The sequence below is a fragment of the Nymphaea colorata genome, chromosome 6 (assembly GCF_008831285.2).
Source record: "Nymphaea colorata isolate Beijing-Zhang1983 chromosome 6, ASM883128v2, whole genome shotgun sequence".
NCBI classification, from domain to species: Eukaryota; Viridiplantae; Streptophyta; class Magnoliopsida; order Nymphaeales; family Nymphaeaceae; genus Nymphaea; species Nymphaea colorata.
In genome coordinates this window covers 7,014,814-7,158,992 of record NC_045143.1, presented here as the reverse complement: position 1 = coordinate 7,158,992, position 144,179 = coordinate 7,014,814, and the positions used below count along the sequence as shown (strand labels likewise).

The 144,179-nt window shown below is 38.7% G+C and overlaps 7 protein-coding genes, 2 long non-coding RNA genes and 1 other non-coding gene across 15 annotated transcripts in view; 8 read left to right on the top strand and 2 right to left on the bottom strand.

Moving 5' to 3' along the window:
• Positions 1-1,968, top strand: part of LOC116255515 (GDSL esterase/lipase At1g71691-like) — a 40,107-nt gene extending 38,139 nt beyond the window's left edge. The window contains exons 1-4 of one of the 2 annotated variants that reach the window (XM_031631365.2): positions 1-303; positions 510-752; positions 959-1,205; positions 1,453-1,968. The exon at positions 1-303 is cut by the window's left edge and continues 111 nt beyond it. In XM_031631365.2, the coding sequence (XP_031487225.1) occupies positions 1-303; positions 510-752; positions 959-1,205; positions 1,453-1,727 (1,068 nt within the window). In that variant the 3' untranslated portion in view covers positions 1,728-1,968. The remainder of the gene's footprint in view (positions 304-509; positions 753-958; positions 1,206-1,452) is intronic. The other variant, XM_050078379.1, reaches the window with a different exon arrangement.
• Positions 1,969-7,619: 5,651 nt separating this feature from the next.
• LOC116255973 (LRR receptor-like serine/threonine-protein kinase IOS1) lies at positions 7,620-13,044 on the top strand. The gene is made up of 13 exons (XM_031632070.1): positions 7,620-7,689; positions 8,035-8,569; positions 9,384-9,841; positions 9,929-10,067; positions 10,150-10,221; positions 10,892-10,972; positions 11,059-11,237; positions 11,347-11,558; positions 11,636-11,710; positions 11,763-11,799; positions 11,909-11,980; positions 12,064-12,253; positions 12,630-13,044. The coding sequence occupies exons 1-13, from the start codon at positions 7,620-7,622 to the stop codon at positions 13,042-13,044; spliced, it is 2,535 nt and encodes an 844-aa protein (XP_031487930.1).
• A 5,492-nt stretch (positions 13,045-18,536) lies between these two features.
• LOC126410119 (uncharacterized) lies at positions 18,537-21,713 on the bottom strand. The gene is made up of 4 exons (XR_007573515.1): positions 21,642-21,713; positions 19,944-20,798; positions 19,222-19,314; positions 18,537-18,776 (listed from the first exon to the last, which is right to left on the bottom strand). It is a non-coding gene; the product is annotated as an uncharacterized LOC126410119 (long non-coding RNA).
• Positions 21,714-24,993: 3,280 nt separating this feature from the next.
• On the top strand, positions 24,994-27,179 carry LOC116255685 (GDSL esterase/lipase At1g29670-like). The gene is made up of 4 exons (XM_031631591.2): positions 24,994-25,405; positions 25,611-25,853; positions 26,046-26,292; positions 26,537-27,179. The coding sequence occupies exons 1-4, from the start codon at positions 25,052-25,054 to the stop codon at positions 26,812-26,814; spliced, it is 1,122 nt and encodes a 373-aa protein (XP_031487451.1). The 5' UTR covers positions 24,994-25,051; the 3' UTR covers positions 26,815-27,179.
• A 1,292-nt stretch (positions 27,180-28,471) lies between these two features.
• LOC116256349 (uncharacterized) lies at positions 28,472-31,275 on the top strand. The gene is made up of 3 exons (XR_004173094.2): positions 28,472-29,827; positions 29,936-30,283; positions 30,645-31,275. It is a non-coding gene; the product is annotated as an uncharacterized LOC116256349 (long non-coding RNA).
• A 4,368-nt stretch (positions 31,276-35,643) lies between these two features.
• LOC116256336 (putative leucine-rich repeat receptor-like protein kinase At2g19210) lies at positions 35,644-111,948 on the top strand. 5 transcript variants are annotated; one of them, XM_050078157.1, is made up of 13 exons: positions 35,644-35,751; positions 36,195-36,729; positions 37,556-38,013; positions 38,093-38,231; positions 38,314-38,385; positions 38,454-38,525; positions 39,050-39,130; positions 39,217-39,401; positions 39,485-39,696; positions 39,774-39,900; positions 40,049-40,117; positions 40,201-40,390; positions 111,365-111,948. In XM_050078157.1, the coding sequence occupies exons 1-13, from the start codon at positions 35,679-35,681 to the stop codon at positions 111,774-111,776; spliced, it is 2,625 nt and encodes an 874-aa protein (XP_049934114.1). In that variant the 5' UTR covers positions 35,644-35,678; the 3' UTR covers positions 111,777-111,948. The 5 variants fall into 5 exon arrangements, 3 of the variants coding, with proteins under 3 accessions (XP_049934114.1, XP_031488540.1, XP_031488539.1); XM_031632680.2 differs by lacking the exon at positions 111,365-111,948 and adding an exon at positions 40,779-41,347 and having other exon boundaries at positions 38,329-38,385; XM_031632679.2 differs by lacking the exon at positions 111,365-111,948 and adding an exon at positions 40,779-41,347.
• Positions 91,800-94,053, top strand: LOC116255971 (GDSL esterase/lipase At1g71691-like). Its single transcript, XM_031632068.2, has 4 exons — positions 91,800-92,371; positions 92,591-92,833; positions 93,026-93,272; positions 93,517-94,053. The coding sequence occupies exons 1-4, from the start codon at positions 91,946-91,948 to the stop codon at positions 93,792-93,794; spliced, it is 1,194 nt and encodes a 397-aa protein (XP_031487928.1). The 5' UTR covers positions 91,800-91,945; the 3' UTR covers positions 93,795-94,053.
• On the bottom strand, positions 104,744-104,831 carry LOC116256942 (small nucleolar RNA R38). The gene has a single exon (XR_004173262.1). It is a non-coding gene; the product is annotated as a small nucleolar RNA R38 (small nucleolar RNA).
• Positions 111,949-115,875: 3,927 nt separating the features above from the next.
• On the top strand, positions 115,876-121,547 carry LOC116256372 (probable LRR receptor-like serine/threonine-protein kinase At1g05700). Its single transcript, XM_031632727.2, has 13 exons — positions 115,876-116,190; positions 116,628-117,162; positions 117,671-118,134; positions 118,241-118,379; positions 118,460-118,531; positions 118,609-118,680; positions 119,171-119,251; positions 119,338-119,519; positions 119,594-119,805; positions 119,882-120,008; positions 120,183-120,251; positions 120,335-120,524; positions 120,917-121,547. The coding sequence occupies exons 1-13, from the start codon at positions 116,115-116,117 to the stop codon at positions 121,326-121,328; spliced, it is 2,631 nt and encodes an 876-aa protein (XP_031488587.1). The 5' UTR covers positions 115,876-116,114; the 3' UTR covers positions 121,329-121,547.
• An 8,771-nt stretch (positions 121,548-130,318) lies between these two features.
• LOC116255969 (LRR receptor-like serine/threonine-protein kinase IOS1) lies at positions 130,319-140,472 on the top strand. The gene is given in 16 exon segments (XM_050078309.1): positions 130,319-130,337; positions 130,384-130,918; positions 131,292-131,755; positions 131,852-131,990; positions 132,225-132,296; positions 132,837-132,902; positions 132,989-133,167; positions 133,252-133,262; positions 133,304-133,423; positions 137,367-137,377; positions 139,071-139,089; positions 139,178-139,204; positions 139,207-139,340; positions 139,491-139,546; positions 139,635-139,824; positions 140,211-140,472. Coding segments are annotated over 16 exon segments (2,304 nt in total).
• The last annotated feature ends 3,707 nt before the right edge of the window (positions 140,473-144,179 follow it).

The following is a 144,179-nucleotide window of genomic DNA, read 5'->3' as shown; positions in this document are numbered from 1 at the left end:
ACTACTGAAAGCAATGTCCAAGCAATGTTCGTATTCGGGGATTCAATCGTTGAAGCTGGGAACAACGTTTTTTTGGATACAGCCGCGAAATGCAACTACTTTCCGTATGGGGTAGATTTCCCATCGGGTGTTACAGGTAGGTGCACCAATGGAAAAACCCCGGCTGACTTACTGGGACTGTTGCTGGGGTTGCCTCATTTACTGCCGGTTTTCTACGACCCTCAAACCAGAGGAAGCTCCATTCTCGCCGGAGTAAACTATGCCTCTGATGGTGCGGGGATCCTTGATTCTACTCGCCAAAGTGTAAGCAGATCAATCTTTGTTTCTAGCAAAAGATGAGTCGCTGCCAACTTACTTTTTTACAAAGAAGTACCATGCTAGCTAATATATTCCTTGAGACGTACAAACAAGATGAGATGCTAGTTAGGAAGAAAAGAACACGTAACTAAGATAATATATCACCATAGTTCAGGTTTCCTACCTTAACAAAATGTGAAAATTCTTTGCAGCAACATGTCATATCTTTGAGCCACCAAATTGCGAACTTTGGGGAAACAACACTACCGGATCTGAAATCTCAATTGAATGGGAGCTTTGCACTCTCTTCCTATCTCTCTCAGAGTATATTCTTTTTCTTCATTGGTGGAGGCGATTACATGGCAAACTGCACCACATCATCAGGCGTGGCTGCAGAGTGTGACTTGCAGAGCCTAACAGAATTGCTCATTCGAAATTACACCAACCTCCTCACGGTACTCTCTCTGTCTCTCCTAAAAGATGCTTGAAGCGGGCTGCTTTAGTTCATGAAGTCCATACCTACTTCATGAGAACACGTATTTGGCACAGTTCCCACCACACACCTTGACCTTAATTAACTGAGAAATTGCTCATTTCTTCGGCCAATATAGTCTCCTTATATCTGTTGTTATCTTACTTTTTCTTCTATTCTATTCTACAGAGAGCATATGACTTTGGGGCACGAAAATTCGTGGTCTTTAATCTCCCGCAGGCTGGTTGTGCTCCTTTTTTTAAGCGTCAGAACAATGGATCATGTGTGGATTTACTAAATGAGGGATCCACTTTGTTCAACAACGCACTCAGGCCCGCTCTAGAAAATCTAAGTGAGGACTTGCCGGGATTTTCTTTTGTCTACATCAACACGTCGGGAATCATCAATGAGATAATCAATGATCCAACTACTTACAGTATGCAATCTTTTGTTCATTTAATATATTCCAGAACACCATATAAATCTAACTTGTTTATGATCAATTTAAATTATGCTGATCCATGCATGTGCATGGACATTAAACAATGCAGTTTAGCACATTATCTGAATATATTTAACTTGGACTTGGACACTACCAAAAGTACGTAAAAATGGTAAATCATGCACTAGAGCTGTTACATATAAACAAGTTTCTAACCAAGAAAATTTTCCTGCTATCTTAGGATTAAAGGTGACCAATGGAAGTTGCTGCTTCGCCGATCCCGATGGAATAAGGCCATTATGTGTTGAAGGAACAGAACCATGCCCAGATAGGAGCATCTATGCCTATTACGATGGGTCTCACCCCACAGAAGAGCTTTACATGCACCTGTCGACAAAAGCGTATTCGTCAGATCTCCAAACTGAAGCCTATCCCTTCAATGTTGAAGTGCTTGCCAACCTTAATATCTCACTGATGCTTATAGGGGCACCATCATTTCATACCCGTGACCATTAAGATCTAGAAACGAAGCCAATTTCAACTAGCACGGGATAGTTGATATCGACGTGATTTACATCTTGTTTGTCGGTTCTTCTCTTCTATCAAACTAACTCATGTGAGTTGGAACGATTTGCGTCTCATTTTTGCGCTTCTTTTCTACCAGTCCCGTTTGCATCAGAATTGTCCTTTTCTTTTGGGATGAATAATGCTGAGGAGGCCCTTGTATTGAAAGAAATATCAGAATGGTCCTTGGATATATTTTGCAGCCACGAGATCATTGAGATCCTTATGGCTAACCTCTATGTAGCGAGTTTACCTAAAAGTGCGTACGTTGCAAAACATCACACAACATTTTTGCATGGTTTGGTGGAGATGTGGTGTTTGCATTTATGGGATAGATAGTGAAGCAACGTGTGAAATATTTTATCACAAATCGTTAAAATTATCTCAGAATCCTTCTAGTATATAAGGAAGAGGCATGAAATTCTACCTTTTTCACTGCTTTCACACGTATTTATATGGTATCAGAACGGGAGGCCTTTGATTGTTAAATCGATGATAAACAATGCATAACCTGCAAAAGAGTGAATAGAGCCAACATGTTCGATAGCTACATGTCTACTAGGACCATAGATCCAGTTCTCCACAAAAGAAAAATACACTTTAGGGCTTTAGGGCTGTTTGGTTTTAAAAATACTGTCTAAGTGTTTCATAAGTGTTTCATGAATCTACTCTAATTTTAAAGTAGATATTCTTGTGGCGAGTTTCTTGAGAAGGAGATTATTACATTCATTTCTAAGAGATCTGGTTCAGCAAAATATCAAGAAAGGAACCATTGAAGTTGAGCTGGAGATGAAGACTTTTACGTTGACTTATTGCTTTATCTCTTAACAAAATTATCTCCTTCCCTTTTAGGCCTTTTCTTTCTCATTGTGGAAAAATATTAAGAATGGGAAGCATCTCACGATATTATATACTTCAATAGTGAGTAAAACACCAGTCTTCTTCGTCGTGAATGTAGGCTTTCATGCCGAACCACATAAAATTGCTTTTCTTCTTGATGATCTTTCTTTTTAGTTATTGTAGTTGTGGAAGAATACCTACCTATGAAGTACACATACTTTTATTCCATTTTATTTGCTTTTCTTGTTACTATAAAGGCACCGTTCTTATAGCATGTTATTCTTATATAAAGCAACCAATACAAGAGAAAATGAAGAAAGAACGTTCAGTTGAAATTATAGTTCAGTTTCCGGCTTTTCTTTTTTACCATATCCACACCTAAAATCCAATTTATTTCATGTTGCTCTTCTATGCATTTGGTTTTAGAGAATTAGATTAGGTTTTTGGATAATTAGATTGCCAAAATCCGGGAGTGCCCCGCCGAGGTAGGACTTCAACCTTTTTTTCTTCTTCCGGCTAGCAGTCACCATGACGCGAAGGAATAGAACCACCAGTCGCCGAGCCGTCTCACTATGCAGGCAGAGCTTCCTCACTTGTGACACAGGTGCTTGCCGAAAAGTGGTTAGGTGCAATGAGGTGCAACATACACAATTAATTCTGATAATGAAATAATGATACCGGGACGTTTCATCAATCCGTGCACATCTTCTGCCACATTTGAGAAACCATAACACCTTTCTCAATGCATTGCGACAAGTAACATCTGAAAATTACTTTTGCCAGAAAAACCGGCGTGGATTCTGGATAGGCTTAATTGCAGTACGAATGGCCGAAATTTTTTTGCACCGCGTTCGGTTGTTAGACACTATTAAATGCAAATAAATGGGTCTACTTCAACATTCTTGACGGTAAACTTTTCATTTCTAATAAGTTTAACTTGGAACCTGTTTTGTGTAATTTATGAAATTTGAACCTCCGTCTAGAAAAAAAACACAAAACAAGGTATTTCAAGTGATATGTACTTGAAAATAAAGAAATACAGAATAACGTTCAAAATAAAAATATCGGATCGTTGTGGCGATCTTTCTTACTCCTTTCCTTTAAAAAAAATAAAAATAAAATATTTTAAAATGCTGAAGTGTTTTCCCATGATTTGAGTGAGTTGATTTTAATTCACTCTGCAGCACTCAGTCAAATGTTTTGACTGTTTGGTAGGAAGGAAGGATGCGCAGCCTGGGGCCACCAACCCTAATTTGCCGACAAACAGTCAATTTGTGTTGGAGCGTGACTTGCCATTCTCGAGCCAATCTCATACATGCAAACAATTACGACCATCGACATGGCGGGTTTCAATATTGAATCAATTCAAACCTAGATAACGCTCCAAACCCAAATTTTGCCAGTTGGCTTGTTGTTGGACAGCGGGCAATCTTTGTATTATGGATCAGTTGATGGGGTTGACTAAATGCCAGATCTCACTAGTGTAAATAGAAAGTTGGATCTACATTACATCTCATCTCACCTGAATCGCTCCTTTTATACTCTTCATGGTTTCAAACTCACGTTCCAACAAGAGGAACATGCCATTGTAACATGCTTGGATGATCCACATCTCTGCATCAAGCATTGATAGACACATTGAACTATTCATGTGGCTGAATTGTCAAATTAAGGCTCAGATATGTTGAATGTATGGGAAATGCATTGATTTTCACATCACGAGTAGCTGTGAGTAGAGGCAAAGCTATAATTTTTTTATGAGGGGGGCCGAATTAAAGTTTCTAAATTTTAACTAACGCCGAAATATCATTTTTCAAATTTTTTTATATAAAACAAGTGAAATTTCTTAAAATTTACATACATTTTTTTTTTGAGGTTAAAACTCATATGTAACTTCTTTCGTTTCTTACGCTCTTCAACATAATTTTCTTCAAATAAATCACAAAACGTGGTTTCCTTCAAAGTTCAAGCGCTAAGTAAGCCCAGAAATGAAACTTTTCATGTTTTCTTTTCTTTTCATTGCTTCAGTGTTTGACATAGTGCAACCTCGTGACAAGGCGACTCACACTCAAGGAATCTGAGGTTAGAATTGACAAAACAGAGCAACAAGAAGAAAAACAATTTTGTGGGACTCTGCTTAGCACTAAGCTGGAAGTGAAGGAAGTTTATGCAGACTGCGGCGACCTCATACACAGGGATGTGAAGACAAGCAATATCCTACTCGAAGTGCTTAAAGATGAATATTTTTTACCACTATTTGAAGTTCCCACCCTGATCATCTTACAATCTATACGGCAAGAAACTAATTGTTTTAGCTTGATGGCATATTGATGTTGTTCTCTCCGCGTTGCTGCCCTAAGAGAGGTAGCTTTCAGATTGTTGATAATGCCACCTTGAGTGGGGAAAGAGCATCATTATTTCATCACTTCCATGACAAAACTTTGAAATTGATGAGCTTTCCTTTAAAAACATTACCTGGCACTTCATCCAAATTTTTCTAAGCAGCAACCGTCATTAAAGGAGGAACATCTTGATCCTATACTTGATGATAACGAAGAGAGAAACATAACCGACTCTGAGGCATCAGCTCTCAACTATCAGAAAATGGGCTTCAGGTTGATGATTGGAAGTAAACGAAGAGCTTCAATTACTTCAATTGGAAGTAAACCACTAAGCATACCTTTCATAGGGAAAAGAAATTAAGAAACTGAATAAACAATTAGAAATTATACTACTTGAGTGTGCTGGAGATCTCTGAACCCATTTATAGAGAGAGAGAAAGAATACTGCTTCTATAACTCTTTTAGTTTTTTACTAGGAAGCAGGAAATTTGACCTTTCTATTGTTGAAAAATAAAAATAATAGATAAAGGTTACATGACCACGGAAGGCCACCATGAGCCTTAGACTCCACAGTTCAAGCTCCTCATATTTATGGGGAACTTTACAACCATTTCTAAGGAATGCTCGTTAAAGGAACGGTCACAATGGACATCTCACACGATGAAAACTTCCATAAAATTTTATAGCTGCCGTACCATTCCTCTGCTTCTCATCTTGATATATGCAGGCCAATATCCTTGATCTTCATTATCAGCTATATTAATGGCTTCATGATTTACTGGGATCATCTTCATATTCAACATGATCACACCATGATCTCTTTTATTCCCCCTCAAACTGGACGGCGACATGTCAAGTCTAAGTTTGCAGTGGAGAATGGAGATCTTGTTTAATTGGATCGAGTCCTTTCTTTGGTGAAGAACACGAAATTATTTGGCTGCCTAGAGCCCTTTATTGAGGATTTTAATAGAGGATTCCGAAAAATTTATGTATTGTAGGACAGAAGTCCAAGAGCACATCTTCAAGAACACATTTTTTTTTTCTTGGCACATCTGCACTAGTCTAAAGAAAAATAAAAATCAGAATAACATTTTTCTCAAGGAGCGTTCTATTATTTCTTATATTCATTCCTTTTGACTAAAGGGTTGGGAGGCCCCAACTGCCAGCGAGTTTCCCTTGCCAGATTTTTTCAAGGAGTGAGGGGTTTTTAAGCACAATTTTCTTGAGAAACAAGTGGGTTATTTCTTAGCAAAATTGTGCTCAATTTCATATCCGGCCATTCCATCAAGATGTGCCCGTTAGTTATAGCCAGGAATTGGGTTTATTTGAAGAACGTACCAAGAGATAACTTGTGATAAGTCATACATGAGATCGATAACTCATTCATTCCAAATTAGATTTTTGGTGGGATTGAATATGCTGTGTTTTTTGGTAGATTCAAGAAATAAATGCTTCTATGCCTATACGCCTATACAAATGGTATGTCCAGTGGATTTTGGGTATAGGGCACTAGTTGAAGAAAATTTGAGGCCCTTCAAATAAATAATGAAACGTTTGAGAGGCATTAAGCAAATGAGGGACACCGATGTACACGTAAGCAAATAGCTGGAAACAACCAATATGTAAATGCAAATAGCTGGAAACAACCAATATGTAAATAAATACAATTTTTGGGACTGGCTAGGCAACTGCAAGCCTACACAAGCCCACATATGTCCCAGACATAATAAACTGACGTGCAATAGTTCCTGTCAGATTCAAACGTCAACTTTGGACAGGTTGTACTTCCTTAGTCTGGACGTGATAATTATGTAATTTTTTTTTCCCTTATTAACATGTAACGTGCGTCCCAACTTAAATTTCTGGCTCCACTTAGTCGAGGAGACTAACTGTGGAGGTTGGAAATCTTCATTAAAGACTGTTCTCTTAACCATCCTGATCTGGATCGTTGTGTTGAAGTGTGTTCCAGATCGAAGCCCTGGATCCAAAAAATTGGATCATATTGGTTATATTAATTGAATGAAAATGGCTCTCGCATAAGATTGCATCATGCAAAATGAACCCCAGAGCGTTTTTTTTTTCCTAACTCGGGAATACCTCACACTAGCTATGGCTGAAAGACTTTGTTGACTGGTAATTATGAATAACCTGCCGTGCTTGAATGACTTCTCTAACTACCATTAAAAAAAAAAAGTCTATATATACCTTTAAATTATGTTAATGTCCGGTCAAATACTATTAACAGCCTTTCAATAATGTAGTGATTTTAGCCTGTAGTGGCATGCCCATGTCAGGAATAAGCCAGATATGGCCGTCACTCCGTGAGTAAATCGGAGTCACCTACAAATATCTAATTGGCAAAACTTGTTCTCAGTTATTTGGAAATTGAAGACTTAGTTTGCAACTTGGTAAACGCTAGCTTGATTATACTGCCTGTCACGTAAACCTAACAGCTTTACGAGCACGTTGACTTGCAATGGGTACATCATTCCACCAGTGTGTGCCTTTGATATATTGGTGTGGGGAGGCGAAGAGACATGTCTAATATCTCATAGCAGCAAGGAGCTAATGTGTCTTTTCTTTTCTTTCCTTCCTTTCCCTTCATTAAAATCCTTTTCATTCCATCCATCCAGTCAAAAGAAGACGACACTCCTGGACCGTGATGGGTACATGGGACTGCTTCTTTCTGCTACTTTGTGCTGCCTTCTATCTTCGAGTAGGAGCACAAGAAGGTAAGCGCACTCTCCGCCCTTAAGAGGAGGTTTTTACTGAACAGGCCCACTACAGAACAGGGTGTTAGGTAACTTAGGTTCTATCGCGTTAGAAAACAAGAAACATATATAAGGTGTTTGATTGCAATGAAAATGTAAACTTTAACTCCTGCATACATTAATTTTCTGCCAATCTCCTCAACCTGGACAACCCCTTATTTCAGCATTGCTTTTAAACCAACAGAAACGGAAGCCCCCAAACAACTCACGGGGCTTCAAGACTTCCAAACGGAGTTTTTTTAAATGAAATTGAGACAAGTACCTCATTATTCTGGTTCAGCAAACTTTCCCGCTTTCATTGTTCAGGTTTCATCAGTCTGGATTGTGGCGCTCCAGATAACGCAAGCTACAAGAGCAATATTGGCCTGTTTTATACCTCCGACAGTTCGTACATTTCCAGTGGAGTTGCCAAGCAAATCTCTTCAGACTATTTGACTAGCAGTATTGCTCAGATCTACCAAACAGTAAGAAGCTTCCCACAATACACAAGGAACTGTTACAGTTTGGGGCCCTTGACTTCAGGCTTAAGATACATAGTTCGAGCTTCCTTCATGTATGGGAACTACGATGGGTTGAGATCGGTTCCGAATTTCGACCTCTACATGGGGCTGGACCTTTGGAACACGATTCAGTTGGATAATGCAACACATGCTTTAAGAACTGAGATCATCAAGATTGCAACCTCAACTTCCCTATCAGTATGTTTGCTGAAGACAGGCAACAGCATGCCGTTTATATCAGGTTTGGAACTTCGGCCATACAATGGCATATACTCACCTGAAAATGGGTCATCACTTGTGACCTTCAAGAGAATCGACTTTGGGTCGACCAAAGAATCAAGGTATGTATTGATCTCGCGATCCACTTTCGCCTTTGTTCAATTTTCTGTAGCCACAAGTTTGGGTCAGTTAACGGAAGGCATTTCCTTCTTTAGGTATTCATTTCTATCTTGTATAGGCAGTTGAGGAAACCACTGCCGGCGTTGTGCTTGTCTTTTCTTAGTGTCACCATTCTTTCTCCTTATTAGAGAATAAAAGAACTGCTTGTATCAACAAATTTAATATACCTTAGTGACCAGATTTAATGTATCGCCCAAAGATATATATATATATATATATATATATATATATATATATATATAATGGTCATGGTGTCACCTAAAGACTACGAAATGGTCATGGTTGATCAATTTAAAATTGTGAAGGTACCAATGAATTTATATATTTAACTTGGAGATGAATGCATCGACCAAAGATTACAAATGGCCAAATGAAAAACCATCGGCGAAAACAGAGGACAAACACTTCAAAAAAGAGAGGGGCTCAGTTCAGTGCACCCAACCCAAAGCTCCCCCTTGTTGCATGCACGCAACTGGATCTCTCCACCAGGAGAAAGGTTCCCATCATAAATAACTTTCTTTATGTCCAACATTATAATAATAGTAATTTACTTGCATCTTCATTCCTTTTTTATGCCCACTCTAATTTACATATCTCCACTTTCCTTTAATTCTTTTTTTTTTTTAATGTCTATTCGCTTTAATACTTGCATTCTTGCCTTTCCTAAGGTGACTCCTCTCTGTTTTTGTTGTGAACAATGCTATAGAATTAATTATCTCTTTCTCTGCTCAAAACAAGAATTCAACTGACACGCAGGTTTCCTGATGATCCGTATGATCGCATATGGACACCAGACAACAATTCATATGGGACTCCGCTTAGCACTGATCTGCCAGTGAAGGAAATTTATACGCCGGCATTTGGATTGCCAACTGCCATTATGCAGACCGCTGTGACCTCATCTGCTCCCATTACAATCAGCTGGAGCACGAAGGCTAGCATTTATGTATTTATGCATTTTGCCGAACTGATTGAGTACAAAGAAAACCAAACAAGAAATCTCACAATTGCCAATAATGGACAAACTTGGGCTGATCCTTTCGTTCCTAGGTATCTCGTTACGAACACCATATTCAGCACTTCACCTGATACACTGGGAGAATATTCATTCTCAATAGGCGTTACACAGACTTCTACTCTTGGTCCAATCATAAACGCAATTGAGATTTACGAAGCCCGTGATGTCACTGGCTCTTCGACCTATCAACAGGATGGTGCGTCTGTGGAAATTATATTCTACAGGATCTTTTCTGGTTTTCGTATATACAGACACGGGTGGTTTTAAAACATTTCTATTGCAGTTGACGCGATCACAAGAGTTAGAGACAACTACGGTCTGAAGAAAAACTGGATCTCCGATCCATGCCTCCCCCAGGGGTACCCTTGGGATGGATTGGACTGCAGCTATGGAAATCCCTCATCACCAAGAATCATTTCCTTGTGCGTGACATCGATTTCTTGCTTCTTATGAACATTAATTTTGTAACTGTCAATTATCGTCATTATTTTGATTACCATGCAGGGATCTCTCGTATAGTGGCTTGAATGGCTCCATAACGAATTACTTTTATCAAATGGCATCAATTGACTCATTGTGAGTATGCTCTTCCTTCAACAAATGACTATGTTAGGCAAAAATTCTTCCTAATTTCACCGTGCAGGAACTTATCAGGAAATAACTTGGAAGGATCAATACCTGATTTCCTTGGAAAAATGACAAGTTTAACAATGTTGTAAGTATGGGTTGTCAATTTTCTCTAACGTCATCAAAAGTAATATTCTAGGAAAATCAAATCCTGGATCAATAATCTTTGCCTCTGGATTGCCTTTTCATTAAAACTTCCAACTTCCTCATTTTGAAACAAAGATTCCATCATGTCTGACTTCCAAGATACAACTTGCTAGATACAGATCTCTGACCAGAACCCTGTACTTCTCATTTCTGGAAGTTATTTCACACTAGAACTTCATGGTCAGGCATGCCAGAGGTCATAAATTTTTCAAGAAACAAGTGTAGGAACAGACTGAAATGGACAATACTAGCAGTTCATCTTTCTTCGGTGGGCATCTATACTCTATTAATGCATCGTGGAAGAAGAATGAAGAGCTACAAAAGTTTATAATCTCTCATTCAAAAGAATAATTCTCATTAGCACATATAAAATTTCCATTTTTTTTTTTTTTTGAATGCATGGAATAGATGCTGATTTCTTCTTTCATGTAATGTGGCTTGATGGAATTGTTACACGAAAATGGGTTTTCAGGGATTTATCGGGTAATCACTTTTCTTGCCCAATTCCAAATACCCTCAAACAGAGGATGGATGATGGATCACTTTCAGTAAGGTCAGACTTAAATTCATGCTCGTAAAAAATGAATAACTACTTAATCGTCGATCCTTTACTTAAAAAGTGAGTTTCTTTGCTCACAGGCTTGACAATAACACCCAACTTTCTTTGGATGGAACCTGCAAGAAGAAACACAATGTTGTTTTGCTCGTGCTCTCCGTCTGTGCTCCTACGATATTCATATTCGTTCTTGGAATCGTTCTAGTTATGATTCTAAGGAGAAAGAAGAATATGAGCCAGAACCAAGGTTCAACCTTGACATGTATGAGTTTCTGACTTCATCTTCGGGGATATATATATATATATATATATATATATATATATATATATATATATATTATATGACTATTAATCATCTTTTCCTATGCCAGATAACGCAAACACGCACACACTATTGGCATTAGAAAGTAGCTGTTTATTCAGCTACAAGGACATAGTGAGGATTACCAATAACTTCGAAAGGAGGATCGGTAGAGGAGGATCTGCGGATGTGTTTTATGGAAAACTAATTGATGGCAGTGAAGTGGCAGTCAAGACATTGACCAGAACAACTGTGCAAAGGAACAAAGAATTTGCAGCAGAGGTTTGCTTCTAGAATTCAAATATTTGATGCAAACAAATTTGGTGGGTGCTCAGCCAACTTTGTTTCAATGCTTGCAGATTAAGTTATTAACAAAAGTTCACCACAAGTACTTGGTCTCTTTCTACGGATTCTGTGAGGAAGGAGAGAATATGGTACTCGTTTATGAATATATGTCTGAAGGAAACTTGTTGGAGCTATTATCAGGTACCATCGTTGGATGATTATCATTTACTCTGTTCAGGTTAGAGCATTTCTTTTTCAATAGCAAGGCAGGTCCCTCGAAGATGTTGCATTAGCAGGAAAAAAGAAAAGAGCTGACTTCTGATCTCGAATACTTGTATTCTTTGCAGCAGAGGATTCCAGGAGCTCAGTGGTGGTTAGCTGGAAACAAAGATTGGAAATTGCTCTAAGCTCTGCCACAGGTTGAACTCAGTTTAAAGCCGTTTCAAATTTCCTTTCATGAGCTTCACAAGTTCCCATATATTAATTGCTATTCGGTACGCAGGGCTGGAATACCTGCATTCAGGATGCCGGCCACCAATCATACACAGGGATGTGAAGACGAGCAACATACTTCTCAATAAAAATTTAGAAGCCAAAATTGCAGACTTTGGACTGTCGAAGATCTGTGCAACAGACGACATTACCCATATGACAACTACAGTCGCTGGAACCGCTGGATATATGGACCCCGAGTATGCGAACATTTTTTTTTTGCACTAGAAAATCTCTTTCTGGTTGCATTCTCTAATCAATAACATAGTTGCATCCGCCACTGGTTATCAACATGGTTGTTTCGACACATTCTGCAACTAATCATGCATGAGTTGTGCATCTGACGGTTCAGAAAAATGAATTACAGATGGTAGAAAATTTGCGGTTATTGGTAGTCGAAAATCGTTGCAGTTGTTGAGCTTATCGTCATGAGAGTTCAATTTATCGCTGTAAATTATGTCAACTGTGCTGCAAAACACGGCAGAAATGGAACTGATCAAATTGGAATCTCTCTCTCTCTCTCTCTCTCTCTCTCTCATGAGGATTCTCATTCATCATCTTCAATTTTGTTTTCAGGTATTACAACACCAACAAACTGACCGAGAAAAGTGATGTATATAGCTTTGGGGTGGTCCTTCTCGAGCTCATCACAGGCCACCGTGCCATATTAACGCTAGAATCAGAGCGAGTCCACATCCTACAATGGGTTACCCCCAAAATTATGAGGGGGGATGTTGCGAGCATTGTTGACCCTAGGCTCCAAGGCAGATACAATGTTAACTCTATGTGGAAAGTTGTAGAGATAGCTCTGTCATGCGACGAAGAGAAAGCAATTAGAAGGCCTACCATGTCTGAAGTTGTGAATGGATTGAAGGCGGCCATCGAGATTGAAGATCAAGGTTCAGTAAGAGAAGGAGTTCCTGGCTCCCTGTCTTTTGAAGGCCATTCTCACTCGGACAATGGTTCATCTATATACCCATCAGCAAGGTAAGGAGAAGGACCTCAAGTTACCACCTTCAGATTCCATAGTTCCGAAGGCATTGTGAGGAGAAGGATCTATATAGGTACTATATGAATGAAAAGGTTCCTGGTTTTATGGTTGTGCTTGCCTTTCGATTGACAAAATGGTATTGGGTAAAGCCCTCCGAGGCCAGTTTCCGTGTTAGGTGGCTATCGTCGTTCTTGTACCATTTCTACTTATTTAGAGAAAATTAAGTAACTCAAAAGAATGATAATGATAATATATTTTTTTAAGAAGCAAAGGATTTTTAGGTATTCCAATTAAAGATTTACATGTCGTTCGTTTAAAATTAAACCTTTTGTGAGTAAAAGCATTACAAGTCCCTGGTTGTGATTTGAGCAACTCAGAAATTGCCGCCGAACATTTGAACTTTAATAAATCACCACCAACTTTTCTCCTCCAAAATGCTCGAGCTCCCTCCAGCCACCGTTGTCCACATAACTTGGGTGAAACTCGTGCTAATGTGATAAGTCGACAAAATTTTAATGAAAGGACGAACGGTGGTCTATTGAAAGTCAAATATTGAGCCCTAATTTGTGAATCGTTCAAACCTTGGATGCGATTTTGTATTTTTTTCGTTTTTGTTATATTTAAGAAATGGATGCTCCTATGAATGGTGTGTATGGTTGGGAAGGTAGAAATTATTTGAAATAGTTGGAGTAATATGTAAATAAATAAATTTTGTGGGACTAATATGGGTAACCGTGTAGGCAAGCGCATATTTGGCATTATGGGTACAAACTTAATAAATTGATGTGCTGGCTATCCGAGCAAATTGCTTGAAGTTTCCTATTCTTTTTCCTTTTAGTTAAACATGAGTGATCTGATAAGATTCAAATGTCAACTTTGGATGGTTACAAGTCCTTAATCTGGATGATGTGTTTCTCCCAAACAATCATATTAACAAAAGAATGAAAGAATCATCAACAAATTAGAAACAAGAAAAAGGAAGAAGATTACAAAAACGGGACACAAAATTGACATGTCCATTACAGAGAGTCAGGAAAACAATCCTATTCTCTACAACTATTCAATCTAAATTGACACCAATGAGCGAAATTGTCCTAAAAATCAGGATTCTTAGGACAAATCTAATATCCGGCCAGTGAGAATACCATCCTAAGTTATAAATCGACGTCAAGGATAGTTTTTGTTGAGGCCTTGGATCTTGGATTCGGCCATGATTGGGGAGATCCACACCAGTGGAATCCAGCATTTCTTCTTCAATGAATTCAGGAAATTGAAAATACCCTAAGTTATAAATTTTTGGATTATGTTAAGATTGTGCACTGGCATTTTTAGGATGTTTTCATTTTGTTTTTCTGTATAATGATCTTAATTGTTCAAAAAATGCCTCGCACCTTTGTTCTTTCTTTGGGAAATTTTGAAAGAAGTGTTGTTGTTTTCTTTAAGTGTTTTTATGGCGATTAGATGGATTTGAAATTTTGAGAACTCTTTGGCAATCAAAATTGCCAACTGCTGCAATTCCTTCTTTGCAAATGGTAGACGACAACTGGGTATACATGTTCACTTGTCACACCATTGGAAGAAATAAATGTTGAGGTGCATATTCTTTTTATATCGAGTTGCATGCAAAATATACAAGTGAGGTGGTTGAGGTATTTTAAAATTTTTGGATAATGCGTATTTTTTAGTCTTGTTTTACTTTTTACACAAATCTCCTTTTTGTCCTCTTCAAAACCTTTCTTCTTCGCTTTATAAAAGGTATTTTGGTTATTACAAATTCATGTGCATGGACGAGGATGTACATGTTACCAGCTTTGTATTATTTTCCATTGTTTTCTTTTCCTTTCTACTAAAGAACTCCCTACGAGTTTTGCCTTGCTCTATTCTTTACAAAATTTTGCTCAGTTACATATGTGGCAATTTCATGAAGACCTCTTGGTCAATTGGAAGCACAAATCGGGTTTCTTCCAAGAACCCATCAAGTGATAATTTGATTTGGAGGTTAAACATTATGTGGTTGGTAACAATCAGACATGACATAAGTCATTCCAAATTAGATTTTTGGTGACATTGAATATGCTGTATTTTTGGTAGATTTAATAAATAAATGCTTGTTTGGCAATGCGCCTACATAAATGGTGCGTCTAGTAGCTTTTGGCCTGCCTCACTAGTTGAAAAAAATTAAGACCTTAAAATAAATAATGAAATGTTTGAGGGGCATTAAAGCAAACGAGGAACACCAATATATAGATGAAGCTAATAGCTGTAAACAACCAATATATAAATAAATAAAATTTGTGGGAATGGTAGGCAACTGCATGCCTACGCAAGCCCACAAGTGGTCCTAGACATAATAAACTGATCTCTCAACCGCCTACCACATTGCCTCCTCCATTTCAAAGGACCACAAACCACTTTCTGGGTGAGCAAGGGGTATTAATCCCACCGCCCAAAAAAGGCCCGAAGGCCCCCCCATTCCCCCTGCCTCCGGGGTTCTGAGCTGCATCGGTGTCAGCGATAGCAACGGTGCACCCTTCAGCTTAGATGTCGCGCCCTACCGCCTTAAGACACATGAACATAACGCCCACGGGAATCGAAGTAGAGACCTGCCTTAGTACAGGCCCCTAGCTCAACCAGCTACGCTATGCCCCTTGAGGCAACAAACCACTTTCACCACTACCGATTCCACTCTAGTTATCCATGAGAGCAAATATATGCCAACTCAAATGGGGAAATGACCAGCTAAGACCCACATACTTACAAGATCCATCTGGACCGCTCACTACCACTGCCTGCAATATCCAGATCTGTTGCATAAATTTTGCAAGTACAAGATTTGTGACAGATGACTGGAGAAGCATAGTTCAAGGCGGTGGGCTGGGACATGCTGCGCAGCTCATACCTCAAAAGGGAGAGTTGTGGCATGTTATGCGGCTTGTCTTGAGTTCCACCCACAAGGGCTACGCTCCTGTACCAGAAAAGGGGTGAGTTTTTACCTGCAAGATCTCACCACCTGTATGCTGATGCAGCTTTAGACTCTACCCTAGGGACAATGGAAAGGAGGGAGGAGAGAAGGGAGAGTTCTCACTAGGGCAGTGGGATAACCCTGCAGCTCACACGAAATGATATGTGACCGAAAATCTTTATAATGGGTTACCAAAAGTCAAGGTACCGAAGCTTCTGGTTCTGCATGGCTCCACCAATTGAAGGCCGCTTATTCCTCTTCTCAACCTCTGCGATGCGACTGATTAATGAGAGGAAATGCAGTAGAAAATGTGTCATGCCCCTAGCTTCTAGATCTTATAAAAAGTTAAAAGTTCGGTTTGAAGGATTCAAATGTTTTGAATGTGTTTTCCATATTATTTGAACTTATAAACCCACTCGATAGAAAAATAATGTTGATACTTTGAGGAAACAATGGAAGCATGCTCATGATTAGTAGAAACATCTTTATTTCATATGGTTCTAATCGAAAATGGGGAAAGAGCTCGCTGTTTGAATTACAGTTTAGTTTCCCCTACTCATTGATCTTTTTTACTATATATATAAGTGCAACTTGAAGTCCTAGTCTGTTTCATGTTGCATTTTAATGACTTGGTTTTAAAATTGTAAAGTTAGATGCTCGACGTCGAGGATAGTTTTTGTGAAGGCCTTGGATCTTGGATTCGGCCATGATTGGGGGGCTCCACACCAGTGGAATCCAGCATTTCTTCTTCAATCAATTCAGGAAATTGAAAATACCCTAAGCCATAAACTTTTAGATTATGTTAAGATTGTGCACTGGCATTTTTAGGATGTTTTTTTTTTTTTCTTATTTCGTTTTTTGTATTATGATCTTATTGTTCAAACCTCGCAGCTTTACTCTTTCTTTGGGCAATTATGAAACAAGTGTTGTTCTTTTCTTTAAATGCTTTTGTGGTGATTAGTTGGATTTTTAAAACTCTCTGGCAATCAAAATTGCTAACTGCTGCAATTCCTTCTTTGCAAATGGTAGAACGACAACTGGGTATAGATGTTCACCCGTCACACCATTGAAACAAATAAATGTTGAGGTGCATATTCTTTTTAAATCAAGCTGCATGCACAATATACAAATACAAGGGAGAGAGTTGGGGTATTTTAAAAATTTTGGATAACGTGTATTTTTTAGACTTTTACTTTTATACAAATCTCCTTTTTGTCCTTTTCAAAACCTTTCTTCTTCGCTTTATAAAGGGTATTTTGGTTATTGCAAATTCACGTGCATGCACAAGGATGTAGATGTAACCAGCTTTGCACTCGTTTCTTTTCCTATCGACTAAAGAACTCCCTACGAGTTTGCCTCGCTATATTCTTTACAAAATTGGTGTTCAATTACATACGTTGCAATTTCATGAAGACCTCTTGGTCAATTGGAAGCAGAAACCGGGTTTCTTGGAGGAACCCATCAAGAGGCAATGTGATTTGGATGTCAGACAATATGTGTAGACTTTTGGTGACATTGAATACGCTGTGTTTTTGGTAGATTTAATACATAAATGCTTGTTTGCCAATACGCCCTGTAGAAATGGTGCGTCCAGTAGCTTTTGGCTTGCCTCAGGAGTTGAAAAAAATTTAGACCTTAAAAGAAATGCTGAAATGTTTGAGGGGCGTTAAAGCAAAGGAGGAACACCAATATATGGATGAAGCAAATAGCTGTAAACAACCAACGTATAAATATAAGTACAATTTGACGGGCCCGATTTCATCTTCCTCCTCCTCCCGTGACCCTGTCCCCCGTCCTCTTCCTCCTCCTCCTCCCCCTCCACCCTCCTCCGCCTCTCTTTCAAACCCAAAACTTTTTCTCAGGTCACTTTTTCCGTCGTCTTCTTCGCCAAGCCAGGGAGGGTTTCAAGCAGCTCCGGCCGAACCAACACCATCCGGTCGCTGTGGGTTTTCTCTCTCTCCAACCGTCTCACTTTCCTTCTCACGAGTCACGGGGCTAGGAAGAGATTTTGAACGCAGAGTGCATAAAAACCTGTTTTGTTTTTCTTTTTGTTTCTTTTTTTCTCATCTTCGTTCGCCCGGATCTCCGATGATCGGTTTCATGTCCAACAGCCATGGCTTCGCCCACAAGAAGGAGAGGGCAGCGGCGCGGAGGAGCCTCGCCGGCGCCATCGACGGCCACGCTTCCGTACGGCGACCACCTCCCCCACCTCTGGTTGAGCCATCACCAACAATGGAGCCAGGAGGCATCGGGCCGGGCCGGGATCGGGCCGGGCCGGGATCGGGCCCGGGTTTTGGGCCCGACGGGCCGACCCGGCCCGGCCCGATGCCCACCCCTGAGAAGTGGGACTCCGGAACTGAATTGTTAACCACTGCTCACTTGAATTAGCAGTACAGGTTAAAAATCTTCATTAAAGATTGTGAAATTTCAGTAGTTTTGTTCGGTTTTTTTGAATAGAAAAGGATGGACATCTTCTCAACTTTAAATTGCATCTTCTGTAATAAGTTCTCAGTTTTTTATATAATTAAAAACTAAAAGTCTCCAGATAGATATCCAGATCTTTCGTTGCACATAGTTTGATCGCACAAGATAATCGAAAAAATCAACGTGACATAGTTTGATCGCACAAGATAATCGAAAAAATCAACGCGTTGAAGCTTGTGGTACTGCTGCACGGGGCTCCACCAATTGAAGGCTCTTTATTCATAATCTCAACCTATGAGATGCGAGGAGAAAATGCACACGCACCGCGTCTCTTGCATGGTCTTACCTGTAAGTTGAAGCACATGAAAATTTAGTCAGGTGAGGTGATACTAATGCACCTCTACACCTTAAATATAAGGAGAAAGAAATAGGTTCGGCTTTTGGTGGGATAATAAAATTAATCCTCCTATTCACCTGAAGATCACTAAAAAACATGTTATGCCATAGCTTTTACATTTTATAAAAAAGTCAAAAATTTAGTTTGAAAGATTCAAACGTTATAGATGGGATTTCCAAAGTAATTATGAATAACCTGTCATATCTGAATGACTTCTCTAACTACCATTAAAAAAAAAAAGGTCTATGCCTTAATTTAAATTATGCAAATGTCTGGTCAGATGCTAGTACCAACCCTTCAATAATGTAGTGATTAGCCTGTGACAAGCCCATGTTGAATAAGCCAACCATGGCCGCCATAAATCACAAGCAGTGAGCGTTTATGACGTATGTACCTGGCACGTTTACTTCAGCATCTGATGCCGGATGAACTCATTCCTTCTTCTACGCGCCTCCGTTACACATCAGAATCGAGTCACCTACTCATACTTAAACAGCAAAACCTGTTCTCAGTTATCTGAAAATTGAAGACTTAATTTGCAACTTGGAAAACGCCAGCTTAATTATATGTGCCTCTGATATATTGGTGTGGGGAGGAGAAGAGACATGTTGAATATCTCATGGTAGGAAGGAGTGACTGTCTTTCCTTTCTTTTCCTTCGTTAAAATCCTTTTCTTTCCATCCATCCATCCAGTCAAAAGGGAGGCCACACTGCTGGACCGCAATGAGTACATGGGACCGCGTCTTTCTGCTACTTTGTGCTTCCTTCTATCTTTGAGTAGGAGGAGCACAAGAAGGTAAGTGCATTCCCCACCCTTAAGAGGAGGTTTTTATAGAGAAGCTGTTGAAAAAACGAATGTGGCCCCTAAATGTAACTTAGATCCAATCTCGAATTTATCTGGAGAAAAAAAACTGGCAGAGTCTCGACGTCCAAAATAATTCTCAATAATAAACTTTACAAAGTATACTTAATAGGAACTTAATAACAACACCAACAAAGTTCACAAAATGAACTTAACCAAGCAACAACGTAAAATATGCACCAACTACACTTCAAACAATGCACTTCTATTGTTTGTCAAAATAAAACATATAAAAGTGAGGTACAAGAACTCACCTCAACAAGCTCACTTAGTGAGCTAACATCAAAGCACCTGATACTCTTGCACTTGAGCACACACTTGAAACTCTCACACACCAACTCACAAAGTAAGCATACAAACTCTAGCTCAAAGGAGACTCAACAAAACTCGCTTCTTACACACTCTTCTTGCACACACCACTCAATATGCCCAACATCCCTATTTATAAAGGAGAAGAAGTCGGTGGTGGATGCTTCCACCGATTTCCACAATTTTTTTCTTTAATCATTACACAAGCACCGACTTAAAAAAGAGAGGCTCAAAGCCTCTTGAGTCTTCTCGACTCATTCAAAAGAGTCGGTGATGACTCTTTACAATCTCCCCCTCATTACTTACTCTTTATTCATGACTTAACATTCTTCAAAACTTGGTGCATGTTTGCACTGGCAGACCTTTGGTAAGTGACTTGATCTTCTGAAGTGATTGGCTGCAACTGAATCTCAACTTTGAATACCTTCTTTTTTATAAAATGATGCTCCACCTCTATATGTTTCGTTCGAGCATGGAAGTCATGATTTTCTGCAAGTCTAATCACACTTTGATTGTCTCACAGAATAATCCATATCTTGTTTAATGTATTTCAGCAGTCGCACCAACCACACACGTTCTTGTGCTACTTGAGATGCTGCTTTATACTCTGCTTCTGTTGTAGATAGTGAAATTCTCGGCTGTTTCTTACTGCTCCATGAAATCGCACCACTTTGCATCGCATTAGTTGGTATATGCTGATCAAGCAAAGAATCTGTACACAAAGCATACATAAAGGAATCCAGACATCTTCCTCTTGTGTGATGTCTGACCCATGGGGATTGGAAACCTCAATTCAAATCCTGGTGATGAACATGAAGATCAATATTCTACTAATTGGAGACCAAAAAATTTGTTGTAATTAATCCTGACATAGACATTGTGTCAGACCGCTAGCATGCTTCTTAGTTCTACATGGATACAAGGCATAATTAGACTTATGTTCTCTTGCAACAATCTTTCCATAGTTTTGCTTCATTTGGGACAAACCCAAAAGCACAAGCTGCCATGCTCTACTAGCCTAAAAGTAGCTTTATTTGTTGAACTGATCAATCCCTCAACCTGGTAAACTCTGGATCTCCTCAAACCATTTTTCTGTATCAGAGTTCTCTTTTGACTAGTGAACGCTCACTACTTCTAAGTGTGTGAACCCTCCATTAATTCTGCCAAGGGAGAGAAAAAGACAAAGAAAGAGAGAGGGTTGTCATGAGGGAAGAAAGAGCGCTGCTTAATGTGGCTGATCTGGGGTGTTTTTCTTTATCTTTCTCCAACTTAAGCAAGGTAAATCGCCTACAAACTCTAGGATGGTTGAGGCTGGTTGACCATAAGGGGCTAGTTTCAAGGAAGCATGATAGCCATGGGCAGTGAGCCAGAACATTGGGGCTAATGGGCACTAATCCAAAAGTTGACCAGCAAGATTTTGTTCAGAAAATGAAAAGAGATCACCATTCCGTTAACTTTGCAAACAACTCATGCATGACATGACACTCTAGTTTTTTGATCATCAAATTTGAGAAAAGAAAAACAACAAACAAGAGATAGAAATAAGACCCATTTTGAAATTAAGAAAGGGGAAAGTTTGGGATCTCAACTTCAAGTCTGGACAAAAAAAAAAATAGAGGAGAATCCGATGGAGAGGATCATACTGCAAGGAAACGAGTGCCGAGCTTCTTCCTCTTCTTGCCTCCTCTGATCCCTTCTTCCTCCGCAGCGACTCCAGCCACGCCCACCTGACACCCCACCGACATATGTTAGAAAAAATAAAAATGCAAAAACAGAGAGAGAGAGAGAGAGAGAGAGAGAGAGAGAGAGGGAGAACTACATGTAGGCAGGAAGCTTGCCTTCTCTGCAGACATCGCCTCGCCAGTAGCCACCTGAAACCTTGAATCGCCAATAGCCTCCTGAAACCTTGAAGGCTGAAGGGGAGCTGCCGGCTGCGAAGTAATGATCTTAGGAGTTCCGGTTGCATTTGGGGGCAACAACTTTCTAAACAAAAAAAGCTTAAAAGGGAAAAGTTAAAGTTTCCCGCCTGCCACAAAGGGTTTGGGAACTGGTTTTTTTTTAATTAAAAAAGGAGTCAGGTAAAAATAGCTACCCATTTCCAAGCTTAGTCAAGCTTTAACACTTCGAGTTTAGTGAACTCAAACTCAACTCGATTATTTGAACTAGTCGACTCATGAACTCGAGCTTCACTCATTCAACAGCTCAAACTTGTTTACGGGCCGAGCTTTAATGAGTCGAGCTCAAGTGGCTCGACTCATTGGCCACCCTTATAGACAGACAACCAATGATCTTCAATAACATATCAAACTACCAAAAAGAAGGAATTTTTTTAAGAAGCAAAGAGCATTGGGCAGGAAGCTTGTTTATCTCTATTTTTTAATTTTTTTAATATGTGCTTGATTTCTTAATATTTTTCAAATTTTACTTTTTATAATCAAAATACATTTCAAATTAGGTGGTGCGCCTGGGCCCATTTCAAATTTGTACGAAAAAATAAATATTTATATTATAAATATGTGTGTGCATCTCAATGAGTCGAGTTTTTTTTTTTTTTTACTGAATTTGACTATAAATTGTTTTATATTTTGAACTTTTATATTTTTATATTTTCTTTTTATGAACAAATATTTATTACTTAATTTTCACAGGGTTGGTTAAGATGCTTTAACTATTAGCTTATCAATTTTCTCAATAAGTTCTTCATGTTCATAATTTATCATGTTTGACTTCTATGTCTTCAAGTTGTTTAAGGATGTATTAAATTAATTTTCATAGATATTTTTTGATAAATTCACTTTTTTAAATACTTGTTGAAAACAACTAGTATATTGAACAACTAGTATATTTGATTTTTATACTTTTTTTCACACTAATTGTGCATATTAAACATTGAATGATTTACTTTTTAATAATAACATATTTTATTTGAGTAAACTATTACTTCATGATGATCTCTTATTAGAAATTATTAAATCAGGTGACCCATATTATTTTTCATTTTAAGAAAAACATTATTTAAGATTTTTTATTTCATTGAGTTAATTGAAATAATTTGTGTTACATTCGTAAAAAGAGTGTTCAATTATATATCACATAATTTATTAGTCTTCTTATCTTTATTGCAATACGTGTCTTTTTACATAAAATTGTATATTTAATCAAATGATATATCAAAAATTTATTAAACCAAACAATTTGTTGTTTTCATATTAGTTAAAAGGTTTTTGTTTTCAAATTTGTAAATTATGTGTTATATATCAAATAACTATGACTTTTGGATAGATTTTATGATTTCACAAAATAATGTACTTGATTAATTAAATAAGTAATTTATAATTTGATAAATAAAACTTTTTTTATGAGTTGAGCCATTTTTTCATATGAAATATATTTATTTGAGATTATGCACAGTGAAGTATATTTTTTGCTATCATTTTTTTTTTAATTTTCATAAGAAACATTGATTAACATATCACATTTGCAAGGTCAAATTGCACAAACATAATAATATTAATTAAAGTACATTGTTTGGTAGTTTTGTTCACAAGTAACTTCTTTAGTCTCTCTCAAATTCTAACTTTATGAGTCAAAAATTTGAAATTGGTTTGCTGCTAGATAACTACAAAAAACATCATAAGCCTTTGCTAGAGTCACTATTAACCATGGCTATGCGATAATTATTGCTAATGCTTTGTTGTAAGGTGTTTTTAAGGCACAAGCAATATTCGACAGCTGTCTCATTTCAATTCCTCAGGGTCTCTCATACATCAATACCAATATTTTTGTTTTGAAACTATCATTTTTTAAATATATAATATAGATATTCTCGGAACTAATTTGACATAATGGCCCATTAAAAAATTTATAGCTCTAAAAGTATCTTTTTCATATTTTTTAAATTGTTCATTTTTTTGAATTTCTTGATTGGAGTTTTCTTTATTATTTTCAAGTAAATAAATAAATTATTTAAGATATCCTATTTAGTTGATGCTAATTTAATGGTTTGCTTGATTACAAAAAAGTGTTTAATTAAATACAATATTAATTAATTAATTATTTTTATATGATATAGTTTTAAACATTTTAAGTTAAATGATGTATATGGTAACTCAAGCTCTCACGGTTCGGATCAGATATTTGACTATAGGATTCGGATATCAACTCTCGTGGTTCGGATTCGGATGTCAAGTTACAATTCCGATTCATATCAACTCATGGTTCGGATTTGGATCTCAAGTTCTAGTTTGGATTCAGATATCTGGTTATAGTTCATATTCAAATATACTTGTTAACAGATTAGATATTTATTTAAAACTGAATCTGAATCCATATCCGATGAGTTGTTATTTTTATCCGATTTTCTTAATCGAATGTCAAATTGCTTATTATATCTGATTTTTTAAAAGTAATTTGGATGCTAAAAAAAATTCAAGAATTCATAAAACAAAAGATGCTAGTGAATAAAGGGCAACGTTCTCATGATTCTTCCTCCTTTCCTATATATATATATATATATATATATATATATATTAAAAATCTTGAACTGTTTTTACCATGATATTGAAGTGTGTGGATATTAATTCACTTTTTTAGTGAGTAGACGTTTTTAGCAAGGTCCTAACCTAGTTACATGCATCAAACCTGATGTATTTTTTTTTGTGCGCCAGTATAAGGTTATTGACTACAGTGCCCCTAGTTCATATTGAAAAGAAAACTTTTTATAAAAAGAATTGAAAATTTAAAAAATTATAAAAAATAGATAAAAGCCATTTTAATAAATTACGAAGATGCCCTTCCCTCCATTATTGCGCGATGTGCCGGGGCATACGGCGCACACGTAACTTCCTCTCAAAAAGGACACACAGCCTGGGGCCAGCAGCCTCAATTTGCAATCAAACAGTCAGTTTGGCGGAAGTGTCACTTGCCAGTCACGAGCTAAGTGAATGTTTGTTGAGAGGAAGGTTTTGTAAACCCTTTAAGAGGGAAAGCTGGTTGCAGAGACAACCCAAGGAACTGCCACCCCCTATTTGCCTTCACCTGCCTTCCAACCAGCATGTTCATTCTCTTCTCGATTTTGCTCATTCTCTCCAGATTCTCCACAGTGACTACTGGAAGCAATGTCAAAGCAATGTTCGTATTCGGGGATTCAATCGTTGATTGTGGAAACAACGACTTTTTGGATACAGACGCCCAATGCAACTACTTTCCGTATGGGGTAGATTTCCCATTGGGTGCTACAGGCAGGTGCACCAATGGAAGAACCTCGGCAGACATACTGGGGCAGTTGTTAGGGCTGCCTCATTTCCTGCCGGCTTTCTACGACCCTCAAACCACAGGAAGCTCCATTCTTGCCGGAGTAAACTATGCCTCAGCTGGTGCGGGCATCCTTGATTCAACTCGCCAAAGTGTAAGCAGATCGATATTTGTTTCTAGCAAATTCTCTTTTCCAAGGAGATGAGTCTTTGCCAACTTAAGCTTTTACAAAGAAGTACCATGCTAACTGATATATTCCTTGACACGTATAATCAAGATGGGATGCTAGTGAGGAAGAAAAGGACATGAAACTAAGATAATATATCTTATCTTTGACAAAAAGTGAAATTTTTTTGCAGCAACATATCATATCTTTGAGCCACCAAATTGCGAACTTTGGGGAAACAACACTACCCGATCTGAAATCTCTATTGAATGGGAGCTTTGCACTCTCTTCCTATCTCTCTCAGAGTATATTCTTCTTCCTGATTGGTGGAGGCGATTACATGGCAAGCTGCACCACATCATCAGGCGTGGCTGTAGAGTGTGAGTTGCAGAGCCTAACAGAATTGCTCATTCGAAATTACACCCACCACCTCATGGTAATGCTACTCTCTCTCAAAAGATGCTTGAAGTGGGCTGCTTTAGTTCATGAAATCCCTAGTTACTTGATGAGAACACGTATTTGGCACAGTTCCCACCACACACACACCTTGACCTTAATTAACTAAGAGATTGCTAATTTCTTTGGCCAATATGATCTCCTTATATTATGATTTTCTCCTATTCTACAGAAAGCATATGACTTTGGGGCACGAAAATTCGTGGTATTTAATCTCCTGCAAACTGGTTGTGATCCTTATTTTAAACAACGCAACAATGGATCATGTGTGGATTTACTAAATGAGGGATCCACTTTGTTCAACAATGCACTCAGGCCCGCTCTAGAAAATCTAAGTGAAGACTTGCCTGGTTTTTCTTTTGTCTACATCAACATGTCGGGAATCATCAATGTGATAATCGATGATCCAACTACCTATGGTATGCAATCATTTGTCCATTTAATATGTTCCAGAACACAATATAAATATAATGTATTTATGATCAATTTAAATTATGTTGTACCATGCATGTGCATGGACATTAAACAATGCAGTCTAGTACATTATGTGAATATATTTAACTTGGACACTACCAAAAGTACGTAAGATGGTAAATCATGCACGATTGCTATTACATATACATAAACAAATCTCTAACCAAGTAAATGTTCCTGTTATCTTAGGATTAAAGGTGACCAATGAAAGTTGCTGCTTCTTTGCCGGGGCCAATGCAACAGGGCCATTATGTGTTGAAGGTGATGGACCATGTCCAGATAGGAGCATCTACTCCAATTACGATGGGTTACACCTCACAGAAAAGCTTTACATGCACTTGTCGACAAAAGCATATTCGTCAGAGCTCCAAACTGAAGCCTATCCCTTCAATGTTGAAGTGCTAGCCAACCTTAATATCTCACTGATGCTTACAGGGCCGCCATCATTTCATACCCGTGACCATTAAGATCTAGAAACGAAGCCAATTTCAACTAGCACGGGAAAAAATTGATATGGACGTGATTTACTTGTTGTTTTTCGGTTCTTCTCTTCTATCAAATTAACTCATGTGGGTTGGAACGATTGGCGTTTCATCTTTTACCCTCCTTTTTCTTTCAGACTTGTTTGTATCAGAATTGCCTTTTTTCTTTCGACGAATAATGCTGAGGACAACCCTTGTATTGAAAGGAAGATCAAAATTGTCCTTGGATATATTTGGCAGCCGGGTGATCATTGAGATCCTCATGGCTGATCTCTATCTGGCGAGTTTAGGTAAAAATGCGTACATTGAAAAACATTACGCAGCATTCTTACATGATTTGATTTGCTGGAGATTCGGTGTTGGCAGTTATGGAATAGATGGTGTGAAATATTTTGTCACAAATCGGAAAAATTATCTCAGAATCCTTGTACTATATAAAGGAAGAAGCATGAAATTCTACCTTTTCACTGCTTTCACACATATTTGTATGGTATCAGAACGAGAGGCCTTTGATGTGGAAATAATTCTGTAAAAATTGTTAAAACGATGATAAACAATGCATAACCTGCAAAAGCCAATATTTTCGACAGCTACACGTCTACAAGGACCAGAGATCCAGTCCACCACAAAAGAAAAATACACTTAGGTTGACTTTAAGAATACCATAGTAGACCTCAAAATTAAAGTGGATCTCTCTTGTCACCATGCCGTCGCACTGTGCAGGCAAAGCTGCCTCACCTGGCAGTGACACAGGTGCCTCTGGAAATGTGGTTAGGTGCAGTGGAGTGCAACATACACGAGACATCTCTGTCCTACTCATACTGGGCCACTGACCCACTCTGTATGTCCTGCACATGGGCCTATAACCAGCCCCACTTTTGGGGCATCAAGTAGCGACATTTGAATTTACTTTTTCTTTTTTTAATTTAATTCCTTTTTCATTTCTTTTGACATTTGGTCAAGCCAATTAATTCTGATAACGAAATGATGATATCGAGACATTTCATAAATCTGTGCACATCTTCCACCGCATTTTTAACATCTGAAACCATAACATAACACCAAAAATGCATTAGATTTTAGAAAGGTGTCGTACTGCGTGCATTCAAGAGGTCCAACACCTTTCTAATGCATTGCGACAAGTAACATCTAAAAATTACTTTTGCCAGAAAAACGGACGTGGATTTTGGATAGGCTTGATTGCAGTAAGAATGGCAGAAACTTTGTTGATTTTAGACGTCATTAAATTGCAAATAAATGGGTCAACTTCACCATTGTTGATGGTAAACTTTGCATTTCTAATAAATTTAACTTGGGACCTGTTTCGTGTAATTTATGACATTCGAACCTCCGTCTAGAAAAAAAAACACAAAAGAATGTATTTCAAGTGGTATATACTTGAAAATAAAGAAATACAAAATAACGTGCGAAATAAAAATATCGCAATCTTTCTTCCTCCTTTCCTTTTTTTATAAAAAAAATTAAGATATTTTAAAATGCAGAAGTGTTTTACCATGATTTGAGTGAGTTGATATTAATTCACTCTACAGCACCCGGTCAAATGTTTCCACTTTTTGGTAGGTAGGAAGGATGCGCAGTCTGGGGCCAACAGCCCTAATTTGCCAGCAAACGGTCAATTTGTGCTGAAGTGTGACTTGCCATTGTCGAGCCAATCTCATACCAAGGTTCAACCTTGAGATGCAGTATGAGTTTATGACTTAATCTTCCGGGATATATATATATATATATATATATATGACTATTAATCATCTTTTCCCATGCCAGATAACTCCAACACACACACACTATTGGCATTAGAAAGTAGCAGTTTATTCACCTATAATGACATAGTGAGGATCACCAATAACTTCGAAAGGAGGATCCGTAGAGGAGGATCTGCAGATGTGTTTTATTGAAAGCTAATTGATGGCAGTGAAGTGGCAGTCAAGACATTGACAGAGCAACTCTGCAAAGGAGCAAAGAATTTGCAGCGGAGGTTTGCTTCTAGAATTCAAATATTTGATGCAAACAAATTTGGTGCGTGCCTAGTCAACTTTGTTTCAATTCTTGTAGATCAAGTTATTAACAAAAGTGTTGGGTCGGGTCCAGCTTCAAGAGAGGACCCGACCCGATCCGACCCGTCACTTAAGTGACAGGCGGAAGAAAAGGGAGCGTACACGATGGTGCCCCCAATCTCTCTCAGGTCTCTCTCGTGTTTTTCTTTTGGGAAAAGAAAAGAGGGTTTCCCTCTTGTGGCTGCACACAGCAAGAAGAGAAGGGGAAGAGGAAGACAGGAAAAAGAAGAAAGAGAAATTGCAGCAAGGTGTGTGGGTTGATGGGCACACCAAGAAGAGAGAGGAAAGACAAAGAAAAAAGAGAAATGGCAGGAAGGTGCATGAGTTGATCGGCACGCCAAGAAGAGAGATGAAAGACAAAGAAGAAAGAGAAAATGAAGCGAGTCTTCATTGGGTGATTTATTTCTTGAATCTTTGGGGCTCTTTCTTTTATTCGTATAAATGAGTTTTATTGTTTTCTTGAGTTTACTGTTTTTCTTGATATTGCTGCTAGTGTATTTGGCTCCCTTTTTTTATATATAAAAAGTCTCTCTTGCCTGTGGTTTTTTACCCTATTATTGAGGGTTTTTCCACGTAAATTGGCCTCTCTTATTTTCTGCATTTTTGAGCATATATCTTGGCGTATATTGCTGCAATATTGGTGTTGGAAACTCGATCTTATGTTCGTAGCCTTGTGATTCTGATTTTTAGCAGTTTTGTGCATGTCCGACTATCATACTAATTGGTTTGACCTGTTTTATTGTTGTTGAAGCATTTTTTTTTTTGGAAAACGACTACGTTCACCACAAGTACTTGGTCTCTTTCTACGGATTCTGTGAGGAATGAGACAATATGGTACTCCTTTATGAATATATGTCTGGAGGAAACTTGATGGAGCTATTACCAGGGACCATTGTTGGATGATTAGCATTTATTCTGTTCAGGTTAGAGCATTTCTTTTTCAATAGCAAGGCAGGTCCCTCGAAGATGTTGCAACAGCAGGAAAAAGAAAACAGCTGACTTCTAATCTAGAATACCTGTATTCTTTTCAGCGAAGGATTCCAGGAGCTCAGTGGTGGTTAGCTGGAAACAAAGATTGGAAATTGCTCTAAGCTCTGCCACAAGTTGAACTCAGTTTCAAGTCGTCCCAAATTTCCTTTCATGAGCATCACATGTTCTCATATATTAATTGCTAAAAGAAACTACGCAGGGCTGAAATACCTGCATTCAGGATGCCGGCCACCAATCATACACAGGGATGTGAAGACGAGCAATATCTTTCTCAATAAAATTTTAGAAGCCAAAATTGTAGATTTTGGACTGTCGAAGATCTGTGCAACAGACGACATTAACCATATGACAACTATAGCCGCTGGAACCGCTGGATATATGGACCCTGAGTATGCGAACTTTCTTTTTTTGCAGAAGAAAATCTCTTTCTGGTTGCATTCTCTAATTAATAACATAGTTGCATCTGGCACTAGTTATCAACGTGGTTGTTTAGAGACATTCTGCAACTAATTATGCATGAGTTGTGCATCCGATGTTTCAGAAAAATGAATTGCACCTTGTATAGAAAATTTGCTGTTATTGGTACTTGAAAATCGTTGCAGTTGTTGAGTTTATCGTCAGGAGAGTTCAATTTATTACTGTAAATTATGCCAATGCGCTGCAAAACACGGTAGAAATGGAACTGATCAAATTGGAATCTCTCTCTTTCTCATGAGGATTCTCATTCATCATCTTCATTTTTCTTTTCAGGTATTACAACACCAACAAACTGACCGAGAAAAGTGATGTATATAGCTTTGAAGTTGTCCTTGAGCTAATCACAGCCCACCGTGCCATATTAACGCTAGAATCACAGTGAGTCCACATCCTACAATGGGTTACCCCCAAAATTATGAGGGCAGATGTTGGGAGCATTGCCGACCATAGGCTCGAAGCGGCGAAGAGAAAGCAATTAGAAGGCCTAGCGTGACTGAAGTTGTGAATGGATTGAATTCTGCCATGGAGATTGAAGATCGAGGTTCAGTAAGAGAAGGAGTTTCTGGCTCCCTGTCTTTTGAAGGCCATTCTCACTCGGACAATGGTTCATCTATATACCCATCAGCAAGGTAAGGAGAAGGTCCTCAAGTTACCACCTTAAGATTCCATAGTACCGAAGGCATTGTGAGGAGAAGAATCTATATAGGCACTATATGATAAGATTCCTGACTTTTATGGTTGTGCTTGCCTTTCAATTGACAAAATGGTATTGGGTAGAGCCCACCGAGGCCAGTTTCCGTGTTAGGTGGCTAGAACATATATGGTTGTTCTTGTACCATTTCTAGTTATTTTAGAGAAAATTAAGTAACTCGAGAGAATGATAATGATAATATATTTTTTTTAAGGAGCAAAGGATTTTTAGGTATGCCAATTAAAGATTTACATGTCATTAGAAATTAAACTTTTGGTGAGTAAAAGCATTACAAGTCTCTGGTTGTGATTAGAGCAACCCAGAAATTGCCACCGAACATTTGAATTTTATTGATTTCATCCGACAATCAAACGGTCCCTTAATAAATCACCACCAACTTTTGTCCTAAATGCTCGAGCTGCCTCCAGCCACCATTGTCCACATAACTTGTGTTAAACTTCGAGCTAATGTAATAAACCGACAAAATTTTACTGAAAGGACGACCGGTGGTCTATGGAAAGTCAAATATTGAGCCCTAATTTGAGAATCGCTCAAGCCTTGGATGAGATTCGGTATTTTTTCATTAAGGAATGAATGCTTCTATGCCTATAGGAATGGTGTGTACGGTGGGGAAGGCAGAAAATTTTGGCCGAGAGGCCCTTATTTGGAAACATCTTTAGACCCTTCAATTGCATAAAGAAACTTTGATGCTAAGCGAATGAATGAGAGATGCTTCTAATATACAAAGAATCCAAATAGTTGGAAGTAATTAGTATGTAAATAAATAAATTTCGTGGAACTAATTTGGATAACTCTCTAACTTAGATCATATGTGGCATAGTGGGTCCCAACGTAATAAATTGATGTGCTGGCTATTCGAGCAAACTGCTTGAAGTTTCCTATTTTTTTTTCTTTTATTTAAACACGAGTCATCTGGTAAGATTCGAATGTCAACCTTGAATGGTTACATTTCCTTAATCTGGATCACGTGTTTCAACCCAGTTTTGACAGTTTTTATTTCTTTGGCTATCTTAATGCCAAAGACGGACATCCTCTATACTTTTGCATGATATTCTATAATAACTTCTCATTTTTTCAAATAACTTCAAACAAAAAAGATTCTGTATAAATATCCAGTTCTTTTCCGATGCAAATCTGCTAGGAGTAGCACCCTCCCAAAAAATCATATTAACAAACGAATGAAAGAATGATAAACAAATTAGAAACAAGAAAAAGGAAGAAGATTACAAAAAAGGGACACAAAGTTGACATCTCCATTACAGAGAGTCAGGAAAACAGTCCCATTCTCTACAAGTATTCAATCTAAATAGACACCAATGAGCAAAATTGTCTTAAAATCAGGATTCTTGGGGACAAATCTAATCTCCGGCCAGTGAGAATCCCATCCTCCAGTTCCCCAAACCTTCCTTTAGACGATCTCTCAACCGCCTACCACATTGCCTCCTCCATTTCGAAGGACCACAAACCACTTTCACCACTACCGAATCTACTATGAATCTGTAAATCTAGTTATCCATGAGAGCACATATATGGCAACTCAATTGGGTATATGACCAGCTAAGACCCACATACTTACAAGATCCATCTGGACCTCTCACTACCATTGCCTGCAATATCGAGATCTTATGTTGCATAAATTTTGTAAGTACAAGATATGTGACACAGTTCAAGCAGGTGGGCTGGGATATGCTATGCGGCTCATACCTCAAACGGAAGAGTTAGGGCATGTTATTTGGCTTGTCTTCAGTTCGACCCACAAGGGATACGCTCCTATACCAAAAAGGGGTGAGTTTTTACGTGCAAGTTGAAGCACGTGAGATACTGATGTAGCTCTAGACCCTACGGACAATGGAAAGAGGAAAGGAGGGAAGAGAGGGCTCTCACTAAGGCAGTAGGATAACCCTACAGCTCACGCATATGTAACCGAAAATATTTATAATGGGTAACCAAAAATCAAGGTACCGAAGCTTCTGTTTCTGCATGGCTCCACTAATTGAAGGCTGGTTATTCCTCATCTCAACCTATGCGATGCGACTGATTAATAAGAGAAAATGCATATGCAGTGTTCCTGCATTTTTTTTCTCTTCCCAATTATTTGAACTTATAAACCCACTCGATAGAAAAATAATGTTGATACTTTGAGGAAGCAATAGAAGCATGCTCATGTTTAGAAGAAACGTCTCTATTTCATATGGTTCTAATCGAAAATGGGGAAAGAGCTCGCTGTTTGAATTATAGTTTAGTTTCCCCTAGTCATTGATCTATTTTACTATATATATCTGCAACTTGAGTCCTAATCTGTTTCATGTTGCATTTCAATGACTTGGTTTTAAAATTGTAAAGTTAGATGCTCGACGTCGAGGATAGTTTTTGTGAAGGCCTTGGATCTTGGATTCGGCCATGATTGGGGAGACCCACACCACTGGAATCCAGCATTCCTTCTTCAGTGAATTCAGGAAATTGAAAATACCCTAAGTTATAAATTTTTAGATCACGTTAAGATTGTGCACTGGCATTTTTAGGATGTTTTCATTTTTTTTTTCATTTTGTTTTTTGTATAATGATCTTAATTGTTCAAGCCTCGTAGCTTTACACTTTCTTTGGGCAACTATGAAACAAGTGTTGTTCTTTTCTTTAAATGCTTTTGTGGTGATTAGTTGGATTTGAAATTTTTAAAACTCTTTGGCAATGAAAATTGCCAACTGCTGCAATTCCTTCTTCGCAAATGGTAGAACGACAACTGGGTATACATGTTCACTTGTCACACCATTGGAAGAAATAACTGTTGAGGTGCATATTCTTTTTAGCAAAGTTGCATGCTAAATATACAAGTGAGGGGGTTGAGGTATTTTAAAAATTTTGGCTTGCCTCACTAGTTGAAAAAATTTTAGGCCTTAAAATAAATAATGAAATGTTTGAGGGGCATTAATGCAAACGAGGAACACCAATATATAGATAAAGCAAATAGCTGTAAGCAACCAATATATAAATAAATACAATTTGTGGGATTGGTAGGCAACTGCATGCCTACGCAAGCCCACAAGTGGTTTTAGACATAATAAACCGATAGTGCTACTTTTCTGTTTTTTTAGTTAAACTTGGATCATCCGGTAAGATGCAAATGTCAACTTCTGTCGATTGTGAAGTCTGTATGGTTAAGGAAAAAATAAAACAACGTATGATCATTATGTAATTTTTTTTTTCATTTTAATATTTATTGTGTTTAAATTTATGGCTCCACTTAAGCGAAGAGATTAATAGTGAAGGTAACTCAAGAATCCTCGCATAGCTGGTTGGGGTGGGAGACGTGAAAATGACATGTTTTTGTTTTGATTTTTGTAGATGCTATTTTCTTGAATAACGAAAGGTAGAAGTGTTCCGACGAGTTGAAGGTAGCCTCTGTCCACCCAAATTTTTACATTTTATAAAAAGTCAAAAATTTAGTTTGAAAGATCCAAACGTCATAGATGGGATTTCCTGCTATTTCCTGATGTCCCCTTGATCTGGATCGTGTGTTGACTTGTGTTTCGGATCAAAGTCCAGTATCCAAACATTGTACCATAAATGCTTGTAGGAACTTGGTTCTCTCACACTCTCTTAACACAGTAAGAGAATCAAATCAAAAGAAGACAGAAAGAAAGAACACACAAAATTTTTACATGGTTTGGAAGCGACGTTCTCGTACATCTAAGGCCACCACGCGAAGCAGTTTCCACTATCACGAAAGAATTACAGAGTACGAACAAAAACAACGCCCTCATAAAGATGAGTTTAGGGCAAAACCCGCAAAGCGAAAAAAAAACATAAATTAGGGTTGTTTTGCTTGCTTTGGTTTCAAGTGTGGAGTCATGCTCCACAACAATGGTTGCCTTGGTTATGGCTCCTTAAGGAGATTAATTGCATCAAAATGTTTCTCGCACAAGACTGCATGCATTATGCAAGTTGAAGCCGGGAACCTTTTTTTTTTGTTTTTCTTTTTTGTTCTCCTCACCAGCTAGGGCTGAGAGACTTCGTTGACAAGTAATTGTGAATAACCTGTCATATCTGAATGACTTCTCTAACTACCATTAAAAAAAAAAGTCTATGCCTTTAAATTATGCAAATGTCTGACCAGATGCTAGTACCAGCCTTTCAATAATGTAGTGATTTAGCCCGTGACAAGCCCATGCTGAAGAAGCCAACCATGGCGGCCATAAATCACAAGCAGTGAGCGTTTATGACGTATGTATCTGGCACGTTTACTTCAGTATCTGATGCTGGATGAACTCATTCCTCCTTCTTCGTGCCTCTGTCACACATCAGAATCGAGTCACCTACTCATATTTAAATAGCAAAACCTGTTCTCAGTTATCTGAAACTTGACTTAGTTTGCAACTTGGAAAACGCTAGCTTAATTATATTGCCTGTCACGCAAATCTGACAGTTAATGACCACGTTGACTTGCTGTGGATACACATTCCACCAGTGTGTGCCTCTGATATATTGGTGTTGGGAGGAGCAGAGACATGTTTAATATCTCATGGTAGAAAGGAGCTAATGTCTTTCCTTTCCATTGCTAAATCCTGTCAAAAGGGAGGCCACACTGCTGGACCGTAATGAGTACATGGGACTGCGTCTATCTGCTACTTTGTGCAACCCTCTATCTTCGAGTAGGAGGAGCACAAGAAGGTAAGCGCACTCCCCACCCTTAACAGAAGGTTTTTATACAGCAGCCCCTTTACAGAACAGGGTGTTAGGTAACTTGGTTTCTATCCCCACGGAGAACAAGAAGCACATATATGGTGCTTGATTTCAATATACATGTAAACTTTACCTTCTGCATGCATTAATTTTTTGCCAATCTCCTCAACCTGGACAATCCCTTATTTCAGTATTGCTTTTAAACCAACAGAAACGGAAGGCCCCAAACAACTTACGGGGCTTCTGAGTTCTGACTCCATGTACAGATTCATTTCCTCTCCCGATGTCAGTAATTTGTAACTCTTATTTTTCCAATACGTAGGAAGCATAATTCCATGAGAATGCAAGAATTCGCAGTGGAGGCTTGAACGAAATTGAAACAAGTACCTCATTATTCCGGTTCACCAAACTTCCTGCTTTCTTCTGTACAGGTTTCATAAGTCTGGACTGTGGCGCCTCAGATGGCACAAGCTACAAAAGCGATATTGGTCTGTCTTACACCTCAGACGATTCATACATTTCCAGTGGAGTTGCCAAGCAGATCTCTTCAGACTACCTGACTAGCAGTATTGCTCAGATCTACCATAGAGTAAGAAGCTTCCCTCAGTACACAAGGAACTGCTACACTTTGGGCCCCTTAACTTTGGGCTGGAGATACATAGTCCGAGCTTCCTTCATGTATGGGAACTACGACGGGTTGAGCTCCGTTCCAAATTTCGACCTCTACATGGGGCTGGATCTCTGGAACATGATTCAGTTGGATAATGCAACCCATGTTTTACGAACTGAGATCATCAAGATTGCAACCTCCACTTCCCTATCAGTATGTTTGCTGAAGACAAACAACAGCATGCCGTCTATATCAGGTTTGGAACTTCGCCCATACAATGGCATATACTCACCTGAAAATGGGTCATCACTTGTGACCTTTAAGAGAATCGACTTTGGATCGACCAAAGAATCAAGGTAAAGTAATGATGTCGCGATCCTCTGTTTCTTTTTGGACTTCATTCAGTTTTCTACAGCCGCACGTTTGGCCGGGGTTCAACTATTGTTGCTTAGACCTTACTTGCCCACAGCGTGCATTATAGCTTATTAAAGCGGGTGAATCTTTCCTTGAGAAGGAACCGGGTTTTATACGGAAACGTACCTAGAGAAATATTGGCGTACATCTGTTTATTTCCCACTTCTTACATTTCAAAACAAGCACTATAGCCTAATTTAAGTATTTTTAAAACTTCATTTAAGAGTCATATGAAAACGAACGAAACTTTGTGTAGGATTCAATCTATGTCCTGCAATTTAAAAGTGTGAAGGTACCAATGAATTTATATATTTAACTTAGAGATGAATGCATCGCCCAAAGATTACAAATGACCTTGTAGAAAACCAGGGGCATAACTGAACAAATGACAGACCCTCCAAAAGCCAATGGCTGATGGACACCAATGTTATATAAATAAGCAAATGGATATAATCTATAGGACACCAATATGTAAATAAGTAGTTTGTACGGGCCGGCCAGGTGCCGGCAGAAAGGTTCTTGTAGAAAAAGAATAATGCACCAACATGATAGAAATAGTAATTTACTTGCATCTTCATTCGGTTTTGATGCTCACTTTTACATATCTCCGCTTTCCTATTCTTTTAATTTTTTTTTTTTTGGGATTTGAGACGTGCATTCTTGCCCTTTTCTAAAAGGTGACTCCTCTCTCTGCGTTTGTTGTCAATAATGCTATAGAATTAATTATCCCTTTCTTTGCTTAAAATAAGAAATCAACTGGCACCACAGGTTTCCTGCTGATCCGTATGATCGCATATGGACGCCAGACTACAATGCATATGGGACTCCGATTAGCACTGATCTGCAAGTGAAGGAAGTTTATGACAAGAGATTTGGATTGCCCACTGCCATCATGCAGACAGCTGTGACCTCTTCTACTCCCATTACAATCAGCTGGACCACAAGTGCTGACATTTATATTTTCATGCATTTTGCGGAACTGATTCAGTACAAAGGAAACCAAACAAGAAATCTCACAATCGCCGAGAATGGACAAAGTTGGACTGATCCTTTCTCTCTTGACTATCTCGTTCCACTCACCGTATACAGCACTTCACCTGATACACTGGGAGACTATTCATTCTCAATAGGTGTTGCAAAGACTTCTACTCTTGGTCCAATCGTAAACGCAATTGAGATCTACGAAGCCCGTGACGTCACTGGCTTTTCGACCAATCAACAGGATGGTGGGTCTGTGGAAATTATATTCTAGAGGATCTTTTCTGGTTTTTGTTGGTGACCACCACTGGTGGTTTTCTATTACAGTTGACGCAATCACGGGAGTTAGAGACAACTACGGACTGAAGAAAAACTGGATCTCCGATCCATGCCTCCCCCAGAGGTACCCTTGGGATGGATTGGACTGCAGCTATGGAAATCCCTCATCACCAAGAATCATTTCCTTGTGCGTGACATCGATTTCTTGCTTCTTATGAACATTAATTTTGTTACTGTCAATTATCGTCATTAGTTTGATTACCATGCAGGGATCTCTCGTACAGTGGCTTGAATGGCTCCATAACGAATTACTTTTATCAATTGGCATCAATTCACTCATTGTGAGTATGCTCTTCCTTCAACAAATGACTCTGTTAAGCAAAAAATTTTACCTAATTTCTCAGTGCAGGAACTTATCAGGAAATAACTTGGAAGGATCAATACCTGATTTCCTTGGAAAAATGACAAGTTTAACAACGCTGTAAGTATGGGTTGTAATTTTCTCTAACGTCATCAAAAGTAATATTCTAGGAAAATCAAATCCTGGATCAAGTCTTGCCTCTGGATTGCCTTATCATTAGAACTTCAACTTCCTCATTTTGAAACAAAGATTCCATCATGTCTGACTTCCAAGATATAACTTGCTAGATGCAGATCTTTGACCATAACTCTGTACTTCTCATTTCTGGTAGTTATTTCACACTAGAACTTCATGGTCAGGCATGCCAGAGGTCATAAAGTTCTCAAGAAACAAGTGTAGGAACAGACTGAAATGGACAAACTAGCAGTTAATCTTTCTTTAGTGGGCTTCTATACTCTATTAATGCATCGTGGAGGAAGAATGAAGAACTACAAAAGTTTATAATCTCCCATTGAAAAGAATAATTCTCCTTAGCACATATAAAATTTCTGAAATTATTTTTTTTGAATGCATGGAATAGATGCTGATTTCTTCTTTAATGTAATTTTGCTTGATGGAATTGTTACACGAAAATGGGGTTTCAGGGATTTATCGGGTAATGACTTTTCTTGCCCAATTCCAAGTACCCTCAGACAGAGGATGGATGATGGATCACTTTCAGTAAGGTCAGACTTAAATTCATGCTCGTAAATAATGAATAGCTATTTAATCACCGATCCTTTACTTAAAAAATGGGTTTCTTTGCTCACAGGTTTGACAATAATACCCAACTTTCCTTGGATGGAACCTGCAAGAAGAAACAACACAATGTTCTTTTGCTAGTGCTCTCCGTCTGTGCTCCCACGATATTCCTATTCGTTCTTGGAATCGTTCTAATTATGATTCTTAGGAGAAAGAAGAATATGAGGCAGAACCAAGGTTCCACCTTGAGAGGCAGTATGAGTTTCTGACTTCATCTTTGGGGATATATATATATATATATATTCTATACGACTATTCATCATCTTTTCCTATGCCAGATAACGCAAACACACACACACTATCGGCATTAGAAAGTAGCTGTATATTCACCTACGGTGACATAGTGACGATTACCAATAACTTCGAAAGGAGGATCGGTAAAGGAGGATCTGCGGATGTGTTTTATGGAAAACTAATTGATGGCCGTGAAGTGGCAGTCAAGTCATTGACCAGAACAAGTGTGCAAAGGAGCAAAGAATTTGCAGCAGAGGTTTGCTTCTAGAATTCAAATATTTGATGCAAACAAATTTCGTGGGTGCTCAGCCAACTTTGTTTCTATGCTTGCAGATTAAGTTACTAACAAAAGTTCACCACAAGTACTTAGTCTCTTTCTACGGATTCTGTGAGGAAGGAGAGAATATGGTACTCGTTTATGAATATATGTCTGGAGGAGACTTGATGGAGCTATTATCAGGTACCATTGTTGGATGATTATCATTTACTCTGTTCAGGTTAGAGCATTTCTTTTTCAATAGCAAGGCAGGTCCCTCGACTATGTTGCAACAGCAGGAAAAAGAAAAGAGCTGACTTCTAATCTCGAATACTTGTATTCTTTTCCGCAGAGGATTCCAGGAGCTCAGTGGTGGTTAGCTGGAAACAAAGATTGGAAATTGGTCTAAGCTCTGCCACAGGTTGAACTCAGTTTAAAGTCGTTTCAAGTTTCCTTTCATGAGCATCACACGTTCTCATATATTAATTGCTATTCGGTACGCAGGGCTGGAATACCTGCATTCAGGATGCCGACCACCAATCATACACAGGGATGTGAAGACGAGCAATATCCTTCTCAATAAAAATTTAGAAGCCAAAATTGCAGATTTTGGACTGTCGAAGATCTGTGCAACAGACGACATTACCCATATGACAACTGCAGTAGCTGGAACCGCTGGATATATGGACCCTGAGTATGCGAACATTCTTTTTTTGCACAAGAAAATCTCTTTCTGGTTGCATTCTCTAATTAATAACATAGTTGCATCTGCCACTAGTTATCAACATGGTTGTTTCGACACATTCTGCAACTAATTATGCATGAGTTGTGCATCTGATGGTTCAGAAAAATGAATTACACCTTGTATAGAAAATTTGTGGTTATTGGTAGTGGAAAATCGTTGCAGTTGTTGAGTTTATCGTCATGAGAGTTCAATTTATTGCTGTAAATTATGCCAACTGTGCTGCAAAACATGGCAGAAATGGAACTGATCAAATTGGAATCCCTCTCTCCCTCTCTCTCTCTCTCTCTCTCTCTCTCTCTTGAGGATTCTCATTCATCATCTTCATTTTTCTTTTCAGGTATTACAACACCAACAAACTGACCGAGAAAAGTGATGTATATAGCTTTGGGGTGGTCCTTCTCGAGCTCATCACAGGCCACCGTGCCATAGTAACGCTAAAATCACAGCGAGTCCACATCCTACAATGGGTTACCCCCAAAATTATGAGTGGGGATGTTGCGAGCATTGCTGACCCTAGGCTCCAAGGCCGATACAATGTTAACTCTATGTGGAAAGTTGTAGAGATAGCTCTGTCATGCGGCGAAGAGAAAGCAATTAGAAGGCCTACCATGACTGAAGTTGTGAATGGATTGAAGGTGGCCATCGAGATTGAAGATCGAGGTTCAGTAAGAGAAGGAGTTTCTGGCTCCCTCTCTTTTGAAGGCCATTCTCAGTCGGGCATTGATTCATCTGTATACCCATCAGCAAGGTGAGGAGGAGGACTTCAACTTACCATCTTCAGATTCTATAGTACCAAAGGCAATGTGGTCCGATCTGTATAGGCACTATACTATGAGATTCCTGACTTTTGTGGTTGTGCTTGTCAAAGTTGAATAATTTCATGCAGACAATTGAACTGAAAGTTAATCTCATGAACCACCGACCCCCTTTCAATTGTCAAAATGGTATCGAGTAGAGCCCACGGAGGCCAGTTTCCGTGTTAGGTGGCTGGAACATATATCGTTGTTCTTGTACCATTTCTACTCATTTAGAGAAAATTAAGTAACTCAAAAGAATGATAATGATAATATATTTTTTTAAGAAGCAAAGGTTTTTTAGGTATTCCAATTAAAGATTTACATGTCATTCGTTTAAAATTAAACTTTTGGTGACTAAAAGCATTACAAGTCTCTGGTTGTGATTTGAGCAACCCAGAAATTGCCACCGAACATTTGAACTTTAATAAATCACCACCAACTTTTCTCCAAAATGATCTAGCTGCCTCCAGCCACCATTGTCCACATAACTTGCGTGAAACTCGTGCTAATGTGATAAGTCGACAAAATTTTAATGAAAGGACGACCGGTGGTCTATTGAAAGTCAAATATTGAGCCCTAATTTGTGAATCGTTCAAACCTTGAATGAGATTTTGTATTTTTTTCATTCTTGTTATATTTAAGAAATGGATGCTCCTAGGAATGGTTGTGTATGGTGGGGATGGTAGAAAATTTTAGCCGAGAGGCCGTTATTTTGACGATTACAAGTCCTTAATCCGGATAATGTGTTTCAACCCAATTTTGACGGTTTTAATATCTTTGGCTTTCTTAATGCCAAAGAGACGGACATCCTCTAAACCTTTGCATGATATTCTATAATAAGTTCTCATTTTTTCAGATAATTCAAAACAAAACAAAAAAAAATTCTTGATAAATATCCAGATATTTTCCGATGCAAATCTGCTGGGAGTAGTATCCTCCCAAAAAATCATATTAACAAAAGAATGGAAGAATCATCAACAAATTAGAAACAAGAAAAAGGAAGAAGATTACAAAAAAGGGACACAAAATTGACGCCTCCATTACAGAGAGTCTGGAAAACAATCCCATTCTCTACAAATATTCAATCTTAAATTGACACCAATGAGCGAAATTGTCCTAAAATCAGGATTGTTGGGGACAACTCTAATCTCCGGCCAGTGAGAATCCCACCCTCTAGTTCCCCAAACCTTTCTGCAGACGATCTCTCAACCGCCTACCGCATTGCCTCCTCCATTTCGAAGGACCACAAACCACTTTCACCACTACCGATTCTACTATGAATCTGTAAATCTAGTTATCCATGAGAGCACATATATCCCAATTCAATTGGGGATATGACTAGCCAAGACCCACATACAAGATCCATATGGACCTCCTACTACCACTGCCTGCAATATCCAGATCTTCTGTTGCATAAATTTTGAAAATACAAGATTTGTGATAGATGCCTGGAGAAGCATAGTTCAAGCAGGTGGGCTGGGACATGTTATGCGGCTCATACCTCAAACGGGAGAGTTAGGGCATGTCTGCATTTTTTTTTTCTCTCCTCAACGACCCATCGCAGTCAGTAGAAAATGTGTTATGCCCATAGCTTCTACATCTTATAAAAAGTTAAAAGCTCGGTTTGAAAGATTCAAATGTTTTGAATGTGTTTTCTATATTATTTGATCTTATAAACCCACTGAATAGAAAAATAATGTTGATACTTTGAGGAAGCAATATAAGCATGCTCATGTTTAGAAGAAACATCTTTATTTCATATGGTTCTAATCGAAAATGGGAAAAGAGCTCGCTGTTTGAATTATAGTTTAGTTTTCCCTACTCATTGATCTTTTTTACTATATATATGTGCAACTTGAAGTCCTTGTCTGTTTCATGTTGCGTTTCAATGACTTGGTTTTAAAATTATAAAGTTAGATGCTCGACGTCGAGGATAGTTTTTGTTGAGGTCTTGGATCTTGGATTCGGCCATGATTGGGGAGATCCACACCAGTGGAATCCAGCATTTCTTCTTCATTGAATTCAGGAATTTGAAAATACCCTAAGCCATAAATTTTTAGATTATGTTAAGATTGTGCACTGGCATTTTTAGGATGTTTTCATTTTTTTTTATTTTGTTTTTTGTATAATGATATTAATTGTTCAAGCCTCGCAGCTTTACTCTTTCTTTGGGCAACTATGAAACAACTGTTCTTTCTTTTCTTTAAATGCTTTTGTGGTGATTAGTTGGATTTGAAATTTTTAAAACTCTTTGGCAATCAAACTTGCCAACTGCTGCAATTCCTTCTTTGCAAATGGTAGAGCGACAACTGGGTATACATGTTCACTTGTCACACCATTGGAAGAAATAAATGTTGAGGTGCATATTCTTTTTATATCGAGTTGCGTGCAAAATATACACGTGAGGGGTTTGAGGTATTTTAAAAATTTTGGATAATGCGTATTTTTTAGTCTTTTTTACTTTTATACAAATCTGCTGTTTGTCCTTTAAAAAACCTTTCTTCTTCGCTTTACAAAGGGTATTTTGGTTATTGCAAATTCATGTGCATGCCCCAGGATGTACATGTAACCAGCTTTGCATTATTTTCCATTGGTTTCATTTCCTTTCGACTAAAGAACTCCTTATGAGTTTGGCTTGCTATATTCTTCACAAAATTGTGCTCGATTACATATATGGCAATTTCATGAAGACCTCTTGGTCAATTGGAAGCACAAATCGGGTTTCTTCGAGGAACCCATCAAGAGATAATTTGATTTGAATGTTAGACAATATGTGGTTGGTAACAATCAGACGTAAGTCATTATTTCCAAATTAGATTTTTTGGTGACATTGAATATGCTGTGTTTTTGGTAGATTTAATAAATAAATGCTTGTTTGCCAATACGCCCACAAAAATGGTGCGTGTAGTAGCTTTTGGCTTGCCTCACTAGTTGAAAAAATAGACCCTTAAAATAAATAATGAAATGTTTGAGGGGCATTAAAGTAAATGAGGAACACCAATGTATTGATAAAGCAAATAGCTGTAAACAACCAATATATAAATAAATACAATTTATTGGATTGGGTAGGCAACTGCATGCCTACGCAAGCCCACAAGTGGTCCTAGACATAATAAACTGATGTGTAATAGTGTTACTTTTTTGTTTTTTTAGTTAAACTTGGATCATCCGGTAAGATGCAAATGCCAACTCCTGTCGATTGTGAAGTCTGTATGGTTAAGAAAAAAAAAAAAAACACTGTATGATCATTATGTAAATATTTTTTTTTTCATTTTAATATTTATTGTGTTTAAATTTCTGGCTCCACTTAAGCGAGGAGAATAATAGTGAAGTTAACTCAAGAACCGTCCCATAGCTGGCTGGGGTGGAAGACGTCAAAATGACATGTTTTTGTTTTGATTTTTGTAGATGCTATTTTGTTGAATGGCAAAAGGTAGAAGTGTTCTGACGAGTTGAAGGTAGCCACCGTCCACCCAATCATCAATGCAGCCCAGAATCCCAACGTTAGAGAGAATTGGATGGGAAAGGGAGAATGGGAGGTGAGACTAGTTTTGTTCGGCTTTTTTTGAATCTAAAAGAGATGTTTGCATATTTACAATAAGTTCTCAGTTTTTTATATAATTGAAAACTAAAAGTCTCCAGATAGATATCCGGATCTTTCGTTGCAGATGTTTTGGTCGCACAAGATAATAGAAAAAATCAACGTGTTGAAGCTTGTGGTACTGCTGCAAGAGGCTCCACCAATTGAAGGCAGTTTATTCGTAATCCCAACCTATGCCAAGCGACTAGTAAGCGAAAATGCATACCAAGCGTTTCTCGTTTTTCTTTCCCAACGACCCGTAGAGATCACGTAGCCCAGGGGAACATAGCTCAAAAGGCACGAGCTTGGGGCATGTTATGCAGAATGCTTCTGGTTTGATCCACCTGTTCACCTGATGGGACAGTAAAATTAATCCACCTATTCACTTGAAGTTCACTATAAAACTTGTTATGCCATAATTTTTACATTGTATAAAAAAGTCAAAAATTTGGTTTGAAAGATTCAAACGTTATAGATGGGATTTCCATACTGGTGCCTTTTCCTGCTGTTTCCTGATGTCCCCTTGATCTGGATCGTGTGTTGAAGTGTGTTTCGGATAGAAGCCCAGTATCCAAAAATTGTACCATAAATGGTTGTTAGTAACTCGTCTCTCAGACACTCTCTCAACACACTAAGAGAATCGAATCAAAAGAAAACAAAGAAAAACACACACACACACACACAAATTTTACGTGGTTAGCATTCTCCTACACCCATGGCTGCCACAGGAAACAGTTTTCACTATCACGAGAAAATTACATAGTACAAACAAAAACAGCACTCTCATAAACATGAGATTAGGGCAAAACCAGCAAAGCAAGACAAAGATTAAGGTTGTTTTGGTTGCTTTGGTTATCAAATGTAGAATCACGCTCCACACTCTAACAATGGTTGCCTTGGTTATGGTTCCTTCTTCAGTAGAATCACTAAGACTGCATGCATTATGCAAGTTGAGAGCGTTTTTTTTTTTCCTTTTTTTGTTTCCCCTCACTAGCTCGGGCTACGAGACTTCGTTGACAAGTAATCATATCTGAATGACTTCTCTTACTACCATTAAAAAGAAAAAGTCAATGCCTTTAAATTATGCAAATGTCTGATCAGATGCAAGTACCAGCCTTTCAATAATGTAGTGATTTAGCCCGTGACAAGCCCATGCTGAATAAGCCAACCATGTTGGCCATAAATCACAAGCAATCACAAGCAGTGAGCGTTTATGACGTATGTACCTGGCACGTTTACTTCGGCATCTGATGCTGGATGAACTCATTCCTTCTTCTTCGTGCCTTTGTTAAACATCAGAATCGAGTCACCTACTCATATTTAAATAGCAAAACCTGTTCTCAGTTATCTGAAACTGGAAGACTTAGTTGGCAACATGGAAAACGCTAGCTTAATTATATTGCCTGTCACGCAAATCTGACAGTTAATGACCACGTTGACTTGCTATGGATACACATTCCACCAGTGTGTGCCTCTGATATATTGGTGTTGGGAGGAGCAGAGACATGTTTAATATCTCATGGTAGAAAGGAGCTAATGTCTTTCCTTTCTTTTCCTCATTGCTAAATCCTTTCTTTCCATCCATCCTGTCAAAAGGGAGGCCACAGGACCGTAATGTTTGATAGTGGCCCTGAGCCCTATCTTCCTTTGTAACTGTAAAAAAGATTCTGCAGTTACGAAATTAAAATGAGAAATAAGTTTACAAATTTAATGTTTCCGTTTACATTCTTACCATAACTCTCCATGCCATAACCATAGCTGGGACTGGTGAAATCCTAAGAGGCGGTCTATAAAACCCAGCTTCTATTCATCTACCGGATGATGGTTGTGTAATCAACCTGTGCCTCTCAGAAGCAAACACCCAAATCGATTTCTCTCTTGCTTCTTCATTTTCTCTTCTATTTTGTCACAAGTGCTGCTACTGCTGAGTCCTAGCTGAAGGATAGCTGAAGTTTCCGCTGCATACTCTATACCAACATTGGTATCAGAGCCAGGTTTTATCGAATTCAAGTAAGTTAAGAGGTTTGATCTTGATCTTTGTGGTGCCTGTGAAGATCATATTAACTGCGTTTGTGGTGCCTGTGAAGATCATATTAACTGCATGAGCATGCTAGGCTATATTGATTTGAAGCAAAGTATGCTAATCTTAATTAGTTTTGAAACTCTCTCGCATATGAATCACGTGCTCCAACAGTGTTTTTGGTGAGAGACCAAGAGGGAGAAGTTTCTGTATCATGCATTTTTTCCCCCTCTTTGTGTTTCAGAAACCGAAAACAGAGCCTACTCTGTTCTAACATTATCATGCTGTTCAAGCATGTCTAGACTATTTACATGAAACATGTAGACAGTTTGCATTGAAGCATGCTAGACGGAATAGAAAAGCATTCCTCTTTTTTTTCTTGGATTTGATATGTAATGCTGCACTCTGTGTTTTGTACCTCTGAGGTGGAGAGAAACATAAAATTGAATTGATCTCTGGACCTCTGTCAACGATCCTGACGTCAGTCTCCGAAAGGAAAACAGTGAGAACAATAAAAATCTGAAAGGACACACGCACTAAGACAGAGAGACAGGATTACCTTCGTGTTGTAATCTACGATTTGAAGCCTCTAATAAATTGTTTCGACTTCTTCTTCTGTAAACCGGACATTCTGGAACAACCGGAAACCCACGGCTGCACTTGTTTCAGCAGACATGCACGGACATGGAGTACCCAAAACCATAGCAGAAAGTATTGGATAGTTGCTTCAGTTGTTGGCCATCTCCCTCGTCGTTCCTTTTTTGTTTTTGATCTGAGAGCACCTTTAGTTCAGCAGTCTGTCCTTTTTGTTTGGGGCTAGCAGACGAGCAAGCGTGGGCACTCGCTTGTCTCTTGCCTCGGTCAAAATCTTCCTCCGTAAAGGATTTTTAAAGATGGGAGGGAACGGGGGTCCAATCTCTCTTCGTAATATGTTAAGAGACCAAGTCTATAGGGGCGGTGGGCTGTGGGGGTAGAGAATCGGCAAGGGTCTATGTTGAACTCCTTCAGGCTGAGATACGGGACATTGAATTCCCCATCTTCTGCTGCTCTTCCCCTACGTGCCGGTAGGCTTCTCCAGCGAGGAAACGCGTCGACCGAGCCATAAATCGGGGCGGGGCACACCCTGATGGTCGAGGGACCATCACCAAGCTTGATCCTTCTTATGTCATAGGACGTAAACAATGAGGTCCGTGGCTCGAACCTCCTCCTCATCTTCCAGAAGAAAGCGAGGGTTCGGTTCCACCATCGTCTCACCTTTTCGATCTTCTTGAGGCTATTACTTTCTCTTCCTCCCCAGAGCTTCTCGCACCTCGTTGAGAGTTTGAGCCGCTGCTCGTGTTGTTTCTGCGAGAAGGAGGACAGACCAATGAGAATCTTTGGAGTCTCCCTCGCCGGTAGCAAGGTTCCTCGCGCACTAGGTAGAGACGAGCTGGTTGTAGGGCGGCGGAGAGGAGAGAGGAAGATCAGATGAAACCCTAAAGGGTTTTCTCCAAAAGCGGAAAGATAAGTTCTCGAGAGAAGAGAGAATGAATCCAAAAAATGAGGCAATGCGGTTCAGAGGGGTATTTATAGCAACTTTTTTAAATTACAAAAACACTCCACCACTTATACGTTATTTTTAAAAATTATGTCACATTTCTCAAAAATTAAAGCCGCAACATTTGTTGTTGAAACATTTTTCAAAAAGAGGCTTGCAAAAATTAATTTGAGCAAAAACCTGGAATTTCATACGAAATTTCGTAGTGGTACCCTCAAAGTTCTTATAATTTTTTGAAAGAGGGTTCGGAAAAATTGTTTTGCAATTTCGATGGAAAATAAAGTTTTTACGTACAATTACATATAGATACCACTCCAACTTATTAATTGCAAAACAGACATCTTAGAATGTCCTACGGCCTTGACTTGAAAGAATTGATATTGTATTGGATCTGGATGTGTTGATATAAAGAAAAATGAACAAAAATGAAATGAATTTGATAAAGAATGTCAATCTCTCATTTACTAACCAAAATTCTGTTATGACTTGAATGTTTTTTGTCGAATGTTTATATTATTTAAAGTAAAGCTGGTTCTTATTTAAATCAATACTGACTATATTGCGGGTGTAACTATATTCAGATCCGTGTTAGTTATGATGTGGATACCTATAACGGTTTAGTTTTGGATTTGACTATTATCTATTTTTTGAACTTCTACATATTGCGCACCCATATCTATTGTATGGTTGAACGTCGTTGAGGTTTGGATCCATGTATGTTGAACATATTCTAATTGGATTTGAATTTGGATCATCTTTATTTGTTTAAATACATATTATCTCGAGTGGTGATATCGTTATGTGTGGATCCACATTGGTAAGGTCTGAATCTAAATAATTAGTTGGATTCTTGCTTTAGATCTGATTAAGATCCATATTGGTATTCAGTTTGAATCATGACATATAGTTTGGATATTGGTTAAAAATATCATATCCTGTTTACATTGATTCAATTATATATTATCATATTTGCCTTTTGGATCCAATAATATTGTGATATTTGTTATCCTTCTATATTCAAATTATTTTAGAGTGCTACTATTAGGAATTTTCTGACATGATATTGCTTCTTGATTATTGTATTTTGCTTGCCATTATAAATTAATTTAGAAATGACTTCAAGAGTGGGAGCCTTTGAACTAGCTAAGACTGAAAAACTCAGTGGAAATAATTTTCATGCATGGAAACGTAGGATCATGTTGGCCTTAACTCTAGAAAGACTGATTTATGTGATCAGTAAGCCATTTCCTACTTTAGGAGACAAACCTACTGATGAGGAAAAGAAGGAATATGAGGCTTTTGAGAATGATGACTTGGTGGCCAAAACCATCATGTTAACATTCATGGAAGATGATCTGATCAAAGTGTTTGAAGACTGTCCAACAGCAAAAGATATGTTAGATAGTATTTCATCCAAATTCAACACTACTACTACTATGCATGTTCAATTGTTGCTAGAACAGTATACCTCGTATAAAATGAAGGAATCAGATAGACTTGTTGACCATGTTAACAAAATGTTGGTCATGGCTAAGGACCTAGCAGTAGTGGGAAATGTAATATCTGATAACATGCAAATATGCACCATTCTAAATAGTCTACCACCTTCTCGGGATATGGCTGTCACAGCGTTGAGTCTTCAGTTTGACACTTTAACTCTAGAGAAACTTCCCATACAATTAGCTATTCAGCAAGAACTTTTGATCAAGAAAAATGATGCAGAACTTATGAATGTTCAAGAAAAGTCAACAAATCTTGTGCCTATAAGGTCTAAAGATTTTAAAAAGAAAAGCGATGGCAAGTTCAAAGGCAATTTTGCAGGAACTCCAAGAACTCAAGGAACTGTAGTGAAATGCTACAGATGTGGGAAGCCTAGACACACCAAAAAGAACTGCAGGACAAAATTCTCAAACAAGAAGGACAACAAGAGTCAGAAAAACAAAAACAAAGGAAAAGATCATGAGGACTACAATGAAGAAGTCATTTGTGTTGTGTCAGAGTGCTTGCTTGCAGATGGAGATCTAACTAGTTGGTGGGTTGATTCGGAGGCTACTCGTCACATTGCAAAGACAAAAGAAGGCATGATTCGTATGGAAAACCTGAGTCCAGGAATGCAAAAAGTTTATATTGGTAACAATTGATACTGTGATGTAATAGGAGTTGGGACATATCGACTGAATGTTGGTGGTACAAGCATCATTCTTACTGAAGTCTTGTATGTTCCCTCCATGCGGAGGAACTTAGTGTCAATCCCGGCTTTGACTGGAAAAGGTTTTGAAGTTCGTTTTGTTCCAGAAAAAGTTACATTGGAAAAACATGGGAGGACCATGTTCGATGAAAAATATGTTAAGGAACATGGTATGTTTAAACTCAATGAAATAAATAAATCTTCCAGTTCTACTTATATTGATTGTGCAATGAATGTGAGTACAAATCTATGGCATGAAAGATTAGGCCATGTAAGCATCACTAAGATGAAGACTCTAGCACAACAAGGTATTATACCTGACATAAATGTAAATGATTTCACGAAATGTGAAGCGTGTCTATATGGAAAGATGGCAAGAAAACCATTTCCATCTGAAGTAATTCGGGCCACTGATTTATTGGAAATAATTCATACCGATATTTGTGGACCTTTTAGAGTCGAAACACATGGTGGCAAGTTATACTTCATAACCTTTATTGACGACTTCTCAAGATTTGGTTATATTTATCTTATTAAATATAAGTCAGAAGCACTCGAAAAATTCAAGGAATATAAATCTGAAGTCGAGAGACAACTTGGGAAAAATATCAAGGTTATAAGGTCTGATCGAGGAGGTGAATATACATCAAATGAATTCCTCGAACACTGCAAAGACCTTGTAATTAATAGGCAAATAACAATGCCTAGGACACCGCAACAGAATGGTGTTGCTGAGAGGTGCAACAGAACCCTCTTGAACATGGTGAGATCCATGTTGGCAGGTACACAATTACCCAAAGTTTTTAGGGGAGAAGCTGTGTTAACAGCCATGTATACTATAAATCGAGTGCCCTGCAAGGCAGTCCCAACCACTCCTTATGAGAGATGGACTGGTGTGAAACCAAACTTAAGACAGCTCAAGAGATGGAGATCTGTAGCACATGTAAAAGTTTTAAATCCAAAAATGGATAAACTGAATAGCAGATCAGTAAGAAGTGTGTTTATTGAATATCTAAAATGATCCAAAGGCTACAGATTATACCACTCTACTATGGGGCTCATAGAAAGTAGAGATGTAGAGTTTCTTGAAAACCTCAATAACAAAGACAATAAAACAGTGGAAGATCATAAAGATCTATTGGAGGATCTGATTTATTCAGATGATCAGTCTGGCAATGAACCGACTGGGGATCAGTCTGGCAATGAACCGACTGGAAAACAGTCTGGTAATGAACCGACTGTGGATCAGTTTGGCAATGAACCAACTGAGCATGAATTGCCTGTAGTACAGTCTGGTAATGAACCGACTGGGGATCATTTTGGTAATGAACCAACTGAGCATGAAATTTCTGGGATACATTTTGGTAATGAACCGACTGGAGATCAGTTTGGTAATGAACCAACTGAGCATGAAATGTCTGTTGTACAGTCTGGTAACGAACCGACTGGGGAACAATTAGGCAATGAACCAACTGATCCAAATACCTTATCAACTCAGACTTTGTTAGGTCGTAAAAGACCTAGAGCTCCACCTTAATATTTGAGTGATTATTATGTATATCTTGCAGATGAGCTACGTTGCTTAGCAGATATTAACGAAATGTCTGACAATCTGACATATGACGATGCGATAAATTCGCATGAATCATCAGATTGGGTGAACGCTATAGATGAGGAAATCGAACCCATAGAAAAGAATAAAGTTTGGGAATTAGTAGATCTTCCTAAGGATAGAAGACCCATTGGGTGCAAATGGGTGCTAAAGAAAAAATATAAAGCTGACGGAACAGTTGAAAAGTTTAAAGCAAGGCTGGTGGCGAAAGGTTTTTCCCAAAAGGAAGGAATTCATTACATAGAAACTTTTTCTCCGGTAGCAAAGTTTGCATCAATCAGAATAATTTTGGCTATTGCAGCCTTCTATGACCTGGATGTTCATCAGATGGATGTGAAAACTGCGTTCTTGAACAGTGAACTAAAGGAAACTATATATATGACACAACCGCAGGGATATATCGTCAGAGAAAATGAAGACAAAGTGTACAAGCTACATAAATCATTGTACGGATTGAAGCAGTCTCCAAGACAGTGGTATTTTGTTTTTCATAAAGCAATTACAAAGCTTGGATACATAGCAAATCAACTAGACCAATGTGTATATGTTTGGAAAAGTGGGAGTCTCTTCTGTATCCTATCTTTATATGTCGATGATATTCTGTTGACTGGAAACGATAACAATATGATATCAAAAACAAAGACTTGGTTGAATAAGAACTTCGAAATGAAGGACATGGGTGAAGCTTCCTACATATTAGGAATAAAGATCACTCGAGATAGAGACTCGAAAATTCTGAGTTTGAGCCAAGAACGATATATTGATTATATCTTAAAGAAATTTCGAATGCAAGATTGCAAACTAATTGGAACTCCGATAGCTAAAGGAGCAAATCTAAGTAGGAGCGATTGTCCTGGAGAAGAACAACAAAAATTGCATGTTCTTTATGCACAGTTGGTAGTTTAATGTATCTAATGCTTTGTACAAGACTAGACATAAGCTTTCCTGTTGGTCTTGTGAGTCGTTACCAAAGTAATCCTGGTTGGCCTCACAAGCGGTTAAAAGAATTTTTCGGTATATAAAAGGAACTAAAGGACTGAAATTGTCTTATAAAGCGAATGAGCTTACTGTAGTTGGCTATACCGATGCAGATTTTGCTGGTTGTAAAGATGACAGTAAATCCACATCTGGATATGTATTTCTCTTTGGAGGTGGATCAATAGCCTGGTCCTGTAAGAAACAAGGATGTGTTGCTCAACACACACAAGAAGCAGAATATGTAGCATGTAATGTTGCCACCACATTTGCTGTCTGGATAAATCGGTTCTTGAAAGACTTGAAATTAGATCTTGATCATGAACCAGTTCAACTATATTGTGATAATCAGGCAGCAATATCACTTATGAAAAATGGAGCTATGAGCTCAAAGATTAAACATATAATGGTGAAATACCATTATGTCCATGAAATGATTGAGAAAGATGAAATCTCGGTTGAATACATGCCTACCAATGACATGATAGCAGATCCCCTGACCAAGAGAATATCAGAAGACTTGTTTACCAAGCATGTAGCTCATATGGGGCTGAGATATATTTGAAAGGTTGCAATGGAAGAACCTTGAATGGAAAACCTCGCTACAAACCTTGAGCTAAATTCAAGTTACGATGGACAAACCAATTAAGGAAAACCTCGTAACTTAGGAAAAGAAAACCCACATGTAGTGGAAGCAAACTAGCGGTCTCATGGCCAAGTGGGAGATGTTGGATAGTGGCCCTGAGCCCTATCCTTCCTTTGTAACTGCAAAGAAGATTCTGCAGTTACGAAATTAAAATGGAAAATAAGTTTACAAATTTAATGTTTTCGTTTACATTCTTACCAAAACTCTCCATGCCATAACCGTAGCTGAGACTGGGGAAATCCTGAGAGGCGGTCTATAAAACCCAGCTTCTATTCATCCACTGGATGATGGTTGTGTAATCAACCTGTGCTTCTCAGAAGCAAACCCCCAAATCGATTTCTCTCTTGCTTCTTCATTTTCTCTTTTATTTTGTCATAGGTGCTGCAACTGCTGAGTCGTAGCTGAAGGATCGCTGAAGTTTCCGCTGCATACTCTGTACCAACACGTAATGAGTACATGGGACTGCGTCTTTCTGCTACTTTGTGCTGCCTTCTATCTTCGAGTAGGAGGAGCACAAGAAGGTAAGCGCACTCCCCACCCTTAACAGAAGCTTTTTATAGAGCATCCCCTTTACAGAACAAGGTGTTAGGTAACTTGGTTTCTATCCCGACGGAGAACAAGAAGCACGTATAAGGTGCTTGATTTCAATATACATGTAAACATTAACTTCTGCATGCACTAACTTTTTGCCAATCTCCTCAACCTGGACAATTCCTTATTTCAGTATTGCTTTTAAACCAACAGAAACGGAAGGCCCCAAACAACTTACGGGGCTTTTGAGTTCTGACTCCATGTACAGATTCATTTTCTCTCCCGATGTCAGTAATTTGTAACTCGTATTTTTCCAATACGTAGGAAGCATAATTCCATGAGAATGCAAGAATTTGCAGTGGAGTCTTGAACGAAATTGAAACAAGTACCTCATTATTCTGATTCACCAAACTTCCTGCTTTCTTCTGTTCAGGTTTCATAAGTCTGGACTATGGCGCCTCAGATGGCACAAGCTACAAAAGCGATATTGGTCTGTTTTACACCTCAGACGGTTCATACATTTCCAGTGGAGTTGCCAAGCAGATCTCTTCAGACTACCTGACTAGCAGTATTGCTTAGATCTACCATAGAGTAAGAAGCTTCCCTCAATACACAAGGAACTGCTACAGTTTGGGCCCCTTAACTTTGGGCTGGAGATATATAGTCCGACCTTCCTTCATGTATGGGAACTACGACGGGTTGAGCTCCATTCCAAATTTCAACCTCTACATGGGGCTGGATCTCTGGAACATGATTTAGTTGGATAATGCAACCCATGTTTTACGAACTGAGATCATCAAGATTGCAACCTCCACTTCCCTGTCAGTATGTTTGCTGAAGACAAACAACAGCATGCCATTTATATCAGGTTTGGAACTTCGGCCATACAATGGCATATACTCACCTGAAAATGGGTCATCACTTGTGACCTTCAAGAGAATCGACTTTGGATCGACCAAAGAATCAAGGTAAAGTAATGATGTCGAGATCCTCGGTTTCTTTTTGGACTTCATTCAGTTTTCTACAGCCTTACGTTTGGCCGGGGTTCAACTATTGTTGCTTAGACCTTGCTTGCCCACACCGTGCATTATAGCTTATTAATGCGGGTGAATCTTTCCATGAGAAGGAACCAGGTTGCATACGGAAACGTATCTAGAGAAATATTGGCGTACATCTGTTTATTTCCCACTTCTTACATTTCAAAACAAGCACTATAGCCTAATTTAGGTATTTTTAAAACTTCATTTAAGAGTCATATGAAAACGTACGAAACTTTGTGTATGATTCAATCTATGACCTGCAATTTAAAAGTGTGAAGGTACCAATGAATTTATATATTTAACTTAGAGATGAATGCATCGCCCAAAGATTACAAATGACCTTGTAGAAAACCAGGGGCATAACTGAACAAATGACAGACCCTCCAAAAGCCAATGGCTGATGGACACCAATGTTATATAAATAAGCAAATGGATATAGCTTATAGGACACCAATATGTAAATAAGTAGTTTGTACGGGCCAGAAAGGTTCTTGTAGAAAGAATAATGCACCAACATGATAGAAATAGTAATTTACTTGCATCTTCATTCCTTTTTGATGCTCACTTTTACATATCTCCGCTTTCCTATTCTTTTAATATTTTTTTTTTGGGATTTGAGACGTGCATTCTTGCCCTTTTCTAAAAGGTGACTCCTCTCTCTGCGTTTGTTGTCAATAATGCTATAGAATTAATTATCCCTTTCTTTGCTTAAAATTAGAAATCAACTGGCAACACAGGTTTCCTGCTGATCCGTATGATCGCATATGGACACCAGACTACAATGCATATGGGACTCCGATTAGCACTGATCTGCAAGTGAAGGAAGTTTATGACAAGAGATTTGGATTGCCCACTGCCATCATGCAGACAGCTGTGACATCTTCTGCTCCCATTACAATCAGCTGGACCACAAGTGCTAGCATTTACATTTTCTTGCATTTTGCGGAACTGATAGAGTACAAAGGAAACCAAACAAGAAATCTCTCGATCACCAAGAATGGAGAAACTTGGTTAGATACTTTAGTTGCTAGGTATCTCGTTTCAAACACCGCATACAGCACTTCACCTGATACGGTGGTATGCTATTCGTTCTCAATAAATGTTACGCAGACTTCTACTCTTGGTCCAATCATAAACGCAATTGAGATCTACGAAGCCCGTGAGGTCACTGGCTCTTCGACCAATCAACAGGATGGTGGGTTTGTGGAAATTATATTCTATAGTATCTTTTCTGGTTTCGGTATACACAACAAGCTTGTTGGTGACAGCTACTTATGGTTTTAAAATATTTCTATTGCAGTTGATGCAATCACGGGAGTTAGAGACTTCTACAGCCTGAAGAAAAATTGGATATCTGATCCATGCCTCCCCCTGAACTACCCTTGGGATGGATTGGCCTGCGGCTATGAAAATCCCTCATCACCAAGAATCATTTCCTTGTGCGCGACATTGATTTCTTGCTTCTTGTGAACATTAATATGTTACTGTCAACTATCGTAATTAGTTTGATTACCATGCAGGGATCTCTCGTATAGTGGTTTAAATGGCTCCATATGCAACTATTTTTATCAATTTGCATCAATTCACTCATTGTGAGTATGCTCTGCCTTCTAATATAGGGCCAACTGACTCTGTTAAGCAGATAACCTTTTCTTCCTACTCTCCCGGTGCAGGAACTTATCAGGAAATAACATGGAAGGATCTATACCAGATTTCCTAGGAAGAATGACAAGTTTAACAACGCTGTAAGTATGGTTGTCAATTTTCTCCAACGTGATCAAAAGTAATATTCTCGGAAAATCAAATACTGGATCAATAGGCTTGCCTTTGGACTATTTTTCATTAAGATTCAACTTAACCATTTTGGAACTACTAGATGCAGATCTCCAAAGCAGAACTTTGTGCTTCCAAGATACAGCTAGATGCAGAACTCCAAAGCATAACTTTGTACTTCTCATTTCCAGAAGTTATTCCACACTAGAACTTCATGGTCAGGGATGGTATAGGAACAAACTCAAACAAACAAAACTAGGAGCTGATGTCTCTTTGGTGGGCATCTATACATTATGAATGCATAGTGGAGGAGGAATGAAGAGCTACAAAGTTTATAATATCCCATTCGCAATAATAATTTTCGTTGGCACATAGAAAATATCTACAATTTTTTAATGCATGGAATAGATGCTGATCTTCTTCTTTTATGTAATTTGTTTGATGGAATTGTTACACGAAACTGGCTTTCAGAGATTTATCGGGGGTAATCGCTTTTCTGGCCCAATTCCAAGTACCCTGAAACAGAGGATGGATGATCGATCAATGTCAGTAAGGTATGGTTGAAATTCATACTCGCAATGAATAGCTACCTAATCATCGATCCTTTGCCTAAACAATGAGTTTCTTTGTCCACAGGCTTGACAATAATACCCAAATTTGTCTGGATGGAACCTGCAAGGAGAAACACAATGTTGTTTTGCTAGTGCTCTCCATTTGTGCTCCTACGATATTCATGCTCGTTCTTGGAATCATTATAGTTATGATTCTCAGGATAAAGAAGAATAAGAGACCAAACCAAGGTTTAACCTTGAGCAGCAGTATGAGTTTATATATATATATATATATATATATATATGACTATTAGCCATCTTTTTCCGTGCCAGATTACTCAAAGACAGACACACAAATGGCATTAGAAAGTAGCTATCTATTCACCTACAATGACGTTGTGAGGATTACCAATAACTTCGAAAGGATGATCGGTAAAGGCGGATCTGCATATGTATTTTATGGAAAACTAATTGATGGCAGTGAAGTGGCAGTCAAAACATTCACCAGAACAACTGTGGAAAGGAGCAAAGAATTTGCAGTGGAGGTTTGTTTCCAGAATACAATGTTTGATGCAAACGAATTTGGTGTGTGCTCAGCCAATTTTGTTTCAATGGTTGCAGATTAAATTGTTAACAAAAGTTCACCACAAGTACTTGGTCTCTTTCTATGGATTCTGTGAGGAAGTAGAGAATATGGTACTGCTTTATGAATATATGTCTGGAGGAAACTTGAGGGAGCTATTATCAGGCACCATTGTTGGATGATCATCATTTACTCAGTTCAGATTAGAGCACTTCTTTTTCAAGGCAATAGCAAGGCAGGTCCCTTGGCTGTGTTGCAAGAGTCGGAAAAAGAAATGAGCTGACTTCTAATCTCGAATACATGTATCCTTTTGCGCAGAGGATTCCAAGAGCTCAGTGGTGGTTAGCTGGAAACAAAGATTGAAAATTGCTCTAAGCTCTGCCACAGGTTGAACTTAGTTTAAAGTGGTTTCAATTTCCCATTCATGAACATCACGCGTTTTCATATATTAATTATCATTCGGTACGCAGGGCTGGAATACCTGCATTCTGGATGCCGGCCGCCAATAATACACAGGGATGTGAAGACAAGCAATATCCTTCTCTATGAAAATTCAGAAGCCAAAATTGCATATTTTGGACTATCGAAGATCTGTGAAACAGACGACATTACCCATATGACAACTATGGTCGCTGGAACACCTGGATATGTGGACCCTGTGTATGCAAACTATTTTTGTTTTTTAATCTTTTTCCGCAACAAAATCACTTTCCGGCTGCATTCTCTAGTTAACAACATGGTTGTTTCCAACATTCTATGAAGAACTTGTTGTTATTGGTACTCGAAGATGTTTAAGTTGTTGAATTTATCTTCATCAGAGTTCCATTTGTTGTGTAAAACTGTAAATTATGCCAACTGTGCTGCAAAACACGGCAGAAGTGGTACTGATCAAATTTGAATCTCTCTCTCTCTCTCATGAGGTTCTCATTCATCATCTTCATTTTTCTTTTCAGTTATTACAACACCAACAAACTGACCGAGAGAAGTGATGTATATAGCTTTGGGGTGGTCCTTCTCGAGCTCATCACAGGCCACCATGCCATATTAACACTAGAATCACAACGAGTCCATATCCTCCAATGGGTTACCGCCAAAATTATGAGGGGAGATGTTAAGAGCATTGTGTTGGGATTTCCTCATCTGGATATTCCTGCGTCGATACGGGTCCATATCCGTTTCGGACCCTAAGTATAAATACTCGTGTCTTGTGATGGTGTGAGACACATTCAGCTTTTACCGTCTGGGTAATCGGTCTCCTTAGCCATACGTGAATTGCCTGTCCCCATCACTGGGCTGCTATGGCTGAGGAGAGAAACCCATTGCCGCCACCGCCAATGCCGCTGGGGAACGACTCTATGGGGACTGTAGCCGTTCTTCCCACAGCCGCCGACATTAAATCGGCGGTCGCCTCTACAGGTTCTTCTTCCGCCCTATATGAAACACATGGATCCATGAATGTTTGTTCGATTTCTGTATTTTTGTTTGTCCGCTATCTAGATTCCTCGCAAAGCTCCAACAATGGGTTATGGGCCGACTCCATGTTTCCGCTGTGCGTTTCTCTTTTGCATACTGTTTTCACGCAAAAGGAATAGGGCAGAAACTAGGGCTTAATGGTTTGGACGTTTTGGGATCAACGTTGGGTGAATGCCGTCGGGCATTCGTTTCTGGTTGATGTCGTCCGGTTTTTTTTTCAGCCCTGCAGTCAGGTATTCTTCCCGGTTCTGTGAAACCAAGCCAATAGGGAAAGGGGAAGTCGTTGGACGGACTTCCGTTAAAGGGGGATCTAATCACCCCAAATTTTTCTAAAGGACTATGATGTTTTATCCAAGTGCAAAATTCAAATTTAGGCACAAGATTCAAATCTAAAATACAACTCTTAGATCCAAATTAAATCCAAAATACAACTTTCAGATCCAAATTAAATCCAAAGTACTACTCTTAGATCCAAATTAAATCCAAAATACAACTTTTAGATCCAAATGAAATCCAAAATACTACTTTTAATATGCATTTGCATGTCATTTTGCGCTAATTTCCTTCTTAATCATCCCATTAGGAACCCTAACGAGTGTCTCGTTATGTTGCTTGTTTTCTTTCATACCCAACGGTGGAAGAAATATATCTCTTACAACAAACTAAATAATAACATTTTATGCTTATATAAATCATATTTTCCAAAACATTTTCAAAATGAACCTTCTAACATGGCCTTAGGGACTTAGCTTAAACTCTTGCATGAGTCCAAGCTCTCCTCCGGCCCACATTAAACTTGAAGTTGGTAATTTTAAGTTGTTCATTGATTTCTAATCTTGTGAAGGTATGAATGTATATACATGTTATATACATCAATGCCAACATGATGACCCCCCATCTTTCTCTCTCTATGCTCTCACTTTCCATTTTATAAATTTTCATATGTGCATGAATATGTATGTACATGTGCTCCATTTCCTCTCTTTCAAATATTTATTCATCTTTTCAAGACAAATATCTTCTCTTATAAAATTTCCCATACCCATATATATGTATAATATTTTTCTTTCCCTCTAAAATCTCTCTTTTTCTTCAAATCAATACATCTTTTTCTCTTAAGCTTTTATATATGTGTATACGTTATGGTACGTACACATGTATGCATGTCTTTCTCTATCTCTCTCTTTCTTTTCATAAGAGTGCTTTTATCTCTTGTATTCTTCTTAACATTCTCCTCTCACGAACTTTCTATTTACCAACTTCGTTAAGACCACAAACCAAGTAATGACTCAATGTTGGAATCATGCTTGACGGTCTACAATCCCAATCCATTTTCAAAAACTTTTCCTTCATATATATTATATTTACAAAAAAAAAATCTTATATGTATGTTGTGGTAGGAATGACTTTAGATGAATGTTGTGGTAGGAATGTTTTACATTCTTTCAATCATATAGGGTAAATGCATCCATGCATTCTCACCCACTTTATTTCACTTATGATCACAAGCACCTCTCCAAAAGAACTTAAGCAAGAAGGGATGAAGCTCTAGCTAGGTGGTAATCGAATTAGAGCAAAATCTCAAACCTACTTAAAGTCTTAAGAGAATACTAAAGTAATTTCAAAATGATTTCACAAGCTTCTCAAATGATATTTACTAGTCCCACTTTTTCCTCAAAACATTTCACATTTTTAAGCAACTCTTTAAGAACCTTTTCAAAAGTTTGAAACTTCAAACTTTCAATATTTTCTACACCGCATATAGAATCAAAAAGATGTTTAAGTTAAAACAAAATGCATCAATGATAAACATAGCCCTTGGGTTGATTACCCCCGGTAAAGGCGCCGGGAACAGTCGATCCTCATACCGACGGGCGAGTCCCTTTCTTTCCTCTTTCAAAACAAAAACCTCATTTTTCTAGAGCACTCCAAAACCAACCAATATTTTGGGATGCAAACAGATGGCGACCATGATGGGACCCGTCATCGTTTGGCTATGATTATAATTGATGCATTTTCACTAATTTGAATATCTCATATATTGCCAGTGATAAAGCATGTCCCCTATTTTGGCCTCGACCTCATTGGCATTTCATTGCATTATTTGGTGATTGTGATTGTTTTCTTGCACATGAGACTAATTGAGAAGGATCAATCATGTTCACACATATCTATGATCACATACCACCCTTCTGAATTTAGGAGTTGCTTGAAAACCATGTTTGCTCTTCTATTTTAATCTTCAAACTTAGGCAACATTGCATTAGAGACAACTCATTTTATATGATTTCTCGTATTTCAAAATTCCTCATACCTATTTGTCCCGGTCATCATGTTGCCGGGCTTGGTCTTTGGCGGTAGCACAAGACTAAGCCTTACAACTAGACCACACCTTGGGCGGGAAAGCCCCCTCGTTAGTGTCATGAGTGGTAATTTATGGTATATCGACGAGTGATCAAGAAGAAGTTGATGAACTCTACCCTTAGTTGCCTAAGGAAGAATCTATGCTCGTACTAAGCCATTTGGCTAAGGTATATAAGCATAACTTGATATCGGATTATCATGACACAAAATTATCTCAATTAGGTTCCTATACCCAATTTTCTAAAAACAAAAAAAGAAAATTAGTTCATGATAGATGTTGATATGCGTGAAACCTTATGTGATGATTTGCAACCTCATTCCACACATCTACCTCATATTGTCTTTGTCAACCTAGTCAATGTTTTCCACTAATTCAATCTTTATCTTTTAAAGTCATCATTCAAGATGTATTCTTTCCAACATGGTGTCACATTCCCTTATGATCACATCCTCTTTGGGGAAGGTCTCGAACGGTCCACCTACATTTCTCTTGAGTCTAAACCTTTGACTCCCGAATGGTATCGGACTTGGTATCCCACCTTCTCTCGGATGTTTCCTTCTTACTTTGAAGAATGCGGGCTAGAGACAGTGGCAGCTGGAGGAATGCAGTCAGTTGATGGAAATTTGGTACATGCAATCGCCGAGCGTTGGAACCCAAGGACCTCTTCTTTTTGGTTTTCATGGGGAGAAATGACAATATTACTAGATGAATTTGTCGAAATACTAGACCTCCCTACCCCAACTTGTGACCCAAATGATCTATGGGAAAAACAATTCCTGATGAACCCAACCAAGGTCAATGCAAATGACCTCATTGCTCACTTTACTGGACGAAAAACTTGGCATTTAGTAGAAAACCGTGAAAATCAAAGCATCAACAAGAAAAAATTGTATGAGGAATTTGGAACCTATGTTGAACCTTCTACCCTACCTCGAAAAGCCATAGGGAGAATTAAACATTGTATGATGCTCTGCACAGTAGGAGTGACCCTTTTTACTGATGGAAGTGACCTTTTAGATGTCCGTATTGCCCAACTTTTCCGAGTATGGGGGCATAGAGGAACCCGACACTTGTCAGTAGCAATGACAGCCTTAGCCTTCCTTTACCGAGGACTCACCCGCTTTACCATTAGAGATATCGACTTCATAGAAGGATGCATATATGCTTTACAATTGTGGTTCCTCAAGCATGCGGGACCCCAAGCCAGTCTATTCAGAAACACTGGTGGATCATTGACAACCTTGGAGCAATACCGTCGTTTGATCGAGCAATTGAATGAAGGAGATATCATTTGGGATTATTGTGATCATCGGCAGAGCCTACCCCGATACACTCACCATCATCATGGGCGTACTACACTCTTGGGCCCTTACTTCATAGTTGATTATTGTGCTGATAGATGTATGAGACAGTTCTCTCAAAGGCAAAAGATGGTCTCTGTGCATGCACCAATTGGAGCTATTCCCGAATTCGACCTTGGTTCTTCTCAATGGACGGCATTGTTTGCATTAGCTCGACAAGAATGAAAACACAGATATCATACACTTTGTTCATAGGCCCAGTGGTGAAGAAGGAATATGCTGAGTGGTGGGATGCCAACCGACCGCCATCCATCCTTCCCTAAAAGTTTTATGTTGTCAACTTTGTATTTCTTCTGTCTTTGTCATCTTTATTAGTATCTTTGGATATAACTTTTAAAACTTGTAATGCAATACGAACCTTCATTTTGTGATCATTTCCGTCCAATAACTCTATTTTCTTGTGTCATAGAGGTGAATACTTGAAAGCCAACAAGATGGTTGAAACTAGATCGCAAGTTAAGCAAGCTCCTCAGAATGAGGTTTCATCTTCTGAACTCCGGCCAGAAACACTTGGCCTACCAGCAATCGAGCCAGAAGCTTACCATATGTTTCGTTTGTTCATGGAGCGATTCATGAAAGAGCAAGAAGAGCAAAAGGCCTTGATGGTTACTCCAGAACCCGAGAATGAAAAGGCTGCCAAGCAGAAAAGAAAGAAGAAGAAGAATAAGTCCTCTCCTACAGATCAGGATGAAGATTATTTTTGTTTGGATTTGGCAATTAGTAAGGAAGAAAAACCGGAACTGCTTCCTCTCAAAAAGAAAAAGACAACAAAGAAAAGCAAAAAGCGAAAAGAAATTATGATAGAAAGCAGCTCACCTAGTCCTATCACCACTGAAAGTTCGGAAGAGAAGCCCAAAAGGAAGAGAAAGTCTACCAAGAAAGGCAAAAAGACCAAGAAGTACATCCCTAGCAGTAGCTCAGACAGTGAGAGTTCTGAAGAAAAAGTAAAGGAGATCAAGGACAAGAAAGAAAAGACCAAGCTAGAATTGGTCGAATCAAGTGATGATGAAAGTCCGACTAAGCGCAGATTCTATGAAATAGAGAAAAGAATGAACAATCTTGAGCTTAGGGGGAAGGGGAAGCGTTCATATTCATGTGAGGACTACTACCTTGGCATTGAAGGGGAAGAAGACGTGAAAGGCTTGCCTAGAGAATTCATCAGATATGATGGAACCACTTGCCCACACGTTCATCTTTCAACCTTTTTCAATGATTGCTACAAAATTCGGACAAATAACAGAGCTTTGTTTCGATATTTTTCAAGAAGTCTTGAAGGCATTGCCGCGCAGTGGTACAAAGAAAATGTCAATCCAATCGAGCTGAAGGAGTTTGACAAGTTGATTAACATGTTTGTTGAAAGATTTGAATAAAATGCTCCCATGGCTCCAACCCTCAGTACCATTTGCAGTCTTCATCAGAAATAGGGAGAAAAGGCTCGGGAATTCATCCAAAAATGGAGAATTCAATGCAATAAGATGAAGGAGCCCATTTCTGAGACACAAGTCTTGTCACTCATCAGAAAAAATCTTGCCCAACCCTTGAAAAGTCTTATCCGCAATGCCCCGATCAAAACCTTTGCCGAGTTGATTGAACAAGCAAACTCGATAGAAGAAGGAATTGAGGAAGGAGATTTTGATGGAATTATTGCTCCTAAGTACAAAGAAGATGGAAAGAAAGGAGGAAGGACACAGTTGCCCGCACACTTCATAGCCAATGCTGGCATTAGAAAGGACCATGGCAATAACTACAAGCATGACAAGGAAGTCACTTTCAAGAAGAACACGCAGTTTCTCAAAGGCAACGATGAAAGGAAAAACAAACACCCAAGTTGAAGAACACGCAGTTTCTCAAAGGCGACGATGAAAGGAAAAACAAACACCCAAGTTGGAGCTACGACCGGAAATTCACTCCTCTGAGCCAGTCTCGGGAGAAGATCCTGGAATACCTTCTCACCAAAGGAACTATCGTCTTGCCAAAAGTATCAGAGCCTCCGAAAATGATGGGAGGAAATAAAGAAAAACTGTGCAAGTTTCATCGTACCCCTGGTCATGACACTGAGGATTGTTTTGTCCTTAAAAATATTATTCAAGACTTCATCAACAAAGATCTCAAGATTTGTGATGATAGCACCCCTGAGATACTAAAGAATCCATTCCCTGACCATGAAAAGGCGGCAGTGGCCATGATCACTACAGGCACTCCACTTCCGTACCATCCACAAGAGCACATTCGACCTTATATTGGGAGCAGTTCACACAAAGTCATGGTGGTAGACCAAGGTAAGGAACCTCTAAATTTCATTGCTATGATGAATGGCAGGATAGAAAGTTTGCCCAAGAAACTTCCCATGTTTCCGAAGACTTTTATCTTACAAGGCGACGAATCATCAAATGACTCCTCAGATGAAGATCCATGCTATTTGGACGTTCTCCCCTTGGAAGAGCGTATGGATGAGGGAGACTCGGTTCAAGCTTCTAAAAATCAGTCAATTACCTTCTCAGAAAAAGACCTCTCAAAATGGGGATATTTCCATGAAGATGCACTTTACATCGTTGTTCGGGTTAATGGGATGACGGTGCCACATGTTTTGATTGATGGAGGAAGTGGTCTGAATATTTATCCTGATCTCACGGCCAAAACATTGGGGTTTCGTGAAGACAAATATCGCTCAAATGATATCAAGATCTATGGATATGAAGGCCGAAGCATGAACAGCAAAGGTACTCTCGATATGAACGTGACCATCGAAAATACTAGTCATCACATTGTCTTCCATGTGGTAGATGTGCCACCATCATATAACTTACTTTTAGGACGACCCTGGGTCCACCAAATACGAGGAGTCTCATCCACTCTTCATCAATGCCTCAAATGGAATTTTGGCACATCAGTCATCACTATACGTGCTGAGGATCCAACCGAAAGGCTAGTGCAACCAATGCTCCCTAGGCCAATTGATCCGGTGGATGTACCGAGCATAAGAACAACAAATTACAGACCTTTGGAAGAATGGATGCAGAACATGGAGATAGGGGAACCATCCAAGAATGCTTATACTATTTCAAGCAATCGTGCAAGTTACCGAGAACACCCATTGTATGTTCATTTCATGAAAAACCCTAAGAGTTTTCAATTGCTTCTGAAAGGCGGCTACCGTCCATTCACTAGCCTCAGAAAAAATGAAGATGGCATCTTGCAGCCAATTGGCATCCCTTTTCAGATGAACACGAGAGGATTGGGATATCATGAAGGAATTTAAAGAAGATCTTGGGGGCTAATAGTATTCACTTTTATTTCAAATCCTCCCATGAATTTTGTAATTTTTAAACATCTTTTTGTCTGGTCTCATGAGGGGACCCATTCTATGAACTAAGAACTTTTTTTATATGCAATGCAAGTAATCTTTTGTTGTCAATTTTAATTTCGTCCAACTCTTTCCTTTATCCTCTTTACAGGATGTCAGAACTCAATATGTCTCAGTTTATTCTTTTTCCGCAGAAGTCTCCCCAGAAAGCATTTATCGAACAAGTAGTCGGTGAAAGGGATTCTATGACAATACCCGAGTCAGAATTACCAGAATTCACTCAGATTAAAAAACAAGAACATCCCTCATCCTTGGTTAATGATCCAATTGAAGAAATTAATATTGGAACCAGTGAAGATCCTAAAATTCTTCAAATTGGCACCAGTTTGTCAGTGGATGAGAATAAAAGATTGGTGGACTTTCTTATAAGTAACCAAGAAGCTTTTGCTTGGACTTATGAAGATATGCCAGGCTTAGACCCCCAGTTGGTCGAACATCGTTTGCCCTTAAATCCTAACTGCAAGCCGATTAAGCAAAAATTACGCAAGCTTGACCCTCGACTAGAAGGCCCTGTAAAAGAAGGACTAGAGGACTTGCTAAAGGCAAAATTCATTCGTGCCATTGATTACCCCGAATGGTTGGCGAACATCATGGAGGTCCCTAAGAAAAATGGTAAAGTCAGGTTGTGTATTGACTTTCGAGACTTGAAAGCCACACCGAATGATGATTATCCTCTTCGAAACATTGATCTGTTGGTAGACAGTACTGCAGGCCATGCAATGTTTTCTTTCATGGATGGATATTCGGGATATAATCAGATCAAATTAGCAGTCAAAGATTAACCTAAGACCGCTTTTACTACACCCTGGGGCACTTTTTGTTACACGGTAATGCCATTTGGGTTGAAGAATGCTGGAGCAACCTATCAAAGAGCCATAGCCGCCATCTTCCATGACCAGATGCATATATCGATGACATATTGATCAAATCCAAGATAAGAGAAGATCACATTGAAACTCTTGCCCAAGTATTCGAGAGGCTTTTACAGTACAAGCTTCGCCTGAATCCTCAAAAATGTGTGTTTGGGGTTGAGTCAGGCAAACTGTTGGGCTTCATGGTCAGTAAGAAGGGAATTGAAATGGATCTTACAAAAGCTAAGGCAATAATCGATATGCCACCACCTACCAATATAAAGGAGTTGCGAAGCTTGCAAGGACGAATCCAATCCATCAGACGATTCATTTCCAATCTGGTCATGAGATGCGAGCCATTCAACCAGCTGCTGAGGAAAAGTGTCAAGTTTGAATGGGGTTTTGAATGCCAACATTCATTTGAAAGGATCAAGAAATACCTTCTAAATCCACCAATTCTAAAACCACCAACGTTGGGTAGACGATTGCTGCTTTACATCACAGTGAATGAGTCAGCATGTGGCGGCTTTTTGGCACAATATGAGGAAGAAAGTCGCATCGAACATGCAATCTATTACATTAGCAAGACTTTTGTTCAGTACGAAAAGAAGTACTCTCCAATAGAGAAAACTTGTCTGGCATTGGTTTGGATGTGTCAGAAGTTGAGACATTATTTATTAGCTTGTGAGGTCAAGATACTCTCCAAACTAAATCCTCTCAAGTACATCTTGGAACAACCATTCTTTAACGGGCGTATCGCCAAATGGCAAGTTTTGTTGATGCAATATGATCTTGAATATGTGTCTCAAAAGTCAATCAAAGGACAAACAATTGCGGATCAGTTAGCAGACTTCCCTCAATACGAAGAAATCAAAATAAATGATGAGTTTCCAGATGAACATGTACTAAGATTGGAAACGGTTCCGACATGGAAGATGTATTTTGATGGGTCCAGAAATGTGATGGGAGCAGGCATAGGCATCTTACTCATCACTCCAGAAAGCGAAATGATCCCGTACTCTTTGAAACTTGATTTTCCATGTACCCATAACATGGCTGAATATGAAGCCCTCATACAAGGACTTCGTTCTTTATTGAGTTTTCAAGTGAAAAGAGTGCATGCCTTCGACGACTCTCAGCTTATTATAAACCAAGTGAATGGAGAATGACAAGTCAAAGATGAAAAGTTGGTGTCATATAAAGAAATTGCTACCTCCTTAATCTGTCAATTCGAAGAAGTACAACTGGCTCACATAAAGAGAAAAGGTAACCCTATTGTGGATGGCCTCGCGAGCTTAGGATCGACCATCACTTTTCACACCAATGAAGCAATCCGTTCTTTTGAGATCGAAAAATTAGAACACCCTGATTTTGAAATGATGGCGCATGTTCATCATATCCAATGGGGGAATACGCCTTGGTACCATGACATCAAAAGGTACATTGAAAGCGGAGAATTCCCGACTGAAATGCCTAAAAATGAACAAAAAGCAATACAATGTATGTCAGCGAGGTACTTTATCCTAGCAGGGATATTATACAGACGTGGATTTAGCACTGAATACTCTCGGTGCCTTGACGAAGATGACGCAAAGGAAGTAATCGAAGAATCACATCGAGGAGATTGTGGAGGCCATGTTGGTTACCAAACCCTCACCAAACAAATAATTCGAGTAGGGTATTATTGGCCTACCGTGCAAAAAGATTGTCACCAATTTGTCAAAAGATGCAAAGAATGCCAACTGCATGCTCCAGTGATTCATGCCCCAGCCTCTCACTTGCATTCTGTGACATCTTCTTGGTCATTTTCAATGTGGGTCTTTGACGTAGTCGGACCCATATCCCCTGCAGCTTTTAACGGCCATAAGTATTTTCTTGTTGCAACGGATTATTTAACTAGTGGGTAGAAGTCGTCACACTCAGAACAGTGGAAGGACGTCATGTAGTGTCATTCATTCACAAAAATCTTCTTTGCAGATTTGGAGTCCCTCATGATATAGTATCAGACAACGAAACTCATTTCAAGAATGAAAAGATGAGGCAATTGTGCAGCAAGTACCACATCACGCATCATTTTTCAGCTCCTTATAATCCCCAAGGCAATGGACAAGCAGAGGCTACCAACAAGATCCTAATCCGCATCTTGGAACGGACAGTAGAAACTGGAAAAGATTGGCATGAAAAGATGCACAACGCTCTATGGGCATATCGTACCACTATGAGAACTCCAACAAATGCCACTCCAGCAGAGCTAGTCTATGGAACAGAAGTGGTTCTACCATTACATGTGTTGAAACATGCTTTGAAGTTCGCTTCTCTCATAGAGCTCCCTCTTACTCAATATCAGCAGAAAAGGCTAATGCAGCTCGATTTGCTAGATGAAAAGAGGCTAAAAGCGGCTCAACATGTTGAAGCTTATCGCCAAATGGTAGCCAGACAATTTGCCAAGTCAGTTATCGAGAGACAGTTCAAAGTGAATGATTTGGTCCTACGATCTGCAGTGTACCTGAGAGGGCGACCACGAGGCAAGTGGGCACCAAATTGGGAAGGCCCATATGTCATTAAGGAAGCTTTGCCCCACAATTCATACCGACTAATTGATGCTGATGGGGTGGAACTTGCCGATCCTGTTAATGCCCTTCACCTCAATAAATTTTATGTCTAGTTCTCTTGTATTCATTTTCCAATCAATGTCAAACATTTGTGTTTCCACATCGACTATTCAATCTTGATTCTTCCCAGTCGTAAAACATGACAATTACACTGGGACATTTTTTTATTATTATTATCGCTCAGGGCTTGAGAGCAACCCGTGCAGGTAAAGGGTTAAACCTGCAATATGAGGGCAACCTGCAATGCTAGCGAAAGCAACCCATGCAGGCAAAGGGGTTAAAACTGTGCTACAAGCCAAAGCAACCCACGCAGTTAAAGGGTTCAACTTGTGATGCAAGTCAAGGCAACCCATTCAGGGGGGTTAAACCTGAATTTGAAATTGGCAAACCTATGCAGGTAAGGGGTTAAACCTTCAATTTAAGCTCAAACAACTCATTCAGGTAAGGGGTAAAGACCGAAACATCTCTATGAAAATGTTTTGTTTGAAAAATTTGTGGCGTTTATCTTTGTCACTAAGCACGGTTAACACCGGCTTATTAACAAAGAGGGGCATCTGTAATCACCCCAAATTTTTCTAAAAGACTATGATGTTTTATTCAAGTGCGAAATTCAAATTTAGGCACAAGATTCAAATCCAAAATACAACTCTTAGATCCAAATTAAATCCAAAATACAACTTTCAGATCCAAATTAAATCCAAAATACTACTCTTAGATCCAAATTAAATCCAAAATACAACTTTTAGATCCAAATGAAATCCAAAATACTACTTTCAGATCCAAATTAAATCCAAAATATTACTTTCAAATCCAAAACCCAAGTTCAGATCCAAATCAATCATTTAAGACTAATTTGCCATTCCTTTTGACCAAAAAACCTCCTTTTAGAGGGTAACTTTAGTCTTTTTTGGTGGACAAGACCCATTTGCCCTTTTTTTTGACAAAACAATCTCCTTTTGGAAGGTGATTTTAGTCTTTTTAGGTCAAAAATTCAAATTTTGGGTTTTGGCTTCAAAATCCTCTATAAATACCCCTCATATCCTCCCTCTTGGGCAAGATTGGTCCTTGGAAAAAACTCTAGTGTATTCTCACTTGAAGACTTAGAGTTTCCCTTGAGCTCTCTCTCTCTCTCCCTCTTCCTCTCTCCATTTCCCTTTCCAACTTGGAGCAAGCTACAACCCTCTTGGAGGCATCATCTTGGAGCTTCACTCAAAAGGGATTTTCAAGTGAAGGTGTTTATCTTCCTTAAGTCATCTCTCATTAGAGGTATGTAATCATCATCCCTCTCATTTCTTTTTTTTTCTTATCTTCATCTCCTCATAGCCAAAGGAGATAGACTCAACCTCTTTTTAGAGACAAGAGGCTATGCTTAAGTGCACCGGGAGCATGAGAAGATGAGATGATATTTTATTTTATGATTAAATCATGCTTCTTTCAAGTATTCTTATTGTTGTTATTTTTCATTAACATGTTCTTATTATTATGCTATTCCTTTTTCTTGAACATAGTCTTGTTGATTGTTTTCATTTTCTCTTGTCATCTTCATCTTCCCATGGCCAAAGGAGATAGCACTCAACCTCTTTTTAGAGACAAGAGGCTATGCTCAAGTGCACCGGGAGCATGAGAAGATGAGATGATATTTTATTTTACGATTAAATCATGTTATTTTGAAGTATTCTTGTTGTTGTTGTTCTTTTCCTTCATGAATATATTCTCGTTGTTATTATTATTTCCTTTCTTCAATATAGACTTGTTCTTGTTATTTTCTTTTCTCATCTTCATCTTCTCATGGTCAAAGGAGATAGCACTCAATCTCTTTTTAGAGACAAGAGGCTATGCTCAAGTGCATTGAGAGCATGAAAAGATGAGATGATCTTTCATTTCATGATTGAATCATGCTCTCTTTTATTAAATATAGTATTGTTTTTATTTCTACATTTTCTCCTCACCTTCATCTCCCCATGGCTAAAAGAGGTAACACTCAATCTCTTTTTAGAGACAAAAGGCTATACTCAAGTGCACCGAGAGCATGGAAAGATGAGTTGATCTTTCATTTTAATCATGTTCTTTCTTTTCATAAATACATTCTTGTTGTTCTTTTGCTTTTTCTTATTTTCCTCTATTTATTATTTCCCCATGGCCAAAGGAGATAGCTCTCAATCTCTATTTTAGAGTCAAGAGGCTATACTCAAGTGCACCGAAAACATGAGAATATGAGGTGACATTTCATTTCATAGTTACATCATGTCGTCCCTTCTAATTGAACCTTGCACTTTCTATCATCCTTTTTCTCTCTTTTCTTCCTTGAATGTTGTCTATATATTATCCATGTATAGTTGCTTGGCTTGCTACTTATATGTGAATGTATGGTGAGAATGAGAGTGTGGTTTAGGGACTCTTTATTTTATATTAATTTTTGAGGTTGGGACTTGTCCAACCCGGGATATACCCTCACGAAAATGTACATGTTAATATGCATTTGCATGTCATTTTGCACGAATTTCATTCTTAATCATCCCATTAGGAACCCTAACGAGTGTCTCGTTATGTTGCTTGTTTTCTTCCATACCCAACGGTGGAAGAAATATATCTCGTACAACAAACTAAATAATAACATTCTATGCTTATATAAATCCTATTTTCCAAAACATTTTCAAAAGGAACCTTCTAACATGGCCTTAGGGACTTAGCTTAAACTTTTGCATGAGTCCAAGCTCCCCTCTGGCCCACATTAAACTTGAAGTTGGTAATTTTAAGTTGTTCATTGATTTCTAATCTTGTGAAGGTATGAATGTATATACATGTTATATACATCAATGCCAACATGATGACCCCCCATCTTTCTCTCTCTATGCTCTCACTTTCCATTTTATAAATTTTCATAAGTGCATGAATACGTATGTACATGTGCTCCATTTCCTCTCTTTCAAATATTTATTCTTTTTTTCAAGAGAAATATATTCTCTTATAAAATTTCTCATACCCATATATACGTATGATATTTTTCTTTTCCTCTAAAATCTTTCTTTTTATTCAAATCAATACATCTTTTTCTCTTAAGCTTTTATATATGTGTATATGTTATGGTATGTACACATGTATGCATGTCTTTATCTATCTCTCTCTTTCTTTTCATAAGAGTGCTTTTATCTCTTGTATTCTTCTTAACATTCTCCTCTCACGAACTTTCTATTTACCAACTTCATTAAGACCACAAACCAAGTACTGACTCAATGTTGGAATCATGCTTGACGGTCTACAATCCCAATCCATTTTAAAAAACTTTTCCTTCATATATATGATATTTACAAAAACAAAAATCTTATATGTATGTTGTGGTAGGAATGACTTTAGATGAATGTTGTGATAGGAATGTTTTACATTCTTTCAATCATATAGGGTAAATGCATCCATGCATTCTCACCCACTTTATTTCACTTATGAACACAAGCACCTCTCCAAAAGAACTTAAGCAAGAAGGGATAGAGCTCTAGTTAGGTGGTAATCGAATTAGAGCAAAATTTCAAACCTACTTAAAGTCTTAAGAGAATACTAAAGTAATTTCAAAATGATTTCACAAGCTTCTCAAATGATATTTACTAGTTCCACGTTTTCCTCAAAACATTTCACATTTTCAAGCAACTCATCAAGAACCTTTTCAAAAGTTTGAAACTTCAAACTTTCAATATTTTCTACACCGCATATAGAATCAAAAAGATGTTTAAGTTAAAACGAAATGCATCAATTATAAACATAGCCCTTGGGTTGATTACCCCCGGTAAAGGCGCCGGGAACAGTCGATCCTCGTACCGACGGGCGAGTCCCTTTCTTTCCTCTTTGAAAATAAAAACCTCATTTTTCTAGAGCACTCCAAAACCAACGAATATTTTGGGATGCAAATAGGGGACTGAAGGAAGGGAAGCCATCGGCGGGTTCGCCGTCGTCGGATGGCCCCGACAGCGTCCACCCAACGTCGCCCGTCGCTGGCATCCCGCTGCCAGTGGTTATGCTCAAATCTGAAATATTAGGGCACGAGGACAGGGAACGGTAGGGAGGGCGTCGGCCGGTCAGAGGCCCGCGGGCGGCTTCGCCGTAGCCGGGCGGCACCGTGAGATATGTCGGCTCCCACCCATAGTCCCCGGAGGGCCGCCGGAGGCGAATCCACCGTTCCCTGCCGTTGCAGGCGAGCGGCGGTTTCTTCGTTGCCTGAAACCGTTCCTAGGTCGAGTGGGAGTCGGTCGGGCGGAAGCGGGAAGGCGTGTCGGACCCGGGTCGGGTCTGTCGTGACCCGACTCGGATCCATAAAATTTAAAAAAAAAAAAATTCATTTCCATTGCCGCTCGACTTCCGCCCGCCCGACTTCATTTTGGATCGGGTCGGGTCCTGTCGACCCGGATCCATACCGCCTGATTTGTTAAATAAAACCGATTCAGTTTTAATTGCACCGAGTCAGGGTCTCAGAGAACCAGTTCATCCGGTTTTCAGACCGGTTCTGGACTGGTTCTCAGATTATAAAACCAGTTCTTCCCATTCTGAAACGATTTGGAGCATTTTTCTGAGCGATACAATTGTTTTTTAACCCAGTTTTAGCCATTCTTCAACCGGTTCCTTCCCTTTCGGGACCGGTTCATCTAGTTTTCCACCGGTTCGGTCCATTTAGGACTGATACGGGACCGGTTCTAAGCTAGAAGGAGCTGGTATATGTGGTTGTATGCCCATTTATGGTGTTTAATGAATTGGTTCAATCATTTTAGATCGATACGAGACCGATTCATTAAGTTTTATGGAGCTTTAATGAACAATTTAGATAGCATTAAGTTGATTATGCAGAAATGATTCATGTGATTCGTGTATTTCATTTTATATGTGTTATTATAACATATTCTTGTATCATGTTTTGTTTATGATTATGCTAAAGTTAGTTTTATTGTATGGTCATAAAGTTTGTACGATAACGCTAATGTAAAGAGCCTATGATTAGTTAAATCATGTCATACCTCACCAAAGTGACTACACATGATTTAAAGGCACATTAGTGTTTCATGTTGTATTTATTCTCATTTGAAGTAACATAATTACACAAAGGTAGTGTGTTATGTTCAGGAGAATAAGTAGAGTAAAATAGAAAAATAGATCCTTAAATAGTTCTGTCATCTTACACTCAAATGTGTTATGCTTAACTATAGTTTGGATTTACATTTCCTAGTTTTACTAGATAAAGTTAAGATGGAATACATGTGTGTATTAGGTATATTACCAAAGTAGTATCCTAATGACCCCAGGTATTTGTCTTGGAAATAGTAGACATAAAGAGCCTTTTATTTGGTTTATTGTTCCATATGGTTTGTCTTATATAATGCATGTCAACTTATAGATATCTTTTGTCATCTGCAGTGCCTGGTTCTATTTATTTTAATGGCTCAAATTTTATTCCTTTACTTGATGATTCCAATTATGCTGAATGGAAAGAAAATGTTGTGTTTACATTAGGGTATATGAATCTGGATATGGCTTTGAGGTGACCTGAGCCACTTTGAGGCGACCTGAGCCACCACCTCTTATATCAGAAAGTACACATAATGAAATAGTGTATTTTGACAAGTGGGAGCATTCTAGCCGACTAAGCTTGTTGCTTTTACAATCAAGGGTCGCTAAAAACATACGTGGTGCTATCCCACCTTGTAGATCAGTAAGAGAGTTCTTGGATGCAGTTGAGACTCAGTTTGTCAGCTCTCATAAAGCCAGAGCAAGTACTCTAATGTCAAAGTTAATATCTATGAAATATCAAGGAGGGGGTAACATTCGCCAGCATATGTTAGAAATGAGGAACATTGCTTCTCAATTGAATGACATGAAGTTGATTATTTCTGAATCATTCTTGGTATTCTTTACTTTGACCTCTTTACCAGCTGAATACACTCTTTTTAAGATCAGTTATAACACACATAATACTGAATGGACATTCAATGAATTAATGTCTAAGTGTGTTGAAGAGGAGGAAAGAATGAAGGGTGAGAAGTTGCAAAGTGCACATATAGTTTCTCACTCTGGGGCTGATAAAATTGGCATAAAGAAAAGTTTAATGAAAAGGAGTGCCAAGAAGAAGTCATCAAGTCAACCTGCTTCTCTAACTGCGCAGACTAACTTAGCTCCTATAAAGTGTTTCTTTTGCAAGAAAAAAGGGCATAAGAAGTCAGACTGCATCAAGTATAAGAATTGGTTAGAGAAGAAATGTAACATGTCATTTGTTTCACTTGAAAGTAATATGTTACATGTTCCTATTAATAGCTGGTGGATTGACTCTGGTGCTACTGTGCATATTGCCAATTCTTTACAGGACTTTCTGAGCAAAAGAGAACCAACACTACATGAGAGGAGCATTTTCTCAGGAAACAAAATGCGCTCACATGTGAAGGCTGTAGGAGAATGTCAGATTAGGCTTGACACTGGCTTTGTTTTGGATCTTCATGATGTTTTCTTTGTTCCATCATATAGTAGAAACTTAATTTCTGTATCAAGACTGGACAAATTTGATTTTTGTTTAAAGTTTGAGAATTCAAAGATGTTCATTTATAAAGATCTTGTTGAAATTGGTTCTGCTATTTTGTGTGATGGTTTATACAAGTTGAATATGAAGATCCAATCTCCTGAATCGTTGGTTTCTAGTCATAATATAATTGGCAATAAGTGTAGTACTATAAAGGATGATTCATACATGCTATGGCACCACCGTTTGGGTCATATCTTTGAAAAGAGAATAAGGAGACTCATAAATGAAGGGATCTTACGATCTCTTGATTTTACAGATAACGACATATGTGTAGATTGCATAAAGGCAAAGCAAACTAACATATATAAAGAACGTGCCGAGCGATGTACTGAAAGATTAGGAATTGTTCACACAGATGTTTGTGGACCTTTCCCTCCTTGTTACACATGCGAAAAGTATTTTGTCACATTTATAGATGACTATTCTCGGTATTTGTATATCTACTTAATCTTTGAAAAAATTCGATGTGTGTCAAGTTTTCAAGGACTACAAGAAAGAAGTAAAGAAACAAACTGGTGAGGTTATCAAGATAGTCAGATCAGATAGAGGTGGTGAATATTATGGTAGGTTCACTGAGATGGGACAAAGGGAGGGACCATTAGCGCGATTTATAAAGGAAAAAGGCATTGTGCCTCAATACACTATGCCAGGCAGTGCCTACCAAAATAGTGTTGCTGAAAGAAGAAATCGTACGCTTAAAGAAATGGTTCGAGCTATGTTAAATTACTCTACTCTCCCTCTAACATTATGGGGTGAAGCTCTCAGGACAGCAGTGCATATCCAAAATAGGGTTCCTACTAAAGTTGTTCCTACAACTCCTTATGAGTTATGGACAGGTAGGAAACCTTCTCTTTTTTATATGCACATATGGGGATGTCCTGCTGAAGCTAAATTGTATAACTCCTACATAAAAGCCTTTGATCCTAAAACAACCAGTGGTTTCTTTATTGGTTATCCAGAAAGATCGAAAGGCTATAGGTTTTATTGTCCATCTCATACACCACATATTGTGGAAACAGATAACGCTAAGTTCCTAGAAGATGGCTCATTTGGGTTAGATGCATTACAAAACCTCACTTTTGAGGAAATACAGGATACTAAATGTAGACCTGATAAAGAGAATGTAAATGTTTATGATTATGTTGTCTCTCGTGATGACATGAATGCAAACATACAAGCAATGCATCAAATCCAGATGAATTACATGTAGATCATACTGATTAACACGAGCAGGATGTAGACATACAAATTGAAAATGATCAATTACCTGTTCGTAGATCTGCAAGAGCCAGGAGCTATGCCATATCATCAGATTATGTGGTATACCTACAAGAGCCTAGTGATTTCATAGATGTTGATGATGATCCTTTCACATTCAATGAAGCCATTGAAAGCAAACAATACAGGTTCTTGATTAATGCCATGAAAGAAGAGCTTGACTCTATGGCTAAAAACCAGACATGGAGCCTTGTGTCGTTGTCAGAAGGAGTAAAACCCATAGAGTGTAAATGGGTCTATAAGACCAAGAGGGACTCTAAAGGCAACATAGAGAGATACAAGGCAATATTAGTTGCTAAAGGATTCATACAAATGGAGGGCATTGACTATAATGAGACATATTCACCTGTCTCTGCTAAAGAGTCAATGAGGATTGTCCTTGCACTTGTAGCTCATTTTGACTTAGAACTACATCAGATGGATGTGAAAACGGCTTTATTGAATGGTGATTTGGATGAAGAGGTATATATGGATCAACCTCAAGGGTTTTCTGAGAGTGGTAAAGATCATTTGGTTTGCAAGCTCAATAAAAAGATTTATGGACTTAAATAGGCCTCACGTCAATGGTACATTAAGTTTTTCAAAGTCATTACGACTTTTGGGTTTATAGAAAATATCATTGATCGATGTGTGTATCTTAAGACATGTGGGAGTAAGTTCATAATTTTGACTTTATATGTGGATGACATTTTGCTTGCTTCAAATGATCTTCAATTTCTAACAGAGACCAAACATTTTCTCGCGTCTCATTTTGAGATGAAGGACATGGGTGAGACTTTATTTGTCCTCGGCATTGAGATTCGTCGAGACAGATCTAAATGTGTTTTAAGTCTCTCCCAATTAACATACATCAATAAAGTTCTTAAGAGATATGTGATGGATAATTGTTCTCCTATTTCGGCACCCATAGCTAAAGGTGATAAATTGAGCCTAAATGATTGTCCAAATGACGAATTTGAAAAGGCACAAATGATCAACATTCCATATGCATCAGCGGTTGGCAGCTTGTAGTATGCGCAGATTTGCACTCGGCTTGACATTTCCTTTGCTGTTGGCATGCTTGGTAGATTTCAGTCTAATCCAGGCATGACACATTGGAAGGCCATATCGCAAGGTGGACCATTTAGAAGTGATTGGCTATTCTGACACCGATCTTGGAGGATGTATCGATAGTAGAAAGTCTACTACTGGTTTTGTTTTCCTTATATCAGGAGGTGTCATCTCATGGGGAAGCAAAAAACAGACTGTGACTGCTGCTCATACCATGGAAGCATAATTCATTGCATTATATGAGACTACATCGCAGACAATTTGGATAAAGAACTTCATTTCACAACTTAAGATAGTGGAATCAATTTGATAGACCACTTAAGGTTCACTGTGATAATGAAGCTAAAGTGTCTTTTTCCAACAACAACAAAAGTACTACTTCTTGTAAGCATATGGAACTTAAGTATTTTGTTGTTAAGGAAAGGACAGAGAATCAACTAGTGTGTATTCAACACATTGGGACTATAGATATGGTTGCAGATCCTCTTACTAAAGCGCTAGCATCTGGTATGTTCTTTGAACATGTTAAGAGGATGAGTTTGTGTAGTTCAATGTAAACACACTATTATGCAAATATTTATGAATGTGATCACATACAGTTTATTGATTCTCATTAAGTTTGTTGTCTATTTGTTTTGTATTCTCATTTGTTTGTTGAGAAGTTTTGTAAGACAACAAAGGTGGGACCTTAGAATGGATTTTAAAGGCTAATCCATTCATTTTGTTTACCCTTGATATCAACTTGGACTAGTGGGAGATTGTTGAAATTTCCTCATCTGGATAGTCCTGCGTCGATACGGGTTCATATCCGTTTCGGACCCTAAGTATAAATACTCGTGTCTTGTGATGGTGTGAGACACATTCAGTTTTTACCGTCTGGGTAATCGGTCTCCTTAGCCATACGTGAATTGCCTGTCCCCATCACTGGGCTGCTATGGCTGAGGAGAGAAACTCATTGCCACCGCCGCCACCGCCGCCGCCAATGCCGTTGGGGAACGACTCTATGGGGACTGTAGCCGTTCTTTCCACAGCCGCCGACATTCAGTCGGCGGTCGCCTCTACAGGTTCTTCTTCCGCCCTATATGAAACACATGGATCCATGAATGTTTGTTCAATTTCTGCATTTTCGTTTGTCCGCTATCTAGATTCCTCGCAAAGCTCCAACACATTGTCGACCCTAGGCTCTAAGGCCGATACGACGTTAACTCTATATGGAAAGTTGTAGAGATAGCTCTGACATGCGGTGAAGAGAAAGCAATTGGAAGGCCTACCATGACTGAAGTTGTGAATGGATTGAAGGCAGCCATGGAGATTGAAGATCGAGGTTCTGCAAGAGAAGGAGTTTCTGGCTCCCTGTCTTATGAAGGCCATTCTCAGTCGGACAATGATTCATTTATATACCCATCAGCAAGGTGAGGAGAAAGGTGAGGAGAAGGACTTCAAGTTACCATCTTCAGATTCTATAGTACCGAAGGCAACGTGATCTGATCTATATAGGCACTATATCATGAGATTCCCGACTTTTATGGTTGTGCTTGCCAAAGTTGAATAATTTTCGTTCAGACAATTGAACTGAAAGTTGATCTCGTGAATTACCAAAGGATTTTTACGTATGACAAAGATTCATAAGTCATTCATTTAAAATTAATTTTGTGGTGCTGAAAAGCATTACAGAATTCTGCTTGTGATTTGGGCAATTCACAAATCGCCACCCCAAAATTGGAACTTTAATAAATCACCACCAGCTTTTCTCCAAAGCTGTCTTGTTTTGGAGTTTGGGTAGACTTGCGGTACACTTTTAATTTGAGCATCAGATTTGCCACTGTTTACAGTCCAAAGGCATAACACACCAACCTCAATCCCTTTGGATGTGAACCGTATTGCCCGTCAGATTGCGCTATGCCTTCTAAGACTTCACAGAAAGATATTTGAATTGAAAAGTAAATGTAACTTGCCTGTTACAATGGTCAACTCCTCACATAATGTACAGCACTAGAAACATATGTTGTGCAACTAATGTCTTATAGGAATCGACAAACCCAACTCTGCTAAAAGAAGCGGAATTATGCACTGGCCCCCATGTGACTTGAAATAACTTTTATTAAAGTATTAATAACTCGTGCTAATATATATGTTTATCTGGAATGAATATCAACGGTATCAGAATAATTGCTGTAGATGGCATCTGTACATAGCAAATTTACAACATGTTACATATTCATTTATCATCCCATTTAGGATGTCATTTCTATAATTAATAGAACTAAGAGCTGTATTTAAACTAACCTTAATTAATATTCTGCTGTAAAATAAACATTGTTTGTCTATAAAATGGGGCACCACGAGACAAGTTTCTCAATATCAAGTTCATTTTTATTCTCTTTTCTTCAGTGACAAGAAACAAGTGGACTAAAGATAACTACTATTTTGTAAACCAAGATTGCAAATGAAAAAGGTGCTATTTGCATTTGTGATCACTTGCAGTTAATAGAGGACAAAGAAGATGTGTTTGGTTCTCCTTTGAACAGGCCTTCTTCAATTTGGAAGCCCTTCACATGTCCCACCATGTCATTGATAGGTGGACTATTTGGATGAAGGTTTTTCAAGAGAAACTGTACCAAGTTATGCACATAAGATGGCATATTAAATGTCCAAGTCCTAATAATATTTTTTTAATTTTTTTTATTGGTCATTTCCTCTTGTTAATGATATTTCATAATTTTTCTCTCTTTATTCCTAAGTTTTCCTTTTACCCTCTCAACCCTTTATCTTTTCTCTTTCGGGTTCCTCTCCTCAGCCGATCAGCTCTCTACCCTTCCTATTTTCTCTTGTTCTGTCCTTAATATTCTTGTATGTTTGTTCTTCCCTGCTTACCTTATTTCCTCACATTCTATCTCCTTTCTCTACCAAAAAGCACCCAACATTTTCTCCATTGCATTGCATCAGCATTGATATCATAACACCAGTGGATGTGTATTCCCGGAACAGTCACCGACGACCGGTTTCTTGAACCATCTTGACGTCTTTTTTGAGAGCCGTTATCAGCTTTTGAGACATTGGGAATTCCAATTCTGACATTTTGTTCTCCTAAAACTTTCTAAATCTAACGGTCGTAGCTTTCTTTACTCGTAAAATTCAATCATCCACACGTTTTTCTAGCCGAACCAAGCACACTGTCATCACCTGCTGCCCACGAGTTCCCTATAACCATGACCTTTTAGGGAAGCATGAGGCTCTGAGCATCCTCAAAGAAACATGTAGTATGGCTGTATTTGACAGTCTGGGATCTTATCAAGGCTGGATTTGTCCGCCCAGGAAGAAGGCAGGAAGCAGTTGCATTTGGCGGCAATCAGCCGCTGCCTCAACCACAAAGATAGATATGGCCTGAATCCCCACTGGCGACAGTTTCAAGACGTCGACCTGAAACCATCACCGGCGAGGTGAGGGTTTCAAGCATGAAACCAAAGAGTGAAAGAGAGAGAGAGAGAGAGAACATGTGAACCATATTGCCGCCAGGTTGTACTACGCCCTTGATATTTGAATTGAGACAATGCAGCTTGACTATCAAAATTGTCTGACTCCTGATATATCTACAGCACAACAAACTTATGCCTTCCAATTAAACTCTCAAATCAATGGCCAAATGTGTTGGGATAAAATGCGGATAGGCACGAATCTACTACAAATGATTCAACAACGAAGTATAGCCCAAATCAATCATGCAAGAAGCAACAAAACAACGACCAAGCAAACACAAATGCACGAGAAGATTTTTACGTGAAAAACCCCTCAAAACAATGAGGGTAAAAACCACGGGGTACTACGACCCAAAACTCAATCCACTATAATCAATGATATAAGTTTTCCACGAGGGGCTACACAAAGCCAACCCTCCAACAATAATATCTCACCAAAGCTATATGAAAAAAACTAGGAAAAAATATCACCAATTGAATGCGGAAACCGTGGATTGAGAGGAAATGCACCTGGCTTCCTCCTTGGAATCGAATCTTGCTCTAGCCAAATGCTCGCAACCTTCTCTTCCTCTTCTCCTTCTCTCCTTTCCTCTTCTCCTTCTCTCCTCTCTTCTTCTCCTTCTCTCCTCTTGTTGTGCAGCCACCAAGAGAGAGCACAAAAGAGAGCACACCTCTCTTTTCCCCCAAAAAGAAACCCTAGGCAACAAGAGAGAGAGACGTAAGAGACAATGGGGGCACCATCGGGTGCCCCCCTCTATTTCTCCCGCCCGTCACTTAAGTGATGGGCCGGGTCGGGTCCTCTCTTGAGGCTGGACCCGACCCAACAAACTCCCCCTCCAGCTTCAAGAGAGGAAACATACCTGCAAAAATGAACAAAATTAATATACTGCCTTAAAGGCAGTCATCCCAACTAAGTCTCTACACATATCATGTTTCAATTTAGGTAGAGACTTTGTCATCATATCTGTAGGATTATCATCTGTATGGATCTTATCAAGAACAAGCTGCTTTGACTCTAGAACATCACGTATCCAATGATATCTTACGTCTATATGCTTTGACCTTGCATGAAATGTAGAATTCTTTCCAAGGTGAATAGCACTCTGACTGTCACAGTAAAGTACATACTCGTCTTGACTGAACTGAAGTTCCTTCATGAACCACTTCATCCATAGAAGCTCCTTGCTCGCCTCTGTAGCTGCAATAAACTCTGCTTCAGTAGTAGATAATGCTACACATTTCTGAAGTCTGGATTGCCAAGAAACTGTACCCCCTACATATGTCAATAAAAAACTAGATATAGATCTTCTCCCGTCAATGTCTCCTGCCATATCTGAATCTGTATACCCAACAAGAATAGATTTTTCTGACCCAAAACAAAGTGAGAAACTGCTAGTCCCACGAAGGTATCTCAAAATCCATTTAACTGCTTCCCAGTGTTTCTTTCCTGGATTTGAGACAAACCGACTAACAACACCAACTGAATGAGCAATATCAGGTCTAGTACATACCATAGCATACATCAGACTACCTGTGACTGAGGCATAGGGAATCTTCTCCATATCTTCCTTTTCTGAATCTGTCCTTGGACTCTGCTTGGTGCTCAACTTGAAATGCACTGCAAGAGGGGTGCTAACAGGCTTTGCCTTGTCCATGTGAAATCTTTGAAGTACCTTCTCAATGTACTTCTCTTGAGATAGCCATAGCTTATTCGACTTCCTATCTCGTGTGATCTTCATACCTAAAATCTGACTAGCAGGTCCCAAGTCTTTCATAGCAAAGGACTTGTTCAACTCCTTTTTCAAGCTTGAAATTCTCGATATATTGTTGCCAACAATAAGCATGTCATCAACATAAATCAACAAAATGACAAAGTCATCACCTGAGAATTTCTTCACAAAGACGCAGTGATCTGAAGTAGACTTGGTGTAGCCATACTCCCCCATAAATGACTCGAACTTCTTGTACCACTGTCTAGGTGCCTACTTCAAACCATACAAGCTTTTCTTTAATCTGCAAACATGGTTTTCTTTACCTTTCACAAGAAAACCTTCTGGCTGCATCATGTAAATTTCCTCATCAAGATCACCATGAAGAAAAGCTGTCTTCACATCCATCTGCTCGATCTCCAAATCAAGACTAGCTGCCAAACTAAGAACAACTCTGATAGATGACATCTTGACCACCGGTGAGAATATCTCGTCGAAGTCAACTCATTTCCTCTGATTGAACCCCTTCACAACCAACCTAGCTTTGTATCTTGGGTTTAGAGAGTTTTCATCATGCTTCACTCTAAAAACCCATTTGTTTCTCAATGCCCTCTTGCCTTGAGGCAACTCCATAAGCTCGAAGGTGTGGTTGTCATAAAGTGACTGCATCTCATCTTTCATGGCTTCCATCCACTTTTCCTTGTACACATCATGCATAGCTTCTTCATACCATTCAGGCTCACCACTGTCAGTCAACAAAATATAGTCATGTGCGGGATATCTAGTTGAGGGATGCCGCTCCCTCGTGGATCTTTGCTGTCGATCTACATCTGAGGAAGAACCCTCCAAATTATGATCGTCACCTTCGTCATCTGAATTAGGAATATATGGCATGTCTACTTGTCTTTCTCTATCATGTATCTGCCCAACAGCATCATCTGGCATTGCTCTTGAAGTATTCTGCAAGGGAATAGGGTCCACATCAACTGGCAAATAGCTGCTATGAGAAGAATCCTTTACTGCTTTCTGAATATCCTCAATATTCTGATCTTCGGCAAATACAACATCCCTACTTCTGACAAGCTTCTTCTCAACTGGATCATACAATCTATAACCAAATTCATCATGGCCATAACCCAAAAACACGCACTGCCTGCTTTTTTATTCCAACTTCGATCTCTCATCCTTTGGTATATGCACAAATGTCCTGCATCCAAATACACGTAAGTGCTCATAGGATACATCCTTCTCATACCAAACTCTGTTAGGAACATCACCATCTAAAGAAACATGTGTAGACAAGTTAATCACATAAGCAACAGTATGTAAAGCTTCACACCAAAAAGAATCAGATAACTTAGCTTCAGATAGGAGACATCTTACTCTCTCCATGAGTGTCATGTTCATCCTTTCTGCCACGCCATTCAATGGAGGAGTCTTAGGTGGAGTCTTCTGGTGCCTGATGCCATGAGATCTGCAATACTCATCAAATGGACTAATATACTCTCCCCCATTATCGCTGCGAGCACACTTCAGCTTCTTTTCAGACTGCCTTTCAACCAGTGCATGAAAGTCCTTGAAAACACCAATGACTTGGTCTTTCCTCTTCAAAGAATAGACCCAAACTTTCCTGGAAAAATCATCAATAAACGTGACAAAATAAAGTGCACCACCATGTGAACTTACTTTCATTAGACCACATACATCTGTATGAACCAACTCAAGTGCTTCTGACTTTCTGGAAGGTGGATGACTCTTGAAAGAGACCCGTGTCTGCTTCCCTGCAAAACAATGACTGCATTTATCAAGTTTATCCTTCTTTACTTCTGGTAGAAGATTCTTCTTGATCAAGAATTGCAGTCCCTTGTCACCCATATGTCCCAACCTCCTGTGCCACAACTCTATAGATTTTTCATCTTGTGTCACATGTATCATGTCTTTGGAAATCGATGCCTGCATAGTATAAAGATTATTGCTGCATTTCTTGCCTCGAGCAATAATCAAGGAACCTCTAATAAGCTTCCACTGGTCATCACCAAAAGTGTTGTGATACCCTTCTTCATCGAACCTTCCTGCAGAGATAAGGTTCAGATGCATGTCAGGTGCATGTCTCACATCTGTCAGCTTCAATAGAGTTCCATTTGCATTCTTCTGAATGACGTCGCCTTTGCCTACTACCTGAGACAAAGAACCATTACTCATTCTCAAAGTACCAAAATCACCAGAAATATATGAAGAGAAAAAATGCTTATGGGAAGTAACATGAAGAGCTGAACCACTATCAACAAGCCAACAAGTATCGTCTCTGGCAACATTAACCATGTTAGCATCACAAACAAGAAACATTTCATGTTGTGCAGCAGCTGCGACATTGTCATCTCGGTCATTTTTCTTCTCCTGTTTCTCCCCAATTTTATTCTCCTTCTTCAGCTGGAAGCAGTACTTCTTTATGTGTCCTTTCTTTCCACAATAGTGGCATTCCAAATTCTTATATCTCGATTTGGACTTGCTTCTGCTTTTATCTCTGTCCCTGTCACTCTTGAATTTACTCCTCCCCCTGTTCTCTGTGAAAAGAACATCTGTCTGAGAAGAGCAAGCCTGAGATTTTTTTCTCATCTCCTCATTGAGAATACCTGACTTAACAGTCTCTAAAGAAACAACCCCATTAGCTGCAGAGTTAGTAAGCGAGACTCTAAATGTCTCCCACGAATCAAGCAAAGTAGCAAGCAATAATAATCCCAAAATCTCATCTTCAAATTTAACGCCCATACTGGATAACTGACTAATGACCCCCTGAAAATCATTTAGAAAATCTGACATTGAACTGCCCTCCCTTAATCTTAAATTCATCAATCTTTTCAGAAGAAATAATTTACTACTTCCTGTCTTGGAGGCATAAAGATTTTCTAATTTTGTCCACAAACTACATGCATGATTTTCATCTTGGATATGGTTATAAACATTTTCATCCACAAATTGTCGAATGAAACCACAAACTTGTTCGTGTTCAAATTCTCATTCTTCATCAGACTTAGAATCAGGCTTTTCTTTGGCAAAAAACTGGTAGGTGCATAGCCTTCACATATAAGAGATCTTTCATCTTATTTTTCCATAGACTATAATTAGTCTCATTTAGACTAATCATACGGCTAGTACCAAAATCAATTTTGTTATCCACCATGTTGGCTCTGATACCACTTTGTTGGGATAAAATGCGGATAGGCACGAATCTACTACAAATGATTCAACAACGAAGTATAGCCCAAATCGATCATGCAAGAAGCAACAAAACAACGACCAAGCAATCACAAATGCACGAGAAGATTTTTACGTGGAAAACCCCTCAAAACAATGAGGGTAAAAACCACGGGGTACTACGACCCAAAACTCAATCCACTATAATCAATGATATAAGTTTTCCCACGAGGGGCTACACAAAGCCAACTCTCCAACAATAATATCTCACCAAAGCTTTATGAGAAAAACAAGGGAAAAATATCACCGATTGGATGCGGAAACCGTGGATTGAGAGGAAATGCGCCTGGCTTCCTCCTTGGAATCGAATCTTGCTCTAGCCAAATGCTCGCAACCTTCTCTTCCACTTCTCCTTCTCTCCTTTCCTCTTCTCCTTCTCTCCTCTCTTCTTCTCCTTCTCTCCTCTTGTTGTGCAGCCACCAAGAGAGAGCACAAAAGAGAGCACACCTCTCTTTGCCCCCAAAAAGAAACCCTAGGCGACAAGAGAGAGAGACGTAAGAGGCAATGGTGCCCCCCTCTATTTCTCCCGCCTGTCACTTAAGTGACAGGCCGGGTCGGGTCCTCTCTTGAGGCTGGACCCGACCCAACAAAAAAGCCCAAAACCAACTCTGCTCAATAAAAGGGAATTATGCACCGGCCCCCACATGACTTGATATAACTTTGATTAAAGTATTAATGACTCGTGCTAATATATATGTTTATCCAGAATGAATGTCAATGCATGGTATCTGATTAATTGCGGTAGATGCCATCTTTGCATAGCAAATTTGCAATGTTTTGCACATTCATTTATCATCCCACATATGATGTCATTTCTGTAATTAATAGAACAAAAAGGGTTGTATTTAAACTAACCTTGATTAATATTTTGTTGTAAAATAAACATGTGTCTCTTGTAAAATTGGGAACCATGCATGGGACAAGTTTCTCAACATCAAGTTCACGTTCTTTCTCTTTTCTTCAACGCAAGTAACTCGTGTGTTCCCGATCAAATGAAAGGCGGCCAGTTCTTATTTCAATCTCTAAGGCCGTCAACTCTCTTGCGCTGTAAACTGGTAGTTACTGATGTGCAAGTTGAAGGACAATTATGGCAGCATCCCAATACGCATAAAGCAAGTTTTATACCTCTAAAGGGATAAAGGGTTGGGTGTGAACTTCGGCTCTCTTTTGAATGGTACGATGAAATATTCATTGTCTACTCATAAATGACAAGTAACTAGTGGACTTGAGGTCACTACTAAATTGTAAACAAAGATTGCATATGAAAAGGCATCGATACATTCATGAGCACTTGCACTCCATAGAGGCAGGTCTCAACCAAAAAAAAAAAAGAAAAAGCATTTTGTTCTTGCACAGAGTCTTTTTCAATGAGGAAGCCCTGTAAAATTTTTAATTCAAGTTATATAAAAATTTTGAAAAATTATATTTCACCCTTACTAAAATTTTGAAACTATGGTTTGGTTCTTACAAGAAAAATTCCTAGATCCATGCACAATGAGCACATATGACTGTGATTAAAAAAAATTCAAGAATACATACTTAAAAATAAATAAAAACAAAAGAAATCGTTGTCTTGATTTTTCCTTTATTAAAAAAATTTATATATATTAAAATCTTGAACTGTTGTATCATGATTTATTTAAGTGAGTGGATAATAATTAACTCTGCAGTGAGTCACATGTTTCGACGATGGGTAGCAAGGATGGCCACCAGCCTTAATTTGCAAAGAGACCTATAATTTGAGCTGAAGTGTCACTTGACATTCCCGAGCCAATCTCACGCATGTAAACAATCACAACCACCGACAAATACAAATGACAATTTTATTACTTCAAATAAAATCCACAATCCCGTAAGATTGGACATACATTCTTCTCTTTCTTACAAAATAGTAAATAAACAACAGCGGCCTGCTACACTCTCAAATGGGAAGAATTGAGTAAATAAACAACAGCGGCCTCCTACACTCTCAAATGGGAAGAATTGAGTTTCAGTTTAACATTCTTATACATAACGAGTGGAGCCACAAATTTTTCATCAGAAAGTCAAATTAAAGTTTCTAAATTTTGATTCGAATCAAAACATTACTTTTCAAATTTTTTTATATAAAATAAATTATTTTTTTTACATGTAAATATATATATATATATATATATATATATATTAGGTAATGCAAGCCCTACCTGGCTTGGCCCTCCATTTTATGGCAGAGCATGTCCTTCTATCTGTTGAACGACAGTCTACAGTTAAATTGAAAGCCTGAATTTCACAACTTCTCGGGGATGAGTGGAAGCCCAACTGTCCAATTTGCAGCCCTTTTTGCCGACAAGGAAAAGGCTTCATCAAGAAGCTGGTGCACATGCACCGACCATTCACGGCTAGCTGCAACGTGCCTTTGATGTCATCTGATTTGACGCGAATTTGTTTTAGATAAATAATATAATCGGATCCAAATTTGGATTTGGATTCAGTTTCAAGTAATTATCCTACATCCAATAGTCAAACATTTTGGTACTCGGTTCTTAACATGTATATCATAATGGTCTGAGATTTGGTTGTGCATTTAGAAGTTGGATTCAGAATTATGTTGGTAAAAGTAAATGCAATGTTCGGATTCATCTCGACTCGGAATAGTTGGTAATGGCTCTTCCATTTTTTTTTTCTATTTCCTCAATGTCGTATAATTAGGGGGTCAGCTCGACTTCGACTCGACTAATATATTGTTTGGCTTGATTTTGATTCAAGCTATATAAGATTAGCTCGATCTCAATTAACTCGAGCTCAATTGGTTTAAACTTGTTCGCCAACTCCTCATTTGACGTTACCTCTTTCCTTGGTTTTAATTTTTGAAATTACAAAAAAATAAAAATAAAAAGGATGGCACAGTTATATGATCTTACTCATGTTTGATTGAGTCTGTAACCTGAATTCGATTAGTTTATAAGCTTGAGTTTTCAATTAAGCTGGAGTTCAACCAAGCAAGTTCGGTTGTAATAGTTTGTAATACTGATCGAGTTCAGTTTAAAAAGTCTTGATTCAAATTCTGTTGTCAATTTAAAAATAGATTGGATCGATTTGGATTCGGATTCAGATATAGTGTAGACCAAATTTTTCCTTCATATTGAAACCCAGATTCTAATTTGAATATGTGAACATCAGATAAAGTACTTGAGGTAGTAAAGAGTAGATGTGACTCGAATTCGAACTCTGATATTTCCACAATAACCGATACTTTCATAGGCAGCCATTTGTATGTGCAAAAAAGTGATTGATAACTTCACAAAAAATATGTTTTTAATGTTTAATTAGGGGAAACTGCCTTTCTACCTCTTTCTCTACCAAAATGCACTCAACACTTTCTCCATCGCAACAGCATTGAAATCTTGACAAATTATCAGGATGTCGATAAAAATGTTTGAAGGACAAACTGTAAGGATGTTGATAAATTCAGATTCGGGTTCAACATCCGACCAAACCATTTTCAAAAAATCAGATATAGTTAAAAATTTAACATTCAATTAAGAAATCGGTATCAAATTCAAATTTTAAAAAATGACATCCAATCATATTCAGATTATGATCTGAATTTAAATAAATATCCTTCCAAATTCAGATTCTGATTAAATTTTAAATAAATATATTACATCTAATTTCCATTCATTTCTGAAAGTCGGTTCTCAATATATACCAATGCAGCTCATCTAAGTTTAGTTTAAAATTCTTGATTTGGATTCAGTTGTGAACTCAAAAAGGATTTGAATCGATTTGGGTTTCGGTTTAGATATGGCGTTGATTAATTTTTTAGTTCATATTCAAATCCAAATTCTAATACGAATACGTGAACATCAGTGAAGCATTTGATACGGTAAAGAAACGAGTAAATAAAAATATCACAAAGTTGTCATGGTTCTTCCTCCTTTGCTTTATATATATATATATATATATATATATATATATATATATATATATATATATATATATATATATATATATATATATATATATATATATAACGATATATTCAAGTAAGTCCATATCAATCAACTCTGCAGTGAGTCAGATGTTTCCAGAATTGGCAAACTTGAGCTGAATTGTCACTTGCCGTCCACGAGCTAATCTCACGTACATATGTAAACAATCAGGACCACCGAACGACATGGTTAAGCGGGTAGACGGAAGAATGTTTGTTTAGAGGAAGGTCTGCTGAACTACTAAGAGGGAAGGCAGATGCAGAGGCAACCCAAGGAACTTGCACCACCAAATTTCCTTCACCCGCCTTCCAACCAGCATGAGGAAGGTCTACTAAACTACTAATAGGGAAGGCTGGATGCAGAGACAACCCAGAGACAACCCAAGGAACTGCCACCACCTAATTTCCTTCACCCGCCTTCCAACCACCATGTTCATTCTCTTCTCGATCTTGCTCATTCTCTCCAGATTCTCCACAGCGACTACTGAAAGCAATGTCAAAGCAATGTTCGTATTCGGGGATTCAATCGTTGATTGTGGGAACAACGATTTTTTGGATACATACGCGAAATGCAATTACTTTCCGTATGGGGTAGATTTTATATTGCGTGCAACAGGTAGGTGCACCAATGGAAGAACCCCGGCTGACTTTCTGGGACTGTTCTTGGGCCTGCCTCATTTCCTGCCGGCTTTCTACGACCCTCAAACCAGAGGAAGCTCCATTCTCGCCGGAGTAAACTATGCGTCAGGTGCTTCGGGCATCCTTGATTCCACTCGCCAAAGTGTAAGCAGATCAATCTTTGTTTCTAGCAAATTTTCTTTTTCCAAGGAGACAGTCGCTGCCAACTTAAGTTTTTACAAAGTAGTACATTGCTAGCTAATATTCCTTGACACGTATAATCAAGGTGGGATGCTAGTGAGGAAGAATAGAACACGTAACTAAGATAATATGTCAGCAGAGTGCTGGTTTCCAACATTAACAAAAGCTGAAAATTTTTTGCAGCTAAATGTCACATCTTTGAGCCACCAAATTGCGAACTTTGGGGAAACAACGCTACCGGATTTGAAATCTCAATTGAATGGGAGTTTTGCACTGTCTTCCTATCTCTCTCAGAGTATATTCTTCTTCTTGATTGGAGGAGGCGATTACATGGCAAGCTGCACCACATCATCAGGCGTGGCTGTAGAGTGTGACTTGCAGAAACTAACAGAATTGCTCATTCGAAATTACACCCACCACCTCATGGTAATGCTACTCTCTCTCAAAAGATGCTTGAAGTGGGCTGCTTTAGTTCATGAAATCCATAGTTACTTGATGAGAACACGTATTTGGCACAGTTCCCACCACACACACACCTTGACCTTAATTATCTAAGAGATTGCTAATTTCTTTGGCCAATATGATCTCCTTATATTATGATTTTCTCCTATTCTACAGAAAGCATATGACTTGGGGGCACGAAAATTCGTGGTATTTAATCTCCTGCAAACTGGTTGTGATCCTTATTTTAAACAACGCAACAATGGATCATGTGTGGATTTACTAAATGAGGGATCCACTTTGTTCAACAATGCACTCAGGCCCGCTCTAGAAAATCTGAGTGAAGACTTGCCTGGTTTTTCTTTTGTCTACATCAACATGTCGGGAATCATCAATGTGATAATCGATGATCCAACTACCTATGGTACGCAATCATTTGTCCATTTAATATGTTCCAGAACACAATATAAATATAATGTATTTATGATCAATTTAAATTATGTTGTACCATGCATGTGCATGGACATTAAACAATGCAGTCTAGTACATTATGTGAATATATTTAACTTGGACACTACCAAAAGTACGTAAGATGGTAAATCATGCACGATTGCTATTACATATACATAAACAAATCTCTAACCAAGAAAATGTTCCTGTTATCTTAGGATTAAAGCTGACCAATGAAAGTTGCTGCTTCTTCAACGCGGCCAGTGTAACTGAGTCATTATGTGTTGAAGGTGATGAAGCATGCCCAGATAGGAGCATCTACGCCTATTACGATGGGTTACACCTCACAGAAAAGCTTTACATGCACTTGTCGGCAAAAGCATATTCGTCGGATCTCCAAACTGAAGCCTATCCCTTCAATGTTGAAGTGCTAGCCAACCTTGATATCTCACTGATGCTTACAGGGGCGCCATCATTTCATACCCATGACCAATAAGATCTAGAAACGAAGCCAATTTCAACTAGCACGGCACAATTGATATGGACGTGTTTTACATCTTGTTTTTCGGTTCTTCTCTTCTATCAAAATAACTCATGTGGGTTGGAACCATTGGCGTCTCATCTTTTGTGCTCCTTTTCTTTCAGACTTGTTTGTATCAGAATTGTCCTTTTTCTTTCGACGAATAATGCTGAGGACAACCCTTGTATTCAAAGAAAGATCAGAACTGTCCTTGGACATATTTGGCGGCCAGGTGACCATTGAGAGCATTATATATGTCTAACCTCTGTCTATCGAGTTTACCTGAAAATGCGTACATTGCAACATGTCACACAACATTCTAGCTTGCACGATTTGTTGGAGATATGATGTTCGCAATTATGGAATAGACATATAGTGAAGCATCGTGTGGAAGGTTTTGTCACAAATTACAATGTTAAAATCATTATATGGGCCTGCATACGATCTGGTGCAATTTTCAACATGATGTGCTACCTAAATAAAAATATCCATTAAGTGATTAATTAAGTTTCATATTCAATCATAGTGACATATTGTAATTATTATATGAGTAGATACCTATGTGTAATTTTGGTTATTTTAAAACCGGTTCATGCAATTTTAAGCCGAAACGAATCATTTTTAGCCGGTTTATACAGTTTTCGAACAGATTCAACCCAGTTTCGAGTGATACATGTGTTTTGGATTTGTTTTTACACCAATACGGGCTATTTAAGCTTGGTTCAGTCGTCCTCAACTTATTTAAGCACTTTTTTTGAAATCGGTTCATAATATTTGGTATATTTGCATGTGCTTGTTGATGGTTCATATGATTTTGGAGCCTATACAAGGCAATTTTTTGCATGTTTTGTCATATTCGGAATGAGAATTTCATCTTTGGTTATGTCTATTATTCATCAATGAGTAGATTTATGCTTTATATGGCCAAAGTAAGTAGATTTGCTTGTTTAAAGCATTAAATTTTAGTATGTTTAATCTATGTGAGTGGTAATCAAGCCCAAAGGAGGGTGGCTGCTTAGTAGAGTTAAGCATACATGACAATGAATATTTGATGATTGTAAAGTTTTCATGTGAATGATGAGTCATTCCAAAGAATGGCTCATTGTTTGATAGGATTAATTATCTCATATTCATTGTCGACCAAGTGTACTACTTGCAATTGATATTTCAGTCTAAAGGTTGGATATCAGTGGTACACTAGTATCTCGTGATGAGATTCTGATTTATGTATTATTTCATTTGTACAGTGAGTTCTTCTGCTTTATTATATTCGCAATTTTGAGTTTTATTTCAGAGCTTAATGGACTTTGCACTTCAAGAGGAGTGCCCACCCGTTCTAACGAATGAAAGCTCTCGTGAGCCTAGTGGCTTCTTGCTATGTGACACTAACCCTAAACCCTAAACCCTAAACCATAAATAATAAAATGTGAGTGGTATTAAGGAACACCTATTTACAGGTTGGAACCATCATTCTATAAATAAATACAACTGCATTCCCACACAAGCCCGCTTGCATGTGGTCTCAACAAAATAAACTAATGTGCAATAGTTCCTTTTTTTTTTTTAGTTTGGATAGTTGTAACTCCTTAGTCTGGAAGGTTAAGAAAGAAACATGTGCATGATTATTATGCAATATTTTCTTTTCTCATTTTAACATATATTGTATTTAAATTTTTGGCTTCATTGAACATAATAGTGGAAATTACCTCAAGAGACATAGTATAGCAAGTTGGAGTAAGGGACAGGTAGATAACCACAAAGTCGGTTGCCCACCCAAGCTCTCAACACAGCTCAAGACCCTATTATGTTAGAATAGACCTCTCTTCTTTCGCTATTACAGTTTTAATTGATGCTGTTTGTTGTTTTCGTATCCAATTCTCTTTGGATGTGGCTCCATTTAATCAAGTTCTTTTCATCTCTCTCTTTCTTTCTCTACCTTTCATCTTTTCAATTTTCGGTTTCTATCTACCTTTCATTGTAGATAGAAGCTGCACATAATTGTTTTTTGTTGCCTCTTTTCTGTTTGAAAATCACCGATCAACTTTATTTACATTTCCTTAGTATCTAATAGGGGTGAACATGAGCCCAGTCCAGCCCGAGCTTGGCCAGCTCGAACTCGGCTCGCCTTCTATTTTGCGCAACTCGAGCTCGGCTCTATCAAGCGTGTCAAAGCTCGAACTCGATGTCGTTTAACTCGTTTACCTATGAGGTGTGTCATTTACAAATGTGTTGCAGCATGACTTATGGAGAAAGATGCCAGCGGGTGTGCTGCTGCTATGAAAGAGATGACAGCAAAGGATCTGCAGAAAAAGAGGAATCAGATGAGATATCTAGATTTTAAGTTTTGGGTTTTCAAGGAAGCCTCGCTCATGGTCAGCGCTAAATGAAGGTTCAGATGGCTTGCTAGAACTAGGGTTTTATGAACCTGAAAGTCCTCACTCCAACACCACCCTTTGCTGAGCGAGGGTTTCTAATCTAAAACCCTTTGCTGAGTGAGGAGACATCAAATGTGTCTCCGAAAGCTTGTCCTGCCCCAGAATTCTTCCTGTCCACCACGACCCGTTTCTTTTTCTCACCCAAAGTATGGTGCCCACACTACAGTCCAGCATTTCGGCCTCAAGAATTCCCATTTTGCCGATCGAAAAGCACGAACGCCCACAAACGCCGACCTTATCTTTCTCGAGGGGGAAATAAAAGAAAAAAAAAAACCCTTGCTCCAATGAGCGAGGGTTTCAGATTCTAAAGCTCCAGGCATGTTGGAGCAAGAATTTTGAAGAAACCCTCGTTCCAGCGAGCGAACCCTTGACTTAGAGTTAGAGAGAGGGGGAGAGAGAGAGAGAAAGGTGTACCTCCTTGACTGGCTTTGCAGTAGTAGCAAATGAGAAGGGCAACGGTAGTGTCGAGCATTTAGATAAAGTATTGAAGACACTTTTCATTTGGATGAAGCATTGAAGAAGAAAAGAAGAAAGAGAGTAGAGAGAATGCACGGGATGAAATGAAACTTAAAATGAAAAAACAAAATAAGTATTGCTTTTGCCCGAGCCGACTCGAGCTTAAAGCATTCAGGTTCAATAAATTCGAACTTGGTTAGACTAAAAAAACGAGTTGAAAAATGAGCTCGAGCTCGGCTCGTTTATGAAAATAGTCGGCTCAGTCGAGTTTTAATGAGCCGTTGCTCGGCTCATTGTTCACCCTTACTATATAAACGTAATTTATGATTTTTAGTTTCCAAACCAATTGCCTAATATGTTGCTTCTGGTTTTTATTAGTGAACCTGTGCAGGCAGAGATAAGGGGGGCTGGCAGGGGACAAAAATTACCTTTTATAATTAAAAAAAATAAATGGTTGTTGTAAAAATTTTAAAAAATTATAGTTTGCTCGTATTAAAGAAATTTCAAAAAGCCTTTAAAATTTTAAAAAGGCCGGAGAGTCCCTGAACTCGACTCCCCAAGAAGAAAATCTGGGCTTCGCCTCTAACTGATGTTAGTTCTTGCTACAGTTGATGTGGTCCAATACTAAATGTTGATCTCATGCTCATGCCTGTTAGCAGTTGTATCACTTGATATTGATTCCAAATGGCAATGCATAGATGTATCGCTCTAAAAATTTATGAAAATTGTAGGGGATTTTCAAAGGCTTGTAAAGGGGTGGTTAAATAGTTAGCTGTTTAGGTTTTATTTTTTTTTTGAATTGGAACTGAAATTATTAAGGGATAAGTTAAGATCTGCTAGACTAAGGGTTCAAGCCTAAGAGAGGGTCGGGTCGTTACAACAGAACTGTTTCAAGTTTGAAATATGTGTGTTTATGTGCTTCTTTGTTAAAGCTTGAAAGAAGTAAAAAAGAATTTATGTCCATCTAAGTAAAAACACACAATGGTCGGACATCTGTCCCTGTGTACAGGACCGACGTTGTTCTTGGTCTCCTCTAGCTATTAGGTCCGTAGATGTGACTCATTTTATTTAGCAGTGTTTGATAGCATTGAATTTGAGATTCGAGGCTGCATTAAAAGGTGAGTGTTATAAAATCTTCAGTTTAAATAAACTTAAGATCTAAGTAACATTAGGACATTAAATCCATGAATTTAAGGTCAGATGAGATAAAGAACTGGGGTCCGACCTTAAATCCACGGATATGAGACCTTAATGATCTCAAATCACTGCAAATGTTAGATTTGTGATGAAACAAACACACCCTTAGAGAAGAAAAAGAAAAAGAAAAAGAAGCTAAGATGGCTTTTCAATTCATAAAAATGCTTTTAAGGGAATCTTTTTCAATATTTTCTACGGGAATTCAGAAAGTTAGTGTGAAACCACTGCTTCATTCTTGAGGCCGTAGACTTTAATACTCAGTGCCAGCTCTAAGTGGAGTTTTAATTGCATTGCTTCTTCTTTCTTTCTTGGCGTTTTCCGTTTCAGTGTGTATCCTCTAGTCTCAACTCGTGTCATAAACAGTAGGTGTTTACGACAATATTTTTAAAATTCAATTTTAATTAATTCGAAATGACTAAAGTATTCTTTTTCTTTTTTGTCGATCATCCAATACTTTTGGAATCTTTGGTTGAACTGGATTTTATTCCAAAGACGTGATCTTAGAGTTCGCTTACACTAAATATACCATCAGTGAGAACCATGGAGGTCATTTTTGCTTTTTTGAGACCTTCCGAATGATAAAGACCCAAGTGACCTTCAGTATCAAGAACCATTCAATGAAAATTCTTAGTTTCCTGCCAGTTTCATGCTGCTGGGTCGACTTCTCTTCTCTTATGAACTTGTCCGTTTGTATCAACCATCTATCTTGAATCATCAACCAAAATGGTTCCTTGCAAATCTAGCACCTAAGGATATAGTGACTACCAATTTTTTAATAAGAGAAAACTTTTACAATGAAAAATTGTAGTACTACTGTATGTAAGAACATGAACAACAAAAAGAATTCAAAACAAATCGAGATATATTAGAACCTGATATTTTCAAAACCAGGTGAATTTCTTACAGGGTCTTCCTTTTTTTTTTTTTTTTTTTTTTTTTTTTTTTTTTTTTTTTTTTGAGTCCTCTTGAAAGAGGGACCTTGCGGATGGAATCGAGAAAGGGAGCTAGGAAAGACAGGTGGTTTTGGGAACTCGGGTAGCCAATTTTAGTTCGGGTCCAGTCCGGGCCCATTTGAACCATGACTTATCGTGTCCGTATCCGTAACAAATTGAAAGGGATTTGACACTTTTGGTCTCACCGAAGCTACGACATAGATGTCTCGGACACTCAGAACCAAAAAAGCAGGACGCCCGGACTTTTAGTGTCAAGACAAGTGATAGGTCTACCATGATGATGTTAGTCTATTGTCGAATTGGAAATATTGGCTCATAAACCGATTCCGCAGAGCTGCTGAAGGCTGGAGCAATAAATTCAACCGAATCGGTTGTGAATTGGCCAAAAATTGATTAAAAAATTATTTTGCTTAAAAATTAATGGAAAATATGTAAAAGTAAATAAGAAATCAAAAGAAAGTTTAAAAGGTTTCAAAAGCTGATGCATGTTATGCACTTCCCAATTAGAATGTGTATTTTCATACTTATACATGGTTTTTCTTGCTTACATTTTACTTCTCTTTATTTTAAAATTTAAAATTTTATAACTAGTATTCCTTAGCCACAATTTTTGCCCTTACTTAGGTCCTCCTGGTTCAGTATCCCAATCAAATGACTGACACGTTTAGTTTCTTAAGTCCAACACATTGGTACTGATTTCTTCCTTCCGTTTTGTAATAAAATATGAAAGAATGCGATGTCTTTGACCAAAGTATTTATAGGCGGTGAAATAAATTAACATTCTTGTAAACAAAAGGTATTTGATCTACTTTTAAGACTATATAACAAGTGAATGGAATGTAAAGTGAACCAAATGCTGTAGGCTGTTCCATTATATGGTCGATTGTATCTTTGACTGCTTAACTAAGGCATAGAAGTGGGCATGGAAAGAAGATGGCTTATGTCATATGTTGCCTGAAGGTGAGGCCAACTTGATACTCTGTTATGTTTGAACATTAATCCAGGGGGTGTTAATTTCACCACAGATCTTAGATCTGCGAGATCACTAGGATCTGATATTCATGGATTTAAACTTTTCCTCCAATCTAGCCTTAAATTGGTGGTTTTTTATATGTAACATGAGATCCGACCTTCTAAAACACACTTTTTAATGCAGCATCGAATTTAAAATTTGAGGCCATCAAATGCAACAATATAAAAATATAACTAAATCGGGAATACTTCAGGAAACTCCACTCCTAGGACCTTCAAAAGTATTTTGAGTGCACATCTCCTAATCAAAACTAAGAGCCAAGTCAAGTGACGTTAAGTTGGTACCAGAGTATGAATGGACCAGGGGATTTGACCGATATACAAAAGTTTTCTATCTTTATTGTATAGAAACTGAGATCTGCAATGCTGGTTGCGGTCTGCTCCAAGATGTCTTTTACCAGTCGCTTTTGCAAGTGATGACCACACAATAACAGGCATTAGTTACCTTCCAATGCCCAAAATAATTTTCCGTGTAACCTAAGAGGGTGTTTGGTATTATGGAACACGTTGTTCCAAGAATATTTTGCCCTTGGAAATGGGTGATATTCTCCAAATGCTGGAAAAAAAACTGTCTAGGACAAAGTGTTATTTTGTTCTTGGAGAATACAGAAAGTGTGTTCTAACTTGTAACACCCATACCCTTGCTCGAAACCAACTTGACGGTCACTCGCAAGCCACCATCTCCTTGTTGCTCTCGCTCATACACTTTCAATGCAGACAGCCATCTCTCTCTCTCTCTCTCTCTCTTTCCTATGAGGTTTCACCATCCACTGTCACTGCTCTCATGGAAGGGGATTTCTTCACCTTTGTTCCCCATTGTTCATTGTTGTCATCTTAAAAGTCCCAGAAAATTCATTTTCATACAGCTATCATTTTTCTGTTCCCATGCTCTGCTTCCGTTACCAGGACGTCTTCTAAAAGTCTTCCATCGACACTCCAAGAAATGGATGGATATAATTGTGGTGCTGAAAATACAGTATGTTGGAGTTTTTCAAAGAAAAAAGTTCTTCCATTATGTTCTTATGAAAATATCAGCTGGTAGTTACCTTCCACCTTCTGCTAGCCGTCATATCCCGTGATACGCATAGATTTCATACAGTTGCTCCTGGCTACCACCTAGCTGTTGGGTCGGTTGATGTAACTCATTTAGAGAGTGAGAAATGGATTCTCAAGTCATAAAAAGTTTTTACGGGAATTTTTTTCAATATTTTCTAGCAGCAAAGGGAATGCAGAAAGTTAAGTTAGTGCGAAAGCACTGCCTCATTCTCAAAATTGTAGACTTCAACATTCAGATTTCAGTGTGAACGCTAAGTGGAGACTTAATTACATTGCTTCTTCTCTCTTTCTTCGCGTCATCCGTTTCAGTATGTATCATCTTGAGTTTCAACCAGTGTTTTAAAAAATAGGTGTTTAAGACTTAAAATATCCAATCTTTTTTTTTATCTTTAATTTTGTATCAACCATTCATCTTGGATCATCAGCCAAAATGATTCGTTACAAGTGTAGCAGCTAAGGGTATATATGGTACCTATCGATTTCTCAATAAGAAAAATAAATCTTTTATACTGAAAATGAAGATACTATATATAATAACCTAAACAACAAAAAAGTTCAAAAAAAAAAGAAATATATAGGAACGTGATGCGTAATATTTTCAAAACTAAGTCAGCGTTTTCTTGGTCCCTTAAAAGTTAAACGTAGGGCTGGATCCAGAAAAATCTGGCTAAGGGGCATTATGTTATGTATAAAATTTTTAAACTTTTAAAGGGCACTAATGTATAAATGAAAAAAATTACTGATTTCCACCCGGAAAACCCCATCTTGATCCGGGAGAAAGAGAAACAATCTTGCGCCAAGGATTGCCATCTTAGTTCGGGTCCAGGCCGGGCCCATTTGAACCGTTACTTGTTGTTTTAATATCTGTAATCATATCATGTAAGTCCAAATAGGGCTGCACACGAGTAGAGCTCGAGCTTGACTCGGCTCAAACTACAGCTGAGCTTTACATATAGAATAAGCATCGAGGTCGACTCGACTATACAACATTTGTTTATTTTAACTCTTTTAACTCATTCACTCATTTAACTAATTCAATGAACCTGAGCCTAGTTTAAATGAGTCGAGTACTTAGGGCTCCAACTAGATTCGTTTAGCATTTTAATTATAAATTAAACTAGAAATTGACTCGTTTAAATGAGACGAGATGAAGTCAAGTTTTTTGACAAATTGTGCACCTCTACTTGTGTACCACGTACCGTCAGACCTAGTAACGTACCAAATCACAATTTAAAAGGGATTTTGACATCTTTAGGATCATTTGGTGTCGCCGAAGCTGCGACATAGATGGACTGGACACTCAAATCCAAAAAAAAAAAAAAACAGGGCGCCCGTACTTGTAGTCTCAATACAAGTGATAGGTCCAGCAAGGGTCCTTGTGAGCTCCGATGATGAAGTTAAGTCTATTATCAAATTGGAAATATTGGTTCACGAACCGATTCCGTGGAGCTGCTGAAGGCCGACGCAAAAATTTCAACCGAATCGGATGTGAATTGGCCAAGAAAAGATTAAAAAAATCTTTTTCTTAAAAATTAACGGAAAATATGTAAAAAATGCAAAAAAAAGTTCAAAATGTTTAAAAAAGCGGATGCATGGCAAGCACTCTCAAAGTAGAATGTGTATTTTCATACTAATACCTCAAGATAGTTATTCTCATTTACCCTCTTAAAAATTCAAAATTTTATAACTAGTGTTTCTTAACCAGAATTTTTTTACTTGGCCCCTAGCTAGGTCGTGCTTCAGGGTCCCAATCAAATGAATGGTGACACGTCTACTTTCTTCCAACTCCCTTGCTACTGATTTATCCCTTTCATGTTCTTCAATAAAATGTGAAAGAATGTCGTGCTTTTCACGTAAGTATTTATAAGCAGTGAAACAAATTATCATTCTTACAAACAAAAGGCATCTGATATACTTTTAAGACTAATTAACAAGTGAGTGGAAAGTAAGGTGAACCGAATGCTGGAGCTAGGCTATTCCTATTCCATGAAACGGTAGATTGTATCTTTTGACTGCTTAGCGAAGGCATACAAGTGGGTATGGCATGAAGATGGCAAGGTACTTATCACATGTCACCTGAAGGTTAGGTGAACTTGAAATAGGTTAATTTGAAATAGGTTAATTTGAACGTTGTCTCATATGTTACCTGAAGGTTGAAGGTAAGGTAAACTTGATACTCAGTTATGTTTTAACATTAATCCAACACATAAGGGCAGGGGCGAAGCCAAGATTTTTTTAGGGGCGGGCCAAATGGTCCATCAAACTTATCTAGATAGGGTTAACTAAATTTGGATTGGGCCAAACTAAATCTGAATATAAAAAAACACTTATTATACGACAAAGCATAGTCAGCCATATAATACTTGTACAAAACACGTCTTTTTAAAAAAAAACGTCAAAAAATAAAAAACATGAAAAAATACATATTATACGCGTATTATACCTGTATTTTCATTTTTCATATTTTTTATGATTTTTTATTTTTTTTTATAATTTTTAAGATTTATTAAATGTTTTAAATTTTTAAAAAATTTGCTGAGATTTTCTCATTTTATTCTCGAGATATACAACTTTGTCATTATACCCGCCTTTTTCCTTGTTGTATAGTATCCATACACATTTTTTGTGACATTATAAAAAATACATTCCAAACCAAAAATTTTCAATTTATGTAAAGTAATTTTTTTCTTTCAAATAGATGGGGCAGACCCCCCTTCCTCCGCCCCCTGCATAATGTGTGTATTTAGTCAGGGATCTAGGTCTGCAGTGATCTTACGGATTTAAGGTTGGACCTGTCCCCTCTAATCTGATCGTAAATTCATGGTTTATTACATATAACGTGGATTTAAGATCCACTAGATCTTCTACAGCACGCCTTTTAATGCAGCCTTAGATATAGGATCTGAGATTTCTATCAACCATATAAAAATTTAACTAGATGAAGGATACTTAAATTAATCCATCACGGAACTCCACTCTTATGACCTTCAAAAGTATTTTGGCTGCACATCACCTCAGAGCCAAATCAAGCGCTGTGAATTTGGTCCCTGAGTATGAATGGACCAGGGGATTTGACCGATATACATGAGCTTTCTATCTTTATTGTATAGAAACTGAGATCAGCAACGCAGCTTGCAGTCTGCACCAGGACGTCTTTTTCACCATTGCTTTTGTAAGTGAGGACTACACAATAACGGGCGATAGTCATCTTTCCAGGGCCAAAATACTTCACTTTCTTAGCCTATAAGACCCAAAAGATTCATTTTCATATAGCAATCACATTTCTGTCCCGATGAGGCTTGTTTCTGCCTTGCATCGACACCACAACAAATCGGTGGATAGAATTGTGGTAACCAAATTGTGGTGCTGCAAATATCAAGGTCATTTTTCGAAAATATCACCTGATATTCGGAAGTCTTTGAGCGGTCCGGTCACAAAATGATAACATTAGGTCCTTGCGCTTCAAAAAAAGCGCCTGCAGATTCTTCTGCTACAACACGCAGAAAAAGTGAACTTAAAATCCAATAAAATGTTTCTATAGATTAGTGATGTTATATCTGAATCTTCGATATAATTTCCTTTCCACTTTTGTTTTTCAGTACTATGTTTTCTGTGGTGGTAACGTGGTTCTCAAATTCATTGTTGAAATAAACAATGTATTTTTCTGTGCACATAAATCCTTTTTTCTGCAATAAGATGATGGAGTGAAGTAGTTCTTTGAGTTTCACCAACATCATGTTAAAAAAAAAAAAAAGACCCTTTCTGAGATCTTTCAGTAGGTAAAAATCAACAATACAGGAGCGCCAGACAGAAAAAAGGATCAGCAAGTATGTAGCTCAGACACGGATAACTGTTTCTCTTATATATTCTCATCATTCGCTCTTGCCATTTGCAGTGATATCACCAAACAAAGTAACCCTTAATCAGAAAAAATTGTGATCCTAAGAAAAACATATGTAACAACAAGAACAATTGAATCACATGATGGGGAGAAAGCCCATCAATCCGCTTCCCAAAATGGGATCTTGGAAAGCAGATCAAGCCCCACTTCCCCTTTGGCATAGCAGTTTTGGATTATTACGCACCTCCATCACGCTTCTTCAATTTAATATTCATGGTTATAACTTTCCTTAACTGCAAAAAGTAAAGGTACTCCCTTGATTTGAAGGCAGCTCACCGCTAATTCAGATCCCCATGCAGTTTACGACTCTAAGGGCAGGGGAAATATGAAGCTTTGGGTTTCTTCCAAATCTCCCACTCTCCCAAATTAATCATTACTAGCTGAGAATTTTCAACATGACCAAAGCAGTTATTTTTGGCTTTTTTTTTAATGCAAAAGAGATGGACATTTTCTAAGGTTTAACTTGCATATTCTATAATAAGTTCTCAATTTCTGGATAATTGAAAACTAAAAAATCTGCAAACAAATATTCGGATTTTCCATTGCTGAAATTCTGTGCAACATTAATGACGGGTTACGAAAAAATCGACCTATCGAAGCTTCTTCTACTGCCGCAGGTGCTCTACCATTCAGAGGCATCTTATGCCTGATTTTGACATCTGCGGTGCGACTATCAAGAGAAAATGCATCTGCAGCATTTCCGCGCTTTCCTTTCCCTTTCCCAAAGATCCATCGAGATCACCAGAAAACGTCGGCCCGATGCGCATCTCTCAATGGGGCGAGCTTATCTGCAAATGGAAGACTTGGTCTGCAACTTGAAGAACGCTACGCTAAATATATTCCCCGTTGACGACCACATTGACTTGCAATGAATACACATTCCATTTGTGTCTGCCTCTGATATATTGGTGTGGGGAAGGGCACAGGCATGGTTCATATCTCTTAAGAAGGGAAACTCATGTCAGGAGGAGGGAGACCACACTCCTCGATCATGATGAGTACATGGGGTTGTCTGCTATTTTGTGCTGCTCTCTATCTCCAAGTAGGAGCACAAGAAGGTAAGCGCACTAGTCTCCACTCTTAATACGAGGTTTCTATAGAACCGGGCCAGTAGAAAAGAAGAAACACATAAAAGGTGTTTGATTTTAATGAAAAACTTTACCTTCCGCATCCATTAATAATTTTCTGCCAATCCCCTCAACCTGGACAAATCCTTAATTCAGTACTACTTTAAAGTTTAAACCAACAAAAACAGAAGCCTCCAAACCACTAACGGCGCTTCTGACTCCATAGATTCTTTTTGTAAATCGTATATTGCCAATACATAGAACAATATTTCCATTAGGATGCAAGACTTCCAAACGGAGGCTTAAATGAAATATTTGAGACAATTACTTCATCATTCTGATTAACCAAGCTTCCCACTTCCTTCTGTCCAGATTTCATCAGTTTGGACTGTGGCGCCCCAGATGGTATAACCTACAAGAGCGATATTGATCTGTTTTACACCCCCGACAGTTCATACATATCTGGTGGAGTTGCGAAGCAAATCTCTTCCGAATATTTGGCTATCAGTCCACGGATCTACCAAACAGTAAGAAGCTTCCCACTGTACACAAGGAACTGTTACAGTTTGGGCAACTTGACTTCAGGCTCGAGATATATAGTCCGAGCTTCCTTCATGTATGGGAACTACGACGGGTTGAGGTTGGCTCCAAAGTTCGACCTCTACATGGGGCTGGACCTCTGGAACACGATTCAGTTGGATAATGAAACTCATGTTTTACGAACTGAGATCATCAAGATTGCAACTTCAACTTCCCTATCAGTATGTTTGCTCAAGTCAGGCAACAGCATGCCGTTTATATCAGCGTTGGAACTTCGGCCCTACGATGGTATATATTCACCTATCAATCAATCATCGCTTGTGACCTTCAAAAGAATCGACTTTGGATCGACCAAAGAATCAAGGTATGCACTGATCTCGTAATCCTCATTTCCTCTTTTGCTTTTGTTCAGTTTTATGCAGCTACACATTTGGGATTCAACTATTGTTGCTTAGACTTTCCTTGGCCTTGCTGGTTCAATGACCGGAATCACAGGGCTACACCTGCCCACTGTATACACTAAAGCTTATTCAAGCGGGTGAACCTTTCCCTGAGAAAGAACAGCGTTGTATACGTAAATGTGTCTACAGAACATTTCTAAATCAGTTGTATAGGTAAACGGCTACTCCACTCCAATTTAATTCAACCAATTCGATTCCTAGATGAGTTGAACTAATAGACGGCGTTTTCTTCTTTACAAATTCATCTCTAGCTCTTATAGGCAGTAAAGAAAAGCACAGCAGGCGTTGTGTGGCATTCTATGATATGCATGTCTGTCTTTTTGGTAGTGTGACCATTTTTTTTCTCCTCATTAGAAAAAAAAACACTGTTTGTATCGACAAATTTAATAGATCTTGGTGACCACATTTCATGTATCGCCCAAACATCGATCACGAATGCCCTCGTTGACCAATACTAATGATGAACTTATTCTAGGCCGGCCGAATGTGTGTGGATATATATATATATATATATATTGCCTTACTAATGGTCACGGTTTATCAAATTAAAATTGTGAATGCACCAACAAAATAATACATTTAACTTGCAGATGAATGTATCGCCCAAAGATTACAAATACTTATAATTAAAATCGGTGGTGGATTTACCAGATAATTCTGAATAAAAGATAAACCCTTTAAAAAACCAATGGCTGGGGGATACCGATATTGAATAAATAATCAAATGGTCCTTATGGGCATAGCATAACTTCTTTGGGCTGGTGGGCTGGTGAGAGCCGTCCTCAGTTCCATTTCTATCGTTGTTATTCCTACCGCAAATAGTGGTAGTGCAATTGACGGCCCACGCAGGAGCAGTCCTAAACCCTAGGAGCAAAGGGAAGTGGGGAGGGCTTCAGCCTTTCTTGAGGTAGCTTCCTCAGCCTCACCTGAATAAGTAACCAAATGGTCTATAGTACACTAATATGTAAGTAATTTGTATGGTTCTGCTAAGTGCCAGGAGAAAGGTTGCCGACATACCTGACGTTCTTTATGAAAATATTGACGCACCAACAGAAGAAACACAGGTTTTTAAGTTACTTGCAGCTTCATTCCGTTCTTCCGTTCTGATACCCACTTTGGCATATCTCCATTTTCTTTTCTTTTTTTTTACATTTTTTAGCTTTGGGACTTACATTCTTGCCCTTCTCTGAAGGTGACTGCTCTCTGTTTTTGTTGTGAATAATGCAATAGAATTAATCATAACTTTCTTTGGTATAAATAAGAAACCAACTGGCACCACAGGTTTCCAGCTGATCCGTATGATCGCATATGGACGCCAGACTACAATGCATATGGGACTCCGCTTAGCACCGATCTGCAAGTGAAGGAAGTTTATGACCAGAGATTTGGATTGCCCACTGCCATTATGCAGACCGCTGTGACCTCATCTGCTCCCATTACAATCAGCTGGACCACGAAGCCGGGTGTTAGCATCTGTGTTTTCATACATATTGCGGAATTAATAGAGTACAAAGGAAACCAAACAAGAAATCTCACAGTCACCAAGAATGGAATAAGTTGGGTACCTCCTTTGGTTCCTACGTATCTCATTCCAATCACCATGTACAGCAAAAAACCTGATACTCTGGGAAACTATTCATTCTCTGTTGATGTTACCCAGACCTCTACTCTTGGTCCAATCATAAACGCAATTGAAATCTACGAAGCACATGATGTCACTAACTCTTCGACCAATCAACAGGATGGTGGGTCTGTGGAAGTTATATTCCACAAGATCATTTCTGGTTTTCATATATACAACAGGCTAGTTGATGACACCCCCTGGTGGTTCTAAAATATATCTATTGCAGTTGACGCAATCATGGGAGTTAAAGACAACTACAACCTGAAGAAAAACTGGATCTCCGATCCATGCCTCCCTCAGAGGTACCCTTGGGATGGATTGGGCTGCGGCTATGAAAACCCCTCATCACCAAGAATCATTTCCTTGTGCGTGATATTGATTTCTTGTTTCTTATGAATATTAATTTTGTTATTGTCAACTATCGTAATTAGTTTGATTACCATGCAGGGATCTCTCGTATAGTGGTTTAAATGGCTCCATAACCAATTACTTTTACCAATTTGCATCAATTCACTCATTGTGAGTATGCTCTTCCTTCTAATATATGGCCGAATGACTCTGTTAAGCAGATATTCTTCCTAATCTCTCGGTGCAGGTCAGGAAATAACTTGGAAGGATCGATACCTGATTTCCTTGGAAAAATGACAGGTTTAACAACGCTGTGAGTATGGTTGTCAAATTTCTCCAACGTGATAAAAAATAACATTCTCAGAAAATCAAATCCTGGAACAATAGTCTTGCCACTGGATTGCCTTTCATTAAACTTCAACTTTACATTTTGAAACAAAGAACCCATCTTGTCTCACTTCCAAGATACAACCAGATGCAGATCCACAGCAGAATTCTGTACTTTTCATTTCTGGAAGTTCTTCCATAGTAGAATTTCATGATCAGGCATGATGGTGGTCATAAATTTTTCAAGAAACAAGCGTAGGAACAAACCCAAATATACAAAACTAGGAGCTGAACCCTCTTTAGTGGGAATCTATACTCTATGAATGCACAGTGGAGGAAGAATGAAGAGCTGCAAAAGTTTATAACCTCCCATTCAAAACAATAATTAACGTTACCACGTACAAAATATCTATTTTTTTTTAATGCATAGAATAGATGCTGATCTTCTTCTTTTACATAATTTGCTTGATGGAATTGTTACACGAAACTGGGTTTTCAGAGATTTATCGGGTAATCATTTTTCTGGCCCAATTCCAAGTACCCTCAAACAGAGGATGGATGATCGATCACTTTTAGTAAGGTTTGGTTTACATTCATACTAGTAAACAATGAATAGCTACTTAACATTGTTGCTTTACCTGAACAATTTCTTTGTCCACAGGCTTGACAATAATACCCAAATTTGTTTGGATGGAGCCTGCAAGGATAGACAAAATGTTATTTTGCTACTGCTGTCCTTTTGTGCCCTTACAATATTCATATTCGTTCTTGGGATCGTTCTAGTTATGATTCTTAGGAGAAGGAAGAATATGAGACAAAACCAAGGTTCAATCCTGAGCATTAGTACGAGTTTCTGAGTTCATCTCTGGGTGTATATGTATTCTATATGACTGTTAACCATCTTCGCTTCCATGCCAGATAAGACAAACTCACTATTGGCATTAGAAAATAGCTATTTATTCACCTACAATGATATAGTGAGGATTACCAATAACTTCGAAAGGAAGATCGGTAAAGGAGGATCTGCGGTTGTGTTTTACGGAAGTCTAATTGATGGCAGTGAAGTGGCAGTCAAGACATTGACCAGAACAAATGTGCAAAGGAACAAAGAATTTACTACCGAGGTTTGTTTCTAGGATTCAATGCTTGATGCAAACGAATTTGCTGTGTGCTAATACAACTTTGTTTCAATGCTTGCAGATTAAGTTGTTAACAAAAGTTCACCACAAATACTTGGTCTCTTTCTATGGATTCTGTGAGGAAGGAGAGAATATGTTACTCCTTTATGAATATATGTCTGGAGGAAACTTGAGGGAGCTATTATCAGGTAACAATGTTGGATGACCATCACTTACATAGTTCAGCTTGGATCATTTCTTTGTCAAGGAAATAGCAAGGCAGGTCCCTTTGACTTCTAATCTCGAACAGTTGCACCCTTTTCCACAGAGGATTCCAGGAGCTCAGTGGTGGCTAGTTGGAAACAAAGATTGAATATCGCTCTAAGCTCTGCCATAGGTCGACACTCAGATTAAACTGGTTTCAAATTTCCTTTCATGAGCATCACACGTTCTCATATATTAATTGCTATTCGGTACGCAGGGCTGGAATACCTGCATTCAGGATGCCGGCCGCCAATCATACACAGGGATGTGAAGACGAGCAATATCCTTCTCAGTGAACATTCTGAAGCCAAAATTGCAGATTTTGGACTGTCGAAGATCTGTGCAACCGACGACATTACCCATATGACAACTACAGTCGCTGGAACCCCTGGATATGTGGACCCCGATTATGCGAACTTTTTTGGTTTTTGGCACAAGAAAATCTCTTCCTGATCGCATTCTCTGGTTAACAACATGGTTGCATCTGCCACTACTTGGCAGCATGGTTGTTTCCACACATTCGGCAAGTGTTCCAGAGTTGTGCATCTGATGGTTCAGAAAAAGGAATTACAATTTCTATAAAGAATTTGCGGTTATTGGTACTCCAAAATTGTTGCAGTTGAATTTATCCTCATCAGAGTTCCATTTCTTTCTGTAAATTAAGCCAACAGTGCTGCATAACATGGCAGAAATGGAACTGAAATTGGAATCCCTCTCTCTCTCATTCTCATATGAGTGTTTTCATTCATCTTCATTTTCGTTTTCAGGTATTACAACACCAACAAACTGACCGAGAAAAGTGATGTATATAGCTTTGGGGTGGTCCTTCTCGAGCTCATCACAGGCCACCGTGCCATATTAACACTAGAATCACAGCGAGTCCATATCCTCCAATGGGTTACCCCCAAAATTATGAGGGGAGATGTTGCGAGCATTGTCGACCCCAGGCTCCAAGGCCGATACGACATTAACTCTATATGGAAAGTTGTAGAGGTAGCTCTGACATGCGGTGAAGAGAAGGCAATTGGAAGGCCTACCATGACTGAAGTTGTGAATGGATTGAAGGCGGCTTTGGATATTGAAGATCGAGGTTCAATCGGAGGAGTTTCTGGCAAAATGTCTTTTGAAGGCCATCCTCAGTCGGACATTGATTCATCTATGTACCCATCAGCAAGGTGAGGAAGATGTCTCCAAATTACCATCTTCAGATTGCAAAGTACCAAAACAATGTGGTCGGATCTATATAGGTATACTATATTATGAGATTCCCGACTTTTTTGGTTGTGCTTGGCAAAGTTAATAATTTCCTTCAGACAATTGAACTTAAAGTTGATCTCTGAACTACCGCCCACCGCCCCTTTAATGCAAAAAATGTATTGGGTAGAGCCCGTCGAGGCCGGTTTCCGTGTTTGGTGGTTGTAACATATATCGTTTTTCTGGCTACATTTCCACTGATTTAGGGGGAATTCAGTATGCCAATGATCTTACATAGGACAAGTTATTCATTTAAAACTAAATTTTTGGTGAGTAAAAACATTAAAGAACTCTGCTTGTGATTTGAGCAATTCACAAATCGGACCCACCATTTGAGCTTTAATAGATCACCAACAACTTTTCTAACCTGGTTATGCTATATTTTGTGTGCTAGTATTGCTAATAACAAAAATACTTTTAACTCACTCAGAAAAAGAAAACTTCTTTGCGAGGACAAAAATAAAAATAAAAATAAAATAAAAAGACAAGACAGAACATTTTTTAAAATTACAAAAAAGTCCTTCTTCAACTTGGGCTAAAATCAAGCTGATGCAATAAGTCGACAGAATTTTAATGCAAGGATAAGCGGTGGTCAGTTGAAAGTCAAACATTGAGCCCTAATTTGTGATTCTTTCAAACCTTGAGTGAAATTTTATAGCTTTTCCATTGTTGTTAAGTTGAAGAATGAATGCTTGTTATGCCTATAGGAATGGTGAAGAAATCTCTCGACCCTTCAATTACATAATGAAACGTTGACACCAGCAAATGAATAAAGGATACTTCTAATATACAAATTATCCAAATAATTGGAAGCCGTCAATATGTAAATAAATAAATTTTGTGGGACTATGTTGGCAACTGTCTAACCAAGCGTGTGGGTCCAAACGTGATAAATTGGTGTGCAACAGTGGCTATAAAAAGCTGTGACTTGACAATAGCAGTTTTAATGTCTTTCGCTTTCTAATGCCAAAGAGTCAGATATCCTCTGGAGCTTTGCATAATATTCTCACTTTTCAGATAGTTAAAACTAAAAATCTTCAGATATATATTCAGATCCTTTGTTGCTGAAATTTTGCGAGTATAAAATTTGTGAGGCGATCTAGGACATGTTAGGCGGTTTGTTTTCTGTTGGACCCACAGGAGGTGAACTCAAATACCTTTACTTTACTTTTACCTTGAAAAAAAAAAACTTTTTATAAAGACAAAATAAAAAATAAAGGTACCCAAGCTTTGATGGCTCCACCAATTGAAGGCTCTGGTCTCGACCTCGACGACGACTGATTCATAAGAGAAGACGCATATGCAGCGTCTCCGCGTTTTTCTTTTCCTTTCCCTGTGACCCATCGAAATCACTATGTTATGCCCACTCATAGAGGTTGCCGCACATAGACAATGAAATGACAGAGAAATATATACCACCAGCTCCCATCAGGAGCCACGTTGCAACCTTCGATAGTGAAATAATACCAACTAGTAGCTTCGGTTCTTAACAACTTTGAAATGGTTTTATGGCAATCAGTTGGACTTGAAATTTGTAAAACTCTTCGGCAACGAAAACTGCCAATTACTGCAATTCCTTGTCTGCAGATGGTGAATACGTGTTCGCCTGTCACAAAAGTGAATTAAACAAAACAATGTGGAGGTGTATATTCCTTTGCATGGGTTCCTTTTCCATTCTTTCCATTGGTTTCTATGAATTGAATTGGGGTTAATGTGATCATGAGTTATAATACTCCTGTTTTGTTCTTGATGCTAATCAACATTTTTCATAAGCAAGAAAAAAGTTGCCGAGACATGGTATTTCTGCGGATCCCTGATTCAAAGAAAACCAAGAAAAAGAAGGGACTTCGTGATGAACTGCTTAAAGATGAATGCTTTTTTATGCATTATTGGATGTTTCCAGTTTCCACCCTCATATATCTTACAATCTATACGAGAAAAGACTAAAATTGTTTTAGCTTCATTTCTGTTACAAAACGTGAGAGAGACAATCATAAAAGAGAACGATACAATTTTACGAGGTTCCGGACTACAGCCTACGTCCACTGAGGAAGAAGAAGACTGATTTTTCGTTCACTCTATTCTGCTTACATTCTAAGGGAGGAAGGGATTTTATACAAGAAGATAACCACGAGCTTGGCAATATCAATTTCTTCCACAAATCTTGCAACAATTTCTTGATGTGGATTCATGGCTCTCCGCATTGCTGCCCCAAGTGAAGTATGCTTTCTGATTGTTGATAATGCCAACTTGCTTGGGGAAAGATTTAGCTTCATTATTTCATCAGTTGGACGACAAGACTTTGAAATTGACGAGCTCTCCTCTGAATCATTACCTGGCACTTCGTCAAATTTTTCCTAAGCAGCAACCGCATTAATTAATGGGGGAACATCTTGATCATCCGGTCCTTGATGGTAATGAAGTGAGAAACGTGGGTGACTCTGAGGCATCATTTCTCAACTCTTTGAGAATGAGCTTGAGGATGATGATTGATGACAGAAGTAAGAGAAGAGCTTCATGTTCTCCAAGGTTTGATCTCAAGTAAATCACTAAGTATTCCTGTCATAGGAGAAAGGAATTAGGAAATTGAATAAAGAATGATAAATTCTACTACTTGAGTATGCTGGAGATCTGTGAACCCATTTTTAGAGAGAGAGAAAGAATACCACATCTATAACTCCTTTAATTTTTTTTTTCTACTATAAGAAGCAGGGAATTTGGTAGATCTCCGTTGTGTTTTTGGTAGATTTAAGAAATAAATGCTTGTATGCTTATACGCCTATACAAATGGTGCGTCTAGTGGCTTTTGGCTATGGGGCACTGGCAGAAAAAATGTTAGACCCTTCAAATAAATAATGAAATGTTTGAAGGGCATTAAGCAAATGAGGGACACCCATATACACGTTGAAAACAGTCAATATGTAAATAAATACAATTGCATGCCTGAATAAGCCCACATGCTTGTGGTCCCAGACATAATAAGCTGATGTGCAATGTGTAATAGATCTTTTTTTTTTTTTTTAATTAAACTTGGATCATCTGGTAAGACTCAAATGTCAACTTTGGACGGTTCTAACTCCTTAGTCTGGAAGGTTAAAAAAAAGAAAACAGTGTATGATCATAATGTAATTTCTCTTTTATGTTAATATGTATTGTCTTAAATTTTTTTCTTTCTCATTTTAATATGTGTTGTCTTTAAACAAGTAAATAAGTGAAAAACTAATAACATGAACATCAAAAGATAAGTAGCTTTGCAACAAATAAAACATAGAAAATAAAAAAAAAAACTGTTTGGCATTAAAAAAATTAAGATAAAATGAAAAAAAGTTGAAAAAAACGTGAAAAAATGTGTTAAAAAGGTGTTTTTTTCATTTTTAACGTTTTTTTAAAAAAAATTGTGTTTTTTTTAGTTTTAAACGGCAATTTAGTTTATTGTATTTTTTCGAAAAAAATGTGTTTCCTGTGATTATGGGCGAGACAATTAACAATGAAGGTAAGAGTGGAGCTTACCTCAAGAATGAGGCCCACATAGATACATACTACTTCAATTTCTGTGGGTGCTATTTTGTGAACTACAAAAGAAACAAAATATAAAGTACTTTGTCGGAAGTTCCTTACCCACTCAAGTCCTAATGCAGGGGAATGGAGACCTTTGAAACTCTTTGCGTAGTGGATTTCAACGTCCCATTCACCCAGATTCACGATGGATGTTGAAAATCTTCATTAAAAGCTATGAAATTTCAATATGACCATTTTAAATTTGAATGTTTGAAGTTAAGAAATAATCTGTCGTATTTGAATGTCATTCTCTAACTACCACTTTTAAAAAAGTTTATACCTTTAAATTGTCTTTCAATAATATAGTGATTTTAAAATCATGATCTGTGAGCGTTGGTGAGGTGGCCTTATGTACCCGTCCCATTTACGTTATTAGCATGTCATGGCGGATGAACTCATTAATTTCTTCTCCTTCTTCGTGCCTTCATCGCACGTCGGAAACGAGTCACCTACTCACATTTAAGCAATAAAACTTATTCTAAAGGATCTGAAAATTGAAGACCTGGTCGGAAACTTGAATGATGCTAGCTTAACCATGTGGCTCCTCACATCATTGTAGCAGCCAACTTCTAACGAGCACATTGACTTGCAAAGAATGCACGTTCTCTGATATATTGGTGCGGGGAGGAGCAGAGTCATGGTGTAACATCTCTTTAGCAAGGAAAATCAAAGTCAGGAGGAGGAAGGCCACGCTCCTTGATCTTGATGAGTACATGGGACTGCTTCTTTCTGCTATTTTCATGTGCTGCCCTCTTTCTTCGAGTAGGAGGAGCACAAGAAGGTAAGCGCATTCCCCACCTTTAAGAGGAGGTTTTTATAGAACAGGCCCATTACAGAACAGGGTGTTAGGTAACTTGGTCTCTGTCGGAGGGAAAACAAGAAACACATATAAGGTGTTTGATTTCAGTAGAAATGTAAAGTTTACGTTTTGCATACATTAGTTTTCTGCAAATCTTCTCAACCCTTATTTCAGTATTGCTTTTAAACCAACAGAAACGGAAGGCCCCAAACAACGTACGGGGGGCTTCTGAGTTCTGACTCCATATACAGATTCTTTTCCTCTCCCGATGTCAGTAATTTGCAAATCGTATTTTTCCAATACGTAGAAAGCAGATTTCAATGAGGATGCAAGAATTCCCAGCGGAGGCTTGAACGAAATTGAGACAATTTCCTCATTATTCTGATTCACCAAACTTCCCGCTTTCTTCTTCTGTTTAGGTTTCATAAGTCTGGACTGTGGCGCCCCAAATGGGACAAGCTACAAAAGCGATATTGGTTTGTTTTACACCTCCGACAGTTCATACATTTCCAGTGGAGTTGCGAAACAAATCTCTTCAGACTATTTGACTAGCAGTGTTGCTCGGATCTACCAAACAGTAAGAAGCTTCCCGCAATACACAAGGAACTGTTACAGTTTGGGCCGCTTGACTTCCGGCTCGAGATATATAATCCGAGCTTCCTTCATGTATGGGAACTACGACGGGTTGAGGTTGGCTCCAAATTTCGACCTCTACATGGGGCTGGACCTCTGGAACACGATTCAGTTGGATAATGAAACTCATGTTTTACGAACTGAGATCATCAAGATTGCAACTTCAACTTCCCTATCAGTATGTTTGCTCAAGTCAGGCAACAGCATGCCGTTTATATCAGCGTTGGAACTTCGGCCCTACGATGGTATATATTCACCTGGCAATCAATCATCGCTTGTGACCTTCAAAAGAATCGACTTTGGATCGACCAAAGAATCAAGGTATGTACTGATCTCGCGATCCTCTGTTTCTGTTTTGCTTTTGTTCAGTTTCCTGCAGCCACACGTATGTTGCTCAGACACTATTGCTTATTCAAGCAGGCGAATCTTTCCATGAGAGGGAACCGGATTGTATAGGTAAACGTATCTAGAGAAATGAGGCAGATCTGTTTATTCCTCGATGAGGTGCATTAATAGAAGGCATTTTCTTCTTTACAATTTTATCTCTAGCTCTTATAGCTAGGGAGTTGAGAAAACCACCGCCGGCGTTGTGTGGCATTACTATGATATGTCTGCCTTTTGTTATTGTAACCATTTTTTTCTGCCGATAAGGAAAAAAAAAAAAAGAACCGTTTCCATCAACAAATTTAATAGATCTTAATTTTCTTGGATCTTCATTCTGTTTTGATGGCCACTTTTACATATCTGCTCTCTGTTTTTGTTGTGAATAATGCAATAGAATTGATCGTCCCTTTCTTTGGTCAAAATAAGAAATCAACTGGCACTGCAGGTTTCCTGCTGATCCGTATGATCGCATATGGACACCAGACTACAATGCATATGGGACTCCGCTTAGCACTGATCTGCCAGTGAAGGAAATTTATACGCCGGCATTTGGATTGCCAACTGCCATTATGCAGACCGCTGTGACCTCATCTGCTCCCATTACAATCAGCTGGAGCACGAAGCCGGGTGCTCGCATCCATGTTTTCTTCCATTTTGCGGAACTGATACAGTACAAAGGAAACCAAACAAGAGACCTCACAATCTCCAAGAATGGAAAAAGTTGGCAAGATGCTTTTGTTCCTAGGTATCTTGTTCCAAACACCATATTCAGCAACCCACCTGATACACTAGGAGACTATTCATTCTCAATAGCTGTTGCACAGACTTCTACTCTTGGTCCAATCATAAACGCAATTGAGATCTACGAAGCACATGATGTCACTGGCTTGTCGACCAATCAACAGGATGGTGGGTCTATGGAAGTTATATTCTACAAGATCTTTTCTGGTTTTTTACATAGACAACAAGCTTGTTGATGGCACGCTCTGGTGGTTTGAAAATATGTTTTTTGCAGTTGACGCAATCACGGGAGTTAGAGAGAACTACAACCTGAAGAAAAACTGGATCTCCGATCCATGCCTCCCTCAGACGTACACTTGGGATGGATTGGACTGTAGCTATGAAAATCCCTCATCACCGAGAATCGTTTCCTTGTGCGTGACAGTAATTTCTTGCTTCTTATGAACATTAATTTTATTAGTCAACTATTATAATTAGCTTGATTACCATGCAGGGATCTCTCGTATAGTGGTTTAAATGGCTCCATAACCAATTATTTTTATCAATTTGCATCAATTCACTCATTGTGAGTATGTTCTTCCTTCTAAATATATGGCCAAATGATTCTGTTAAGCAGAAATTCTTCCTAATCTCTCAGTGCAGGAACTTATCCGGAAATAACTTGGAAGGATCAATACCACATTTCCTTGGAAAAATGACTAGTTTAACAAAGCTGTAAGTACGGTTGTCAATTTTCTCCAACGTGATCAATAATATTGCCGCTGGATTGCCTTTTATTAGAAATTCCAACTTCCCCATTTTGAAACAAGGATTCCATCATATGTCTGACTTGCAAGACACAACTAGCTAGATGCTGATCTCTGAGCAGAACTCTGTATTTCTCATTTCCGAAAATTCTTCCACACTAGAACTTCATGGTCAGACATGACAGAGGTCATACAGTTCTCAAGAAACAAGTGTAGGAACAAACTCAAATAAACAAAAATAGTAGTTGATCTCTCTTTAGTGGGCATCTATGCTCTTTGAATGCATAGTGGAGGAAGAATGAGGAGATACAAAAGTTTATAATCTTCCGTTCAAAAGAATAATTATTGTTAGCACATACAAAATATCTAAAATTTTTTTAATGCATGGAATAGATGCTGATTTTCTTCTTTTGTACAAATTGCTTGATGGAATTGTTACACGAAACTGGGGTTTTCAGAGATTTATCGGGTAATCACTTTTCTGGCCCAATTCCAGATACCCTCAAACAGAGGATGGATGATGGATCACTTTCAGTAAGGTCTGGTTTAAATTCACACTCATTAACAATGAATAGCTACTTAATCATCGACCCTTTGCCTAAACAATGACTTTCTTTGCTCACAGGATTGACAATAATACCCAACTTTGCCTGGATGAAACGTGCAAGAAGAAACACAATGTTGTTTTGCTTTTGCTCTCCATTTGTACTCCTACGATATTCATATTCGTTCTTGGAATTGTTCTAGTTATGTTTCTTAGGAGAAAGAAGAATATGAGACAGAACCAAGGTTCAACCTTGAGCAGCAGTATGAATTTCTGAGTTCATCTTTGGGTGTATATACATTCTATATCACTAATAACCTTTTTTTTTCTATGCCAGGTAACGCAATGACACACACACTATTGGCATTAGAAAGTAGCTGTTTATTCACCTACAATGACATAGTGAGGATTACCAATAACTTTGAAAGGATGATCGGTAAAGGAGGATCTGCTGATGTATTTTATGGAAAACTGATTGATGGGAAGGAAGTGGCAGTCAAGACATTGACCAGAACAACTGTGCAAAGGAGCAAAGAATTTTCTGCAGAGGTTTGTTTCTAGAATTCAATATTTGATGCAAACAAATTGGGTACGTGCTCAGTTGACTGTGTTTCAATGCTTGCAGATTAAGTTGTTAACAAAAGTTCACCACAAGTATTTCGTCTCTTTCTACGGATTCTGTGAGGAAGGAGACAACATGATACTTGTTTATGAATATATGTCTGGAGGAAACTTGAGGGAGCTCTTATCAGGTACCAATGTTGCTTGATCATCATTTACGCAGTGCAGATTAGAGCATTTCTTTTTCAAGGCAATAGCAAGGCAGGGCCCTCTGACTATGGTGCAAGCGAAGTCCTACTTAAGAAAGTGGAGCAGGTAAGAGAAATGAGATTTCTGATCTCGAGTGCTTGTATTCTTTTCCGCAGACAATTCCAGGAGCTCAGTGGTGGTTAGCTGGAAACAAAGATTGAAAATTGCTCTAAGCTCTGCTATAGGTTGATGCTCAGATTAAAGTGGTTTCAATTTCCTTTCATGAACATCACACGTTTTCATATATTAATTGTTATTCGGTACGCAGGGCTGGAATACCTGCATTCTGGATGCCAGCCGCCAATCATACACAGGGATGTGAAGACGAGCAATATCCTTCTCAATGAAAATTCTGAAGCTAAAATTGCAGATTTTGGACTGTCGAAGATCTATGTAACCGAGGACATTACCCATGTGACAACTACAGTCGCTGGAACCCCCGGATATGTGGACCCTGAGTATGCGAACTCTTTTTTTTTTTTTTTTTTTTTGGCACAAGAAAATCTCTTTCTTGTTGCATTCACTAGTTAACAACATGGTTGCATCTACCACTAGTTAACAAAGTGGTTGTTTCCACACATTCTGCAAGTTGCTGTGCCTGAGTTGTGCACCTGACGGTTCAGAAAAAGGAATTACACCTGCTATATTGAATTTGCGGTTTTTGGTACTCGAAGGTCGTTGCAGTTGTTGAATTTATCCTCATCGAAGTTCCATTTCTTGTCTGTAAATTAAGCCAACTGTGCTGCAAAACATGGCAGAAATGGAACTCTCTCTCTCTCTCTCTCTCTCTCTCTCTCTATCTCTCTCTGTCATGAGGATTCTCATTCATCATGTTCATTTTTGTTTTCAGGTATTACAACACCAACAAACTGACCGAGAAAAGTGATGTATATAGCTTTGGGGTGGTCCTTCTCGAGCTCATCACAGGCCACCGTGCCATATTAACGCTAGAATCGGAACGAGTCCACATCCTCCAATGGGTTACCCCCAAAATTATGAGGGGAGATGTTGCGAGCATTGTCGATCCCAGGCTCCAAGGCCAATACGACATTAACTCTATATGGAAAGTTGTAGAGGTAGCTCTGACATGCGGTGAAGAGAAAGCAATTGGAAGGCCTACCATGACAGAAGTCGTGAATGGATTGAAGGCGGCTTTGGAGATTGAAGATCGAGGTTCAATCGGAGGAGTTTCTGGCAAAATGTCCTTTCAAGGCCATTTTCAGTGGGACATTGAGTCATCTATGTACCCATCAGCAAGGTGAGAAGGACTTCAATTACCATCTTCAGGTTCTATAGTACCGAAGGCAATGTGGTCCGATAAATGGTTGTGATTGGCAAAGCTAAATAATTTGGTTCAGACAATGGAACTACCGCCCCCACTTTAATTGACAAAATGCTATTGAGTAGAGCCCGCTGAGGCCGGTTTCCGTGTTTGTACATTGCCATTGATTTGCAGAAAATTAGGTTAGTCATTTTTCATACCACAATTTGCAATTAGATGTTATTAATGCTGACCATACAAAAAATGTATGCCAAATATCTTGCATGAGACAAGTCATTCATTTAAAACTAAATTTTTGGTGAGTAAAAGCATTTGATTTTTAATCCATCAGATAGGCCTCGGCACCGGGCTGGGCCGCTATTGGGTACCCGGCTCGGTCTGAACCAGGGTCCGGGCCTTAAATTTTTGCGTCAGACTATAACCCGTTGTGGCCCAGCCCCACATCATAACGGGCCGGGTCCGGATTAACAAATCGGCCAGTTGGAACCCGTTCGACCTGTTATGATGTATGGAATTCGATTTCAAACCTAAAACATCTCACTAAATTTGTTAGGGTTTTTGTTTGGACTTTGAAAAGAAAAAGAGCTGAGCTACCCCCACCATCACCACACCGCCGTCCGTCCGTCACAGCTGCTGTTGACCTTCGGTCGGCCCCTTCCTGTCCTTCCTTCCCCTCAGTTCTTCTTCTTCCTCTTCGTTTCCACCTCCTTCCTTTCCCTTGGTTCCTTTTCTTCCTCAACCTCTTCTTCATCTTCTTTTCCACCTCCTTCCTTCCCCACGGTTCCTCTTCTTCTTCCTCTTCTTCCTCAACTTCTTCTTGATCTTCGTTTCCACCTCCTTCCTTCCCCTCGGTTCCTCTTCTTCCTCAACTTCCTTTTCCTCTTCATTTCTGCCTTCTTCCTTCCCCTCATTTTCTCTTCTTCCTCATTTGTTTCCCCAAGGGTTGGATCCGAACCAGACGGCAGGGCCGGGCCCGCCCAACCCTCCCAGCTATCAATTTAAAAACGGGTTGGGCCGGGCCTTGGATTGGGAAGACGAAGCCCGATACCCGGCCCGGCCCATTAATAAGCAGGCTGGGTAGCAGGCCGGTCAGATCCGGCCCGTTTTCTTAATGCCGCTTTCAGATCCAGCCGCAGGCCGGCCCCACCTGATGCCCAAACCTATCCATCACCACCGACTTTTCTCCAAAATTTTCAAAGAACCGCCCCCAGTCACCATAATTTGGGCTAAAATCGAGCTAATGTACTAAGTTGACAGAATTTTAATGGAAGGATGAGCGTTGGTCACTTGAAAGTCAAACATTGAGCCCTAATTTATGATTCGCTCAAACCTTAAGGGATACTTCTAATATACAAATTATCCATAGTTGGAGTTGGAGGCCATCAATATGTAAATAAATAAATTTTGTGGGACTATATTGGCAACTGTTTATCCAAGGTTGTGGGTCCAAACGTAATAAATTGGTGTGCAACAGTGGCTATCCGAGCAAACAGAGTGAAGTTTCCTGTTTTTTATTTTAGTCATCCGGTACGATTCAAATGCCAACTTTGGATGGTTACACTCAATTTTGACTTGACAAGTGTAGTTTTAAGGTCTCTGGCTTTCTAATGCCAAAGAGTCGGAGATCCTCTGAAGCTTTCCATAATATTCTCACTTTTTTCAGATAATTAAAAATTTAAAATTTTCAAATATATATCCAGATCCTTTGCTGAAATTTTGCAAGTATAAAATTTGTGACAGGTGCCCTGAGGGCCATAGTTCAAATAGGCGATCTGGGACATATTATGCGGTTTATTTTTTCTTTAACTGACAGAGAGAATGAATTTTTAAGTACAAGTTGAAGTACAGGGAGTGAATCTTTAAGTATAAGTTGAAGTAAGTATAGGTCTCAATGTCTAGTGCTGGTACATTTATCAAAGGTAAAGAGAGATGAACCTGATTATATGCGCTATATCAGTAAGATTAATGACTAAAATACCCTTAGTTTGCATTAAAAAAAATTGTAAACACAAAATTAAAAATGAGAAAAAGTACAAAAACTATGAAAGGCATTTCTGTTTTACGGTGCACCCAGTGCCTGTAACTCTCTCTCAAAGAGAGAGTGTGGGAAGATAGAGCCTTTTGGGCAGTGGAATAGTCCTAGTTCATGGTCACACCAAAAGATTTGTGAAGGCTAAACAAAAAATAAGAATAAAGGTACCCAAGCTTCTGATACTACATGGCTCCACCAATTGAAGGCTGCTTGTTCCTGGTCTCGACCTTCGCGATGCGACTGATTAATAAGAGAAGACGCATATGCAGCGTTTCCGCGTTTTTCTTTTCCTTTCCCAACAATGTGACGACCCATCGAAATCACTGGAGAACGTGCTATGCCCACTATAGCTCCTAGATTTTGTAAAAACCCAAAAGTTCGGTTTGAAATATTCAGAAGTTATTGATGCGTTTTCCATAGTTTCTGAAACGATTGGAAGCAGTGTCCATGCTCACACCTGCATCAGCACTCTACTCTCTGGATATGACATAGCTTAAATAAAAAGTTTATCCTTGCAGCACAATATGTGCAGATATATATTAGGCCCTGTTCATTGAGCAATTGCTTCAATATTGCAACAGACAGTTCGTCCTGGAAAAAACTTGATCTAGTGCACCTGAGAAATTGCCTGTTTACTGATAAGTTCTTTTCCAACACAGCCCTTTTTACGTCTTCAAGTTAGGATTGTGAGTAACGCACTTAATCGGAGAGGAAGTTCCTTTTCGCACAAAAAATTTGATTCACTTTGTGTTCTTCCGTCCAGCAATCCAATTAAGCATATGCAGGTTTCGACCTCAAAACATCTCCTCTCTTATCTTTGTCCTCTCTCAAACGAAGGAAGACTCATTCTAGACATGTAGAAGTGGAACCTACTTCCTCACATACCAATGAAATATTTTTCAAATATTCCAGCTTTATAGTCACTGTCCATGCTTGTTTTGCTTGCTGGTTACCGTGATCATAAGCAACGATCATTGTGCAAGTGGCTGATCAGATACTTAGTGATAGGGACTAAAACCATAAGCGTTAATGACGTACCTAGCATGTTAATTACTCTGTCATGCGATTAGCAGATGACCTCATTCCATCCCCATCTTGGTGCCTTCCTTGCATTCACTCAGAGTCGAAGTCACCTAGACTGCATACTGAATAACAATAGTCAATACTTTTTCTCACTTTTCTTGTTTGAAGAACTGGTACGCGACTTTGACAAACAACGCCATTGACTCGCGACTTGCAATGCATACACATTAATTCCACCAGCGTGCGCCTCATATAGTTGTGGGGAGCAGCATATTCATGGTGATCAAGATCTGTTTCTTAGAGAAGGGAGAAAACACGAGGGAGGCCATGATGAGTACATCGGCCTGCTTCTTTCTGCTGTCTTTTGCTACCTTCAATCTTCGAGTAAGAGCACAAGATCCCCATCCTTAAAAGGGCATTCGATTACACGCGAAACCGTGGAACAAGATTACCACCTGTGTTGCACTGATCAAAAGGTGAATCAAACGCGAGATGCGGAACTGATGGAATGTATTGTTGGGTCGGGTCCAGCCTCAAGTGGACCCGATCCAGCCCGTCACTTAAGTGACGGGCGGAAAGAAAAGGAGGGCACCGATGGTGCCCCTCTCTCTCTCTCTCGTTCTTTCTCACGTCTCTCTCTCTAGGGTTCCGTTTTGGGGGAAAAAGAGAGGAGCTTTCTTGGTGGCTGCACAACAAAAGGAGAGGAGAATAAGAGAGGAGAGAAGGAGAAGAGGAAAGGAGAAAAGGAGAAGAGGAAGAAAAGGTTGCGAGCATTTGGCTAGAGCAAGATTCGATACCAATGAGGAGGCGGAATGCATCTCCTCTCAATCCATGTTTTGGGCATTCAATCGGTGATATTTTTCCCTTGTTTTTCTCATATAGTTTTGATGAGATATTATTGTTTGAGGGTTGGCTTTGTGTAGCCCCTCGTGGAAAAACTTATATCATTGATTATAGTGGATTGAGTTTTGGGTCGTAGTACCCCGTGGTTTTTACCCTCATTGTTTAGAGGGGTTTTCCACGTAAAAATCTTCTCGTGCATTTGTGATTGCTTGGTCGTTGGTTTGTTGCTTCTTGCATGATCGGTTTGGGCTATACTTCGTTGTTGAATCTTTTTTAGTAGATTCGTGTTTATCCGCATTTTATCCCAACAAAGTCGTATCAGAGCTAACATGGTGGATAACAAAATTGATTTTGATACTAGTCGTATGATTAGTCTAAATGGGATTAATTATAGTCTATGGAAAAATAAGATGAAAGATCTCTTATATGTGAAGGCTATGCACCTCCCAGTTTTTGCCAAAAAAAAGCCTGATTCTAAGTCTGACGAAGAATGAGAATTTGAACACGAACAAGTTTGTGGTTTCATTCGACAATTTGTGGATGAAAATGTTTATAACCATATTCAAGATGAAAATCATGCATGTAGTTTGTGGGCAAAATTAGAAAATCTTTATGCCTCCAAGACATGAAGTAGTAAATTATTTCTTCTGAAAAGATTGATGAATTTAAGATTCAGAGAGGGCAGTTCAGTGTCAGATTTTCTAAATGATTTTCAGGGGGTCATTAGTCAGTTATCCAGTATGGGCGTTAAATTTGAAGATGAGATTTTGGGATTATTATTGCTTGCTACTTTACCTGATTCGTGGGAGACATTTAGAGTCTCGCTTACTAACTCTGCAGCTAATGGGGTTGTTTCTTTAGAGACTGTTAAATCAGGTATTCTCAATGAGGAGATGAGAAGAAAATCTCAGGCTTGCTCTTCTCAGACAGAGGTTCTTTTCACAGAGAACAGGGGGAGAAGTAAATTCAAGAGTGACAGGGGCAGAGATAAAAGCAGAAGCAAGTCCAAATCGAGATATAAGAATTTGGAATGCCACCACTGTGGAAAGAAAGGACACATAAAGAAGTACTGCTTCCAGCTGAAGAATGAGAATAAATTTGGGGAGAAACAGAAGAAGAAAAATGACCGAGATGACAATGTCGCAGCTGCTGCACAACATGAAATGTTTGTTGTTTGTGATACTAACATGGTTAATGTTGTCAGAGACGATACTTGTTGGCTTGTTGATAGTGGTTCAGCTCTTCTTGTTACTTCCCATAGGGATTTTTTCTCTTCATATATTTATGGTGATTTTGGTACTTTGAGAATGGGTAATGGTTCTTTGTCTCATGTTGTAGGCAAAGGCGACGTCATTCTGAAGAATGCGAATGGAGCTCTATTGAAGCTGACAGATGTAAGGCATGCACCTGACATGCATCTGAACCTTATCTCTGCAGGAAGGCTCGATGAAGAAGGGTATCACAACACTTTTGGTGATGGCCAGTGGAAGCTTACTAGAGGTTCCTTGATTATTGCTCGAGGCAAGAGATGCAACAATAATCTTTATACTATGCAGGCATCGATTTCCAGAGACATGGTACATGTGACACAGGATGAGAAATCTATAGAGTTGTGGCACAGGAGGCTGGGACATATGAGTGACAAGGGACTGCAATTCTTGATCAAGAAGAATCTTCTACAAGATGTAAAGAAGGTTAAACTTGACAAATGTAGTAATTGTTTTGCAGGGAAGCAGACACGGGTCTCTTTCAAGAGTCATCCACCTTTCAGAAAGTCAGAAGCACTTGAGCTGGTTCATACAGATGTATGCGGTCCTATGAAAGTAAGTTCACATGGTGGTGCACTTTATTTTGTCACGTTTATTGATGATTTTTCTAGGAAAGTTTGGGTCTATTCTTTGAAGAGGAAAGACCAAGTCCTTCGTGTTTTCAAGGACTTTCATGCACTGCTTGAAAGACAGTCTGAAAAGAAGCTGAAGTGTGTTCGCAACGATAATGGGGGAGAGTATATTGGTCCATTTGATGAGTATTGCAGATCTCATGGCATCAGGCACCAGAAGACTCCACTTAAGACTCCTCCATTGAATGGCGTGGCAGAAAGGATGAACATGACACTTATGGAGAGAGTTAGATGTCTCCTATCTGAAGCTAAGTTATCTGACTCCTTTTGGTGTGAAGCTTTACATATTGCTGCTTATGTGATTAACTTGTCTCCACATGTTCCTTTGGATGGTGATGTTCCTAACAGAGTTTGGTATGAGAAGAATGTATCCTATGAGCACTTACGTGTATTTGGATGCAGGGCATTTGTGCATATACCAAAGGATGAGAGGTCGAAGTTGGAATAAAAAAACAGGCAGTGCGTGTTTTTGAGTTATGGCCATGATGAATTTGGTTACAGATTGTATGATCCAGTTGAGAAGAAGCTTGTCAGAAGCGGGGATGTGGTATTTGCTGAAGATCAGAATATTGAGGATATTCAGAAAGCAGTCAAGGATTCTTCTCATAGCAGCTATTTGCCAGTCGATGTGGACCCTATTCCCTTGCAGAATACTTCAAGAGCAGTGCCAGATGATGCTGTTGGGTAGATACATGATAGAGAAGGACAAGTAGACATGCCATATATTCTTAATTCAGATGACGAAGATGATGATCATAATCTGGAGGGTTCTTCCTCAGATGTAGATCAGCAGCGGAGATGCACGAGGGAGCGATGTCCCTCAACTAGATATCTCACACATGACTATATTTTGTTGACTGACAGTGGTGAGCCTGAATGCTATGAAGAAGCTGTGCATGATGTGCACAAGGAAAAGTGGATGGAAGCCATGAAAGATGAGATGCAGTCACTTTACGACAACCACACCTTCGAGCTTGTGGAGTTGCCCCAAGGTAAGAGGGCATTGAGAAACAAATGGGTTTTTAGAGTGAAACATGATGAAAACTCTTTAAACCCAAGATACAAAGCTAGGTTGGTTGTGAAGGGGTTCAATCAGAAGAAAGGAGTTGACTTCGACGAGATATTCTCACCGGTGGTCAAGATGTCATCTATCAGAGTTGTTCTTAGTTTGGCAACCAGTCTTGATTTGAAGATCGAGCAGATGGATGTGAAGACAGCTTTTCTTCATGGTGATCTTGATGAAGAAATTTACATGAAGCAGCCAGAAGGTTTTCTTGTGAAAGGTACAGAAAATCATGTTTGCAGATTAAAGAAAAGCTTGTATGGTCTGAAGCAGGCACCTAGGCAGTTGTACAAGAAGTTCGAGTCATTTATGGGGGAGTATGGCTACACCAAGACTACTTCAGTTCACTGCGTCTTTGTGAAGAAATTCTCAGGTAATGATTTTGTCATTTTATTGATTTATGTTGATGACATGCTTATTGTTGGCAATAATATCTCGAGAATTTCAAGCTTGAAAAAGGAGTTGAGCAAGTCTTTTGCTATGAAAGACTTGGGTCCTGCTAGTCAGATTTTGGGTATGAAGATCACACGAGATAGGAAGTCGAAGAAGCTATGGCTATCTCAAGAGAAGTACATTGAGAATGTACTTTAAAGATTTCACATGGACAAGGCAAAGCCTGTTAGCACCCCTCTTGTAGCGCATTTCAAGTTGAGCACCAAGCAGAGTCCAAGGACAGATTCAGAAAAGGAAGATATGGAGAAGATTCCCTATGCCTCAGTGACAAGTAGTCTGATGTATGCTATGGTATGTACTAGACCTGATATTGCTCATTCAGTTGGAGTTGTTAGTCGGTTTGTCTCAAATCTAGTAAAGAAACACTGGGAAGCAGTTAAATGGATTTTGAGATACCTTCGTGGGACTAGCAGTTTTTCACTTTGTTTTGGGGTAGAAAAACCTATTCTTGTTGGATATACAGATTCAGACATGGCAGGAGACATTGATGGGAGAAGATCTACATCTGGTTTTTTATTGACATATGCAGGTGGTGCAGTTTCTTGGCAATCCAGACTTCAGAAATGTGTAGCATTATCTACTACTGAAGCAGAGTTTATTGCAGCTACAGAGGCGAGCAAGGAGCTCCTATGAATGAAGAGGTTCATGCAGGAACTTCAGTTCAGTCAAGACGAGTACCTGCTTTACTGTGACAGTCAGAGTGCTATTCACCTTGGAAAGAATTCTACTTTTCATGCAAGGTCAAAGCATATAGACGTGAGGTATCATTGGATACGTGATGTTCTAGAGTCGAAGCAGCTTGTTCTTGATAAGATCCATACAGATGATAATCCTGCAGATATGATGACGAAGTCTCTACCTAAAGATGTGTAGATACTTAGTTGGGAAGACTGCCTTTAAGGCAGTATATTAATTTTGTTCATTTTGCAGGTATGTTCCCTCACTTGAGGCTGGAGGGGGAGCTTGTTGGGTCGGGTCCAGCCTCAAGTGGACCCGATCCAGCCCGTCACTTAAGTGACGGGCGGAAGGAAAAGGAGGGCACCCGATGGTGCCCCTCTCTCTCTCTCTCGTTCTTTCTCACGTCTCTCTCTCTAGGGTTCCATTTTGGGGGAAAAAGAAAGAGGAGCTTTCTTGGTGGCTGCACAACAAAAGGAGAGGAGAATAAGAGAGGAGAGAAGGAGAATGGGAAAGGAGAGAAGGAGAAGAGGAAGAAAGGGTTGCGAGCATTTGGCTAGAGCAAGATTCGATTCCAACGAGGAGGCGGAACGCATCTCCTCCCAATCCACGTTTTGGGCATTCAATCGGTGATATTTTTCCCTTGTTTTTCTCATATAGTTTTGATGAGATATTATTGTTTGAGGGTTGACTTTGTGTAGCCCCTCGTGGGAAAACTTATATCATTGATTATAGTGGATTGAGTTTTGGGTCGTAGTACCCCGTGGTTTTTACCCTCATTGTTTAGAAGGATTTTCCACGTAAAAATCTTCTCGTGCATTTGTGATTGCTTGGTCGTTGGTTTATTGCTTCTTGCATGATCGGTTTGGGCTATACTTCGTTGTTGAATCTTTTTTAATAGATTCGTGTTTATCCGCATTTTATCCCAACACGTATAAGCCATGTCTCCATGACAACGGAGGACTCTTGGCCGGAGCTGTAATGAAATTTGAGACAATCAGTTCATTCTCATCCAACAAACGCACTCCCCTATTTGTTTTATGCAGGTTTTACCAGTTTGGACTGCTGCGCCCAGGACGGAACAAGCTACAAGAGTGATCTCGGTCTGTACTACACCTCCGACAGTCCGTACACATCTAGTGGAGTTACCAAGCAAATCTCTTCCGACTACTTGAGTAGCAGTATTGCACAGATCTACCGTAGAGTAAGAAGCTTCCCACTGTACACAAGGAACTGCTACAGTCTAGGCCCCGTGACTTCGGGCTCGAGATACATGGTCCGAGCTTCCTTCATGTATGGGAACTACGATGGGTTGAGGTTGGTTCCAAATTTCGACCTCTACATGGGGCTTGACCTCTGGAACACGATTCAGTTGGATAATGCAACTCAAGTTTTACGAACTGAGATCATCAAGACTGCTACCTCAACTTCCCTATCAGTATGTTTGCTTAAGACTGGCAACAGTACGCCGTTCATATCTGCCTTGGAACTTCGGCCATACGATGCTGTATATTCACCTGCCAATGGGTCGTCGCTGGTGACGTTTAAGAGAATCGACTTTGGGTCGACCACAGAATCTAGGTACGTGATGTCGTGAAGTTCTTCTCCTTCTCGTCTTCTTTTCAATTTTCTGCAGCCACACATTTGGGGTTCGACTATGGTTGCTTGACTTGACTTGGCTTACCAGCTTTATTGACTCAACACCTGCACAGATTAATGTACACTATTATCATTCAAAGTAATTCCATGACACAGAATATATCAGGCAACCAGGTTGTATATATAAATGTCTCATCTCTCTCTCTCTCTCTCTGTCTCGCTACATCTTTTTTCTCTGTCACTTGCATTCCTGCCCTTTGCAAAAGGTGACTCCCTCTGTTTGTTCTGAATAATGCAATAAAATGTATTGTTTTCTCTCAACAATTAATGAGAATGCATATAACTGGCATCCCAGGTTTCCTGCTGATCCATATGATCGCATATGGACACCAGACCACAACGCCTACGGGACTCCACTTAGCACTGATCAGGAAGTGAAGGAGCTCTATAGCAAGAGATTTGGATTGCCATCTGCCGTTATGCAGACTGCGGTGACCTCATCTGGCCCCATCACAATCAGCTGGGACACAAAACCCAATGCTCGCACCTATATTTTCATGCATTTTGCGGAGCTGATAAAGTACAGAGGAAACCAAACCAGAAAACTCACAATCACCAAGAATACAAAAAGTTGGACAGACCCTTTTGTTCCTGAATACCTCAGCGCAATCTCCATATTCAGCACAGTGGCTGAAACTCTGGGAAGCTACTTATTTTCAGTAGACGTTACAAACAAGTCTACTCTTGGTCCAATTGTAAACGCACTCGAGATCTATGAAGCACGTGATGTCACTGAATCTGCGACCAATGAACAGGATGGTGGGTCTGCAGGAACTCTATTCTACATGATCTTTAGTTTCTTTAACAAGCTCACTGATCCTGGCTCGCGTGTTGTCTGAAACTTTTTTCTTGCAGTGGACGCAATAATGGGAATTAAAAACCATTACAACCTGAAGAAAAATTGGATTTCTGATCCATGCCTTCCCCAGGGTTACCCTTGGGATGGATTGGGCTGCAGCGATCAAAATCTATCAACACCAAGAATAGTTTCCTTGTCAGTGGCACATTCGTTTCTTGCTTGCTATGAACTTTTGTTACTGTCAAGTATCCTAATTGGTTCAATGTTACCACACAGGGATCTCTCGTATAATGGCTTAAATGGCTCCGTAACCAATTATTTCTATCAATTTACATCAATTCACTCATTGAGAGTATGCTTTTTCTTCTGATATATGGCAAAAATTGTCCTTTTAAGCAAAATATTCCTTCTAATAAATCGCTGGTACAGGAACTTATCCGAAAATAACTTGGAAGGACAAATACCTGATTTCCTTGCAAAAATAACAAGTTTAATAGTGCTGTAAGTATGGCTGTCAATTTTTCTCAAGCACGACCAAAGTAAAATTCTCAAAAAATGTCAATCTTTGCCTTTGGATTGCCTTCCGTTAGGACTTCATCTTTCTTATTTTTGAAGCAAAGATAAGCCTCCTATGATGTGGCTGACTTCGTAACATACAACTAAGTGCAGATCTCTAGAGCAGAGCAGAACTCTGTACTTGTCAAAATTTTTGGAAGTTCTTCCACACTAGAACTTCATCGTGAGGCATGACAGAGGTTATAAAGTTCTCAAGAAACAAAGAGTCGAAACATACTCAGATAAAACAAAACTAGGAGTTAATATCTCTTCAGTAGGCATCTATACTCCACAAAAGCATGATGGTGGAAGACTGAAGAACTAGAAAAGTTTAGTCTTCAGCTGAAAAGGATAGACACTATTACCACATGCACAAGATCTAAATTTTTGGAATGCATTGAATAGATACTAACACTTTTTTTTTTATATATAATTTGCCTGATGGAATTGTTACCCAAAACTGTGATTCTTTCAGTGATTTATCAGGTACTTTTCTGGGCCAATTCCAAGCACCCTCAAACAGGGGATGGATGATGGATCACTTTCAGTAAGGTCTGGTTTAAATTAGTAGTCCTAAACAGTGGACAGCTACTTACTCATCAATTCATTTTCTAAAAAATGAATTTTCTTGCTTACAGGCTGGACAATAATACCCAACTTTGTCTGGACGGAGCCTGCAAGAACAAACACAATGTTGTTTTGCTAGTGCTCTCCATTTGTACTCCTACGATATTCATATTCGTTCTTGGAATCATTCTAGTTATGATCTTTCAGAGAAAGAATAATATGAGACAGAACCAAGATTCAAACATCAGTGGTAGTAGGAGTTTCTGCATTCTTCTCTAGGTGTATATATATAGATATACCACATGACTATTAACCATCTCTGCTTCTGTGCCAGATAACGACAAAGTGAGTGGAAAGATACACACTCTTGTGGCATTAGAAAGTAGCTAATAGGTGGCAGTGATAACTTCCCGAGGATGATTGGGAAAGGAGGATCTGGAACCGTGTTTTATGGAAAGCTAATAGATGGCAGTGAAGTGGCAGTCAAGATTTTGACCAGAACGACTGTGCAAAGTCTTAAGGAAAGACACGACTCTACCAAAGAAAGGAGAATTGAAGATGGAAAGAACAATGATGGCAACGGTCAAAGAATTGAAGATGGAAAGAGGCTTAGTGACAACGGTAAGAGAATTGAAGATGGAAAGAGGACTCAACGTCTCCAATCAATACCAAGAGAAACGGCTGAAAACAAAATAGAAAGGAAATCTATTCACAACGGTTCAAATGGAACCAGGATAAAAAGAAAAGCCTCTATGTATGATGTAGGATGATGAAATAGAAAAATGAAATGATCTCTCGTGGATGTAAGTCGAATTGACTGAACCACGTAAATCTGTCTTTCCTCTGCTCTTTCATTCTTTCTTTTATGGTATCAGAGCCATATGGTGGCAGATATCTCCACCGAACATACTTGGTGATTGCTGGCAGCGTTGGATGCACAATCCTGGCAGGAGGTTTCCAGTGACAGACTCCTCTTCCAAAATTCATATCTCCTTACAGGCAGCATCAAAAATTCTGAAAATTTGTAAAGAGATTCCTCAAGAACATACGATTCCAACGAGCTATTGCTCGACCTCTGACATTGCCAGAGCTGACAGCGCCGGCCGTTTTCGCAACAGGTTTCCGGCGGGTTCGTGCACAGTTATGCAAAGCAACAGGCTCCTCTTCCAAAATTCATATCTCCTTACAGGCAGAGTCAAAAATTCTGAAAATTGGTAGGGAGATTCCTCAGGAATAGACGATTCCAACTTGCTCGACCCTTGACATCGCCAGAGCTGACAGCGCCGGCCGTTTTCCCAACAGGTTTCCGGTGGGTTTTGTGCACAGTTCTGCAATTTCTTCAAGACAGACCTCTTCCAAAATTCATATCTCCTCACAGGCAGAGTCAAAAATTCTGAAAATTGGTAGGGAGATTCCTCAGGAGAAGACGATTCCAACGAGCTATTGCTCGACCCCTGACGTCGCCGGAGCTGACAGCGCCGGCTGATTTTGCAACAACTTTCCGGCGGGTTCGTGCATAGTTCTGTGAGTTCTTCAATAAAAGCTGATAGGCATGACGTCTTCTTCAGCACACACATCAGAAAATTCAGGATCTTCAGTCAATACAAGTTCTGGTATGATTTTCACTTCCCCACTCATGCAATATCCCAACAATTTACAGCATTTCTTAAGCATCAAGCTTAATGCTGAAAACTACTTGATATGGGAATCTCAGTTTGTTCCCATTTTGATATCTTGTGATTTAATGGGGTTCATAGATGGTTCTAAACCGATGCCACCCATATACGTGGATGGAAGTAATACCATAATAAGCCAAGAATATGTTCAATGGCTTAGACAGGATCAGCTGTTGTTAAGCTGGATCAAATCATCCTTATCGGAAAACATTCACACTCAGATTGTAGGGCTGAAATCCTCTGCTGAAGTATGGAAATATCTCAAGCAGTCATACGCTGCTCATTCTAGGTCCAGGATTATGCAACTAAAATCTCAGTTACAGGACCTCAAGAAAGGAATTTTAAGCATGGATGCATATATTCATAAAGCCAAAATGATAGCACATCAATTAGCTACAGCATCAAAACCAGTTGATGAAGATGATTTGGTCCTCTATATTCTTAAAGGTTTACCATCAGAGTATGCTGCCTTCAGAACTAGCATGGAAATTAGAAAGGAGGCTATAACGTTAAATGAGCTGCACGGTCTCCTCCTTATGCAAGAGGCAAACCAAAAGGAGAATGAAGTCCAAGTTGAATCTTTGACTCCAGCTGCCAACAATGTGATAAAGAACAATTATGGTAGGTATCAAAACTATAGAGGAAGAGGGAGAAATAATTATCAAAACAAGAACAGGAATTTTCAAGGAAAAGAAAGACTGACTTGTCAAATATGTGAGAAAGTTGGGCATGTGGCTAAAAACTGCTATTCATATACCAATCTTCTCAAAGAAAAACGACCTAACTTTGGATCGAGTCCTCAAGCCTATCACTCTTCAATTGGAAATTCTCACAACCAGCAAGTGGGGGACGATAATTGGTATCCGGATTCGGGAGCGACCCACCACATCACCAACGACATCAACAATTTATCTATTCATACTGCATATCAAGGTGGAGACGCATTAAAGATTGGTGATGGATCAGGTTTGCATATTCTTAACGTTGGCTCTTCCATTATTTCTCCGAACTTGTGCTTAAATGGTATTCTTCATGTGCCAAAAATTACTAAAAACTTACTATCGGTTCGAAAATTTTGTAGGGATAATAATGTTTGTTTTGAATTCCATCCTGACTTATGTTTTGTTAAGGATCGAGTAACAGGGATGGTGCTCCGCCAAGGAACAACTAGTGGAGGTCTCTACAAAATAAAGCTTGACAGCAAGAATAAAGAAGCATTGAGCAGCAACAAGGAGCCTATTGATATATGGCACAAACGTCTTGGACATCCCGCTTTTTCATTAGTTAAAAGACTCTTAGTTAATTCTGATTTGCTTTATGATAGCATGTTTTCTATGTCTTTGTGTGAGGCTTGTCTTAAAGCCAAACATCATAAATTGCCTTTTAAAACCTCTACATATAAAGCGACTGTTCCTCTTGAAATTATTTATTCAGACGTTTGGGGTCCATCTCCAATTACAAGTTCAAATAATTTTAGATACTATGTGATTTTTGTGGATGGTTTCTCTAGATACACATGGTTATACTTACTGAAAAATAAATCTGATGTTTCCATCATATTTAAAACCTTCAAATCTCTAGTTGAAAATCTTACAGATTGCAAAATTAAATATCTTCATACAGATGGAGGCGGTGAATTTGTAGGATTAAAATCCTTTTTGATTGAGCATGGCATCGGTCACAGGATCACCTGTCCACACACTCCCAAACAAAATGGTATGTCTGAAAGACGTCACCGACACATAGTAGAAACAGGTCTTGCACTTATGGCTGATGCTAATGTTCCAAAAGAATTCTGGTCATATGCTTTTTCTAGTGCAGTCTATCTTATTAACCGCATGCCAACAAAAACTCTTGATTATCTATCACCCTTAGAAAAACTTTTTAAAAGAGCACCAGATTACAATTTCCTAAAAGTTTTTGGTTGTGAGTGTTTTCCTTATCTTCGTCCATATGCAAAACATAAACTTGACTATAGATCTGAACGAAGTGTCTTTTTGGGGTATGCCCCACAACAAAAAGGCTACTACTGTTTGAATTTGAAAAACAATAAAATTTTTGTGACACGACATGTTGTTTTCAATGAAAAAGAATTTCCATTCAAAACACAAAAATATAGAGAAAATTACAAGCCAGAAAACCAAGATGGCCATCCTATTCTCTTTGCTCTACCCGCTCCAAAACTCACTACCATCCAGACCTTAGAGCCACATCTTGTGACACATCAAGCTGATCCTAATATAGAGCAATGCCCTCATTTCGACGAGTTTGATGACAGTCAACAACTAAACAGTCAACAACTAGGTGGTCAAAGTGACAACCAAAGTCGTAGTCCAAATGGTGAACCAAGACACAACCAAGATGTACATCTTGCACCAAATCCCACTTGTAGAGCTGATCCAATTGAATATGGAATACCTGCTCCCTCTAGAACTCATACGATGGTTACTCGTTCACAACTAGGAATAGTCAAACCAAACCCAAAACTTCAAGATTTTCAATCATATTCTTCTACCAAATACCCTTTAGCTTTAACATCTTTCTTGACTGAAGAAAGTGAACCACCTAGTCATATTGAAGCCTTGCAACGTGAGAAGTGGAAAGAAGCTATGGAAAATGAATACAATGCACTTGTCCGAAATCAAACTTGGACACTTGTTTCTCCCAAGGATGCCAAGCATGTTATTGGGTGTAAATGGGTTTTCAAGATAAAAAGGAAGGCGGATGGCTCTATAGAACGGTACAAAGCTAGGTTAGTAGCCAAGGGATATAGTCAAAAGGAAGGTATAGACTACACTGAAACTTTTAGCCCTGTTGTCAAACCCACCACTATTAGGACTGTCTTGACCATTGCTCTTCAAAACAAATTGAAAATTAAGCAACTTGACGTACAAAACGCATTCCTCCATGGAACTCTTATTGAAGAAGTTTTTATGACTCAACCACCTGGTTTTGAAAATCGTCGTTTTCCAGAACATGTGTGCAAATTACATAAAGCTTTGTATGGTCTAAAACAAGCTCCAAGAGCTTGGTTTGCTAGACTGAGTACATTTCTTTACAAAATGGGATTTCAAGAAGCTCGTACTGATACATCCCTCTTCATTTTTAGAAAAGAAAATATCGTTGCATATGTTCTTGTATATGTTGATGACATCATTGTTACAGGAAATTCAGAAATTTATATTCAAAAGCTTATTCTCTCATTTAGTTCTGAATTTGCCATCAAAGACTTGGGAGATTTACATTATTTTTTGGGCATCGAAGTTAAATATACCACTCAAGGATTGATCCTTTCTCAACAAAAGTACATTGGAGATTTATTGAAACGAACAAATATGATCGGCGCCAAACCCATGTCAACACCTATGGCTACAAGTCCTATCTTAACTGTTTCATCTGGGACAAAATTCAATGATCATTTTTTGTATAGAAGTATTGTTGGAGGACTGCAATATGCAACCATGACAAGACCTGACATTGCTTTCGCTGTAAATAAAGTATGCCAATTTATGCATTCTCCAACCGACCTTCATTGGGCAGCTGTCAAACGCATACTCAGATATCTGAAGTTCACCATAGATCATGGCTTACTTCTTAAGAGATCATCCACTATGAATATTATGGCGTACAGTGATGCTGATTGGGCAGGATGCCCAGATGACAGACGATCGACTGGCGGATATGCAGTTTTTATTGGAGAAAATCTAGTATCTTGGAGTGCTAAGAAACAAAATGTTGTATCAAGGTCTAGCACAGAGGCAGAATATAGATCTATTGCTAACACCACTGCGGAAATCACTTGGGTTCAACTACTCCTTCATGAACTTGGAATCTCTCAAGAATCAAAACCTGTTCTTTGGTGTGATAATGTTGGGGCAGCTTATCTTGCATCACATCCTGTATATCATAACAGATGCAAGCATATTGAAATTGATTTACACTTTGTTCGCGAAAAGTTAGCTCGTGGAGAGATGATGATTCAATATGTGTCTACTAAAGACCAAATTGCAGATATTTTCACCAAGCCTTTAATGAAGCGTCCTCACCACTCAATTCTCCCTCAACTCAATCTAGTCAAGCTCACATCTTCTTCTAAGACGGTGAACTTGAGGGGGGATCTTAAGGAAAGACACGACTCTACCAAAGAAAGGAGAATTGAAGATGGAAAGAACAATGATGGCAACGGTCAAAGAATTGAAGATGGAAAGAGGCTTAGTGACAACGGTAAGAGAATTGAAGATGGAAAGAGGACTCAACGTCTCCAATCAATACCAAGAGAAACGGCTGAAAACAAAATAGAAAGGAAATCTATTCACAACGGTTCAAATGGAACCATGATAAAAAGAAAAGCCTCTATGTATGATGTAGGATGATGAAATAGAAAAATGAAATGATCTCTCGTGGATGTAAGTCGAATTGACTGAACCACGTAAATCTGTCTTTCCTCTGCTCTTTCATTCATTCTTTTACAAAGGAGCAAAGAATTTGCTGCAGAGGTTTGTTTCTCGTATTCAATTTGAAGCAAAAAACTTGCTACATTATACATGACGTCCTCGTCAGCCAACCTCGTTTCAACGCTTGCAGATCAAGTTGTTGACAAAAGTTCATCACAACACAAGTACCTGGTCTCTTTCCATGGATTCTGTGAGGAAGGAGATAATATGATTTTACTTTATGAATATATGTCTAGAGGAAACTTGAGGGAGTTATTATCAGGTATCAACGCTGGATGATCATTATTTGTTTGGTTCAGTTTGCAGCATTTTCTTTTCGAGGCAACAAGAAGTTCCCCTTGAAAGTCCCACTTAAGAAAGTGGATCAGGTAAAAGAAATTAGAGAAATTAGGTGACTTCTAATCTCCAGTACTTGTATCCTTTCATGCAGAGGATTCCAGGAGCCCAGTGGTGCTTAGTTGGAAACAAAGACTGAAAATTGCTTTAAACTCTGCCAAAGGTTCACACTCAGATTGAAACGGTTCCATATTTCTTTTCATGAATAAGCATCATTAATTTTCAGATATTAATTGTTATTTGGGATGCAGGGCTGGAATATCTGCATTCAGGATGTAGGCCGCCAATCATACATAGGGATGTGAAGACAAGCAACATCCTTCTCAATGGAAATTCAGAAGCCAAAATTGCAGATTTTGGACTGTCGAAAAACTGTGCAGCCGACGACATTACCCATATAACAACTTCAGTCTATGGAACCCCTGGATACGTGGACCCTGAGTAAGTAAACATTTTCTTTTTGTACAACGAAATTCTTTTCTGATTACATTCTCTAGTTGACGGCATGATTGTACCCACTAGCTAACAGCATGGTTGATTCCACATATTCTGCATATTATTGTGCTTCAGTTGTGCATCTAACGGTTCAGAAAATGGAATTACAACTTCTACAAAATTTTGCTCACCATTTAGAAGTTAAGGCATACTAACACAGTTAAGCCTCACGAAATTTGCGTTTTTGGACACTCATCGGTATGCCTGCAAGGTAAGGCATACTGACTGTTGAATTTATCCTTGTCAGAGTTCAAGATCTCGTCTGTAAACTTAGCCAACTATAGAACATCTCTGTTTCTTTTCTTATTTATCATTTTCTTTTTTTATTTCAGGTATTACTACACAAACAAACTTACAGAGAAAAGTGATGTATATGGTTTTGGGATGGTTCTTCTCGAGCTCATCACAGGCCACCGTGCCATATTAACATTGGAATCGCGGCGAGTCCAAATCCTCCAATGGGTTACCCCCAAAATTATGAGGGGAGATGTTGCGAGCATTGTAGACCCTAGGCTCCAAGGCCAATACAAGGTTAACTCTATATGGAAAGTTGTAGAGATAGCTCTGACATGCGGTGAAGAGAAAGCGAATTAGAAGGCCAACCACGACAGAAGTTGTGAATGGGTTGAAGACGGCCGTGGAGATTGAAGACCCAGGTTCAGTAAGAGAAGGAGTTTCTGGCGCCCTGTCTTTTGAAGGCCATTCTCAGTCGGACATTGATTCATCTATGTACCCATCAGCAAGGTGAGGAGAAGGTCTTCAAATTACCATCTTCACATTATATTATACCGAAGGCAATGTGGTCCGATCTATACAGGCACTATATTTTGAGATTGCTGATTTTTATGGTTGTGCTAGACACAAAGACAGATGATTTCGTTCAGACGATTGAAATTGAAAGTTGACCTCCTGCCCTCCGGCCCCTTTTCTAATTGCCGTTAAAATTGAAATACATTAAGACAACATGAGGTTTGTGGCGTGGATGAGTATCCATGGCATGACAAATTGGGAAGCCTTTTTTTTTTTTTGTAAGAGAGGACACACTTATTTTTTTTTTTACAAATTTGAAGAGGTCCTAAATTTTCTATAAAATTGAAAAAAGGTATAACAGGGGTTTAGTTGACATTCAAAAACCAATTTTTGGAGGTAAAAGAGTGGTTTTGTTCTCAAAATGTCATTTTAAGCATGTTTAGATAATACAAAAAAAGAGTTTTCCTATAACTCGTTTTTAGTAAACCAGCATGTTTTGACATGTATTCATAGAAAAAGCCGTAACAGTATATGGAGTTCAATTTTTTCAACTTTAACCTTCAAGGAGTACTTGACTTGTTAAGGTGATATGAGTCAACAGTACCTGTGACAGACATCCCCTCCGTCATTGATTCCTTTTCAGCTTTAAACTGATCAACCTGCCCTTCAAAACTTGGAAAAAAGGGTCCGGCTCTTCCTAGAAGAAAACATGGAAGAAATTTACAGACACAAATGCATCACTTCCGAGGGATAAGGTTAAAAGAGAGTTGGCTCCAGAAGCAAACCTTTGCCGTCGGTCTGTTTGGCAAATAGAACATGAATATAACCCAAAGAGTCTGAGAGATTCATGGAACAACTTAAAAGTGTTTTAAATTCATGAAACAGTTAACAGTTACGTGATTTTCGTTTTTTAGTTTAGATTCGTGAAGCAGCTACAAAGAAGCGAACTCATTCTTTCTCAGGAATTGAAAGCTGCTAGAAACAAAAAGAAACAAGGGGGCGCACGGGCGGGAGCGGAGTCCTCCTTGCTGTATAAAGAATCATTTCATTGCGGTTCTTGTTAATTTCATTTCATATATTGCTGAAACTCATATCGCGCCTAACTCTGCGGTTCCCAACGGATTCAACGAACCTTTGGGTCAAACTATTCTCAGCCAAGTTAGCCGAGTTTTGGTATGTATGGCTCGGATCTTAACCCATGGCCCAGTAACTAAATGATCCCAATCTTGAATCACCATCTGATGAAAGCTATCTTATGAGGTTATTCTTTCCCTTTTATCACCTTCGCCTTCCACTTTTGCACTAGTAACTTTTTCTTCCGCAGTTTTACTTGATTCAGAGTCCTGTAGATTCTTCTCTAAATCTGGATCATGATTTTTTTTTTTTGGCTTCCTACCTTTTACTTTTCTAGTATAACCTCAGTCGAACCACTTTTTGTGTTGTACAGAACAAATTTCCCCGCATCAAGATCAGAGCCACTGATCGATTTTAGATGCATCTAAGTATTGATCACGTGATGGGAGTTCTGTTTCACAAGGGTAAGGCTTCTAGTTTTTCTTTCTCTTTTACCTTCACACCGGATGCACACGAGCTGAGTCGAGCTCCAGCTTTACACCACTCATATCTTTGGTCCTCACAAGGGTAAGGCTTCTACTTTTTCTCTTTGGTCCTCACACACACGAGCTGAGCCGAGCTCCAGCTTCACACGACTCATATCTTACTTGGCTCGAGCTCGTCTAGGGGTCGACTTGTTTAAAGCTCCAACGTGCGTTGATGGGCTGGTGGTTGGTGCCGACCGAATTCAGTCACAAATGGGTTCGATGAAATCCTCGACAATACAAGCAATTAAAGAGAAAAAAACACGCATAAATTGACAGAAAAATTGGAACGAAAATTAACTGGACTGCTCCTAATTTTTTTGTTAATAGGGAGGAATGCCGACCGATTGCATAAGTCCGCACACACGAGCCCAGTCAATTTAATATAGTCAAGTCCATGCAACTCGAATCTTGACTCTATTAAACTCCATTCGTATAAAAAAAAAAAGCCAGGTCGAGCTTGAGCTTGAGCTTGAGCCTGAGCCGACTCGAGTTGCTCGTGATGGTCTCATTATTCAAGCACAAGGTCCTCACCTCCTTTGATTTCCTTTTTTGTTTTTAAGTTTCATATTGCCTGCCTGTGTATACGTAAAGCTTGGACTCCTCAAATAGCTTATCTCCACCTCCCTTTCTCTCTCTAAATGTTCAAAAACAGGAGAGACAACAGATGCCAAAGTTGTTTCATTGTCGTTTTCTAGTAATGATGTGATCACCTGTTTACAGATCTAGATGTTGTTCAGATAAAAAGAAGGATTTACAGAATTGTATTTTATTAATGAAGTTGAGTAAACATCATAAACATTCAAATACCAATTTGACGCCTAAATTCTTAGCGCATCTTTTAGTTTAAAAACTTGTATGTGCAAACAATTTGGAAATAAATAACTATTACTTAGTTTATCTTTTAGCCTCTTAGACTATTATACTTAAAGACTTCCTGGTAAATGAGATTAAAAGTTCGAAAAGGGCTTCACTAGGGCATGACCATGACAGAGATAAATCCAACTCCATAAAAAAAACAATCAATTAACGTCACTTCATGGTAACTAATGCATGAGATTCTTTTGACTGTTAATGCATGCCTTGAAATATGATTTTAGTTGTATTCTTTTGAACATATATATTTGCAGGAGCAAACGTAGGAATTTTTCATTGTAGGCGCTGTTCACAGCGGTCAAAATATAATTTTTCAAAATTTTTAATATAAATTAAACTAAATTTTTAAAATTTTAGGATATGCTCTTTCAAATAGCTAGGAATGATTTTTGATGTATGATCACAGAGACATCAGCACAAAGGATCTTCGAATTAAGGTACTCTTTCAGTTATAACAAAATCATTTCATCCTTACAACAAGTAATCAACAAGTTGAAATTTTTGTCACAAGAGATCAAAAAGCGATCGACACCGTTTCTTCTCGCTATTGTTTCTTAAGTATGTCATCTTCAATGATTTTCTGGTTGAGCCAAATGGGAAAACCCGAACCTGGAGAAGGCTGCCCAAAATCCTTTGTATGATATACATACCCATCAATTATTTGATTTTTGGTTTGTATTATTTCATTCACAAGTCAATGTTTAAATGTTTCCTTAGCTTGCTTTGTGAATTTCCAAATCGGTGGTGGAGCCGCATGTGCCCACACCAGTCCACAAAAAAATGTTTTATTTTATGTTGATGCTTAATTTTTTACTTATTTACATTAGAGTTCCCCATAAAATTTAAAAGTTAAACCTTCAATGGCCCTTAGTTAGAAATTTCTAACTCCACCACTGACTTCCCAAATAAATATTTCATATGCAAGGTTAAGAGAGCAAGTATGGTCTGCTTTTTCTTGCCCGTTGTAGAAAGTCGTAGCCTCAATGGACAGAACAAGTATGCGTGGATCTAGACTCAGCAACAGCGACAGAAACGGGTGTCGCTAGAGAAAATATGTCGGTGTTAAATATCCAAGGT

Bases quoted from the DNA above. Each gene is read 5' to 3' on its own strand.
- LOC116255973 (XM_031632070.1), top strand. From the start codon at position 7,620: ATGGGTACATGGGACTGCTTCTTTCTGCTACTTTGTGCTGCCTTCTAT. The intron at 11,800-11,908 runs GTTAGAGCATTT...TATTCTTTGCAG, and splicing joins TTATCATTTACTCTGTTCAG to CAGAGGATTCCAGGAGCTCA. The intron at 11,981-12,063 runs GTTGAACTCAGT...TTCGGTACGCAG, and splicing joins TGCTCTAAGCTCTGCCACAG to GGCTGGAATACCTGCATTCA.
- LOC116255685 (XM_031631591.2), top strand. From the start codon at position 25,052: ATGTTCATTCTCTTCTCGATTTTGCTCATTCTCTCCAGATTCTCCACA. The intron at 25,406-25,610 runs GTAAGCAGATCG...ATTTTTTTGCAG, and splicing joins TTGATTCAACTCGCCAAAGT to CAACATATCATATCTTTGAG. The intron at 26,293-26,536 runs GTATGCAATCAT...CTGTTATCTTAG, and splicing joins CGATGATCCAACTACCTATG to GATTAAAGGTGACCAATGAA.
- LOC116256336 (XM_031632679.2), top strand. From the start codon at position 35,679: ATGAGTACATGGGACTGCGTCTATCTGCTACTTTGTGCAACCCTCTAT. The intron at 36,730-37,555 runs GTAAAGTAATGA...CTGGCACCACAG, and splicing joins GGATCGACCAAAGAATCAAG to GTTTCCTGCTGATCCGTATG. The intron at 38,526-39,049 runs GTAAGTATGGGT...ATGGGGTTTCAG, and splicing joins ATGACAAGTTTAACAACGCT to GGATTTATCGGGTAATGACT.
- LOC116255971 (XM_031632068.2), top strand. From the start codon at position 91,946: ATGCAGAGACAACCCAGAGACAACCCAAGGAACTGCCACCACCTAATT. The intron at 92,834-93,025 runs GTAATGCTACTC...CCTATTCTACAG, and splicing joins ATTACACCCACCACCTCATG to AAAGCATATGACTTGGGGGC. The intron at 93,273-93,516 runs GTACGCAATCAT...CTGTTATCTTAG, and splicing joins CGATGATCCAACTACCTATG to GATTAAAGCTGACCAATGAA.
- LOC116256372 (XM_031632727.2), top strand. From the start codon at position 116,115: ATGAGTACATGGGACTGCTTCTTTCTGCTATTTTCATGTGCTGCCCTC. The intron at 116,191-116,627 runs GTAAGCGCATTC...TCTTCTGTTTAG, and splicing joins AGTAGGAGGAGCACAAGAAG to GTTTCATAAGTCTGGACTGT. The intron at 120,525-120,916 runs GTATGCGAACTC...TTTTGTTTTCAG, and splicing joins CCCGGATATGTGGACCCTGA to GTATTACAACACCAACAAAC.